The 127,003-nt window shown below is 45.8% G+C and overlaps 2 protein-coding genes across 5 annotated transcripts; one reads left to right on the forward strand and one right to left on the reverse strand.

Annotated features, from left to right (window-relative positions):
• The first annotated feature begins 19,720 nt into the window (after positions 1-19,720).
• Positions 19,721-21,586, forward strand: SOWAHA (sosondowah ankyrin repeat domain family member A). Its single transcript, XM_090020478.1, has one exon. The coding sequence runs from the start codon at positions 19,721-19,723 to the stop codon at positions 20,696-20,698; it is 978 nt and encodes a 325-aa protein (XP_089876604.1). The 3' UTR covers positions 20,699-21,586.
• Positions 21,587-36,788: 15,202 nt separating this feature from the next.
• SHROOM1 (shroom family member 1) lies at positions 36,789-114,698 on the reverse strand. Of its 4 annotated transcripts, XM_090065061.1 has the most exons (9): positions 114,477-114,698; positions 89,237-89,400; positions 61,200-64,049; positions 56,306-56,376; positions 50,145-50,780; positions 44,286-44,909; positions 43,615-43,765; positions 40,770-41,042; positions 36,789-39,111 (listed from the first exon to the last, which is right to left on the reverse strand). In XM_090065061.1, exons 3-9 carry the CDS (start codon positions 63,924-63,926, stop codon positions 38,857-38,859), a joined length of 4,737 nt encoding a protein of 1,578 aa, XP_089921187.1. In that variant the 5' UTR covers positions 63,927-64,049; positions 89,237-89,400; positions 114,477-114,698; the 3' UTR covers positions 36,789-38,856. The 4 variants fall into 4 exon arrangements, with proteins under 4 accessions (XP_089921187.1, XP_089921186.1, XP_089921188.1 ...); XM_090065060.1 differs by lacking the exon at positions 89,237-89,400; XM_090065062.1 differs by lacking the exons at positions 89,237-89,400; positions 114,477-114,698 and adding an exon at positions 112,463-112,575.
• Between the last annotated feature and the right edge of the window lie 12,305 nt (positions 114,699-127,003).

A 127,003-nucleotide genomic window follows, 5' to 3' on the forward strand; every position in this document is an offset into this window, starting at 1 on the left:
CTGCCTGCTGGGCTATGGAGGCCCCTGGGAGAAGGGCAGCCAGGCAGGGAGCTCTGCAGAGCCCACAGAGGGTGGGCAAACTGCATTTCCCCCCGACTGGTTCCTCTTGGGCCATGCCATCCGTGGGGGAGGGAGAGATGAGCTGCCTGCTCTGCTCCCCTCTGGGGCCACAGCAGCCGCTGCCTCCCCTGGGTGGCAACCGGAGCTCAGGCGCTGCTGCAGGGAATAGGGGGCTGGGGACACAAGTCCTTGGCTCCATAGCCCTGGCAGCTGGAGGCCTGCTCCGGCAGGGCTGGCAGGTGGGGCAATGGCATGTGCAGGGCACCAGTATATCAGGGCTGCTCAGCACCAGAAAGCAGTATGGGGGAGGACAGCTGCAACTGGACCCATGTCCAGCGAAGAGGGCAGGGAGAGCTCTGATTTTTCATGATAAAAAACCCAAACGCAAACATTAACATTTATAGGTGTTTAGAATTTATTTTACTATAGTGACTGGGGCACTGGTAGGCTTCCAAATTTGCTTTAAAACTGTAAATATATCAATAAAACATTGTGCTCAACTCATACCTATATCTATATAGTGGTGTTTCATTTTAAGCATGGATTTGGGGGGTTTTAATCAGAGAGCTTGTAATTTTTATCAGGGGATTTGTCATTTGTAAACAAAGAAAACCAGGATCTCTGAAGCTAGGCTTCTAGGGCTGTATTATTCAGTTTAAGATCAAAGCAAAAACAAATATAAAACTTTCTTGGCGTGAATTAAAAACAGTCTGCAAGGTGGTGAAATAGAAGCTACATTACCAGGAGCAGCTAACAGCAGAATTGCAGAAGAAAGGCTCGCTCCATTAGTGAAACATCAAGGCCACTGAAAAGGAGAGAGGGGCATTAATGTCTTTGGAATGAAGAATCCAGAAGGAATTAGGTAGGTTTTAACGAGGCATGAATTCAAGTGATGCTCTCACTGCTGCCTGAACTGAAATGCTGCTGCCACTGCCAGGCAGTTGATTTTAAACTTTGGGTGGAGCAGGAATCAAAGTGGAGATGCAACTGCAGCAGTGTGCCCTCCTCCGGATCCGCCCTGACCCCGGAATAACATTCTGACTTCTCCAGAAGGAATTTTACAACAGAGTGTTTCCTCCAGATGAAGCATCGTGTGTCCTTTCCTCTTTACCTCCAGAAAAAAACACCACTACTCCGGTGAAAATGGAGCGTCATCACCCCAAGATGGGCTGTACCTCTAGGACAGTGCTGATCTATCCTGAGATGAATGGTGAAATACTTCCTTAGCTCAGAGCTAGGGTTGCTCAGTGACATTCCAGTTCCCTTCTAGGATGTCAAGTTCAGCCAAACTCAAACTCTGGATCCTGGGAAAGGAAGAGATAAGAGAGACGTCCACACAGCCTCAACTCTGCCCCTGAAGCTGGCAAGTGCCAATGGGAATTATTTTCAGGCCCCCCATCTGCATTGCCTATAAGAGACACAGTTCTACTGGATGCTGGACGGAGTCGCTGGCGCGTCTTGGCAGAGCTGTAATCATGATATAAGGTGATCTCAGGAGGCCTTCCAGGATGATCAAGAAAAGCCTGTGGATTGTAGATGACTTAGAAGAGTCAATATTTAAAAAGCAGGTGTTTTCTGCTTTAACTCTACTGGAGCTGGTGTCCCCTTACAACAACAGAGGGAGCTATCCCATACTTGATATGACAGGATATACTACAGCATGCTCCTGTCAAACGCTGCTGGAAGCATAAAGGAGACTCTTGTATGCTACTGTAGTGAAGCAAGCAGGAGATGAAAGAATATAGTCTGCTTACAGCAAAGACAGTGGTTAGCAACCTTTAAAAGCTGGATTGACCCAATCTGGGTCAGAGGCAGAGAGGAGGGCCCCTACTAGCACCCAGCCACTGCCACTGCTTTACCCCATGGCCACCCAGGAAAAGCACCTGCCACCGGTGCTTTTCCTTGCGGTGATGTGGGAATGCAATGGTTGCTGAAGCCCCCCCCCCCCACCAAATGCCATGCCTGCGGGCTGGATCAAATGGCTTTGTGAGGGAGATCTAGCCTGCTGAACCCAAAAATAGGGTACCTCTCTTCACTGGGGCCTCCCGCTGCATCTTCTCTATCTAGATTTTGCTCAGTTGTAAATTGTTTGTATTGCTGTCTTTTGCAGACGTGAGTGTCAACGCTTAACAAATATTACACTGTGTAATTGTATTACAGTTGAGTCTGGTAATACTGATTATTATTAAGATTGCTCAACAACTACCCACTACAAAGCCTTGTTTACAGTTGCTCATAACTGTGGCAAACTGTCATCGTTTGGGATGACATTTACTCATGCCAGGTGTCAGCCCAAAGGCAAATTTGACTGGAAATTTCAGCAAACAACAGTCTAACCATTTCTAAGAAGAAGGCACTGGGAAAATGGCACAGTGCTGAGACCCTTCCTTTGAAAGCTTTGACACCCCCAGTTTTGGAAGCTGGGTCTGAGACTGACAGAGGAACAGCTGTTGCATGAGGGTGGTGTCTTTTGATGTTTACTGGAAAATCAACCCAAATTTAGCCAACTTTAAACCTTTGAAAAATGACTGCTGGCACATGTGAAGTAGAAACAATTTAAACTTTTGAAACTGAATTCCCAGATTCTATCAACATTGAATACGTTCCAGCTTAGGTCTGAGTAGGACCTTCCTTGCCATTAAAATCCTGGTCGGCTGAAGGTTTGGGATCCTAACTGAGAGCAAGGAAGTAGTCTCCCCTAGGGGCAACATGCAGGGAGTCACGTGGGTGCACGTGCACCCCTGAGCATGGCAGTGCACCCCTGCAAAAAGGCGCCACCAGCACTGTTAGTGGTGCCTGTAGGTGGTCACCACTCACCACCCTGGCGTCTGCAGATGGTTCGCGATTCCCACTGGCTGCTGCTGACACTGCCAGTGGCAGCTGTGGGTGGTCACTGACCCTTGGTTGGCACTCACCACTCCCCCCGCCCCCCGCTGCCAACATCACCAGCAGCGTCTGCAGGAGCTCCCCCACTTACCACCGCCGAGGTCCCAGCCACCGCGCTCCACCACCACCATGCCCCCCCAGCCACTGGGGCTATTCATGGTCTCTCCTGTACTCTCAGCAACCCCTGATGTGGAACCCAGGAAGTGTGGGTGAAGCTGCCTGATCTGAATGCAGAAGGGGTGAAGGGGCAGTCATGGGTTGGCAATGGGAGTCAGTTGGGACAAGAAGTGTAGTTTGGGAGAGAGCATGGAAACTAGGGCTTGGAGCTGAGGCTGGAGACTGGCATTGAGAACCAGAGGGGTACAGAAAAGATGGAGGGGAGACTGAAAACAAGGCTGTGAGGAAATCAGTAGGGGTGCACCAATAAAGATTTTTGGGGCTGATACCGATGGCCAATTACTAATGAGCCATATTGGCCCATACCAATCCAATTGCTGATATGCAAGCCCAGCAGCTTGGAGAGCAGCATCTGGCTGGTAAGTATGTTGGGAGATGTGGGAGGGAGGGAAGAGGTGGGGGGGCAGATCGAGGCCCCCCCACAATGAGGGAGGGAGTGGGGCTAGGGCAAGGATGGAGCTGCAGCTCATTTGGGGGGCACAGGAAGGGGGGGTGGCTCCTGCTGCTGTGTGTACCCCTGGGGGAGGCAGGGGGGGCACATGCCTCCAGATCTGTGCATGGGGCAAGGGTGGGCTGCTGCCGAGGGCTGGGGGTGGTGCCAAACTCTTCACAGCTGGGGGGCTGTGCTCAGGGCAGGTGGTGGTGGTGGCATTGGGAGGGAGGGCTTTGGAAAGGCTACAACAAATTTTGGGGTGGCTCTAGCTCCCCTCCCAGCACCACTGCCACCTGCCCTAAGCACAGCCCTAGTACACCCCCCTCTTTGGAAGGGGTCCCACGGCCACCCCACCTACGCTGGGCATGCCCCTGCCCCAGGTCCACCCCCTCCCTCACCCCAGGGTCTTCAACCTGTCCCCCCCACCATGCCCCTTCCATCCCCCACACCCCTTCTTTGGCCCCAGCAGACTTACTAGCCAGACACTGCTCTCCAAGTTCCTGGGCTGCACTCCTGGCTGTGTGCAGGCTGCAGTTGCACGTATGCATGTGGCATTTATTGGTTATTGGCAACATTATTGGCTACATCAGTCAAAAAAGGCTGATTGCTAATAATGTCTGTTTTCCTTTTATCAGTGCTGATATGATATGGACCGATGTATTGGTCACCTCCAGAAACCAGAACTGGTCTAGAAAATGAGGTGGAACCAGAAATTAAACAAAGGAACCGAGGAGGGAATTAGGATTGTGAGCCTATGGAAAAGTGGGGTGACAGAAGGCCGGTATTGCCTGGGAAGATAGTGTGGGAAGACCTGTGCCTGCCTGGATAAGCGGGTGGGGGACAAGAAGCTGGGAACCAGGAGATTTTGGAAGAAGTAGGACTGGGAGTGGCTGGGGAGACTGGGATGAAGGATCCAGCCATCCCCGGCCTCATTAAGTGTTCACTTTCCAACTTCTGCAGTAAATGAGATGAAGCCCCACATCATTCACCTGCCACATTTGCACCAGAACCCTTTTTTAAACATTTCACATCATGTCTTTCAAATGCCTGTTCCTGTTCGATGTTTCTCATACTTTTAAGTGTTCAATAATAAATATTAATGTTCCCATAAAAATAGTCAGGTAGAAGCAATATCTGTCAGAACATGCTAAAATAGTTTGCACGTGTTACTGACTCTTGTTAGAGGATATGTGATGCTTTATGAACATTATGTTAATTTTATTCAGTAGAGCCTCAAAAGCCCATCCCTTTTTCATGATCCTAGATAACTTGACCAAGGTCAAGCAGGCAAACCTTGGCCAAAACAGGAATGCAACCCATCCTACATGGTCCCAAGATCATGTTTTTTGAAGGAAGTTATGTTTGATTTCACATAATGAAACAATTTAAACTGGAACAGGCACTAAGAGTCTCATGGCTATCTTCTGCTTCCCTGGACTATTTGTTGTGTTGAACTCTGCCTCCCATATTATATGTTGACCGTAATCTCTTTGGGGGGGAGAGCCATCTTCTTGTTTATACAACCCCAGTGCTGATCCCCAAGGGGACCCCCAAGGTACTACCATACTGTAAATAATAATGACGCTCTGCTACAGCGCAGTGAGCTGGTTTGCTGTACTCGAACAGGTGCCAATTGCCAATTCTTTAGAAGATATTTAGGAATCTTTAGAAGATATTTCCTTTTTCCTATAAACCTTGAATCATTTTGCACAAGGTCAGAGAAGCATTACTCACTCTGAATGCAACTGAGTAAAACCGGAGCAATAAAATAGCAGGGTATGAAAATTAGCAGTAAGATCACTGGTGGGAGGGGGCCGAGGGTCATCAAAGCAAGTATTCTAGTCTCTGCTACCGAAGAGAGACCCTTGTGGGAAGAGGCAGGACACAATCTTATTGTAGCAATTTGGAGGCATATCCTAATTGGGTATCAAGTGAGTTGCTTTGTGGATTACATCAAAGGCATATGATAAATCCACTGCAGTTTGGGAAATATACTGCTTTGTCCTCCCTCAGCCCATCTCCTCTTAGCTTGGCAGTGAATGCACTATTTCTATTAATCTGTGCTCTAATTTTGGCTGGAAAAAAGGCTTGCCAGAATGTCATCTTTCCCCACTGCAGGTTTTATCAAACACATTTGAGGTATAATCCTGCATCTCTTTAAACATGGGCATGCCTTTTTGCAATCCAGTGCCCTTCCATTGACTTCAGTGGGAGTTGGAAAAAATCCAAAATTGCTTCCATGCGTAAGTATTAGCCTTAGGGTCCAATTCTGCAAGCACGCATGTTAAACTTTACAGTAGCCCCACAGCAGAAACACCTGCAAAAATGTTTGCTGTATCGGTGTTTTAACTCATTTTTTTTTAATTTTAAAATAATATTGGTGTTCTTGCTCTTCCCTGCTTCTTCATGAAGTCCAAATAGCCTATTTAATTTATTTCCTGCCCCCCACGTATCTGAAAAAAAGCGGTCCTTTTGTTACCTTAGACGTCTAAGGAATAGCACACCCTGATTTCCCTAATTTGCTAGAAGCTTTGAAAACTGCACTCTTAGTTCATAAAAATGGTGGAGGATTGTTGAATTCAATCACTTGTTTGTCAGAGTTTGAGTTACACAGATGTTAGCACAAACCAAAATAAAATTCAGTTAAAAGACCCATCCCTTCTCAGATGCTCGTTTAAAGGGCACCTATATACGTGCAGCGAGGCTGCTCCGACATGCCGTAATTATAGTGCGCCAGAGCAGACTCGTGTCTGCTAGACTGTGGTAATTACCATGCTCCGGTAGAGTCCAGTGGCACATGTATCAGTGTTCCTGCTCTGAAAAATGGCAGCAGGAGCACTTTAAAACTCATTCGACAAGCTTTAGTTAAAGCACCCCCACCGCCATTTTCAGCACAGGGACGCTGATACACATGACACTCTGGGTGCTTTAATAAGAGCAGCTCCTCTGCTGTAAATAAAGCACCCCGCCCCCCGCACTCCTGGAGCACATGTGTAAATGGATAGTGTCTAATGCTCCCAGATTCTCCAATAAATACAAAGCAGTCAGGATCTGGAATTTCCAATGTACAAGTGCAAAAGACAAAAAAAACTTGCAGACCTTTGGACAAAATGACAAAGCAAAATTAAAAGGGCATGTTTCTTTTGCAGGTTCTTCTGCTGAATCAGGATGCTGAAGACATTTACACACTCCATTAAAAGCTATACTGGCACTGCAAGTTATACACAGATGTAATTGCTCAGCTAAAAAGGGATGGACTTAATTTAAGCGTCCTTTTTCCTAGTACAAAGGGCATGATTCAAGGCATATCAAAGCCAGTGGAAAGAATGGAAAGAATCCTATTGATGTCAGCATACTTTGGATGAAACCCAGTAAGAAACAGAAAAGGAGGAAGGGGAAAATTCGGGTGATACTGTAACTAGATGGAGGGACAGCTATACTGTAATTAGGTCCCCTGACTCAGTTGTATTTGTAGTGAACATGGTACCTAATTAATGAGGTACTGTCTCCTTCTGAGGTCGACGCATTCTCTCCTTCATCCCATTGTACCAATGGGGGTCTCTGATTGCTGCTTAGGCAGCACTGCAATGAGCACAGCATCAGTGCCTACCCGTATAGATAGGCTGAGAGAGAGCTTTATATTAAAACCCTTGTTATTTCAAAGACACATTGTTCCCAAGGGCGGGGTACCAGATTCTCCATTGGATGCACTGGTTTTACACCAGGGCAGCTCTGTTCATTTTGATGGCTTTGTATGGGTGAAAAATTCATGGCAGAGAAAAGAGAATCAGGCCCAGTGGCAGCTCTGAACTTCTAGCACACCCATCATTTAGCAGTTTGTTCTCAAGCACCCAAGAACTAAATGTATGCTATTACTGAGTTGGGTGGGCGTTCCTGCAAAGATTTTGAATGCTGGTGTAATTGTTCTGCCTACTGACTGCAGCATGTATTAAGGGCGAGGTCGTGGATTTACCACCAGCCCTGAGTGAGCTGCTCCAGGGGCAGAACAGGGACCAAACCAGAGACACCCTCTGATTCTGGGGGAAGGCAGTCTGTACCAGCCCTTCTCTCCTCTTTGCCCCAAACAACTGCCATAAGAGGGACGTTTTGAACAAGGGGGACGGGGCTCCAGCAGATCCAACAGTCCCAGGATCCTGCTTTCCCCTCACCTTGTGACCCAAGCAGGGAAACAGGAGGGCACCTTGGGCCCTTGAAGTCCTATGCAGGTGTACTGAGCCAGTAACAATATTGCCCCTGTTACCAGTAATGTCCTCTCTTTCACACTTGCACAATGCCCAAACCAAGTTCAGACCTCCCCTAGATGCTTGCATATTTTAAGGACTGACTCTGTGAAACCCTCGCTTCCTGTATCATCTGTACCGGCTGAATTGGTGACTGGATTTGGTTTTCTTCATATTTTCCAAGGCAGGTCAAACAAGGTAAGTTTTTTTGGTTTGGGGGTATTTTTACCTTTTTACCATAAATGGCTTTCTATTTGTTGTCCTGCAATACGCCTGGCTAGAGGCTCTTAGAATATAGCGGTCTTATAGCCATTCCTCTAACATCAGTATTATGGAGGACCGTATTCCCCTTGAATATGAGCAGCACTACTGCTAATACATTGCACTGGTAAATGCTGAGGATTCACAACTTTGGGGGAAGTCAGTAGGAGCTGCAGGTGCTCAGTTCATCTGAAAATATACCCATTTCTGCTGCCCACGAGTCATTCCAGCAAGTTGCCCAAGAGCTTTCAGAACATGTACCCTTCATAGCTGGGAACAGGACCCAATTTTCCTGACTCCTAATCAGAAACAGCCTGTTCTCCCATCCCTGTTCAAGCTGAGTTGCCCCTTTTTCTGTGAGTAATCTTGATGCGAGAAAGGCAGAGCAGAATCAGCCCCCAAAGAGTGATCTCCACGTGGAACAACTAACAATAGTTTGAATAAACGCACATTTTTGGTGACGTGGAAATGTTGTCCACTGAGGCCCTTGACTTTCAGCAAAGCCCTGCTCATTCATCAGATAAAGCAACTATTAATACCCGCACCCCCCGCCCCACCACTTGTGGGATTGTTTCTCTCTAGAAAGGTTACTGCACAACAAAGGAACAAAGGCAGAGCTATTTGTCTTCATACAACTTGCCCTTTGTTTCACATGAAAACATTGACAAGGAAACGGTCTCTTTCCTCATTCTGTTTGTTGCAGAAATTCAGATTCTGTTTAGGAAGAAAATTCAGCTTCCCACCCTGTAAGGACAGCTATCATCTCTGGCCTCTGCCACCCAGGGCGGAGGGCAAACCTACAACCTTCTCCAAAGCAGGATTCCCCTGCCAACGCTCCTTATGTCAGAAGAAGATTGGACTCTCCCCCACCCCTTCATCCTTGAATGCTTCCCTCCTCTTCTCTCTTGCATTACCGTAGGATGCCTCACTATCCTAGAGGTACAGCACAAGTCCCATGGCTTCTTCGTGTATCCGCCTCATACACTGTGTGGAGCGGAGCAGGAGTGCTGGACTGGTATGGCTTCCTCCATCATCCTGGAGGTTCAAAAGATATCCCTGTGATGCCTGTCTCTGGATAGGGAGGCCAGATATATTCCCGTTCACACCCTGGAGCCACCCATTGCTTGTTTGAATAATTGCAATCATCCAAATCTATCCTCCTCCCTTCGAGGGCAATAGCAAAACCCCCACAGGTGAACATACTTGCTAGCAGGGGTAACGGTAATAAGCCTGTGATGCTTTGCAGATACCCTCAGGTGAAAGTCAACACTTCCCCATCAGATAAGTTCAGACGAGAGCCAGTTCCCCACTGCTGTGGTATCGCACTAGCAAGCAGAAGGAAGAAAGGAAAGGAAGAAAGAATTTGGGCTTTCTGTACATTTCTTTCATCCCAGCCATTAAATCAGAAATATCAAGATATATAACAGTTGGCTGGAAATCATCTGAGAAGCAGCCCACAGTGTTCCATAAATAACCCAAACCCCATTGCTTTTTAGGTTTTCAGCAAATGAAAAAAAAAGAGGGAGGCAAGAGTTTTCATCATTTATTAAGACTGGGATCTTCAGGGGAGCAAGATGCACAGCTCCCACAGAAAGCCAGGCTCTTTCATTTCTATTAGTCTGAAGAGAATCTGTTCAGGGAGACGAGGGTCGTTCAATATAAGCTCCACAACCGAAGTCAGTTCTCGGACAAAATAAGCCAACTACCACATAACACACACACGAGAGAAAGCAGGGAAACCTTTGGTAATAATCTGAACCCCATGCCAGTGGTTACTCATCCTACAATAATAATAATTTATGATACCTCTCTCCGGCACAGCAATTTCTACCCAGTGATCGCAAGCACTGTGCAAAGGAGATCAGTGCCATTATGTCTGTTCTGCAGATGAGGCAACCGAGGCACTGGGCAGTAAAATGACTCTCAGGCCACAAATTAAAATTACTTGTTTAATCCAGGGTCATAAAATGGGGAATTATTATCTCTCTGACACATTCTTCCTATCCTCCAGCCTATCCAGAGTCCCACAGGGTTCCCACTCCCTGAAAGGCGAGAGCGCAGACTGCGAAGAGACGAGAGGCTGGCTACGCTAGGCGGGATTAGTCACTCAGAGCAAAGCAGTAAACCACCCCCCAATACTGCCTGCAGCTGGGGCTTTGGTGGACAGAGGCTCCCTTGGGGGACAGCCCCCCCAGAGGCATAAGTCACTATTAGGAGTAGGGATTGATGCAGAGGGGATAGGCAAGGATGCAATGACCCCGTCCATGTGAATCTCAAGATTTCTTTATGCAGTGCCAACAGTCTCTCCCTGGAATGCCACCAAATCCTCTGCAAACGTTTACAGACTAAGGCAAGCGCTTCCAAAAAACACTCATCTTTCATTCTTTTTCCTTCTCCTCCTCCTCTTCCTCCTCCTCTTGTTCTTTTGCAGAGTGAGAAAACACTATGTGTAAAAGCTAGTCCCAGGGTAAGAAAGGACAAAGTCTGAAGAGTGAATTATGAATCTAGACCAGAAATATGAAAGCTTCAGGTGAGGAAAAGAATCAGCGTTTACAGCCAAACACAGCAATTCATTCTGGATGCCTGTTCATTACTAAAAGTAACCCCTCACAGGGGTTGCCATGTGTCAAGAGGCATTGCTCATGCAGGGGTGGCATTAGTAAAACGCCATGCACAAGAGGCAACATCGGCAAAGTGTGAGGTTATTGTACAAGCAATGTAAAAGGCACAGAGAGGGTGTATTAGCAAAACTGAAGAGCTATGGGCAGCATGCAGCTAACACACTATTAAGTGAAAGAACATTTGTACAGCAAAGAGACTTGGAGGACTGGCTCGGTGCCACCGCAATGGGAGATTCCTCCCTAGCTTGCTCCTGCAGCCATACGGCTGCGGGCAAGCAAAACTCGGGGGCATCCAAACCCCAAGTCTCTGGGCATGGGCTCGCACATAGGATGCCTGCCAATGGATCTGGAAGTATCTGAAGCCCCAGGCTGGAATGCGAATACTTGCCAGTAGCAATGCCACATACAGTTCTTGGATTATTCAAATAGACTTGGACCTGAACCGGATAATTTGACCTGGGACACGAAAAGTTTTCCTTAAAAATAAATCTAAAAAAAAGATTTGAGAAGAGACAGAGGGGTCATGCATGGAGACTGTTCTACACAAGCTGCATGAGAAGACTCTCACATCAGCAGCAAGGAGCATGGAGAAGCAAAAAGGAGGCCAGCGCTAGATAACCAGGGGTAGGAGGAGCAGAGAGAGGAAAGCCCACAGGGAAGATTGAAGCATGAAATATATCCTTCAAATGGAAGCTTTGGCAGCAGGATGGGCCGTATTTTTTCTCCAAGTTCAAGACACTCACGACAAAACAAGTTTTATTTTATTTTTCACAGTCTTTCCTGCATGGACAGCTACTTTTATCTCTCTGCCTTCCAGCCCACTGGCTCTGCTCACTTAGTGTTCAGTCTCCCTTGCTGTTTTCCAAGCAAACTGCTGGGTTATTCAAGAACCAATTTCATGGCCCCATTTGGAAGAGAGTGCTCAAAAGAAAAGAAGCCTTGCGAGCTGAATGTCATGCCTTCAAAGAGGCCTCTGGGCACAATCCTTCCCTCAAAGAAGTCAAGGGAAATTTGCTGAAGGTTTTCCCAACTATTTATTTAAAATAATACTAAAAAAAAAAAGCAGATGTACAAGAAAAGGAAGGAAAAAATAACAGATATGGCAACACGCAGAGAATTCTCCTCTATACAGTTTCTCTCAAAAGTACTTACATACCAAAATACCAATGTGTTGTAGAGATTTGATCCATTTATAATTCACAGTTTGATTCAGTTTTTTTCTTCTTATTTCCAGAGGAAAGGATTTATAATGCAGAAAAATCAACAATTGATGAGATGTCCAACTATAAACAAAAAATCCTTGAGAAATATAAAGACTGGATCTTACAAAGTGAACCATTTTGCATGCATCTGAAGCTGGGGTATTGATCTGGACAACTGAGCCAAAAATCATTATTTGAGAAGGCTGGGGCAGAAGGTTTGACACAGTCCAAGCAAGCCCTGGATGGCTGAAGGGAATGTCCTTTGAGACACAGCTTGGTTTGTAATTTCATAGGCTGGACGCTGGGAATAGCTCAGCATCACTCAGGATGGGCCCTAAATCTCTGTATCTCAGACAATCACATGGTATTGCTGGCACAGGCAAAACTGAAAGGATTGTATTGCTCACACAGCTGCATTTCTGCTATGAGCAAAGCAACTAACCCAGAAAAGTGGTTCTTTCTCCCGTGTCTGAATAGCTCCAGAACAGCTGAATGCATCGCTCCATCTTCCCCAAGTAAAACAAGTGTGACCTTTTAGGTGAGCCGGCAAGGTAAAGCTCCAGCCTCAAAACATTACTATATGTTTAAATTAAAATATCTTACAAGCAACCCAGGACAGAGGGTTAAATCTTATCTCTGTCCTCAGAGCCTCATAGCTGGACTCCCACCTCTGAAGTCAGCGCTGCCCTACGCTCGTTTAGAGGATTCCCCAGAGGCAGGATTGGGGCTGCAGACTGCAGTTCAGGGAAGACACTAGTGTCTCCTTGGACATATCCAAGCGTTCGCGCCGGCGGGCGGGCCGGGAGGACTCCTGTACGGGTAGGACGTAGACACCACACAGGTCTACAAATAGCAGCTTAGAAGGATGTATACGAGGAGTGCTGCTAGGGCCTCTGCCCAGGGGGACAAGGCTAACCGGGGCTGGTCTGAGGCCTCCACCCAGACCGAGCCCATGGGGGAGCTGATGTCCCCCTACCTCCCGGCCTGCGGGGGATCCCCAGCAGGGCCGGGGGGGGCAGAGATTGGGAGCCCCCACACCTGTCCGGCAGGTGCCCGGCTTAGGGCTCTGGAGGCACAGGTGAGGGAGCTCCGGGAGGAGGTTAGCAGGCTGAGGGGGATCAGGGAGGCGGAGGAGGAAATTGACAGTTATTTCCTTTCCCTGCAGGACCAGGAACCCAAGGAAGAAGCAGCCCAGGGAAGGACCTCCACAGCAGAGTGGCAGACAGTCACAGCCAGGACCGGAGCGGCTCGCAGCGAGCAGGTACCAGCTTCTCCAGTCCGACTGGAGAACAGGTACGAGGCCTTGGCGACTCTGCAGGAGATGGAAAGGGAGGAGGAAACCCTTGGGCAGGAAGAAATGCCACATTCTTCACACTCCAAACAGATCAAGAGATCCGAGAGGACCCAGAAGAGGAGGAGACGCGTGCTCGTCATAGGCGATTCCATCCTGAGAGGTGCGGAAGGGCCCATTTGTCGCCAGGACCCTTCAGCACGAGAGGTCTACTGCCTGCCTGGAGCTAAGATTCGGGATGTGACGGAGGTAATCCAGGCCAGGATCAAGCCCACCGATTACTACCCCATGGTCCTTGTCCATGTGGGTACTAATGATGCAGCCAGGAGAACCCCCGATCACCTGATGGCGGACTACCAGGCTCTGGGCGGCGTGCTGAGGGAAGTCGGTGCGCAGGTGGTATTCTCTTCCATCCTACCAGTGAACGGACGTGGAAGACGGCATGAGAACTGCATCCGAGAGACCAACTGGCGGCTTTGGTAGTGGTGTCTCGAGGCAGGCTTCGGCTTCCTGGACAATGACCCACACATTACAACGAGGGACATGCTCAGCTGGGATGGGCTTCACCTGTCCCCCAAAGGTAAGCATGTGTTTTCTTCCAGGTTGGCGGATCTCCTCCGGCGGGCTTTAAACTAGGCTCGTCAGAGGGAGGGGAAGATGAGGGTGGGGGAAGCTGTGGACCACCAAACCAGGTGGCACCCACAAGGACAGCCCAGCCTGAAGAAAGAGAGCTTTGGGAACGTGAAAGACAGGGGGTGGACAGCAATACGGCACAGGTAAGGAACGGGAAGGTTAGAGACAAAAAGCCCTTTAGGACTTGGAGCGAGGGGGTAGCAAAAGCACCAGTCACAGGGCTCAAGTGCCTATATACTAATGCTAGGAGCATGGGGAACAAGCAGGATGAACTAGCGCTCCTGGTTGCACTAAACGACTACGACTTAGTGGGGCTGACGGAAACCTGGTGGGATTCATCCCACGACTGGGCGGTACATATTGAGGGCTATAGATTGTACAGAAAGGACAGGGTGGGGAAAAAGGGGGGGAGGGGTTGCGCTCTATGTTAAGGAGCAATATACATCAACCCTCATCAAGACAGAATCAAAGGATGAGGAAGTAGAAGGACTGTGGGTTAGGCTACATGGGGGGCAAGGAGAAAAGGATTTGGTGGTAGGGGTCTGCTACAGACCCCCACATCAAGGGGAAGAAATAGATTTGGGGCTCCTGAGGCAACTCTCGGAGACCATAAAAGCTAAAGAGGCGGTGGTCATGGGGGACCTAAACTACCCGGACATCTGCTGGGAGACACAGACAGCAAAGTCCCACCGCTCACGCAGGTTTCTAACCTGTGTACAGGACCTCCACCTGACGCAGGAGGTACATGGTCCCACTAGGGGGAATGCCTTACTGGATCTGGTATTGGCAACAGGGGATGATATAGTAGGGGACCTACAGATAGGTAGCCATCTGGGGGACAGTGATCACCTAAAAGTACAATTCAACATAAGGCGTTGAGTGGGTAAGGTAACCAGTAGGGTGAACGTGCTGGACTTTAGGAAAGCTGATTTCAGCGAACTCAGGCGATTAGTGAAGGACGCACTGCAGAGTAGTAGTTTTGAAATGATGGGAGCCCAAGAAGGGTGGCTGTGCCTTAAGGAAGCTATCCTTCGAGCACAAAGCGAGACGATCCCCGTGCGAGGTAAAAGAGGGAAAGGGGCCAGGAGGCTTCCCTGGCTGACCAGAGAAATCCAGGGCAGACTAAGGGCCAAAAGGGGAGCACATAAAAAGTGGAAACAGGGAGAGATCACCAAAGAGGAATATACCTCTTCTGCTCGTGCTTGTAGGGAGGCAGTTAGACAGGCCAAAGCTACCATGGAGCTGAGGATGGCAACCCAAGTAAAAGACAATAAGAAATTGTTTTTTAGATATATAGGGAGTAAAAGGAAGGCCCAGGGAGGAATAGGACCCCTGCTAAATGGGCAGAAACAATTGGTGACGGACAGAGGGGACAAGGCTGAACTCCTCAACGAGTTCTTCGCCTCAGTGTTCCTAAGCGAGAGGCACGACAAGTCTCTCCCTGGGAGTGTAGGGAGGCAGCAGCGAGGCACCAGACTTCCATGCGTGGACCCTGAGGTGGTGCAGGGTCACTTGGAAGAACTGGATGCCTTCAAGTCGGCAGGCCTGGATGAGCTCCATCCGAGGGTACTGAAGGCACTGGCCGACATCATTGCAGAGCCACTCGCGGGAATATTTGAACGCTCGTGGCGCACGGGTCAAGTCCCGGAGGACTGGAAAAGGGCCAATGTGGTTCCCATTTTCAAGAAGGGGAGGAAGGAGGACCCGGGTAACTATAGGCCAGTCAGTCTCACCTCCATCCTTGGCAAAATCTTTGAAAAAATCATCAAGGGTCACATTTGTGAGAGCCCGGCAGGACAAATTATGCTGAGGGGAAACCAGCACGGGTTCGTGGCAGGCAGATCGTGCCTGACCAATCTAGTCTCTTTTTATGACCAGGTCACAAAACGCCTCGACGCAGGAGGAGGGGTGGATGTCGTATACTTGGACTTCAGGAAGGCCTTTGACACGGTATCCCACCCCATACTGGTGAACAAGTTAAGGGGCTGTGACTTGGATGACTGCACAGTCCGGTGGGTGGAGAATTGGCTGGAGGGTCGCACCCAGAGAGTCGTGGTGGGTGGGTCGGTTTCGACCTGGAAGAGTGTGGGCAGTGGGGTCCCGCAGGGCTCGGTGCTTGGACCGATACTCTTTAATGTCTTCATCAGCGACTTGGACGAGGGGGTGAAATGTACTCTGTCCAAGTTTGCAGATGACACTAAGCTATGGGGCGAAGTGGACACGCCGGAGGGCAGGGAACAGCTGCAAGCAGACCTGGACAGGTTAGACAAGTGGGCAGAAAACAACAGAATGCAGTTCAACAAGGAGAAATGCAAAGTGCTGCATCTAGGGAGGAAAAATGTCCAGCACACCTACAGCCTAGGAAATGACCTGCTGGGTGGCACAGAAGTGGAAAGGGATCTTGGAGTCCTAGTGGACTCCAAGATGAACATGAGTCGGCAGTGTGACGAAACCATCAGAAAAGCCAATGGCACTTTATCGTGCATCAGCAGATGCATGACAAATAGGTCCAAGGAGGTGATACTTCACCTCTATCGGGCGCTGGTCAGACCGCAGCTGGAGTACTGCGTGCAATTCTGGGCGCCGCACTTCAAGAAGGATGCGGATAACCTGGAGAGGGTCCAGAGAAGGGCCACTCGTATGGTTAAGGGCCTGCAGGCCAAGCCCTATGAGGAGAGATTAGAGAAACTGGACCTTTTCAGCCTCCGCAAGAGAAGGTTGAGAGGCGACCTGGTGGCTGCCTATAAGTTCGTCAGGGGGGCACAGAAGAGAATTGGTGAGTATTTATTCACCAAGGCGCCCCCGGGGGTTACAAGAAATAATGGCCACAAGCTAGAAGAGAGCAGATTTAGATTGGATATTAGGAGGAACTTCTTCACAGTTTGAGTGGCCAAGGTCTGGAACGGGCTCCCAAGGGAGGTGGTGCTCTCCCCTACCCTGGGGGTATTCAGGAGAAGGTTGGATGTGTATCTAGCTGGGGTAATGTAGGCCCAGCACTCTTTCCTGCTTATGCAGGGGGTCAGACTCGATGATCTATTGAGGTCCCTTCCGACCCTAGCATCTATGAATCTATGAATCTATGAATATCCCTACAAGGGGTCCCTAGCCCCTGTTCTGGATGCTGGGTACTGGCTACTAAACACAAGTAACAGATAAAGACGTGGCTTATCAAGCCAGCAAAAAGACAAACAAAATGTTAGGGCTCATTAAGAAGGGAATTGTAAACAAAACGGAAAGCGTCACCACATCCCTTCATAAACCCACAGTGCGTCCACTCATTAAATATGGTGCCCAGTTCTGGTCCCCACTCCTCAGAAAGGATGTGGGACGACTACAGACAATCCAGAGAAGGGCAACCAGGTTGACTGGTGCTATGGAGGGGCTTCCGCATGAGGAGAGACTAAAGAGGCCAGGTCCATTCAGTTCATAGATTCATCCATGTCGGGCTGGAAGGGAACTCACGAGATGCAACCCCCTGCGCTTGGGCAGGAAAGACGGCTGGGGTCAGACCCCGGCAAGGTGGGCAACCAGACTTTTTTTAGAGCTCCATGAGAGGGGACACAAGAAGGAGTTACAGAGTACGTAAAGGGGAAGAAAAGGTCAATAGAGATTTATAATTTAGTATATTTACTCCCTCTCACAATACAAGAACTAGGGGATGCAATGTGAAGTGAGGAGGTCTGAATTTAAAACTAACAAAGGAAGCTCTTTTTCATGCTGTGCTTCATTAAAGCGAGGGGCTCGCTGCCAGCGCAGCCACATTCATCGAGGCGCAGGGTGGCCATCATGGAGGACAGTCCAGTTGTCATGTGTCCTCTATTGATATGAAACCGGGTGCCTTTATGTTCTCTGTTTTTGTCTTGAAGAGAAAAATAGAGGACATAAAGGCATCGGGTTTTGTATCCAGAAGTGACCCGAGCAGGGTGTGGGGCTTGGGGCAAATCAGGCTGTTTGGCAGTGGAGGGGGTGTGCCAAGCAGCCAGACGTGAAGCCGGTGGCAGCATGGAGTCACTGCAACTGCTCTGCCCGCTCCGTGGGGCCCCCCAAAGCGTGGGGCATGAACTGGTCACCCCAAGTCACTTCCCCCCCTCCCCCCAGGGATGGCCCTGTTTGTATCAGAGACAGAGTAGCACAAAACCAGAACGTCCTCTATGACGGCCACCCCAGCTGGGCGCTGTCTTGGGGGAAAGGGGCATCGGCAGCTCGTGAGCCGGGCAGCGAGGGTACGGCCTCTGCCTGGACCTTCAATACCTGGCAGGGGAAACGCCGTCTATCTGGGTCCGCGAAGGCAGTTTCCCTGAAGTGCTCCTGGGGACAACCGTTCTTCTGGTGTGGTTTAGTACTCACAGAGGTGTTGGGGCTTAAAGCCCACTTTATGGAAATGGGAGGAGAGGTCATTGCGGGACCCCTGGCACAGCTTTACAAGCACTCGTGGTGCTCTGGTGTGGTGCCAGAGGACTGGAAATGGGCCAACGTGGTCCCCATTTTCAAAAAAGGGAGGAAGGAGGACCCAGGGAACTATAGGCCCCTTAGTCTTACCTTGATCCTGGGGAAGCTTTTTGAGAGAATTATCCTGGCCCTTGTCTGCAAGGGGCCAGCAGAGAGATTGTGCTTAGGGACATCTACCATGGATTCATTAGAGGCAGGTCCTGTCAGACCAACCTGGCAGCCTTCTATGACCAGGTCACCAACTCCTTAGATGCAGGGGTAGCAGTGGACGTAGTCCTTCTGGACTTTCGGAAGGCCTTCGACACTGTCTCTCACCCCGTTCTCATTAAACAACTAGGAGACTGTGGCATCGACACCTGCACACTCAGACGTGTCCCCGACTGGCTGGAGAGCCGCACCCAGAGAGTGGTGGTGGAGGGGTCATTTTCGACCCGGAGCGATGTGGGCAGGGGGTCCCAGGGCTCGGTCCTCGGGCCCGCACTGTTCAACATCTTCATCAGTGACTTGGACGAGGGGGTAAAAAGCACCTGTTCAAATTTGCTGATGACACTAAGATGCGTGGGGACGTGGGCACGCTAGAAGGAAGGACTAGGCTGCAATCGGACCTGGACAGGTTACAGGGGTGGGCAGATGGGGACAGGATGGGATTCAACACCGACAAGTGCAAGGTGCTGCACCTGGGGAGGAAGAACCAGCAGCATGCCTACAGGCTGGGGAACTCCCCTCTCTCAGTGCAGAGGCAGAAAAGGATCTTGGAGTCATCACTGATGCCAAGATGAACATGGGCCGGCAGTGTGGGGAGGCAGTCAGGAAGGCCAACCGTACCTTGTCATGCATCCACAGATGCATCTCGAGCAGGTCCAGGGATGTGGACCCCTCTATGCGACACTGGTCAGGCCGCTGCTGGAGTACTGCGTCCGGTTCTGGGCGCCGCACTTCAGGAGGGATGTGGACAGCATGGAGAGGGTCCAGAGGAGGCCGCCCGCATGATCGGGGGCAGCAGGGCAGACCCTACGAGGAGAGGCTACAGGACCTGAACCTGTTCAGCCTCCACAAGAGAAGGCTGAGGGGGGATCTAGTGGCCTGTTACAAACTAGTCAGGGGGGACCAGCAGGCACTGTGGGAGTCCCTGTTCCCCTGAGCACCGCCAGGACTGACCAGGAATAACGGTCACAAGCTGGCAGAGGGCAGATTCAGACAAGACATCAGGAGGCACGACTTCATGGTCAGGGCAGCTAGGATCTGGAACCAGCTTCCAAGAGAAGTGGTGCAGGCTCCTGCCCCGGGGGTGTTTAAGAGGAGGTTAGATGTACACCTCCCCGGGGCCGTCTGACCCCAGTACTCTTTCCTGCCGTGGCAGGGGTGGGAGTCGATGATCTGCTCGGGTCCCTTCCGACCCGACCAGCTACGAGGCCCCTCCCTAGCTTGCTCCTGCCCCGTATAGCTGAGGGCGGGTGAAACTGAGGATGCCCACCAAGTCCCCAGGGAAACCCCGCAGGCGGGTGGGGGTGGAGGTGTTTGCCGGTGGCGGATTTGGCTCGGACCGCGGACCATTTCTTCTTTGTCGAAAAGGAGGGCAGGGCGGGGGCCCGGCGACAGCCGCCGCGTCCCGCGGGGGTGTTGCGGGGCGGCGCCGCGCGGCTCCTCCCCGCCGAGGGGGCGCACGCGGCAGACCCGGCGGCGGCGGCGGCGGCGGCGGCGGCGGCGGGATGAGCGCGGAGCGCCCCGCGCGGCGCGCGCTGCCCGGCCCGGCGGCGGCGGCGGGGGCGCGGGGCGCGGCGGTGCCGCTGGAGCCGGCGGAGCACGAGTGGCTGGTGCGGGCGGCGGCGGGGCGCTGGAGCGCGCGGCTGCACGGGCTGCTGCTGTCGCGGGCCGGGCTGGCGGCGCAGCGGGACTTCATGTCGGGCTTCACGGCGCTGCACTGGGCCGCCAAGACGGGCGACTGCGACATGGCGGCGCGGCTGCTGGCCGGCGGGGCCGCGGCCGTGGACGCCCGCTCGCACGGCGGCTACACGCCGCTGCACATCGCCGCGCTGCACGGCCGCCACGAGCTGGCCGCCGCGCTGGTCCGCACGCACCGCGCCCGCGTGCACCTGCGCGACCACAGCGGCCGGCAGCCGCACCACTACCTGCGGCCCGGCGCGCCGCTCGCGCTGCGCCTGCTGCTGGCCGACCCGGCGGCGCGCCCGCCCGCCCCGGCGCCGCTCGCCGCCTCCGTCCTGGGCTCCGCCACCACCTTCCTGGCGCTGGGCGTGCTGTCCGACGACGCCGCCTTCGCCGACCTGGCCCGCGGGCTCCGCAGCGCCCGCCCGCCCGCCGCCGCCGCCAAGAAGGGCAAGAGCCGCGGGGCGCTGCCGGCCTCCTCCTCCCTGGACGCCGGCGGGGGGCGCGAGGAGGCGGCGGCGCGGCGCCGGCCCGTGTCCGAGCTCTTCTTCGGCCACTAGCGCCCCGGCGGGAGCCGCGCGCTGGCAGCGGGGCTCAAGTCGGCTGGAAAGGAAAGAGAAGCTCTTTCTTTCCTTGTTTTATGAGCCTTCCAGTTATTTTGGTAACGGATCATGAAGAGAAGCCTCTGTTTTTAAGGAAAATACCCCCAGATTCTCTCTATATTTAACACGCTAACTTTTTTTTACCAAAAAAAAAAAAAAAAAAATCTCTCTGGTAGAAAGTCTAGACTGTCCCGGTTGTCCTGCAAATGATTTCATTATACGTGAAATGGAAAAACCGGTGCGGAAAGCAGCCTTAGCCTACCAAAACACTATACATAACCTGTCTACCTCGGTTTAAACGCTACATTGGCGTTGTTCGCGTCGGTGTTTCTGAGCAGACGGGACCTGCCACCCATCTGGACACTGCTGTGAACTTCTGAATTAAGGAACGATGCGTTCATGTGCAAGAGAGCCAGGCGCAAAACTTTCTAAACGCTTTGCTGAAGTTAAAAACTTACAAGCGTAGGGGGACTTTTCTCAGAGAGCAGCTGTTTATATGTGGATAGCCAACGGGAGAAGAAAAAGTGTAGTCAGCGATCTTTGTTGTTTGTCCCATTTACCTTAAGTTTTGTGTTTTGACGTATTTACAAGCAGGAGATATAAAATCAGGGTTGAATGCTGTGTTTGGTGTTTCCTAGCAGACTGCCTGCATGGCCCCTGTGAAAGCAACCTGTATCTCGACAACGTGACTTGCCGACCTAACGCTTGGTTTTCCCTTTCCTCTCCCTGTCTCTGTTCAGACCGCGCTGCACATAGTTCCAAAGAGCATGCGAATTCTGGATGGATTGCCATATATTTCTCAATACATTGATGTATTTATTTTGATCAAAAGTACAACAAACCTCCCTCAAATTCCTTAGTCTGACTGGTTCTTTGTGGAGAAGCATGCAGTCTGACCGGGTTGCGTTGTGTATTGTAAACCTAGGGGAGCCATCAGGCTTCTCGGGAGCTCCTTTCTCTTCAGCCGATGCATTTGCGTGGTGCTCTTTCCTCATAAGATCTCAGCGCTCTTTGCTCACGTAGGTGAACGTGATCCCATGCTCGGTATAGGAGGCTGCATGGCTCAGCCTTGACCTTGCTGGAAAGCTGCTGAATTACACCAGCGAGGAGATGGCCCAATGCAAGGCAGCATGAGCGGCCACGCTGGGAAGCAGAATCCAGGTCTGCTGACTCCTGTGGCCAGTCTGCTAGGACCATAATACTTTTTCTCTTTAAACAGCTCCCATCTTTAAAAAGCCACCAGGTGATTCAGGTCCAGAGGACAAAGCTAGTACTTATGCTGCATCTGTTCTGCTCGTTAAATCCCCTTTAGATGTTCAGGTTTCTGCAGTGAAACGTTATCTCCCTGCTTTGAAATTCCTTTTAGGTTGGTGGTTTTGGAAGGTTTTGGGTTCAGCCTCAGTTTAAACCTAATGCTTCCTCGTTCTGGCTGCAGAACAGGCTTCTTTGAAATAGTCTGGTGAGTACGCAGGTGGAAAGAGGACTCTCCCTCCCCCTTTTCATATCTCCTTTTGTTTGTCATGTAAAACATGCCGCAGGCTATGCTTATCCCGGTCGTAAGTTGATTTCAGGGAGAGGTTTGACCCTGCTTCTCTCAGATGGTTTGTTGTGGATGGCCCCAGTTCCATGCTGAAATGATTTGGACGAGCAAATGAATTGGGAGGTCTTTAACAGGACACAGGTCTTTAAGAGGAGATTGGACAAACACTCGAGTGGGGTCGTCTGAGCCCAGCGCTCCTTCCTGCCGAGGGCAGGGGGTCGGACTCGATGATCTACGTTCCCTTCCAACCCTAGAAATCTATGAAATGGTAATGAGAAACTGCCTCACTATTTCTAAATTTAGAGGCGGTAAGGTAAGGGGGAAAAAAACTTGCCTCGCTGCTCTGTGATCGTGAGCGTCAACTGATGTGGCAGGCACTAACCTTGACACAGTGCAAAGGCAGATCAAATCCTCTCAGTGCAGCAGAAGAAAAGCCCAAGGCAATTATAAAAAAGCTCAGCAGGATCTCTTCCCAAAGATGTATTTGTGGATCTCTTGACAGTAAAGGTTTTGTTCTGTTCTTTCAGCCCTAATGGGCAGACACATATTACAAAGCTTGAGCAAAGTGAGGGCACTTCAGCTAGTAAATACGCTGTGCTGCTACGTTCCTGAGAACAGTATCCAGCATGACTCAGCCTCCTCTCATCCTGAGGCTTGTTCATCAAATATGGATATACGCTCAATACATATTCATAATGTAGGTCTGAATCTTCAGTACTATTTTTGAGAAACTACTTAAATGTTCTTCTGCAGGGGGAAAAAGGCATGCATACAGTAGGCGTTTCTGAGTACAATACAGCACGACTATCTTTACCACAGGAAAGACTTGTATTTTCACATCAACACAGCTCTCAATGTAAAATCCAGTGGAGGCACTTTTTATTTTGATCAGGCTAACAGAGGTAAATATTGCATTAAAAGAAATTGCAGGGAAGACAAAACCAGTACATCTTTACTATGAATGGTTGGGACCGTGCTCTGAGGTATGTTAGAGACCTCGCAAAGCAAACACTGCGGAGTTCAGTGTATATACGCTAGATGGGTGAAGCTGCCCATCAACAGGTTCACTTACAGTGACTCACTTGATCTCTTAGTGGACAGATTAAGAAACGTGTTATTTATACAAGCTATTTCCCACTGCTGTCTGCCTTTCTAGATGTTGAGAGATACCCAGAGATGCTAAGAATGAACTCATTGTTCTGGGGGGGAATTCAATCATAAGTTGAATCAAGACCAGCATCTTCCTTTTTCTCTGTTTCTTTTTTTTACATGTGTTCCGGTTTGTGTTGTGAAGAAGACACAGGATTGAAATCCCAGCCAAATCAGAGACACCATTCTTGGCAGCAGATGGATTTTGCAGTATAACAGATCCCTTTATATCTCATTACTTGCGGGTCAAATCAACAAACCTTAATTAGGCAAAATTCCCGCTGAACTCAATAGTGAGTTTCATATGAATGAGCAACTGCGACAAAGCGGCCCATGATGCTTTAATACAATAGATATTTTGCATGGGAAATGGTTTAACTGTTTACTGCTTTGTTTCCAGTTCTCTGTCTGAGCTGGGGCTCAAGGGATCAAGGTTGTATGCCTTGGCCACTAGCATTTTGGATGACATCTCTGCTTCCCTCTCAGTAGAACAGAAATAATTATACTGATTTCTGTAAAGTGCTTTAAGATCTGCTTATGCAACCACCATGTAGCACTGAGGTACTAGTATTATACACTTATATATTTAATCATAGTCTTATAAAATGGAATTTAGAGCAACATTTTAAAGATACATAGGTGTGTTGAGTTGATTTCCCCATAGTCTGCAAAGCCTCCTTAACATTTTGAAACACCCAGACCAGGTTACGTGAAAACAGATTGTGTTTTAGCTGAATTGCACTAAGGGCCAGTAAGTCGAACAGCTGAAGTGAGGCCTGCAGATAAACAGCTCCAGCCAACAGTCCCTGATGAAAGCATGCACAAGAAAGGCTGGACTTTGTTCTCAGAGACATGCTTATTTGTTCACAACACAGCATCATGCTCCCATGGTCAGCTCCAGATTATAGTTTTGTGGGATCCTGAACATCCCTTTCAAGACCAGGCCTGTTCCATGAAAAATCTTGGGATCTGCCACCCTGCCTTGGAAAAGAACTGCTGTTAAGAAGATTTTACTTTCAGGCTTTTAAATACATGAGAAAACATGGTCTTGTAAATAGACTCTCATGCTATCTTCTGTCGCCTTCAGCAAAGCCACAGTCAGCTAAGCACTGTTTTAAGGTCTCAGGATTTTTTCTGAAGAAGCCTACTGTATCACACGCAGAGCCAGATTTGGAGAGCTGCTGAATACCCACAGCAGATAGGAACCCAGAAAGCTCGGATATTTTTGCAGATGCTGCCTCATCCTCTTTTACAGATGAATGAAACAGCAGCACACAGGCTAAGCCTGGTCTCACAGAGGCACCAAGGTTCAGTAAAGTGTTATCAGGAGGGCAAAATACTAAGCATGTTCCCAACCACACTCTTTCACAACCACATTGAAATGAAGCAAAGTGCAAATATAACTCACCGAGAAAGTCTCCTCCTCATCTTCTCCCCTGCACACTGCTGCAACTTGACCCACATTTGCCTCCCAGTTTACATAGCCATCAAAGTAAAATGGCACCAGGACAATTACTGACATTTCCAGTGATTTGTACTAACGAAGAAACCTCTGCATAAAGAGGTTATTAACCTGCATTTGGCACATACGCAGCAGGCACAAACAATGGGTCTGTAAGGGGGGGAAAGAGACCACGGGCGTAGTGAGGAACATGCCTGAGCGATTCACTTCCTTAATATTTAGCATTTAGTTCCTTAATATTAAGAAAGTACAAAATCTCCTAACCCTCAGCTCTTGGGTACTGCTGGCCACAAGCCTGGTAACCAGGGTTTTCATAGTCGTTGCAAAAAAAGACCATGCTAACATGCAGTGCCAGGGTTTTGTTCACCCCCAGCAAAGGGAGCTAAAGCTACATATTCTTCCAAGGTGATGTCCCCTCCACCTCAGTATCATTGACTGGCTTGGAGAGGATCCTGGCTAGGGGGAGTGGGGGTACTTTGGTACCCAAAGCTGAGGGAAGGAAGTGATTTTTTGGAGTCCTGACCAATTCACAGTCTTCCACAACGTCAGGTGAAGCTGCGGTCCTCCTCCCCCGTCTCTTTATGGCCTGCCTGGCCCAGGGCACAAGGGCAGTGAGCCTGGAGCCATTAAACATCTTCGAAAGGGCTCTACATCCCTCTGTCTTGCTTGGCTCCCAATCTCTGCAGGATCATTAGCGGTAGGCCCATCTTCCCAACTTCGTGTCTTCACCCCTCTGGCCCACCCCGACGCTTCCCCTGTGCTGGCGCTCATGAGTGCAGCCGAAGGTGGAGTACGGCGGGCTGTGCGTGCAGTGTGAGACGTTCATGCTCCACCTGTTGCCACTCTTGCATGTTTCCTCCCCTCTACTGGAGCAGCATCAAGGGGCCAGGGAGAGACTCACGCCCAGTGTTTTATTCTTCCTCGTTCTCACCTGGTACGGGTGTAAATGACACAAGAAGCAAGATGCATGAGGAATCATCACAATGTCTCACCCCAGACAGTCCTGAAAGCCGGGACATTCCCAACCCTGGTTTACACAAGACAGAACTAAAAAATGTGAAGTTAAAAATGAATCCATACCAAGTATTCCAAGATGGATATATGTGCTATCCAACACATACTGGTTTCTTGTACTGTATGGAAACATAGCTTTAAGACCAAGGCTTTGGTGGCAAGAAACACCGATGAAATTAAACTTCGAAGAACAATTCACCTACCTTGGCTCTTCAGCATTTAAGTGTGTTTCATGTTGATACTTTATCAGCCTGGCCCTCATTTAAATCTGAGATTTTTTTCTTTCTGCTGAGGGCCAGGGAGGGAGGAGATAGCTCAAGCAGTGAAGTCCCATCCATTCAGGGCTTTGTAGGTCAGAACTAGCTCCTTCAATCTGATCACAAAACAATATGTCTCCATTACAGGTTTGCAGATCAAGGGGTGACATCATCAAAGTCTTCCCAGTACTTCTGTGGGGAGCTGCAGTCTCGTGATGCAGGGCTCCTCAACCCAGCAGGCAGCAACAGAACAGGACCTAAAGGCAGGAAGCCCAACCAGCAAACCCTGCCTGGAGAAAATGCGGTTGACGCCAGCAAACAACAGGCTTTCTTGCCAATATTGCTCACGCTGATTGGGTGAGGGGAACAAAAAATCCCAGCAAACACCACTGGCATCAGCTGCGCCTAGCACAGGGGTTTTGTTCTCACAGTCGCATCACAGCTCACAGTGCTAACCAACAGCCAGACCGGCAAGATTTTGCTGGGCAGACCCAGCCTCACAGTGCTTTTATCCTCCATCCTTGAGGAGTCCAACTATAGAAACAAGGACCAGCAGAAAGCAGACAGGCACTTTCTTTTAATATTTGTCATACTCATAACCCAGTGGGGAAGTTACTTTAGGGGTTAATTCTGCCCGGCATAGACATACACAGGGTGCCCACTGGTGTAGTACTAGAGCAGGGGTTTCCAACCTCTTTTGGTTGGTGTACCCCGGTGGCCAGTCGAAAAGCGGTCCATGAGCGGGGGTGGGTATTCCCCCCACGGGCAGCAGCAGTGAATCCAGAAGCACCGGTGGCAAAACTGGAAGTGCTGCCAGCAAAAATGGGAGTGCCCCACTTCTCGGTGCTGCTGCTGCATACCCCCTGGGGCCTTCCCAAGTACCCCCAGGGGTACACATCCCCCTGGTTGACAACCCCTGTACTACAGCATCTCACAATCAAATGCATTTATCCTCAGAACATCCCTGTGAGGTAGAGCAGGGCTACTGTCCCCATTTTACCCAGGCTTTGTCTGGACTAGGGAGGGTCTGCTGGGGCAGCTATACAGGTACAGCTGTCCTTCAAGTGGCCACATGGCTTAGATCAGTAGAAGTCCTCATACCAGTTCCCCAAATGGAAAAAGACTTCTCTGTCAGTGCAACATCTACCCTGCCATGCTGGCACAGCCTTGTTAAGGTGCAACTTACTGCACCAGCTGGCAGTCCCATTTCTGAGCGTGATTCAGGGCTAAGAGACAAGCCCACAAAGACAGAGGAAGTCAGTGGCAAAGCATGGAATTGAGCTGCTGTCTCCCAAGTTCCCAACCTGGAACCAAAACCAATGAAGCGCCATTCCTGCCCAGTTCCTCCCACTGCGGGAGCACTTCCAGGATTCGACTTGCTTCAGTTCGTGGGTACTCAGGCGGTGGGCATGCAGCTGTCATCAGCAGATCAGAATCCTTCTATGTTCTGCCTGTCTAGCTGCTTCTCTTTCTGGTTCACAAAAGAGCTACCAAGCAGTTTTATAAGGGTGCTTTGAAGTGACTTCACCCCACTGGAATTTATTTAATATTTTTCACCATACTCTCTTCATCCTGTTTAAATTGGCTCCCACAATATTCTTTCTTTCACAGGACTTGAAGGACAGCCACATCTAAGAGCTGGTATTATCTCTGCCTTATCAAGTTTAAAGCAAAGCACAACTTTAAAGGGCCTGAGTCACTAATAATATTGAGCTCAGAACATAAAAGGGAAGTTACTGTTTGTGCCAGAGACAGACCGTAGCCACACTAATTGCTGGGTTGATTCTTAGTAGATGCTGCTTGGTAGGAGCCTTCTGAAAGTTTTACCTTCTTTACAGTCATGGTTTGGAGGCATTTTGGCAAAAATATGAGGTGAGGGAAAGCATCTTGGTCCATGCTGTACTTGATTTATAGGCAAGACTTGATTCCCCAATGCTGTGAGACTGTATTGACAGGGAACATTTCCTCATCATAGCAGCAATTAAAACACCAAATAGTAAGATGTCCCTTGAGCCAGGCAAAGTAGAGTCATATATCACCACCAGTGTACGTAAGTCCTTTAGTGCACCTGCAATATTTAGAAAATGCCAGAAATCATCAGCGTTCCTGCCTGAGTAAGTCTCCTATTGGAGTGGGGGGTGGGTGAATGGGGTGCTAAGATTTTTTCTTTATTAGGGTTTCTGACTTTTCAAAACCAAAACCAAAACCACCACTTCCTGAAGGCTCTTCCCCTACCGTCTGTTTCTCTCCTCTCCTTTTTTCTTGCTATTAAAATCAAAGTCCCTGGACTCATTGAAAATCTAGCTGTGACACATTCAGGAATGCAGTGCTTGTACAGGATTCATTCAGCTTTGCTGTGGTAAATGATTTCTTTAAATCGCCATGTAAAATACTTGAGCACCAGTCTGAACTACAACATGGGTAGTCAGGGCTGGGCCCCAAGAGTCCCAGTTCAGCTGCTCCAGGAATCCCCGATCTATGCTTTCGCAGAGCGCAGACTCCCTGTCAGGACTGTCTCTTAAGGCCCACTCCTGAAAGGAGCTGAGTGACATCAGTTTGCATCAACTTCAATGGAAGATGAAAGTGCTCAGCACCTTGAAAGAGGATTCAGCATCTCACAGAACTGGGCTTTTACCTCATGACTGGCTTATTTGTGTGCTTCTGCTTGCATTTTGCTGAAGCTGTTGCACATATCAAGAGATGTCAGTTAGGGGCCAGAGTCACAGGAGGCTTTCCAGGTCCTGACCAGTGGAAACACCATGCGGAGACCAGACTTCATGATATTTTGCCCCATGATATTTTTCCCCAAGGAGCAGGAGATGGAGGAGCAGATCATGTGAATCCTCCCCCAACCCCAGTCAGAAATCCCTAGACATTTGGGTTCCTGCTGAGTTCAAGAGTGTGTGTAATGTGCTCCACGTGAGCATTATATAGCATGCTATAATTGCCCCTGTGACACAGCTGTTGACCTAGCTCTCCTTAGTGAAGCAGATGGTCTCAGCATGGCCGTAACACCGACACGTTCCTCTACAATAGCAAAGCAGAAATACAGCAGTGTATGAACATTTCCAAGGCAATTACAGTACAGTAAGTGTGCACACATTTGTGTCCATGTCCACGCATGTTGGGGTTCATAGATGTAGGGCTGGAGGGGACCTGAGCAGATCAAGTCCGACCCCCTGCCCTGGCAGGAATGAATACTGGGCTCATATGACCCCGGGTAAGTTAAGCTCATATGACCCCAGCTAGGTAGTTTTCAAGCCTCTTGGGGGTGGAGTAGGGGAAGCTGTCACTTTTCTACAGGCAGCTTTCCCCTGTCCCTGCAAGACTTGGTACATAGTATGAGGAGCTACTGACCAGGTCAGTCTTTAAATAACAGAGGGGCAGGGCATTATCAATCGCTAGACAGAATATTCTTTTGCCTGATAAGCACACAGACATGGACATTTGGTCACCACTCTTCTCCCATCCCTTAAATCTTGATCATCAAAGGGCACTCACCTCAGAATCAGGAGGGAGCTACTGAAACAAATGCTTTTGCTGTTCCTCAGCTGCACCACAGGACAGCAGCAACAGGAACCGAGGAATCTACAGTCCTCTCCAAAGTGGCATCGTCCGCGGGGCAGCTTAGGTTATCGATGGGGCCCTTCCAGGAAGCTTAATAGCAAGAAACCCTCACATTGGGTCTTGAACCCGCCATCAGCCCACGTGGAAAGAACCCTGCCTCGGCACAGAGCCCAGTCGGAGGGTGTCACTGCAACCTCCACGCTCAAAGGTCTGGCGGCACCTGCTAAAGTCGATGTGAAATGTCTCACGCATTCCAGCATGTGCTCCAAATTCCAGCATGTATTCCCATGGCATGAGTCCCATTTCAACTCTTATGGCTAGGGGTACGCCAGGGATGTATGTTGCTTTCTGCAGTGGTCACCCACTCTCCTCCTTGCATGGGGAGTTCAGGAATCAAGTTGGGCCTAATGCTTGAAAGGGATCCTCTTTATTCATAAATCAGTTCCAGGTGCCTCTGCTTAATAGAGCATGCGCTGTCTCATCTCTTCTCACAGACTTCTTGTGTCTGGGGACCTAAACTTCCCACTACCAAATTGCCCTTCCTCGCCACACAAGTTAGTCTCTAAGGCTAAGGACAGAAGTTGCACATAAACTGGTTGAAGTGATCAGAAACTGGTTTAAATCTGAAATAGAACAGAAGTTCAGTCAGTGCACATAAACCTGTTTCAAAATGGCCAGAACTGGTTTAAGATAAATCTGGTTGAATGTAGTCTCAGACTTAACTGATTTGGATCAAACCAGTTTATGAAACTTCTGTCCCAGACCCCTTCCTGGTTCAAGTTAAATCATAGCTCCCCAGCATGCTTTCCAGCTCAGGGCTGGGCTGTTTGCTCCAGCAGAGAAGGGCTGGGTGGGGTAGGGCAGGGAAGGCAGGGATTCATCCCAGCAAACCTCAGCTGAGGTCTGGGTCGGGGCGTGGGGGGTGAACCCCCCTTTCCCCTGAGTACAGAGCTGTCTTGCCCTGCTAAACCTACTGTTGGCTGTGACTGGGGACTACAAATCCCAGAGACACCTGGAAGCAGGAAGAGGAAGTGATGAGCAACCCTGCAGAGTTCTACTGTTGTGATTCTGGACTGCAAATCCCAGAGACCTCAGGGGCAGCAGGAAGAGGAAGCAAACCTAGCCCATTCTGGCTATGTGCCAGAGAGCTGTGCTCTAGCACCCTCTGGTGCCTGGCCTGAGTCACTGCAGGCATGTGGCTGCAAAAAGTAAATGTCTGTTCACTTGTTAGTTTAATTTCTGCAGCTTAGATTAACCTGCAAAGACTAAACTGATTCAGCCTTGGGCTTTTTGACTATCTGTGCTTAGCCTACGGTACCACCCCTGCCCTGTCTTCTTCTTTTCTCTAACATTACGGCAGCCCTGCCTTGTCCTTCCCCCATCCCTGCAACCAATAACTCATATTGCACTTAGTTTAGTTGCAATTAGTCCCTGCATACTGTGACCTGACCTACTTAACCGTGCATTTTATGCACCAAAGAAATATTCCTAATGCAAGAACCTCCTCAAGCAGAGATTCTCAACTAGGGTGTTGCAGCACCCAGGGTACCTTGAGATTCTTTCAAGGGTGCCATAGGGTGCTTCACACTCTTAGCACTGTTAGGTGTGCAAACATGACACCCAGAGATTTCAAACAGAAATCCTCACTGTCAAAACCATTCTACCCTGTTGAGGGCTTTTGAAGTTCTTTGCAGCAGAAGAACGGTCCTTGTAGTTTTCTGAAGTAAAAAAAATGACTGGAAGCTAAAAGCTGGCATTTTCTGAGGGGTGCCTTGAGTCTAACAAAGTTGAGAATCCCCGTACCACAGGTTCCTGCTGTCAGTCCTTGTTAAATGGTGGAGTGAGGCTGCACTTCAGTTTGAGCATGGTGAGAAGTCAGCGCAGATGAGCAAAGTGATGAGTTCCTGGCTTCAGCTAGAGTGAATATTTTGCCATTGTGCATGTTCTGCAGTGGGTAACTGCTAAAGTGCTTGGCTCAGGTAGTGGGTTATTCCAGCCATAGATCGATTCTATTTTCCTTATCTAATTTTCTGTTTGTATTGGAAGTGGCCTGACAGGTCTAGCCCTAATGAAGTGCCAATGCTCTGCTTCCCAGTAATTTTCCAGGGCCTTGAACAAGTTGGGCTAAATATCAGAAGCACAAGGAATTTCCTAATTAAATGCCCAACAGGCAGGAAGTCACTGTCCTTGCTGAAGAAGAAAAGGGCATGTGAAGTGACTGCTGGCAGCTGGCCAAGCGCAGGTTACAGATGGATGGCTACACCACAAGAACATGTGGGAGATGCTTTACACGGAGCTTTGACTATACATGCTGTAGGTAAATCCCCCATTTATTTAGTGTCTCACAGTATCAGCAGCACTTTACCTAGACTGCTGGCAGCCCTGGGTAATTTTTTAGTATCAGGCCCCCCTTTGCCAGAGATAATGATGATAATAATTGGACAATGGAAAAAAAATACTATTTTCAGGCCCCCTTTCTGTCTGGGTCCCAGGCTACTGCACTGTTTGCCCATGCCTGTGCCCAGCCCTGACAATCAGCATCTACTGTATGTTGTAATAAAGAAGCAGCAAACTAACATTGCTGCTTCCAGCTCCAATCTTTCTGAAATACAGGGCCAGACTGAAGCAAATAGAAACAGCAGAGGATCACATTTCCCCAGTAAAGATTTTTCTTTGTCAACAGACAGCTTGTACTGCATGCAGTCATGCACATGAACCAGGGAGAGGCCAAGGGCTACCCTGTGTCAGTGGAAAAAGGAACAAACAGACCAGGCTTTCCCATCTCTTCTGAACGTGATCCCCTCGTTTTCAATGTTCCCCTTTTTTGGGGATTTTCCAAGCACCAACTAGAACTCTAGTTGGTTTAGGGGAGCACTGCTACTGCAAGGTGGGGCTACAGCATTGTTCAGATGGGCAACCAACAAGAAACCAGCCCCCCCCATACACTGATTCAGAGCCCTATGACCTTTCCTGTGCAGTAGCTGCTCCATCATCCACGCATTAATGGGCATGGATCCTTTCCTCTGTGCCCTTTTAGCTGTTCTCTGGGAACCTACAAACACTTCTGTAGTATTTGCCTTGGTTTCACTGGGTAGGGGGGCTGCAGTAGCCCTAGCTCTGAAACTCCATATTGGAGACTAGACAAAAACAGCTAAAATCATTTGGCTGGATGCAGCCTGCCTATTAGAAAGCTCTAATTAGCAAGTCAAGTAACATTGCTGCCTCTGGAGGGAGCATTTGGACTGGCACAGAGGCTACATACTGAGGCATTACATTATTTTCTATATGAAAGGCAAAATATTGTGATTTCTAGCACCTGACTGCCATGTTTATGGAAGTCTAGTAGTGCCTTACACCAGTGCTGAAATTATTAGGGCTGTGTGAAGCTTCGGTCCCTGATTCGATTCGGTGGAGATTAGACCCGATTTGGTTGCCAAATCTCCGAATGTGAAATTGAATCAAAGGACCCTTTAATCTCTCCGAATCGAATCAGAACCCTCCGAATCGATTCGGAGAGTTTGGAAAGATTCAGAGATTTGGATATAGAGACAGCTTTAAATGTTTTTTCTACATATCTCTAGGTAGCAGGGGCTCGTGAGTGCTGTGGTGCTGGGGTGGATGGATCATCCCACAGAAGCACGGGGGCTCCCCAGCGCGCTCGGCAGCAGACCTAGAAGTGGACCAGAAGTACTTCTGGTCTACTTCTGGGTCTTCTGGGGAGCTCGCAGGGGGCCCCCCCCATCCCCCAATTTGGTCACTGGTGCCTCCTGGGTCGGGGGGCACCCAGAGTCCCCATATGGCTGATTGCTGAGCCAGGGAGGTGCAGGGGCCCCCACGGGGCAGTCCCTGGCAGACCCAGAAGTGGACCAGAAGTACTTCTGGTCCACTTCGGGGTTCACTGCACTCCTGTGGGATGCTCCATGTGCCCCAGCATCACAGCAATCAGGTGCCACACCTGCTACCTCGAGGTATGTAGAAAAAACTTTTAAAGCTGCATCTATGTCCGAATCGCTGATTCTCTGAATTAGCATTGAATCTTCAGATTCGGCTGAATCGAAACAGGGACAGTGATCCAAATCAACTAATCGAATCACTGCCCCTGATTCAGACCAAATCCAAATCCAGATTGAATAGGACCCACTCTACACACCTCTAGAAATTATGTGGGGGCTGCTCCTGGCCTTTTGAAGCACAAATCCCAGACACTCTTCAGAGGAGATCACAAGTGCCCATATTTGCAACCCTAAACTGTGATTTTAAACAGCAGGAGTCCATCCAGAAGGATTTCAGGGAGGACTGCACCTCATTTGTGCTTTCTGAACTATACTATAGCCTCTACCCTGCTTGGCCTAATGACAGCATCTAAAACCAATCAACTGACAAACCTACAGGAGAAGGGGTTTCCACGTGTCCACTTAGACCTTGTTTTCATACTTCAGCAGCACTAACCCCCTTTTGCTCTAGTCTTGAAACCCAGAGACAGTACAAAGGAGCTGGGCAATGTCAGAAGTTGCACACACACAGATTTTGTTTAAACCCAGTTGTAATTTTTGCTTGTTCGTGGCTCTTCCTAGCAACAGTTTGTTTTGTGTAATGACAGGACCGTTCAGCACTGTATGCAAATACCAACATATTAAACATGACAAAGCTGCTTGCCAGCTACTCAAGCCAGCTGCATACCCCCACAAAATGCCAGAAGGATGCCTTGAAATTTTTTCTTGTTTTAAAGCAACATCCTCAACCAGGAAAGGGACCCTCCTAGATAGATTGCCCACGCAATAGCATTGCTACCTGTCGACTTCATACTGTATGAAAAGGTTTCCTAATGTGGGTTATATGTAATAATCTGGATTACTGAGTTCAAGATACTGGAAATGTTCATGCCTGTGCTTGATTTAAAAAAATCCCAATGCATTCATCCATGCAAATATATGCAAGATCAGGGACTAGGTAATTTATCTATTTCTGACATTTGTCTGTTGTTTGTTTTGCACGTTCTCCAGCTCGGACAGTGAGATTAAACTAGTTTGTTTTATTTCAGTTTCCTGCTCTGTTCCTTATAATACAATAGCTGTGTGGCAAGCTGCAGAAGTGTTTTTAATGAAAAATTGGAATTTGTTGGAATTTAATCAAGGGACACGATTCTTCTGCTCTATTCAACACTGGTGTGTCCTCACCTGGAATACTGTGTCCAGTTTTGGCCCCTGCTCTTGAAGGATGTGAATAGATTGGAAATAATCCAGTACAGAATAACAAAAAAGATTAGGGGCCTGGGAAACATGATTTATGAGGAAAGGCTGAAAGAACTTCAGTCCTTCAGTGTGGAGAAGAGAAGAGTGAGGGGGGATTTGAAAACTGTCTTGAAGTACCTGAAGGATGATTACAGACAGGATGGAGATGAACTTTTTGCTGTGGCTGCAGGGGACAGAACTAGGAGCAATGGCCTCAAGATGCAGCAGAGGTAGTTAGGAGGTTAGGAGAAACTTTCTGACTATGGGGGTGGTTCAGCATTGGAACCAGTTACCTAGGGAAGTTGTAGCATCTCCATCCTTTGGAAATTTCAAGAGCAGGTTGGACAGACACTAGGTTGGGATAGTTTAGTCGGGGAGGATCCTGCCTTGAGCAGCCAGTTGGACTACATGAAGTCATCTGGTCCAACCCCCTGCTCAAGACAGGATCCCTTCCAGCCCTACTTTCCTATGATCCTATAATTTAAAAATGCAGGTTTGTTATCCTGACTCCAACTTTGTGGTGTTAAGCATCTGCAGCGTCCCTCTTACTGAGGCAGGGAGGCATTTAAAATTACCTTCTGCTGCATGTTATCAGGTTAACCAGACTTGTAGATCTTAAGGGTACATTAAACTTCTCATCTGTTCTGTGAGGGAGGCTCCTCAGCTTGCTTGGGCCAAATAAACTCCAGAGTCGTGTCCAGACGAGCACGGCCGTGTGGTATGGGGCACCGCAGACATGTTGGTTGTCGCACATACCGCACAGCCAGCTGTTCTCCATGCTGCAAGGTAGCAGCACAGCGGGGGGTTGACCCGGGGAGATCCCTGGGTCAAAAAACCCCATGCTAATAAAAAGCAAAGCGGTGCACGCAGCAGCAATATGTACCACCTAAAATCAGAGCCTGGCTGGCTAGAGCTATGCTCCGGTTGCTGGCCAGGCTCCAAGTGGCAGGATCACCACTCCTGCAGCCCCAGGAGGCCCCCAGGACCCTGGGTAAGGCTGCTGCTGGGGTCAGCCCAGTGCTGGCCTCAGCCTCCCCTATCCCACCCAGGTTAACCTGCCATGCACCAGAAGGCGCGTGGCACAGGCATTCCCCAAGGACAAGTGGTGCTTCTGGTCCCTAGGGAAACAAACGTCCACACTCATGTGGACAAGGCCCAGAGGGGCATCCTCACTGAGCTCTCCTCTTCCTGGGTCTCTCCTGCTTGCAGATGCTCTGGCAGGACAGAGCAATATTGCTGTTTACAGAGAAATACTTCTACTGTAAAACCAGCTCATGGCTCAGGTGGGACCAAATGTTTTGTTCCAATATTCTGAGAGAAATTATTAGAATTCAGGTTCAATTCAGTAAATAATTTTAGCTAAAAAAAAGCTCAAAATAGTAAAACATACTTAATGTTGACATTTACAGAGTGAGCGATGGTTTGACCTTCCATTTAAAAAAATCCCGCAGTTCATTCTGAAGTTTACAAAACCATTTTATGTCCCGTATTTGATTCAACCTGATCATTTTCCTGCTTTGAGTTTCAGTCACCAGGTCAAACAAACCAGTTACCTGCACAGGCCTGCTCTCCAAGGCTTATCCCCAAAGCAGTGACAGGTACACAGCATGCAGGACAAGGCAGATACTCAAAATGAAGGCCAAGCTTCTCAAAGCAGTAAAGATTCTTCACACCGGCTCTCAGGGGTTTACTGTGCCTTGGTTTTTTTAGCTGTTAGTGCAACCAAGCTAAAGAAGTAATTCCCTGTGAGAACATGTGCAAGAGCTCCATGTATGCCAAACAGCTGCTCCACAGAGCTAAGTTTGAAAGCAGGTGCAGGGACAGCATCTAAAACAGGGCTTTGGTTTATTGTCAAGCAGAATACAAAGTAACCGGACATCCTCCACATTTAACCTACCATAGGACAATGCAAAAACTGACAAATAATGAGACGGCATTAAGAGAATGTCTTTTCAGTGACTCATCTTGCATCCGAGTCTGGATAATTTTGTGGTCCTTTCTAGATGACCCAGGAGGAGAGATTTGATTAGTGGCATCACTTATAAAAAATAAAAATTAACTATTTCTTTACTGACAAAGAAAGGACCAGGGAAGAGGAACGCCAGCTTGTACCCTGTCAATTCCTGTCCAAGTGCCACAAAACAGAATATCCACGTCCTGCAGCTGACTCCAGTAGTGCCACAGATAAAAGTTGGTCAAATCACAAAAGGGAGCGGCTGGGAGGTGCTTGACGGCACTATAATGCATTACCATGCAGAGGTCAGCACGCATATCTCAAGCTCAGACCTGAGCATCCGAGCCACTCAGGAGCAGGAACTTGAACAGGTCATTGGCAAAGGGGGTGTTTTATACCCCTCCTTTAATGGCCTCCTCTGGCAGCTACAGAAAGTGTGGGCAAGACTCAGATACAGCCATCTAAGGCCCTCCTCCATCAGCAACTGGATGAAGTATTTAATAGCAGAGAGCAAAAACTAGAAAGGTTCTGAGAGACAAGCCATGTTCGACTGATAGAGAAAATGAAAGTTGATAGTTAGTTTTGTTTGCTGCCAAGTTCAGGTGCCGTGAGCCCAGGCTCTGGAATCCGGGAGTTCCACCCGCCACGACAGGCCTCAGCGCTGCTTCTCGCCGCAGTACCCTTCATTCCTGAGCAAAGCCGTAAAACGGCCCCTTAGTATTTTGGCCAGGTGCAGAATCATGAAGACCTGCCTCCCCCTACTGCCCAGATGCCAAAGACTCTCCAATCGCATTATCGAACTTCTCAATCGAGATTCAAGGAACATACAGCTGATACACACATTCCTCTCATTTAATACATTTGCACAAGAAAAAGAAAACTAAACAATTTAAATACAGTACCAAGATCATTTGATTTCTTTCATTATGCGGTGTTATTTGGAAACAGAACCATCAAAGGAATTTTTCTCCTACATTTTAAAATCTAGCGTTTCCCTCATGGTCTGCAAAAGAGTTCTTGAAATGGAACAACTTCTCTCCCCGGCCACGATATGCTTCACACTACATCACAGTGAGTTTTCAACCATAATAAGTGCTAGGCAACAGGCTTCAACTTAAAAAAAAACCAACCTGATGCCGTCATTTTAAAAACCAGTCACCTGTGAGATGTTTGCAAATGGATAGGGTAGGTGCCATTCTTGAGCTTACCATCATGCCCAGGGTTAATTTGGATAGACTTCACCATTAAGTGATTCTCCATGGCCACAGCTCTCCTACTGCCTTTGTGAGCCTTCTGCTCAACCCAGATTCAGAGGAACTAGCCAAGTACCCATCACACTCTGCGGCCAGAGACCTGTCAGATGCTTGGATGTGGAAGTAACTGCTGACAAAGACAGCGCATTGTTATTCCCATGATAATCTGCTCCTTCATTATGTGCCATTCCTAGGAGTGAACAGGGGAGAGCTATCATGGAATTATTGGAGGATTTTCACTAAATGGCCCCTAGCACTGTTCTGTGGAGTTGTTTCATTTCTATTTAATTTAGATTCAAACACCCACATCATTTATTTCACAAACTCAACCCACCCACAAAGAGAAAAATATTTTTATGATTCTTTTATTGAGATGATGTCAGTTTGGAAACAGATGGGCAGATGACAAGAAGGGGGGGGGGGTGGAACCATGCCAAATTAATGGGGATGACATCTCCCATCACTCATTTTCAAGATGCAATCTGCTAAATGCTTTAAGATTTTGTCAATCAGTTTATCCAAAGAAAAAAATGCTTCCAGCATGTGCTTAGATCATCTAAGCACTTGTCAACACTGTGGCACTAAAAGAATTGCAAGAGTTCATCAAACTGAGTTTTAGCAACAGTATGGTGAATGCATACAGCTTTCCAAACCTCCTTTCCTAAAAGTGGGTGAGCTGTTGCCAAAGATTAGAGAGGGATGCTCTTCTCTAGGCTTTCTAACTGCTCTTCAAGAAATTTAATTCGCTCCTCAAGATCTTTCTGTTCAATAAGTAAGGAGGTCTTCTCTTGGACAAAGTGCTTGTAGTCCTGGAGTTGCTTGTCTGTCAGGTATTTGGCAAGGATACCAGAGACCACTCTTTCCCGACGGTCTAGGTTTTCCTTCAGATCTTTTGCATCTTCCCGCTGTCTAGACAGGAGGTTGTGCCGTTCATTTAGCGATTGCTAATGGGGGGAAAAATGGAGAAGTAAGAGTAGCTATTGATCTTTTTTATTTTTTCTATAAACAACCCTCGCTATATAACAACTCAGCCTTATCTACACCGAGAATTTTAGCTTCCCACCATCATAACACTCATCAAGTGGCACTGCTTTTATCATAGAGCATTGTTAAAAGTTTCCTGGCTACGGCACCAAGTCAAATCTGCTTACAGCCATTTTAATCAACCCCTTGCTAAAAAAGCGTGTTTAAGTCTGAGTCAAAGACTCCAAATGTTTCTAAAGCTTGTGCAACTGAATGTTTGGAAGATGTTTGTAAAAATGATCTAGTGCTTTATATAGCAATTTATCCAGGAATAAATTAGCCTAATTAAGATAAAGAGCGGTCAATGCTGCCAGCTTCAGGGAAGTGCCTCATTAGAAATGAATTATATTAGTTATTTTAAATTAGTTTGTCTGAAGAGCACAGACCAGGCATAACCTTATTCTGAATTCATGTTTAAACTGTGCTAGCCAAAGCCAATTTAAACTGCTGTCTAAAACTACATCTGTTAACAAGATTTAAACTCCAGAGGAGACAGAGCCCAAATTGCCATGAGTTTCTGAATTTGGATTGATTGTGCATGTGCAGTAAAGGAAGATAATCCTGCAGAGCACAAAAGCACTAAAGATTACTGCATCGGTAACACCGCTCCTTAAGGACGCAGACATAATGCTATCCACTGCTGATTTGTGAATGAAAAATAAGGGATGGGGAAGGCATTGTGCAGAAGGGCATATGTCTAATTTAACAAGGAGAGCACAAAAAGTGTATAATTTTTGGGACATAATAGTTTTGTCTTTAGTGCAAAAAGAGATATGTTTCTAACCTGAATTAGCTGAGGCCACAGACTCAGGAATGGGAAGGTGAAGTTCAAAGCATGAACTGAAGCAAACTGCACAGTGGCAGCTGAATCCAAACAAACAGGCTGTGCACTGAAATTGCAAGCCTGGTGTTTGCCCCGAGTCATCCCACTAGGGGTTACCTCATTCTTAGGAGGTTGCATTGCATGTTCTCAGGTTTTTTAAATCTGGACAGCTTGATTTGCCACAGGTTAATTCATTCAATTCATGCCACAGTCACAGGAATTAAATTACTAATTTGAGTTCGGTAACTTGCATTAGGAACACTGCTTTTTCAGTAAGTTAAGACCATTGTGTTAGATAGGGTTGCAAAGGCAATGATTACTAAAGTTCAGAAGAAATAAATCTCAGTGGAAAAAGAAATCTGGAAAACAGATTTTGACCTACACTTTGTCAAGCAATTTAAATAGCTTCCAGCCCATCTGCTGACTAGGTAAAAAAGACACAAGTAGTTCACTATCTCTGCATGTCTTACTTGTTCCAACCATCACCTTGCACTCTGGCTGCACCTAGGAAAACTGTCCAAGATAGAACCAATGTTTTCTCCTAGATGGAGGGATTATCCTTAATATGAGGCTCATTCTGATTTGGTTTTGGAAATATGTCAGACAAATACTGGCAAAGTAGGGGGTGCTTCAGATTTAGGTGTGATTTTATTCTCACCTCTAAAATTCTCAGTCAAAGGGGCAGACTTGCAGCTCATCTTGAACCGCAAGTGTAAGAAGAGTAGAGAGAGACTAAATCCTCAAAATGTGACCCACCTTCTCCTCGGCATCGGTGTTCTCATCAATCTTCCTCATGGCGTTCTGGACTCGAGCAAGACGGCTAGACAAGCAGAGCAGCAGGCTCACCACTTTCTCCAGATCCCCGATGAACATCATGTAGCGCTCATACTCATTGGGCTTGCAGAAATCTTGTATCACAGCCTCCAGCTCTTTGCCACGCACCTCATACTCCTTTGTTTCAGATAGGACAAGTTCCCTTTCCTCCCACAGGGTCTGCAATTTTGACTGGATGCTAGAAATGAGTTCCTTCTAAAGGGGGAAGAATAAATTGGAGTCTTTGTTACTACCACAGAAAATCCAAGTGTTTAGAGACTGATTTTCCCACACATCTTCATCTCCTCCAAATATTAGAAATCTTTAATGATTTCAAGCCTCTCCAAAAGAAAGTAATATGCAAACTCCTAAAGGTTTTATAAACAATATATTATTACATCTGTTTTCAAGCTCCAAGAGAAAGCTTCTGAGACTTGCCTAAGAGCAAAGCTGATGTCCCTGCCTCAAAGAGCTTGCAACCTAAATTAGCTATAACAACTGGTGAGGGCCATATACAGGCCAAAAGGGGTCCAAGGCTTACAGGGTTACTCTCTAAGGTGGGGGTGGGCAAAATATGTCCCGCAGGCTAGGTCCAGCCTGCCAGGCTATTCCATCTGGCCCACAGGGCCCCTCAGAAAACCAAAAGACTGATCAAAGGCCCTGGCCCTTGCTGCCCCTCTGCCAGCTGGTGCCTCCACACAGAAGATGTGGCCGATTGCTAAACAAGCATCCCCCACCCCAGCTTGCCCCAGCCTAGCCCCGAAGCAGGGGCACTGCAGAAGCCGGGCAAAGGCTTTTGCCTGGAGACCCTGTGGCTCTTCCCAGCTTCCCTCCCTGCCAGAATGGGAATTCAGCTAAGGGCCCCACTGGGCTGGGCGAGGGACTCCCACTGGGAGAAAGGGGGCTGGGAGCATGGTGCTATGTGCTGTGTGCTATGGGGCCCAGCCGGGCTGGCCCCACACACTGCCACTACTTTCAGCTGAGGACTCAGGCAGGAGCTGCACACTATGGGACCAGCTGGGGCTGGCCTCCCACCCTGCCATCACATGCAGTTCTGGGAACTCAGGTGGGAGCCTGGGGACCACGTGCTATGGGGCGGGGTGGCCCTGGCCCTGAACTCTGCTGCCACATGGAGCCAGACACTTGGGCAGGAGCATGGAAATGCAGGCTATGGGGCTAGGTGGGGTTGGCCCTACTCGCTGCCACCACATGCAGGTCTGGGGACTCGCCACTCTGGGGACTCTGAGGACCCACCCCCATACACATAACCACACCCTCCCACAGCCCCCGGATACACCAGCATACCCCCATACCCTTCCATAGTCCCCACACACACTCCCACTCACCACCATACCCCCACACACACCCACACCCCTCCTACACCCCCCACCCATACATACCTAAACTCCCCACCCTTCCCCATACACACCCACACACCCCACCACACATACCCACCCAGTCCCCAACCCCACCCCCCAGATACACCCCCTTTATCCCCCACAACACAATATACAGGAATAAGACTGTATTATGTGCTATTATGCGATCACCTCTATATCACAAACGCACACAAATCAGGACAAAAATATTTTTGACCTAAATATATACATTAAAATATCATATAATAGATATTTGATTTTTTAGTACGATTTGGTTTTTTTTCTGGTTCCAAGTTGGGATCCCCCCTCGCCAAAGGAGTATTTGCAGGAGGGACTTCAGGTGGCAAAGGTCGGTGGGTAGGGTCAGGACTTCCAGTCCCAAGATGGCAACTACAGGGCGGGGCACCTGTCAAGGGATGAGGCTACCCTTGCGGCCCTCAACAGCTGACTGAAACTCATTAACTGGTCCTCCAGCTGAAATAATTACCCACCCCTGCTCTAAGGCCTGGGTACAATATGATGGTTTTATTACAAAAGTTTAAAAACTGATTAATCATTTCTTGTAATCCACATAGCAGAAGTGAGTTCTTAGGAAGGATCTGAATGAGGCAGACTTGGCAGGCTGAGAAGACATTTGAGATGGCAATCAGACTCCTAAAGGTCATTATAGAAGAAGGCAGAGACATGAGAATGGGAGAAAGACTGTGCCACCTCTCAGTGAAATGCAGCCAGCTCTGGCATGGAATGAGCTGTTAGTATGTCAGGTCATACCAGAACACCCTCAACAGGAACAATTTTAGGAAGGCCGACTAATTACCCGGGCTGGAATTTGGCTGGTTTTCTACAGCTAACAAGTTTAGCTCTTTTGAAGAACAGGGTGTAGACTTTAAAGAAGCAGAGCATTGCAGCTTTAGGAATGATAGACTCCAGCACCATCTTTATTCTCTGTGCTTTTAAAAACTAATAGGCCACTGCTTTACATTCTCTAAATATAAAGATCATTTTGCACTTATGTTATCAAATGTCATCAATTAAGGGCTCAAATCCAATACTGTAAAATTATGAGTCAGATACTGCACAAAGTTGGTTTTGCAAGGAAAATGCAGCTGCTTCTGCCAACTTACTTCAGACAGAACAATCCGTTCTGGTCTGGCAAGGAGACCAGTTAGGAAGGTGCCTCTTGAACAAAAGAGGTCAGAATTTAGCCAGCACCATTTACAATCAATGGACCAAGATTTATCATGACATTAATGGAGTTATACAAAGGATGAGTTTGGCCTAAGTGTTGCCAAGGCACTTTGTGAAACAATTACATAGCAATAAAAATACATCAATCAATCTGCTTTCCTCTAATGCTGACATATACTGTAAAGTAACCATACAAGTCTTTTTTAGGTTCATCCACCTACTTTCTTGGAAGTGATGTCATCTAGGTCATTTGAGCCATCTCTGCTCTTAATCAGGACTTGGTTCGTGTTTGACATGGGATCTTCTGTCCTCTGATCTGGACTGTGTTCTGTTTCAGGAGCTGGCTCCATTGGACATTCACTGTTTTTTCTGCTATTGAAGCAGAAAATAAACATTGGGACAGATGGATGCAATGCAAATTATGTGATTCCTAGTCACATTCCTTTCCAGAGTCTTCAGAATCACTCCTCTTCCCCTCCCACCCCACCCCCAATAAACCAACCAAAAAAACAAACAAACCAGGGATGTTTCTAATCCCTAAAACTATCTGGAGTATAAGATTTGCATGGATTTTACTTTGAAATTACTTTTGTGAGAGCACGTGCAGTTCAGCTGATTGCTTTTGACACATCCAGGGCACCACTGTGGCTATTCCAGTCCCAATGGTTGCCTACATACAACTCAGCCTCTTCATTCAATATCCTACTGCTCTTTCTTATGCACCTCACCTTCCAATGCCCCTTAGTGTACAAACCAAAAAAGCATCCCAACATTTGTAGGCAATTTTTAAAAAGCATTACTAACCCCTCAGGAGTTCTCAGCTCCCTGGCATGCAGGAGAGACATATACCAGGATAGTTTAAGGAACAATATATCCGTTTCTTTGTACTTACTCATATTCCTGGACAGACTGCATCTTTTCTCTCGTCTTAGCTCCCTTATTTCTGTATGATCTGTCTAACATTGAAATGTTAACAGGGAAGAGTCCCTCCATCAGATCTAGAGCAGTTTTTCTAACAGGATGAGGCATAAGGACATCAACCAGAGACTTGTCCTCGGCAATGATCTCCATAGCAAGTTCTTCATACCTCTGGTCTTCACAGGATTTCAGTTTCTTTTCAGGTAAGTTTGTCTGCTTTTCTGGAAAAACATGATCATGGCTGCCATGCCGTACTTTGTTATTTGTGGATGAACTATTAGCTTCATCTTTTTCTCCTGAATTGGACTGAGCTAATGATGCTGTGTGGCAGCATGTAACATTGTCCTGTGGAAGTGCAATATCATTCGCCCCTAGCTGTGACCTAGGAGTCTTCAATAAAGCACGGCCCACCACAGATTTTTCTTTGCATTCTTCTTCCACCTGAGTATCTTCATCACCTCCCTTTCTGGGAACTGGACTAGGCATGTCAGGAGTTACTACCCTGACATCCAAACAACATGTATTTCCAGCTCCATCGTCTTTATTCCCTTCATTGCCGTCTCTGAGATTGGATCCATCTTTCTCAAGAATGTGGAGACTACAAGAAATAAAAGAAGTTGCATTCATTGTGACGACTGTTATTAATCTAAATTAAACAGAACCTAAACAACACCGCAGCACAATCCTAGGGGCCATTTAGTAGGTTTCCATTTAATAAGCTCTTGAGTCTGGTAGGAAGTGGTCGCTTTGCTTGTGGCTGGTTGGGGCTTCGAGGCAAAGGGAGACTCTAAAGGTAGGTCCTGTTAAATTTGCAGGTGAATTTTCAGGGTTCCTGCTGATCTCTCGTTTCCCGGCCCAACCCCAAATAGGAAGGCTTTCTGAAATCTCGTTCTTATGACATGTGTCCTGACATCTGCAAAGTCATTACCTCAACCCCTTGCCATCACACTGTCAATAGGAAGGCAGCCAGGAGATTAGGAATACAGTTTAACAAGGCTGCAACTTTATTAAGTAATACATCTGGGAACTATCCAATCTGACAAGAACTTGTCAGGTGTAAGTCACAAAGATTACAGATTCTTTGTAATCTGTTCCAACTGGACTACTCTTAAGCCCCATACCATTAATCTGGTCCCAATACTATTGTTGGGACTCCACTGCCTTCCCTTAAGATACAAAAGGTTAAGAAGATAGGGAAGGACTTGTTCTTCTTCATGTACCAGGTGTGGAGAGACCACTAGCATTCCCCTTCTCCTACAGGGAATTCCTCCGGGTAACAATCCACTTCCAAACCTGCTTTATTAAGCAACCCAGATCTCCAATGATCTCCTGCACAGGCTACTTACAAAGTCACAGCAACAATAATTTTACCTCCAGCCTGTCCACTGGGTCACTGGGACTCTCAGGAGGTTTCTGAGAAACTGAAGTGAGGGAAAGATCCCTTCCTAGTCCCAGAAGTGTATCTAGTACAGGGGTGGGCAATTATTTGGGCCTGAGGACCAGGCAGGGAGTTTTGATGAGTTGTTGCGGGCTGAGTCCGCATCCCTCGCCCCACTGCAACAACTCTCCAAAACTCCCTATGTGGGATGGGGCCATGGGCAGGCAGGGAATGGTATTCAGGAGCAAGATGGGCGGGCGAGGCCTGGATCATAGTGTGGGCTCATAGGATGGCCCCTGCCCTATGGGGGAGGTGTGGAGAGAGTGTGGGGATGTGTGTAACGTGTGGGGGAGGGGGGTTGTGCACGTGCGTGGGGGTGGGCTGCTGCTTGCGTCCCCTCACCTCCAGCAGCGGCTCCTTCTGCTGCTGCTGCACAGCTCCAAGCCAGGAGGAAGCTTCAGCCAGGCAGTTCCTGCCCCGGAGTGCAGGGCTCCAGCTCCAGCTCCCAGCTGCCTTCCACCTGCTCAGTGGTGGAGTGGGTGGAAGGCAGCTGAGAGCTGCAGTCCCCGGCGCTGGGCCAGGAGTCACCGGGCTGAAGTTTCCTTCTGGCCTAGAGCAGCGCAGCAGCAACAGCAGTGTTAGAAATGGAGTATTGTTAGAAATGCACAGCTTGCATCTTGCACCTGATAAGAAAGAAACACTGCCAAGGACTTTGTTCCTTGCCCAGCCTTGCCACAGCTTTTCTTATACTAAATCGCAGACTCTCCCCCAGCTTCTCCCTAGCCTTTCTCATACAGATTACAGAAGCTGGAATTCAACTGACTGTGTCCTTGAAAGGGGGGGGGTTTGAACTCTTGGTGACCTATAGTAGTCTCTGAGCATGCTTAATTAGCTGATGCATATTTACCTCTCCGCCCTGTATACTTAAGTAGTTAATTATACTATACATGCGATGTATGTAGTGATGTAACCACATGTATGCTTGTATGAAATGGAAGTGAGCTGTAAGAGTTCCTGTTTCTGCACACGTGCCCAGGAGGAAAAAGATAAATACAGCCTGCAAAATTCCTTGGTGGGTTCAGAGTAATCTGAGTTTTTGACTCTGCTCTGACCCTATTTGCAAATACACCTTTTGTGCCATCTAATGAGTGTGTGCCTGTGATTTTGGTGGCCTCCAGAGAAACGAACCGCTTTAAGCATCAGCAGGAGAAGCCGCTGCTGGAGTTGAGGGGAGCCGAGCAGCAGCTGCACTGGGAACCGCCCCAAAAGCAGCTGTGCAGGATGGCTGGGGCTGGGGCTGGGCCAGCAGGCATGGCCTGGAGCGCAATGTGTGCTGCCTCAGGCAGGGCTCAGCCCCACGCAGAGCGCTGTGGGTTGGATCCAATCAGTTGGCAGGGATTCCCCCCCACCCGCCCCCCATGGGCCGGATCCAATCAGTTCACAAGCTAGATCTGGTCCACAGGCCCAATTTTGCCCACCCCTAATCTAGCTGAATTCCCATAGCAAACCCCAGCCTAGCCTAACCCCAACCGGTGAAAAGTGGACCTCCTGGACAGGGAGGATGATTTACAGGCTTTTGTCAAGGTCTTGGCAGCATGTGAAAGCTTTGAAAAGTTGGGTATTTAAATACTGGGAGCTTCAGTTCAGCTGATTGCCCACGCTCCACAGGCCTGAAGCTCAACTCCTGCTGAATCCCATAGTGCTGATGCTTTGATAAGCTGTAAACTCTGCAGGAGCAGACTTGCAGAGATGATCAGCTGCTGTAATTCAGGATCAGTTTCAAACAGGGAAGCCTCAAGGGACATGACTGAACTTTAGTTAACCCAGAGATCTGCTTTATCAGAGTTCAAGAAAAATCAGGATTAGTGTGTGCTAACTTTGCCCCCTGTTGGGAAGGAAAACTCTCTCCAGTATTTTCTCCAAAACAGCATCTGTGACAATTGCATTATGGAGAAATTAAGAAACTTTAATTTTTTTTATTTTTTATATCAAGTGCCCTTGTAGCCCAGGAATCAGAACGTACATTAATGTAGCCACAGTCTCCAGTATTATATCTGTTGTTCACGTACACTGCTCCAAATATGATAGAAGACACTAGGCAAAGATGAAATTGTTCAACTATTGTACTTTTTTGGGCTACTTTGGAACAATGGTATGTATTACTGAGAAACAAGATATTTGTTTAATCATTTCCATTAGTATTCTGAAGAATCAAAACTTCTGCTTTTAATTTGGATCAATTCCTGGCCACACTTAAAACTTAAGGTTTCTGACCCAGCACTTGAAAAAATATCTTTGAAAGCAGAGGATAATGACTGTAAGGAATAAATGATTTTATCCAGACTGAGTTTACGATATAGAATAACAACAGATGTCTTTTTTACAATTCATTTAGGTCTACACCATGTAAAAATGTTGGTGTCAAGCTCAATGCACAAAATATATATATAGTTTATGCAGCCAGTTTCCTTATGCAGTTATGGTTCTTGATGTGTGAATAGATGTAATTGCACATATAAATGATCGACGTAACTGCTGGTATATTTATTCTATTCGTGATTGCATTGATGCTAACTGCATACCAAAGTTAGCCTTTAACTGCATGGCAAACAGTTTGGGTATCTAACCTTTTCAGTGTTCATACCAGTTAATGAGTTTATTATATACAGGAACTTTTTTCATAGAAAATACCATTTCCTCAACTCTCATACTGAATGAGTCTTACGAGGAGAGAACTGGGAGGAAGGCTGTAGGGCAGGAGTGGGCAATTAGTTCGGGCGGAGGGCCACTTATTGAGTTTTGGCAAACTGTTGAGGGCTACATGGGTAACCCCACCCCTTGACAGGTGTCCTGTCCCCTGGTTGCCATTTTGTGACCAGAAGTCCCACCCGCTAACCCCCGAGCTTTGCCTCCAGCTGTCCCTCCCCTTGCTCCCAAAAATACTCTTTTCAGCAAGGGGTTTTGCCATGGGCGATTGGTGCCGCCTTAGTCAGGGGAGGCACATGCCACCTCTGCAACCAGTCCTGCTGACTGGGGGAGTCCCCCATGAGCCATCCTGCAGTCCAGTGGGGGGGGGAGGGACAGGGAGGGTGGCCCCATGTGGGCAATCCCATGATGGCCAATTGGTGTGCTTGCTGCAGCCACTTCCTGGAGAGGCTGCGGCCGCTTCTGGAAGCAAGTACCAGCTGATCTCTGCAGCCACTCCCAGAATCAGCCTCAGCCACTCCTGAAAGTGGCTGCAGTGAGTGCAGTGATCAGCTGGCGCTTGCAGGGGGGATACCGGCATTCCCACCTGCCCTCCCCGCCCATCGCCTAAACAGTGAGCGCAGCCATCAGGGTGTACACTGGTGCACCCCTGTGCACCCCCTATGGGCTGTCACTGGGTTTTGCCATCTTAGAACCAGAAAAATGCCAAATTACATTCTAAAAATTGAACATCTACAACATTCATTAATTTGATTTAAAAAAATATTTTTGTCCTGATTTACATGCGTCTAGGTAGTGTACATAGAGGTGATTGCACAATAGCTTAAAATGAAATCTTACTCTTGTATATTGTGGGGGGGTATAACCTTGTGGGGGGTTGTGGGTATGTGGGGTGGGGGGGATGGTGTGGGTGTGTGCATGGGGGTTTTGTGGGAGGGTGGACAGATGTGGGGAGGTGTGGGGTGAGGGAGCTTGTGGGTGTATGTGTGGATATGTGGGGTGTGGGTGAGTATGGGCTTTGTGGGGGGAAATGTGTGGGAGAGGGTGGCTGGAGTATGGGGGGGGTGGATGTCTGCATGTATGGCAGGGCGAAAGGGGTGTGTGGGTGCATGTGTATGATGGAGTGTACATGTGGGACTCACCCTATGAACACACACACACACTGTCTGTCCCTCCCTCATTGCTCTCTGTCTCTCTTTCTCCTTCCCTCATTGCACATATGCATATGCATACACACACACACACCCCCCTCCCACTCCTGGCCCTGGGGTACCGGTATAGGCCGCATGATCCCATGGTCCTGCAATGCAGCCAGGGGACACGTGGTGCTGGAGCAGCCAGCAGGCTGCAGGGAAGCAGTGAAACTGGCTGGAGGCAGAGGCTTCCAGCTGGGGGTGGGGTGGGGTGGAGTGGGGCTCAGCAGGCCTTGATGCTAGGCCCTGCCGCCAGTTTCTCCCGTGTCCTACTGTCCCTGGCTCCTATCATCTTTGACAGGCAGCCCAGAGCAGATGAATATAAATTTTCTAAAATTTTTAAGGGCCCCATGAGCTGGATAGAATGGCCTGGCAGGCTGGATTCGGCTGGCGGGACATATTTTGCCTGCCTCGCTGTAGGGAAAGGCAGTGATGCTTCCAACCCTATGTAACTGGTATGGCTTGATATATCTGTCATAATACTGAAGCTCACATATCAAGTTACATACTGAGACAAAAACCATTTTCTTCCTCAGGATAGGAATAAAAAGGTTACCTGGCTTTTTGTACTGCTTTGCTTTGCTCTTCCTCCGAGGCAACTTGTAAAGACAATCCAGTCAGAGAAGATGCTGGCATTTCTTGTCCATGAAGACAAGGAGAAGCTATTTCTAAGCAACAAGTAGAGCTGTCATTTAGGAAAACATTGTCTTCATCAGGAGACATGGCCAATGGGGACTGAAGAGGAGACTCTGAATATACCAGTGGAGATTGCAGCGTGCCCAGGAAGGAGATGCAGTGCGGAGTTAGATTTTCTGTACTGAAGAAAATGCCATAGGGCTTTGCTGTACTAAGAAGCTTTTCAAGTGTTTGGACTGTTGTATCTGATCCCTTGAGCCCAACAGTGTTTTCAGTGTTTGCCAGTTTGGACAGATTTCCTGATGCAAACCTAGGGCTCTTCAAACTGCTTTGATGGTTTGTAGCTGTGTTATTTTTCCACAATTCAAGTCCTGGTGCTGGTGAGATATGTAGGGTTTTTGTGCGATGAAGCTGATCTGTGCTTTGGCTCAACAATGAAAGTCTCACTGTTTCTGAAATCCCAATTTCTTCCATAGACCTTCCCCTTCCTCCAGGTTTGCAGATGCTCTTTTCTTCTTCCTCCTTGGCCAAGTTGATTTCGTTCTTTGATGGAAAGCTAGAATAGTTCAAATCATTCTACGTTAGTGAATTATTAACAACATCAGCAAGAGATTTTATATTTGTGACATGAAACTATTGAGCAGAGTTAAAATAAACACCTCACAGGACACTGAGCTGGTGCAGATATTCCAGGCTCATTTGTGATACTCAACCATAACTGCTTAAAGAGGCATTTTGTTAATCAGGGTCGAGGAGAGTGCCACAAAACAGAGCCACAAAACAATCACAGCTTGATGTTCTGTTGTGAAATGTGAATTTGTGAGGGGATAATGTATTATCACATATTGGTACAGCAGGGGGACAGGACGCTGAATTTCTTCTTCCCTCCTACAATCAAAGAAAAGCACCATAGGCCTGTCAGACTCCTTGGACCTAACCGTCATTTACATTACACGTCTTCCCAATGCTGAAGTGAGACTTAGGCTGAAGGGTAAATGCAACCACTCTAGTGATCGACGGAAGTGGTAGAAAATGTACAACAATAAGGGAACGGATTTCAAACTAAGTTACAAAACAGAGCAGATGCAAAAGGTTTAAGCCTTCAAAAGCTGTGTAACTTCTGGAAAAAAAAATGCTTTGAAGTCAGAGAGTTCTTACCTGGAGGAATGAGATACTTCATCCCAACAGGGTACATTTTTTAGGGTGCAGACAGGTGTGCGGTCCCCACTGTAGCTGAGAACACTTTGCAGAAAGTGTTCTGAGTTACAATGATCCCCCGGACCAAACAGAAGTTCACTGTTTGTTCTCCGGGGGGGGAAATCTAGTTGCTGGCTGGGAGCCTGCAACTGGTTTCCCCTAGCAACAGCCCCTCCTCCCTATGGGGCTGCAAAGTTTTCAGAATGGGAAGGGGGAGAGAGCAGAGGGAGCTTGTTCTAGGGGGTCCCCAGGCAACACTGGAGGCTGGGGTGGGTGAACTGGAGGCTTGGGAGGCTCCTCCTGCCCCACCCTCCTACGGTTACCGTATTTCCAGTTCCAAAAAAAAGAGGACACCTGTCAGGAGAACAACTTACTCCCAACCCACAGCCCCCTGGCCCTGACAGTACCCTTCACTTGCAACCTGCAGCCCCCTGCATCCCTGGTAGTGCCCCTCACTCCTAACCCACAGACCCCTGCCCCCCCTGGGCTACGATGGTGCCCCACAGTCCCAACCCATAGCCCCCCCATCTCTGCTGCTGCCCCTCACTCCCAACCCACAGCCCCCATAGCCCTGCCAGTGCCCCTCACTCTCAATCCACAGCCTCCCTGCTCCCCACAGCTGCCCCCATCCTGACTGAGCTGGAATGCAGCAGCTGTGGCAGCTACAGCTTGTGCAGGTGGCGGCAGAGCAAGTCTGGCTCTGGCACAGGCTGGAGGGAGAAGGAGGGGACACTTGTAGCACCCTTGCCTTAGGCTGGGGCTCCTGTGCTGCTCTAGGTGGCCTGACTATGCCCCCCCTGCCACAGGCAGCATCTCCCAGATATCCTTCCTGGGCACCAGTCTCCAGTTCCACCAGCATGGCCATGCAGCTCCCCACTGCCCCTGAAGGTCCCCACTTCCTCTGCTGCTGGAGGGCAGACACCTCCCCCCTGCCCCTATGTCCTGCTGTAGCCCTGGTACCATAAGTTGACTGAGAGTAGATTCAGCCTAGACATTAGGAGGCACTACTTCACAGTCAGGGTGGCCAGGAGCTGGAACCAACTTCCAAGGGAAGTGGTGCTCACCCCTACTCTGGGGGTCTTTAAAAGGAGGCTAGACAACCACCTAGCCAGGGTCATTTGACCCTAGTAATCTTTCCTGGCCAGGGCAGGGGGTCGGACTTGACGATCTGATTAGGTCCCTTCCGACCCAACCAACTATGAAACTATGAAACCGTTCCCCAGAGCTGGCAAGCACCTGCATCCGCCCCCACGCTTCACACACCCATTCCCTCCCTCTCACACGATATTCCACAAGCCCTGGGCCTCCAGGCCCTGTTCCCCATAAACCTACCTGCATCCAGCTGCTGAGGCTGCTCCCACCACCCTGCCTGACTGCATGCTGGACATGTGTGTGCATGGGCGCAGATGCACGTGGTGCCCCTTGCCTCCAGACTGCCCTCCCTCTGCTGCCACCGGTGGAGCAGAGCAAAATCCTGGACATTTGTTTAGATTTCAAGAAACCTCCCAGACAAAGATCAGAGGACCCAAAAAGAGGACATGTCCTGGAAAACCTGGATGTATGGTAACCCTATACCCTCCAGTGGGGGCTGAAAACCCCCCAGACCGAACTCCCTCTGCTCCTTTTCCCCCCTCCCATTCTGAAAACAGCTCGAGGCTGGGAGGCAAGCAGACAAAAGTTACAGAAGAAGCTGTGTTTTGAAATGTCTTCATCTGACCCCTCATGCAATGAGGGTTCAGATTTTCACCCGACTGGCCATTTTTTAAGCAGTCCGCAGCTGTGCATGCAGTATTTGGTTATGGCTATAGACCACTTTGTGGCCAGATCAGGTGAAAATTATCACTTCTGTCTGTGCCCTAATACAGCAATATGCATAGCCACATACCTGGCACTTATCAACAAATCTCAGACACATATTTGGGTCCTGGAAAAACCTTTGCTCCCATTTCTGGAGCAATTAATGTTGCCAGCACAATAAATCTACAGCAGTTTCACAGACTGGTTTCTATGTATGGCCATATTTCAACGTAATACAGTAGGTGTTATGTTGCATGTGGCAGAACGTGGTTGGGTAGAGACAGTGGCAGGAGGGACTATTACAAAATAAACAAAATAAAATAAAACCTATACTAATGGCCATATGTCACCCAGGCGCCTGCACTAATAATCAGCAACATCTGACCCCAGGACTTCCTGACAGTCACTGAAACTATGTTAAGAGTCCACCAGTACTTTATGATTTGACAACCCACAGACCTGCCCAGTACTTTCCATTGCATTCAACCCTGTTACAGTGATCAGCTTACAGTACAGTTCCTGCACCTTAATCAGGGATCTAAGACCAAATATTAACAGCCAGGAACCCTGCTAAGATAAGCAGCTCTGGTGCAAGCAGCCACACCTATTAGAATTACCAAAAAAAGAGCCCTGCCAATTAGCATTATTCCCAGGATTCTGGTTTTCTCCAATTTAAAAAAAATCCTCAAATTTCGGTTAAAAAAAAAATAACCCTAAATCCACATTTTTCCATGATTTAAATGAAGCACCCCTAACACACACACACACCCCTCTATCTTTATATATATGAGTTCTGTTTCATTTTAATCATGCAAAAATGTGGATTTGGGGTTACTTTTTTAAACCAAAAATTGGGGGTTTTTTAAAATCAGAGAAAAACAGGATCCCTGGTTATTACACAGGTATCAGTGCCACTTTCACATTGATATAAGCAGCAGCGATTCTCTTCCAATACTTCTAGATGACCAATATGGGAAATACTGGGTTAAATACCACATACTTTTAAATATTATTTGAAATATATATACACTTGATAATTATATGAAAAAATACATCAGCAGACTGGGCATGCACCTCATGGGTTAACTGTGGACACGTCTGCAGTCAGCTGCAGAAGCTGTTTGTGCTGGAAATCAGATGGTGGAGCTGTGCTCTCAAATATCTGAGAAGGGAGCTGAAGAGCGGGTGGAATGTTTAACAGGCAAGAGCTCAGTTTCCACTTTATTTCCTGCATAGTTTTGTACACTTTGTACTGTGGGGCCATGAAGAAGCAGAAATTACTTGAAATGCTCCTCAGAAACGGAAGAAATTACTCCAGTGAAAAGATGTGGGATGACAGCATCTTTAAGATTTGATGAAGTATCTGATGAAGTGAGCTTCAGCCCACAAAAGTATGTGCTTTCTCTCTGTATCTTTAATTAGTCCTTATAGGTACATACCCTGCCTTTTGAGGATCTTTAGCATTCAGCACCAGACCATGTTGAGAACCTGCCACTCCTAAATTCAGCCCCTTTCAGAAACATCCTGAAATGCTTTCTATTTAGGGGAAGGCCTTTACAAGATACATTTATCCTCTATGCAGGGTTGTACATGTTGCCAGCTAGTCTACTTTACAGAAGACTTTATGGGTGTCTGAACTACCATGTAGCTGAAAAGCTGCTCTACTTATCATGCTGGGACTAAAAACATGCTAACAACAGTGCCTAAATATATCTCTAGCTACAGTGCTATGTCTACATTTGGGGCTTTCACAAATTCTCCTACTTATATGAAAAAATAGGCGGAAAGGGATCTTGGAATCATTACTGACTCCAAGATGAACATGAGTCGGCAGTGTGGGGAAGCAGTCAGGAAGGCCAACCGCACCTTGTCATGCATCCACAGATGCATCTCGAGCAGGTCCAAGGAGGTGATCCTCCCCCTCTACGCGACACTGGTCAGGCCGCAGCTGGAGTACTGCGTCCAGTTCTGGGCGCTGCACTTCAGGAGGGATGTGGACAACATGGAGAGGGTCCAGAGGAGGGCCACTCACATGATCTGGGGACAACAGGGCAGACCCTACAATGACAGGCTGAACCTGTTCAGCCTTCACAAGCAAAGGCTGAGGGGGGACCTGGTGACTGTCTATAAACTCACTAGGGGACACCAGAAGGGTTTGGGAGAGACCTTGTTTCCCCGAGTGCCCCCCCCCCCGGGGTAACAAGGAATAATGGCTACAAGTGGTTGGAGAGGAGGTTTAGATTAGACATCCGTAAGAACTACTTCTTGGTCAGGGCGGCTAGGATCTGGAACCAACTTCCAAGGGAAGTGGTGCTGGCTCCTACCCTGGGGGTTTTTAAGAAGAGGCTTGATGCCTACCTGGCTGGAGTCATTTGAGCCCAGTTTTGATCCTGCCCAGGCAGGGGGTTGGACTTGGAGATCTACAAGGTCCCTTCCAACCCGACTTCTATGATACTGTTGCTTTAGCACTGGAGCAGCTCTGTGGCTGCTATAGTTATATGTGCATTGGCGAATCAAGGCCAGGTCTTCCACATGGCAGACAAGGAACTGAACCACACTGCAGGCTTAGTACCAGTACAGATCCACTAACGCTAGCATAATACTTGGGGGCTTTTCATCAACGATGAGATCCAAATGAACAGGGCTTATTTTCATTCTGTAACAAAGCTGTAACACACACTGTAGTTTAAACACAACCCTGCAAAAGCTGGCACTGCTTCGATCCTAGTAGAGACATACCCTGCAGATAAATGGCTCTATGGAGAAAAGAGAAAATTAAGATGCAGCGGAATTTAATAAGGGCCCAACTCTTGTCCATATTTGTCCAGGAGATAACTCTACAACTTTGCTAACAACACCCACATTTAAAGCAGTGTGCTGCTAGCTAATGTTTGTTCCTAATGCTGACAAGATCTCTGCATGCAAAAATTAGGACATAAACAGAATCCTATTATACTGTATGACATCAAATGGATATAGTGTATCACAGTGGTATGTAATGAATGTAACCACACACTGGTGTTTGGAAAAAAATCCCAGACAACAGTGTTACTCTAGGGGAACATAAAGTATTTTTCATAGCATTACCTGGAGAGAAGGGGATACGTTTCACATTCTTGAGTTGATGGTTCTGGATAAGCTGAACTTCTGTTCAAATCCTAAAAATAAAGGAGTCTCAATGTGAGCAGAATTTTCATTGGGAAAATTAAGAGTTTAATTGAAAGTTTCACTTTTCCCTTATTTCTTCCCTATCTGCTATCTACAGATACAAGCCAGAAATAATTCACACTGGGATTTAGGAAGTCCTTCTAAGTTTGTCTATTTCTTTGTTACATAATTCTCATCATTTCCCCACTACCTAGCAGCTATATTTTTTCCCCTGTAGAAAATCAGGTTATTGTTAGAACACTGCCATTTCACCAGCACATCACCATGCTCCAAGAAAGATAATTTTGACATGATTTTACAGGGGTGTTTCAGACAGAAATCAGCACCTCATCTAAGGTTATAAACTTCCAGACTCAGTAATTTATGGTTGCTAAACCTTAGAATCTTTTGTTTTGGCTTCTGGTTCATTGCACTGTATATACAGCAGGTACTACTGATATCCTAGTAATAAAATTGATTCCATTATCCCTCAACTAGTCAAAATAAATAGCTTTTTCCAGGCTAGGAGACCGTCAATAGAGCACATGGTGAACTGACCAGCTACAGGTTCTTCTCAGCTGTTCATACATTCCCTTTGGTTATCAGAAAACTGAGTCTATCATTCACCCCACAGGTAACCGCCCTATTCAATGCCTTACCAGGTATAGTTCTGGGATAGTCTTAATCTACAACATGCTCACAGTAGGATACATTCAAAGCAGAGTCATGGGAATATGAGGTTGAACAGATCAAACAGATAGTCCTATCAATACACAGGTGAATATTATCATTACAGGAACAAAATACTGACTTTCCCCTTTCTTGTCCCATAATTCTAAAAAGATCAGTGAGAGTTTCTAATCTCAAAGGCTGAAGGACTTCACTGGTATAAAGTTTAATTGACTTTCTTTCCCTTTTGCCTCTGTTTATCTTCCATATCAACTATTACAACAATATTGACATACATTGTCCTCCATATTCTGGCACTAAAAAGTACCTATTTCTCTTGGGACAATGGGACAGAATTTGCTGAAAGTGCCAGAAAAAAAGCACGTGGCTGACATTACCTGTGCTCTGGCAGTCTCCAAAAGTGTGAGAATTACTCTTTTAGATTCAAGACAGTTGTGGCAGGAGCAACAGCATAAAGCCATAATTTACAGAAGCCTCAGTCAGCATTGCAGTCTTGCCCAGTGTGGTGAGCTAACTTCCTATGCAGGCTTTACAAAAGCAGTCATAATATTAACAACAATAATAACAGACTTAACTAGTGAAAGCCAAACAGTGTTATCACCCCTATATCATGTGCTCTTCACCTCTGCATCTGGGCAGTATCAGCTGGGGAAAACAGTAAATCTCAAATCCAGTGGCTTTGAGTAGCTGGCAGCTCTTCTGTACTGCCTCCCAAAATAAATCATTTTGAGAACTGAGCAGTGTAGGGGAGACTGGGGATGGCCAAAATAATCCAGTATCATAGCCCTGTTTGCTAACAAAAAGGCAACTCACAAATATTATGCTGTATACATCTGCAAGGCTAAGGAACTTTTGCTACCAGAGAAAAAAAACAGGAAATCTAATTTCATCAGGTAACTATTAACAGCACTTCCACTGATACATCTGCTTTATATTTGGAAAAACCAGATGGGTTAGATTTGAACAAAGTGGGTAGATTCACAGTTTCAGTGGAAAACCAGGAATAGCTCAATGGCCTTAGCTGAGTGAAAAAGCACAAATGTGAAACTCAGTATGAAAAATCACCCAACAAGAGTCAAAAAGAGAGTGGAAAAAAGCCTCTCTAATTATATCAGCTGGAAGCATTGATTTCCACATGTCTTTGCTTTTCAGAGGAAACCTTTTGCAAGGCATTACCTTAAAAAGCTTCCTGGGAGAAAGGTTTACTACACGCACTTGTGTATACATCAAATCTGCAGCTCATCCAAAATGCCTCTTCTGAAGGTCAAATCAGGTGGACACCGGGGCGCATCCCCACAACCAGGAATGTGCATTTCCCAGGGAACGCCCTGTATGCGCGCTCTCACACGTGGCAAATTGCCCTGGGTGGGGTAGGGAAGGCTGGAGCCAGTATGTGGGCTGGGGCCTGTATTAAGGCCAGTACCTACCTTACCTGGGGTCCTGGGGACCATCTAGGGCTCCAGCAGTGGCTATGCGGGTGCATGGATCCTGGCCGGCAGCTGAAGCATGGCTCTGGCTAGCCAGACTGGTTTCGGGTGGTGCATGCTGCAACCACATGCACAGCCTCGCTTTTTTCTGGTGCAGGTTTTTTTGGTGTCAAAAAAACCTGCTGTGCTGCAAATCAGAAGCATGGCAAACACCTGCATGTGCGGTTTGTGTGATTTGTGGTGCCACAAATGTGTTTATGGTGCCACAAACTGCACATATGCGCTAGTCTGGACATGCCCCAGAAATCTATCCCCGTGGGGTTTTCTGATGCATTTCTACCTGGATCTGACACTTAAGTTGTAAGGTTCTTGGAGCAGGGACCTTGTATTCAGGTAGGTTTGTAAAGGGCTATAATATTCCTGCTCTGATGCAAGCCCCCCTTTCATTTAGGACTGCACTAAAGTTTTCAGCCCTCTGCAAACTCTGCATCAGTTTGTTTTCCATTACAAAAAAAGAAATACAGATTGCCTGGAAAGCATTATATAAGCCTGGGGCACTTTTGAGAATAACTATTATTGCCATGATTTTACAGAGCCTAATATTCTTGAGAGTTTCCAAGTAGGCTTTAAACACCTATGAGACATGTCCTAAAGAACAAAGAAACAGGGCGTCTTTGCAGGGTACTGAACACTCCTCGGAGGTGTTCAAAAGGAGATTGGACAGACACCTGGCTGGGGTCATCTGACCCCAGTACTCATTCCTGCCCAGGGCAGGGGGTCAGACTCAATGATCTATTAGGTCCCTTCCGACCCTACTAACTATGAAACTATGAAATTCCAAAGCTCAGTAGGGACCAGCTGACTTATTCCTTTCTTAGTCTGATGAGCAGGGATCTGGGTTTTGTCTCCCACGGAAAAACAGAGAAAAACAGATTTTGCCCTTTACCAGAAGAAAATGTGGATTTCTGATTTTAACAGAGAACCCTGTGGATTTTGCAGTTTTGCGATGGGCTCTCTGCAGGCGGGTAGAGTTCCAGCCTGCAGAGGGCTGAGGGGAACGGGAGGAGGGTGGTCAGGCAGGGGAAGGGACCTAGACACATCATCGAATCCGACCCCCCGCCATGGGCAGGAAGGAGCACTGGGGGCGGCAGGGGTCATAAGACCCCAGCCAGGTGCCTGTCCAGTCTCCTCTTGAAGATCTCCAGGGAAGGGGAGAGCACCACCTCTCTGGGGAGCCTATTCCAGGCTCTGGCCACCCTTACCGTGAAGTAGTTCTTTCTAATATCTAACCTAAACCTGTCCTCCCTCAGCTTGTGGCCATTGTTCCTGGTGACTCCAAGGGGAGCCCTGGTGAACAGACTTTCCCCGAGTCCCTGCTGCTGACCCCTGAAAAGTCCCTGCTGCTGGGTCTTGAAGACCCCCAGGGTAAGGGAGAGCACCACCTCCCTTGGGAGCCCACTCCAGACCTTGGCCCTCTAACTGTGAAGAAGTTCCTCCTAATGTCCAGTCTAAATCTGCTCTCTGCTAGCTTGTGGCCATTATTTCTTGTGACCCCCAGAGGCGCCTTGGTGAGTAGAGCCTCACCAATTCCCCTCCGTGCCCACCTGATGAATTTATGGGCAGCCACAAGGTCGCCTCTCACAGGTGAGTGGAGAGGGGGATTGAGGCCCCCATAGGGAGGGAGGGAATTGGGCAGGGCTGGGGCTGCTGCCCAGCCAGGCAGTGTGTGGGGCTTCGAGCCTGGGGCTTCAATGCACAGCCACAGGACTGGTTCCTTGCTGCTGCGTGCACTCCCAGTGGGGCAGGGCGGACCTGTGCCCCCTGGATCTGTATGCAGGGCAGGAGTGGGTGCAGGCTGCCCACTGTGAGCTCAGGCTCCCTGCCCTGCTGCCCTCCCCCAGGGCCTCTGCAGCCCAGCAGGTGTGACCCAGCGCTGCAGGGCACAGCAGGGTTGCGTGGGGATCTCCTTGCCACCGAGAGCTCTGCGCTACCCTGGCGACATCCCCTGCCCACATGACAGCAGAGGGACACAACCTCGCACCACTGCCCCTGCTCCTGCCGCAGGCACAGGGCATGCATCGCCAGGGCAGCGAGGAGCTTGCAGCGGCAAGGAGATCCCCACACAGCCCTGCTGCACCTGCTGGGCTGCAGAGGCCCCTGGGGAGGGCAGCTAGGTGGGAGCCTGAACCTGCAGCGGGAAGCCCATGCCTGCCCCCACCCCACACACAGATCTGGGGGGGGCATGGGTCAACCCTGCCCCCCTGGGAATGTGTGCAGAGGCAGGGAACCACCCCCCACTGCCTAAGCCCGCAGCAGGCAGCCAGCAGGCTGGGTGGGGAGGGGGGCTACGCTCTGCTGCAGCACCCATCGCCTTCTGCCAGGGGGCTGTGGACCCAGGTCCCTGGCCCTGTAGCCCTGGCAGCTGGGGGCCCCCTCCAGCAGGGCTGTGGGTGGGGGGCAAGGGGCACCAGCAGGGCCAGAAGAGCTGTGGGGGGAGAGTGAGGGGCCTTTCATTTTAATCATGGATTGGGGGGGGCGGGTTAAAAAATCAGAGAAACTGTGATTCTTTAATCAGAGAATTTGTGATCTTATATCAGGGAAAACCGGGATCCCCGCTGATGAGCAATGGAACTATTGATGAGCATTTGCTCACAGGAATAAGTAAATGGCTCACAATCTGGACCTCAAACCTAAGTTCCCTTTATAACCCACCTTACCCGTTCAGGAGGGGGAGTTGATTTTGACCTCTCACGACCTTTGCTGGATGCAGACGCTCCTGCCCGAGGGAGATAATCAGCTGACGCACATCTGCTGGTACAGCTTCCCTCTGTTTCCTTGACAGCAGACTTACATTTTTGAAGCACTGTCTCAGCAGCGGTAGAGCAGGCACTGTTTCTGTTGGTATACATCACTGGGGGAATACACGCAGAAGAGGAAAGAGAGAGATCTGGATATTTTTCTGGAGAGAACTGGCAGAAAGCTTCATTACTTTGATTTTTTCTGCTGCTATTTGGATTGGAAGTCTTGCACTCCGAAAACCACTGCGCATTTGAAGGCCTCTGCTGCAGGGGTGGCTTATAGGATGGGACAGGCTGTACGCTAGCTGGCCTTTGACTAATCTTCCGTTCCATGTACTCAATGAGTGCAGTATGCTGGATTTGCTTCAGCTCAGTCTTGGAAATATTTGAACTGGAAAGCACCCTCCCTCGGTTTTCAAGAGTTCTTTTTCTGGTGACTGCTGCCTCTTGTTCACTCATTTCATCTGACCTGGTCCCTGCATTTTCTTCCCTCCATGACATGCCATTATCTTTCTGTTCATCCAGTTGATTGAGCTTCTCTGGTTCAGAATAACACAGCTTCTTTTGCTCTTTCGTTATCCTCTTCCTGCCCCCCATTCGAGCAGTTTGTGGCCTCTTTGGTTCTTCATATTTGCCGCTGTATTCCAGAGACTCAGGAGGTGGAATCAGTTTGGCAGCTTCTTTTGCACTGGTTAATGAGAAAGATCTGAGATGTTCAATTGAAGGCCGTGAAGGTTTCTGCCTCAACCGTATAGGCAAGCTCATCTGTAAATCCTTTCTTTTGAAAGATGTTTCTCTTAGGACCTTTTTTTGAGCAACCTTAAGCTTTTCCCTGTAGTCATTCATGAAACTCTCATCCAGTGACGATGCAGGGCTTCCCAGAACTACATCATCAGTCTCGCTAATGGTGTCATTGCTCATGCACTGATGTTTGTGTTTGCTTTTTCGAAGCTGGTTACCTTCCCCCTGTATCTCTATAGGTTGTGTTGAGGCAGGACAGTGGCTTCTTGGAGATTTCTTTGGCAAACTCCCTGAATCCTCTTGTTGCCATTTCTGATTCTTGTGACTCAGAACATCAGTGTTTTTCCCACCAGAAAGGTAGTAAAGGAGGGGAGTTGTCTGCCTGTTAATCTTTTCACTGACAGCATCATCCTGAGGCTGACTTTCAAGCTTCTTCTGAAATTCAAGTTGATGTTTTGTATAACGAACAGGATTCAGGGTTTCTTCTTGCTTTGGGTTCATGGTAAGGTCAGGACTACTCTTATTCGTTTGCTTTTCTCTCTTGGCTCCATTTAAAAAATGGGAAGTGGAACCTTCATTTGGTCTGAAATACGATGTATTGTCGGCACCATCATAAAATGATTTGTGGCCCAAACCCAATTCCCCATGGTGAACGTGGTCTCTTTCTACATTATCCAAACTTTGGGACTGTAGTGGCTTCTGCACTGGAGTTTGTGGATTGAGAAGTGGTTCCCAAATGTCATTTTTGCTTGCTTCTTCAGAGCTGGAATGCTGATGCTTGTCCTCATAGCTGTTCACTTTCTTGGGTACATCCTCTTTTGGAATAGGACTGCCCATATATTTTAAGCCTGCTTTGCTCTCCAGCGCATCCTGATCCAAGTTTAAATGATCTTCAGCCCCGAAAAGGCACTGAATACAAGGAATCTGTCTCTCTCGTTGGCTGGATTCTGTCACTGTGCTTTGCAAATCTGCTCCTATGAAGGGTGACTTGTGTACACTGCAGGCATAAAAATATTGTTTGTTCTCTTGTGTATCATTAACAGCACTGATGTTGGTATGTAGTGGAAGAGAGGGCTTAGAGTTCATCTCCTCTGGAATTTTGTAAGCATGGACTGAATTATGAGCACAGGAAAGCTTTTGGGTATTTCCCAAAGAGTCAGATTTTAAATATTCTTGAAAAATGAAAGAGGAGGGCCTGGTATAAACATGCAGACTGTTTTTCTTTGTGATGTCTTGGGATGGACCCCACTCTTCACTTTCCTCTGTATTTAGCTCCTCATTTTTAGATCTAGATAACCAGTTTGTTATGGAATTGGAAGGGAGGAGGCCATTGCTAGTGTCCTGGGGAAAAGCAGCCAGTTGCACAATATTTTCAAAATGATTTCCCGAGTTAGATCTCCCCTTGGTAGCTTTATAGCTATCAAGTCGTGCTGGTGGGGAGGGTGGCTGAGACAGGGAAGAGGGAGGTCGAGCCAAAGGCAATGGTGGCTGATACAAAGTCCCATGAGTAGGAGTGCTTTGTCCATTGAGAGCAATGTTGTAAGAGTTATGATGACTACTCAGCTCCAGTGACTTGTACTTCAAATCAGAGTTTACTGCATTAGGATTATAAATACCTCTTACATATTCAGAATCCATATATGGCAACTGCTGCAAGGGCAGACAGCAGTGTTCGTTCCAGTACTGTGGAGCGTGATATTCTGGGACATTGGAACCCCCTGAGAAAGAGCTGTAGGCAGAGTCCACTTTTGCAGGAAGGTGTAAGAGGTGGTTTATGTTGCTGACGGACTTTGCTGGTGAGAGTCTGTTAGTATAGTCTGGTGGGGCCGCTGGCTCTAACCATTCTGCAGTTCTTCCAGCTTGCTTGAGGTTCCATCTTTCTATCTCATTCCCACATGAAGCCATGTCTGCTAACAACCAGCTCCTCCAGGAAATACATTCACATTACGTCTCCCCATCTGTCTCTCTGAAAGCACACTTCCTTCCATTTATTGCTGCGGGTCACATTTCACAAGTGGACTGACAGTCCTAGGGAAAAACAAACAGACACATGAATGTTTATTTGTTTCCAAGACTAGGTAATAGAGCAATGGGGACCAACCTTTTTGGCAGGCGAGTCACAAATTAGCCCACAGCCTCTCTAAATGCCACTTCAGTCCTGTTCCTCTGCCTTACCTGCTGCTCTGCTTCTGCTCCCTGCCACTGTGTTGCCTCTCCCCACCCTGATCTGCTGCATGCCAAACAAAGATGCTGCCCCTGCCACTTGTGACACACATGCCAGAGGTTGCCCAACCCTGTATTACAGCTTCAGCTGGTGCCAGTCACCATTGCTGCACCCAACTTGAAGTCAGTGGGGCTGTGCTGACTTAAGCTGGCTAAGGATATGGCCCTAATCTAGGGTGAGATATAAATCAACATAATAATAATAATCCTTAAGGGAAGTGGGGCTGTGGATTTACTATATAATTTTACATTCCTTGCACTTAACACACACAAGGCTCTATTCTGAGTACAGATAATATCTGACCTCTGAGAAAGAAGGAAATCTTGGATCCCAGTCTTTGTCTCACTATACTCGCAATACCTGGTGCCTGTTTCATGCTACTACCGCTGGAACAGGAAATGTCCTTCATTAGTTATTATCAAAGAGATGATCCAATAACCTGAATACCAGAGCAGGAGACAAGAATTCCTCGTTTGTAGTGGGGGCACAGTTTAACTTTTAACAAATAAATGTTCATGTCTGCAAAGTCCAACTCAAATGTGCGGTGTATGTATTCAGCACTGCATGCTAGCCATACTACCAGCATCTCAGACCTAACTTTTTTGTGTTCTAGTTCCTGTTGAATAAGTGCTGGGCTAAAGGGCTTTAAAAAAAATAAAGGTATTTATTCCTAAAAAGAATAAATTCAGGGACAGAATCCAACTAGATCTAGACAGGTTACTGAGGTGGGCGGATGAGAATAGGATGGGATTCAATGCAGACAAGTGCAAGGTGCTGCATCTAGGGAGAAGGAACCTGCAACACACCTATAGGCTGAGGAACACCCTTCTCATCAAAACAGTGGCTGAAAGGGATCTTGGAGTCATTGTTGACTCCAGGATGGACATGAGTCACAAATGCGAGGAAGCGGTCAGTAAGGCTAGCCACACCTTGTCGTGCATCTACACATGCATCACAAGCAGGTCCAGGGAGGTGATCCTTCCCCTCTATGCGGTGCTGGTCAGGCCGCAGTTGGGAGTGCTGTATCCAGTTCTGGGCGCTGCACTTCAAGAGGGATGTGGCTAACCTTGAGAGGGTCCAAGGGAGGGCCACTCGCATGGTCAGGAGGCAGCAGGCCAGGCCCTACGAAGATAGACTAAAGGGCCTGAATCTATTTAGCCTCCATAAGAGAAGACTGAGAGGAGATCTAGTGGCCATCTATAAACTCACCAGGGGGGACCAGAGGAAAATATCCTAGGTACCACCTGGGATGACAAGGAATAATGGCCACAGATTGATTGAGAGTAAATTCAGGCTTGATATCAGGAGGCATTACTTTACAGTTAGGGCTGCCAGGCTCTGGAATGGGCTCCCAAGGGAGGTGGTGCTCTCTCCTACTTTGGGGGTCTTCAAGAAGAGGTTGGATAGATATCTGGCTGGGGTATTATGATCCCAGCACTCGTTCCTGCCCAGGGCAGGGGGTCAGACTTGATGTTCTGTTCAGGTCCCTTCCGACCCTAGAAAATATTAAACTACAACTCTTGTGAATGGAGCAGCACCCCATTTCAAAAACTAGTTTATTTATTCCAGTGCTTACCTCCTTGCAGCAGGGCTGGGCAGCAGCCAGGCAGGGAGGAGCCAGAGCCTGCACTTACCTCCTCACACCTACTTAACTCTTCACATCTCATGGGACCCAACAAAAGATCTCATGGCACCCCAGGGTGCCCCAGCACCCTAGTTGAGAATCACTGGTCTAAGGTATTATCTATCAGGAGCTGTCTGTCTGATTAGCCAAACAGTATGGTCTTGCAGGAAGAAAAAGCAATGAATCATCTTTATTGGTGTAAATGTCACTCTCCATTTTCAGTAAGTAAAGCCCAGCTTTGTCTAGCCCATTAGACCCAATCAAACACAGGTGTTTTGTCAGTATCTAGGCCTCAAATAAGGATTTGCTTATGGACTGGCATGTCTCATGAGACTACTCACATGCTTAAGTGCTTTGCTGGATTAGGATCTAAGTTTCCTAAATAGGAGCTAACATTTTCAGAAATGACTAGTGAGTGATAGTTCCTCAGTTCAGATACTTTAAAGGTTTCCAGGGGGTGGCTGCTCCGCTCTTTCTGATATAGGGCCTCTTTAAGTGATCTCACATTGCACAGCACCCCAAACAACTCATCACTTTTGAAAGCCAGCACTGGGTATGGGGGGTTGCTTGTGTTTTTAAAAATATGGCAAGATGAAGTGATAAAATGTGTAACTGTCTCTTAAGAGTCAAGAAAAAATGATATGGAGAAAAGTGGGAAAGGAAAGGAGGGGAAAGGAAGAAGAGTCAATGGAGCAAGGGAGGAGTGCTACAGGGAGAAAAGTGATGTAGCTGGAAGTGAAGTGAGGGTGGGGAGTAAAAGAGGCACATGGAACTAAGGAGCTGCAGAGATGGGGGGGAAAGGACTTAGAGACAGGTTCAAAGGCAGAGAAGGAGAAGAAGAAAGACAAGAGAAGACAAGCAAGGAGAGAAGAGAAGGCAAGAAAGGAAAAGCTAGGATGAGGTTAAAAGGAGACGACTCAAAAAGAGGGGCCAGAAGGAAGTTGAAAGAATCCACAGATTAAGCTGTCTTTACCTAACCCCCATCTGGACAGCCACAAGAAAGATTCAGAAGTGACCCTGGAACCTCTTACAGCCTTGCAGTCTACGAGCTGGGGCAGTACTGTACCACACACATTCAGTGCCAATCTCTCTAGAACAGGGGTGGGCAATCATTTTGGGCGGAGAGCCACTTACCAAGTTTTGGCAAGCTGCCAAGGGCTGTATGGGTAGCCACACCCCTTGGCAGGTGCCCCACCCACTAGTTGCCATCTTGTGACTGGAAGTCCCGCCCACAACCCCTGACCTTTGCCACCAGAAGTCCCTCCTTGCCTCTGGAAGTACTCCTTTCAGCAAAGGTTTTGCCATGTCAGAACCAGAAAAATATCAAATTATAGTCTAAAAATCAAACATCTACAATATACATTAATTTGACTTCAAAAAATATTCCCATCCTGGTTTACATGCATTTGTGTAGTGTACAGATGTGATTGTATATAATTGCTTAAAATGAAGTCTTACTGTTGTATATTGTGTGGGGGGGTGGACACAGGCTTACGGGGGCTGTGGGTATGTGGGATAAGGGGATAGTGTGGGTATGTGCATGGGGGTCTTGGGGGTGTGGGGTGAGGGAGCATGTGGATGTGAATATGTGGGGCATGGGCAAGTATGGGGCTTGTGTGGGGGGATGTATGAGGGGAAGGGACGCTGGGGTATGTGAGGAGGTATGGGGGTTTGCATGTGTGTGAGGGGGGGTGTGGGTGCATGTATATGGTGGGGGTGTGCATGTGGGACTCACCTTACGAACACACACACACTGGGGTACCAGCACAGCCCCATGCTCCCCAGAGATGCAGCTGAGAGCCACATGGTTCTGGAGCAGGAAGGGGGCAGGAAGGCAGGGAAATGCCTGGGGGTGGGGGAGGGCTGGGCTGCTGCATTCCTTCTGAGGCTCCCCCTGGGTCCTACTGTCATCTTTGACAGGCAGCCAGGAGCAGATAAATATTTTATTAATTTTTTAGGGGCCCCACAGGCTGGATAAAATGGCCTGGCGGGCCGTATTTTGCCCACCCCTGCTCTAGAATATTGTCCAGATGCATGATTAGATGCTACCATTTCGTCTTATGCCAGAACAGTTTTCCAGTACAAAAAGGCCTCCTGTCCTCCAAACTGTCAGTACAGCACTCTTCATTTCCACTATGACTGTGATCTTGGTGTTACAAAGTTGGTTTTGTTCAAAGGGTTTATGTTGAGTAAATTATTTCAATACAATAATTCAAAACAAAACATATGAATTTACTGTTTAAGAGAAAACTGGTAGGTCATTCTGATAAAGGTCTCCACATAGAGAAGCAAATACCAATTTGTGCTCTCCTTGGTGAGTGTGATGAAAGCTGGTTGCTGCTTCAGCTAAACTTCCATGCTGATTATCTTCCAGCTCAAAAATATACATCCTGGGACATATCACCTAATAGATAGGGGAGAGACCACCAAAATCAAATGCCTAGGGCTTAATCCATCTCGACAGTAAACTGAGCTTTCGGTAGCAAGTCATACATCATAAGAAAAACAGGCAAATACTTCCAGCACTGTGATAGTAGGAGCCCCCTTGCACACATTCTGATGTAATGGAAAAGCAGGAGCAGGAATTCAGAGTTTGCGTACAATAAATGAACCATACGTGTGCGGCATAAATCTGCCATGCAGTTTAAAGCCAGCCTGTGTTTATAGGACCAGACATGCAGCTCTTGACATTTACACACCCTTCTATTATTATTTATGTTGCATAGGCACAAAGTTTAATAAGTGAAATCTCTGCAGGCAGCTTGCTCAGTAAACAGTAAAAGCACATAACTGATCTCCTCAAAAGCTAATGCAGGCACAGACCCCTTAGACAGTCACAGTACTAAAGCTTAATAAATGACTGCAGGTCTGGCAAAGTCCGGGAGGGACTTTCCAATGACCTGATTTGACACTTCCCCTTTCAAACCGTGTTAAAACTGATGATCACGGTGACGTTAGATTAGTTATCAAAATAAAAAGAACTAGATTCTTCAAAGCCTTCAGTGCCAGGTTACTGGATACTGAATCATTCTTTTGTGAGATGCAATTAATTCCAAATCCAGCCAAAGGGGTATATATTTTGTTATAAAAGGAAAGAGCTTCCCAGTCCCCAATTTAGTACATTTCCAATGGGGCTTATTAAAGCTGGAAGAGAAAGAAAGATTCACTGGTGCTGCTGCTGCTTGAACAAAAAAAGCTTCACATTCCTAGCTGGTGTCAAAGACAGTCCTGGTATCATTCCTTTTGAGCCACAGGCAGGGAGAGGTGGACAGAAGCCAACCAGAGGGGCAGCTAGAAGTTAATTTATAAAAGAAACTTGGACTTGTAAAGCACAGTAAACAAATTAACTACCTTCTGGGAAAATAAAACAGCAGCAGTGCAGAAGAGCAAGTTTTGCTAGACTCCTGGTGATAAAATCTTCGTTGTGCAAAATAAGACAAGCAAGAAATGGAATAAAAACACAACTACTTTTGAATCTGCCTAACCTAACTGACTTTTGGAGGAGGTCTCTCTCCTCCTTTGGGGACAACCTAAACAACAGCTACCAGTCTGAGGCTGAATAAAGGGGGCACCTTGTGAAAACACCAAGCAATGTTGGTTTACTAATGGCAAGACTTCAGTGTGGCATGACTGTGCTCACATTAAAAAAGTTCGGGGGGGGTGGTAAGGCCTGGAAAGCTGGTGAAGAGAGGAGCTTATGAAGCTACAAAGAGAGAGAAGTAGTCAGAAAGACACAAAGACAGACTGCTGGGGAAGTTAGGGCAGCAAAAACAAACAAGAACATCAAATCAGAAGGTAGTGCATTCACCTTCACACCAAAGTCATGTAAGGTAGAGGATTCAGGGAAGAGAACAACACAGTACCTCCCGAATCTGTAGTGCCAGTGGTTCACTGGGGAAGCCAACTGCAATTCCCTATGCCACTGTGACAGCTATAACAAGGCTGATGACATTTGTAAATGCTCAGGGGCTCCTTCAGGTTCAGGCCCTGCAGGAGAAGCCCTCCTTAGTAGACCCCAGCAGGTGGCTGTATCTTTATTTTTAACTGAAGTCATGTATCAGTGCATATTCTCCCACCTACTCTAGCTCTACCCTAAGTATTACTTGTCTAATATTACTATTATTAGACAGGACCTCAGCTTTGGCCGGTATCAATTGGCTTAGTTCCACTGAAATTACTGGAGCTATGCTGACCTGCAGTGAGAATTTGGCTTCAGCATTTGACAAATATGTGCAGAATCTGAATAGCAGTTGAGCTGTGGTTTATATAAATCTACGAAAATACCTTGCTGGATTCTAAAAGAAACAGCACTCAAGACCTGCCTTATCCAGTTTGTTTCAGTTCTTGGAACCTGGCCTGCTTGAAATTTATAGTGAGGTCAGTGACATAATGGAGGATTTCTATCCAAGGTTCCTGGTTTATTAAAAAAACAAAAACAAAAAAACCCACAAAACAAAAAACCACACATCAGAAAAGACGGGTTGGTTGCCCTAGAGAAACTGATATATAAGAACAACTGACATGGGAACATAAAGCCAGGGCTGAATAGGACACTGTACACATCTGGGCTGTTTTCTGTTTTAAGTTCCATCAGGTCATTTCACATCTTTGAAATGACAAGAAAATAATACGTGCACCTAGAGTGATGGAAGTTGTGTCCAAATACCTCCTCCAAAATGTAAATGATATGGTAATTGAAACACATCCTGAGAAAAGCCTCTTACATTGCTGGGGTCCCCCCCCCCAATCCTGAAACCAGAAACCTTAACCTGAAAGTGTTTTAAAGAATTAAGTGGAACCAAAACCCCTTTTCATAAGCAAAAAGGAAACATTCATTTACTTAAAACCCAACTGATGTTAAAAATGATGCCATTGTTTTCTTAAGCTGGTGGGTGGCTAAGTAGCTGCATGGAATGCTGTCTCTGGGTCTTAGAAATGTGCTGGCAACCTTGTAATACACGGCTCTGAAACAATGCAACATGCCTGGCAAGCAGGCCTTGTTCTGACTGCTATCCTCTGACAACAGAAGGAAATATGTTAGTTTAAGAGTATGCAGAACAGAAGATAGAGTAACATGCATTAATAATGTATTATTCAGAGAATTTGCAGAGAAACAAAAGTCACTAACCATTCAACGTACAAACAGAAAACAAGGCCAACTTGACTTCCAGGAGGTTATTTTCTAAGTTTTACGTAGTAGCTGAGATTATGACGTGTTTCGTCTGGGCTAAAAATATAAGTGATAGACTCCAGTTTGCCAATCTGAATGAATGAATGAGGTAAGCTGCATGTGTTACTGTCACGACACCCACTGAGAATACAACAGTGCAAGATTTTCCTCCAAAGCCTACTATGTTCACGAGAGGAAGTAGTACAGGTTCCAGTCCCCTGTCCCAATGCATAGTAGAGGTTTTCATGGACTATACTACTTCTATTAAAATATTAGCCACCATCTCAAACTCTGAGTTCAAGATGAGAGTGCTTCCGATGGCAGAGAGTCCTGAAATGCTACCAATTCAGTTCACAGGTCATTAGGGCTTTTTACATTTCTGGATGATTATCTCCAAACAGAGGGAGAACAGTGACTCTAGATTGCAGCCAATTAACAAGGACAAGTTACCCTTCCTCTAAGGACACGTTTTCTTCCTCCAGTAACTAACTTTTGTGTGAGGTGACCTTACTTGGGTTACACAGGGGGCTGGTAATGAATCTATTACCTCCTTTGGAGTCCTCTATGACACTGGTCCAAACCAGACAACTCCTGTTTGAGAAACAAAGGTATTTTCTTTATCATGACTCTAAATTAATTACTCCTGACAACCTAGGAAAAACAGACCCCCTTACACTAAACAAAGTATGCAGTTCTGTTGGTTGAATTACATTAGAAACTTGCAGGTGTAATCTGTCCATCAGTCATGCCTGAACCACTTAATAAATATGAAGTATGGTTCGAACCACTGGGATACATTTCATTTTAGGCTCATCCCTGTGGTCCATTTACATCTTGGATGTTCCAATTTTAGAAAAGGCCACATGCTTTTTTTAAAGGGAATAAGAGATGATTCAATAGCACTCAGTGTTCCCACAGTCGCTAATCAAGACCCTGGCACGCTGTGGGCACCATATAAAAACCTTAATTCCTGCATAATTAGCACCCTTAGGCAATTTGGCTAATTCCTGCACCATTTACAACAAAACCTGAATATATTGGGTCCTCAGTGAGTCACTCAATGGTAGGTAAAAGCTGTACAGCTGGATCTCATTTAGTGAAGTCAGTTTTTCCCTGCTGAACAATTATGTTCTGGACTAGTCCCGGCCCCCTTATTCACATTAGTAGTGCTACTGCTCCCCATTAGTAGCAAACTTCAGGATGAGGGCCCAATTCCTGTGGGGACCTGATCATGAGCCAGAATAGCAATCTGCGGTGCTATGCACTGCCATTTCGCTCCTCAGCACTACACACCCAGTTTCACGCTACATGAATTTACTCTAACCAGATCCCTCTGGCCGTATTGTTCAGGTTGTTTATAGCTCATTCTGTCATGTGATTGCTGTATTCCAGATGAATAAATAAATTGTTCAGGGATTTACAAGCACATCTGCATGAATTAAAATATTTTGAGCGGTTGATAAAGTACTTGGCCCACCTCTCAAATGCAGAAATGGCTTTCTTTGTAAGCTTGTGCAAAATGTCAGCTAAGTGTATGGGAGGCTCTTTAAATATAAAGAGCAAACTTAGCTTTATCACTGGTGCAGAGAGAACAGATTAAATGATTTAACAAATTGGACACTCTCCTTATCCTGCATCTCATTTGAAGAAGAAAACCAACCTGCTTTGGGGCCCAATCCTGCAAAGCATGAGCATGCTAAAGTCTCACTAAAGCCAAGAGTCAGCCCTCTCAAAGGGACCCGGCTGCATTCAGCTTTGGCAAGCCTTGTGCAGTCATGTACAGATGCTCAGGCCTTGATTGCGTTAACCAGGGGCAATTTAGAAATCATGAAAGGAGACTTCTAACAGATTCTGCAACCCCAGCTGACAAATTGTTGTCACCACATCTAATTCTCTCTCTCCTTCCTTCCAGCAATTAAATACTTAATATTTTAAACAGAAATCCAGTGCTTCATTAATCAAGTAGCCACACTTTTTCAAAGAATGAGTTATCGGAGAGAAGGAAAAAGCAGCTCTTTAAAATAAGAGCAATTATTCCAAACAATAAGTAACCAATCCAGTTCAGCAGTTACGTTAAATAAATTCCAATTCCAGCCATATTTGGCCCCCTCTCTTTATAAGCTTATTGACTTTAAGACCAGCTGTGTCAACCTCAGTACAAATAACAAATGTAAGTTTAATGCAATCAAAGTGATTAGGGAAAAAATCTACATTGCAGCCAATGGGCATAAGTCTTCTCTCACCCTAAGCTAAAACAATGGTAAGTTTTGGCTTCAGTAGAATTGCACTTAATCTATATCACTATGAGAACAGAATCAGGCCCATGACTCCAATGATTAGGACAGGCTTACTGCAACTGAGGAGTTACAGCTTATTTTTCAGCTATCCAGACGTTCATTGTACTGTACTGCTACACAAAACTGAGCAATGTGGAAGACAACTGCCAATATTTTTTTTATTACAAATAATCCCAAGTAACCTCAATACCTATTGGGTGTGTCAGCAAGGTGTGACGCAGAACTTTCTAGAGACATCTAGGCTGCATTTAAGGTTTTTGAACAAACCTGCTCAGGTAGTGGAAGCAAAGCGCTCCACCCAAGCTCCGACCTCCTGCTCTAAGCTTTGCACAATTCTACACTAGCTCTACTAGTGCCAGTACTGGAAACAGTTACCAGGTACCCAGAGTATAGATATCTCCACTGCAGCACTGCATTGTGCCATGTAGATGGACCCAGTATCCAGCAAGTAGGAACTGAGCACTTAGCACCTTGCAGGAAAGCCTCACAACACCCAAATTTGAACCCTCAGTAAAATAAGACTTTTGCCCTTGCAGCATTGACAGCTTTTATGGATCAGTGAGTACTGGGTATTGAAGGCCTTTGGGTTCCTTTGGAGATGCTCACCTGCAGCTCCTGCAGAGTTCAAGAAGTGACCTTCTTGGCTCCATTGCTGCTCTTAACAAATTTGTAGGTTAATAATTCAAAGGACATATGGTCCACATCAATAGAAGAAATTAGGTGAATGAAGGAAGTAAGTGGATTATTCTCAACATTGCAAGGGAAGTCTCAGCAAAAAGTCTGGAAGAGGATTTGCTGCCCATGCCAACATATCACACAGGATGTTGGATATCAAGCATACGGAGGTAAAAGACCCCTTGGAAATTAAGACCCTTTGCTGCAGATTTTGGGTGATCCCGGCAGCCTGTTCCTCTTTAATCACTCCTGCCCTGATGCTCCCAGCAACCTTGCTCACTCCTGAACCACGCTGCTTCTGGGTCCCCATACCCAACTGTGTACCCCCATGATCCTGTTCCTTTGAAGGATGAAGGAATAAATGACCTGGAGTGGAAACTAGTTAATGCTGATCATAGGACCACATCAGGGGGTTGTCTTGAGGTAACTTGGTATGCTCAGATATTATGAATCTGCTACAGCCATCAAGCCAAATTCAGCTCCTAACCCAAACTGTAAGTGAGACAGTAAAAGTCTCTCTGCAACCTCAAGAGAAAGAGGGAGAAGGTAATACTGTACAGCCTCGTGGACATCTCAGCACCATTTCATGAGGGCTTCTGGTCCTTTGTTCCCCCTTTCTCCAATGCAGGATACAAGGCAGTATACAGCTCCTAAGACTAGGGACAGAAGTTACACATAAACTGATTTAAATGTTCAGAAACTGGTTTAACCCTATAATAGAACAGAAGTTCAGTACACATAAACCAGCTTCAAAATGACTGAAACTGGTTTAAGATAAAGCTGGCTGCATGTAGTTTTGGACTTAACTGATTTAGATCAAACCAGTTTATGAACGTCTGTCCCAGACCCCTTCCTAGTTCAAGTTAAATCACAGTCCCCCAGCATCCCAGCATACTTTGAACCCCTGGGCTGGGCTATGCTATCTGCTCTAGAGAGCAGAGCTGGCACTGCCTCTCTGCTCCCTACCTGGAGCGGTGAGGGCTGGCTGACAAGGACAGGGGGCAAGCCTGGCTAGGGATGCAGCCCAGTCTACCTGGAGAAGGGGGGACTGCTCCACCTGCCGAGCAAACCCTGGCTGGGGGGAGGGGGTTAAACAATCCTTCCCCCACTCAAACTTACTGCCCGCTGCAACTGTGGACTACAAATCCCAGAGGCACTGGGAAGCAGGAAGAGGAAGTGATGAGGAACCCTGTAGAGTCCTGATGCTGTAATTGTGGACTACAAATCCCAGAGACCTCAGGGACAACAGGAACAGGAAGCAAACACACAGCCAGAGAACCTGATCTAGCACCCCTGAGCTAGCTTGAGCCAGTGCAGGCATGTGGCTACATTTCCTGTATCAAAGTTCAATGTCTTTTCACTTCTGTTTCAATTTAAACTGTGCGGCTTAGACTAACCCACAAAGACTGAATCAATTCAGCCTCAGACTTTTTGATTCTTTGTACCTAGCTTAAAGGAAGAAATTACTGCAAAGAACTGATTGTCCTGGTCTTGTCTCTTGTTACCAAATATAGCTCAACACCCACACAGCTCGAGTTAAACAATGTCACAGATACTGAACTATATAATGCTAAGGGCACCCAGATGATAAGGAGGCAAGGCTTTGTCACATGCACTTGAGTGCACACATACAAACATATGTACATACAAAAACACGAGCTTGCAGTAAAACCAGAACTCAAAAACGTTATTTGTTTTATACCGGTGAACTCATTAAAGGTTAAATGGCCTACAACAGGCAGAACAAAAAACACTCATGTCTAATACTTTTTTGTGTCACTATGTAAACTCTGTATGAGAGAATTACATGGGAAGGACTGTAGAATAGGTACTTCACAGCAAGTCATATTTGCTAATCAAACTTTTCTCCCCTGACAGCCACACATGAAGTTAAAAGTTATAACCTGCTATCTTTAATGTGAATATGCTGTTTTGGCTGAGAACAATGAATCCTGATAGTCTGCAAGTAAAGTACATTATACTTGCAAAATCCTTTCCTGTACAATGTGATTTCCTATTTAAGGTAGAACAGCACAGTAACATGGGCAGAATTCTTTGTTCAACCAGCAGGACAAACATAATCAGGTTAAAAATTAGCAAATGTAAGATAGGCATAAAAGCTGGCACCCTACCCTTCAATACAATCCAGCTCCATTTTAGTCTGTCAGTCCCTGATTAAGAGCGCTTTTTTATTACTCTAATTTATTATACATTGCTCTGTGTTTGAAAGGTGCTATATAAATGCCACTGTTGTTAAGAAATGTGAGCTAAAGGATATGGTGATGAATCTGGATTCAAGAATCCAAATTTAAGAGCCTGCAGCCAAGGTCACCCTATACACACTGAATATCTGCTCTGGGAGCTTCTAAGTGGGAAACTTCAAATTCCAACTTGGACATTTTAGCAAAGTCTATTCACATCCCACAGCACCCAGAAAAGAAAATGTATCCTTTAACCAAGTGCTCACCAGTCTACTGATAATAAATTACTATTGGGAAAAAATGCCATTGGAATGGCTGATCTTGGCAGAGGTTCAGAGTTCAAATCTCACTTACTATTTCTTATGTCAGGGATGAAATTAGTGCAATAGTTCAAGAGTATGAAGAGAGGAATAGGGGATGCCACACAGACTGTTCATGCTGCAACCCATCCTGAGCTTCAGTCTCATAAGTCAATACTTACAGTATTTTCCCCCCTAACCCAAGAAACTGAACAGATAGGGAAACATGGCAGCCCCATTTCAAGTGGTTTAGTACTTCTGATGTACATTTCTTTGCAGAAGTAAGTTCTGTTATCTGCATAACAAAATGGGAGAAGTTGGGGAAAAAGTGGGAGGAGAGAAGACCTTGGTGCACTTACATTAGTAAAGCACCACATCCCTGATGTGGACGTAAAAGGAAGGAATACGAAAAAACCCTCCAACCAAGCTAGTAAATCAGTCTTCCCCTCAACAGAGATCCCAAGACTAAGGCCACATTCTGCAAACACTTTAGGATATACAAAACTTTATTCATTGAGTACTCCTGTAAGAATCAAGCTGTTTTCAGGTTCAGGGTTTAAGACCATATCCTGGCTCAATATGCAGCCCTCCTATGATCCAAGTCCTGGGATTTGGATCAGCTTGTACAGCAATAAAAATCTGGTCTCTTGTTAATTAAATATGGTTAGAAGCATTTGTTCATGTTTGGGGAAATACATAAAAACCTCAGGCAAGATTTACAGCTGGGGTAAATCTTCTAGCTGGTGTAACTGATTCATGTTACACTTGAGGAAAAAACCAAAGGACACCGCAGACAACGCTTAACCAGCTATTCACCAGTTGTTCAAGATGGAACACAGGTTCCAAATCAGGTATTTCATTCTTTTTTTTTTAGGCTGTAAGTTATTTGGGACAGGAGTTGCCTTTCAGTTCTGCCTTTGCACTAGGCCTAGGCCATTCAGGACTGGGCCCAAGACAAAGCCTGCTAGGTGCTACTGCAAGTCAAACAATAGATACATATGAGAAAGAAAAGTGAACAAACATGAATGTGTGTTGAGGAATAAAACCATCTTTCAAAATAAAATACTTCAAGGAGAGAACAGAAAGAAAATCCTCCCATTAATCTGCAGTAAGTCGCAGTGCACAACCGCCCTCAGAAGAATGTGAACGATAGGTGTGTGAAATACAAAGCAAACACTGTTCCTAACCTACCAACATTATGTCATGGACATGGTCACGAATGACCCATTCCTTATCGAGGGACAAACACCTAAGGTAAATATTAGACCGAATTCTTAAGATTCCACTCCGTTGCACACGGTCTGCAGCAATAGATCCATCTGTGTCACAGGCAAAGAGACTGTTCAATGCACCCATAGTGCAAAAGTGACCCTCCCAGTTAATACTAACAGGCAAACTTACAGGATGTCTCAGCAAAGGGGCCAAGGACTGAATGTGTCCTGTGTGACAGCTAATTTAGACACCTTGTGTACGTCAGTAGTAGGCTGATTTGTGCCTCATCTCTGAAAAACCCTGGCTTTTGTCTCTTTGCCTCATTGTTATTGCCTCTTATGCAGAAGAGGAAAGCTGTCTATGTGCTGCTCTTGTGATTCCTATAATCAAGGTTTTCACCCTCCAAGAGTCTTCATCAGCAGCAAATTCATCTAAAAATTAAGTGGCATAAAGAAATAGAAAAGCTAATGTCCACTCTGGCTGGCTGGAGTGTATACTTTCCTTACCAACTGCATATTTTTTAGTTATAAGTGTCATATGACATTTAAAATGCTTTTGACATTCTCATTTCCAAACTTGTCCTAGAGTTAGTTGCCTGAGAACTGCCTTCAAGGAAGAAAACTGTTAAAAGTGAAGGTGAAACGTGGCATGTTTGCAACATACCAGCTCAGGAAGAACTGTCCTCCTCTTCAGAGGACCAGTAAAAGATCTATGCACCACTTAAGACTGTGAAATAGAGCCTATATTGGACATAGGTGGAGTGCATGCCTTGTGTGCAGAGTGAGCTTCTCCCAGTTGTTCTAGGATCTCCTGCTTTTCCTGCACTTCCCTGAAGTCTTACATAGTTTGAAGAAAAACATAGACACTGATTAATCTGCAGATCCCTTCCACTCCATCCTTACACACGCAATATTGGCTTGGACCTCAGGGCTAGGGACAGACATTACACGTAAACCAGTTTAAGTGATCAGAAACTGGTTTAAACCTGTAGCACAAGTTCAATGCATGTAAGCCAGTTTCAAAATGGTTGAAACTGTTTTAAGATAAACCTGGTTGAATATAGTATCAGATTTACCTCATTTGGGTAAAACTGGTTTATGCAATGTCTGTCCCAGACCCCTTCCTGGTTTAAGTTAAACCACAGTCCCCCAGCATCCCAGATGCTTTGCAGTCCTGGGCTGGGCTGTCTGCTCCAGACAGCAGAGCTGGCCCTGCCCCTCTGCTCCCTAGCTGGGGCTGTGGCAGAGACTGCAGGCACAGCAGGGTCTGGCTGGCTTCCCCCTACCACATCCCTCCCTCACCACTCACTGCCCAAGCAGGGATCCCACCCCCTCCCTCCTTCTCATCTCCCAGGGTACAGACCCTAGCTGGCAAGTGGTATGCTAACTAACGCTGAGAGGTGTCCTTGTGGGTGTGTCTCCAATTTCACTGGGACAGGCCAAAGGCAGACAGAACAGTGCCTGCTTAGGGCTTTTCGGAGCTAATTAACAGGTCAGCTGGTAATGTCCCTCTGTTCCTTCCGTGGAAAAAACTGTTTAAAAAGAACTCCAACTAATGAGAGAGGCTTTTCTTTTCTTGATGGGGTGCTAAACACTGTGTTATCAGCTCCATGCTGCCCCCCACTTCCCTCCCCCGCATCAGGATTGCTGCAGACAATATGAAGAAGCAGAGAGAGGGAGATTGAAAAGCTCAGTATCATCAACAGATGCATGCACCCCACACCCTCACTTTGCCTCAGAGTGCTAGCTGGGGGCTGGCAACACTTCTGTCCCTTGAGCAGTAAGCGGGGAAAAGCCTGGGACTGTGCAGGCAGGGTCAGGGTTTAAACCCCTCCCTATTCAGAGCATCCTGCCAGGGCCTGGCCATGCCCTCCCTGCCCCTCAGCTCATCACTGCTGAAGAGAAGAGAGGGCTGCTCTAGCTCTCTCCAGCTTCTAGCCTGAGCCATTGCAGGCATGTGTCTGCACTTCCTCACTCCAGAGGGAATGTCTGTACACTTGCAAACCGGTTCAGCCTAGGCAGGTTAGATTAATCTCTAAAGATTGAGTCAATTCAGACTCAGACTTTTTGAATGTCTGTCCCTAGCCCAGCGGACTGTTGCTAGAGCAATGATGCCAGGTGTTGGCCCTTTGTGCATCTTCTCCATAGCTACCTTGCATCTGACAAGTCCAGTGCAGGAGAAGGAGGATGTTTGTATAAATTGTTTTGTGGCTAAAAGAAGATGCCTTTTGGATTTGATCTCTGGCCAGGGATTTAATGAGATCAGAACTGGCTGTGCACGACAGCACAGAGAGAAGCCTGCTTAGCACACAGTTGAGTCTGACCTTTTAATCAGAGCAGCCACCCACAAGACACTTGTCCATTGTCCCTGAATTTATCAGCATTCCTTATTTGGCCTCAAAAATTTCTCCAGGTTTCCATTATCCTGATTCTCCTATGTACTGAGCAGTGAACATTTCTTTAAATTCCTTACCTTGAAAGGACTTCAGCAGGAGAAGCTTCTCATCCAAAAACCCCCCCACAACAAGAGCCCAACAGTCTCAAAAAACCAAAAAAAGTACTATTGCTCCTTACTAAACACTCCCATCTTCTTCAGATCTTTTCTACTCCATGCCTTCTAGCCTCACTATCTCCTTCCCCAAGCTCATCTTACTGTTTCTGATCCAGCTCATTTGACTCTTTAAATTACTGTTATTTACACGTGTTGCTTTTAAAGGCAACTAGAACAGATTAATGACAATACTTGAGAACATTTTTAAAGAATAAGATCCCAACATTTCTGACTGGAAAAGAAAAAATGTACAAACATTTTTTAGATTTAGCCAAGTTTGGTGTGAACCAAAATATTGTTATCAAGTACCAGAGAAGGGATGCAGATGAAAACCCCAGCTGCAGAAAAAAAATTCTTTCACCATGAAGGGACCGACTCTCACAGATTTCATGTAAAGATTTTCTTTATCTTCCTTACACACTACTGATATAAAATAGTCAATAATAAAAGGATAATTCAAGTTATTAGTCCTGACTCTGCTTGTAAGTGAACTATAACTCAGCTTAAGTGAACGCTGTAAAAAACAGTGTAAAACAGGATAATCAGATTTTCCATTTTAAAAATGTGGTTTTAAAAGCTATATGCATCTGAATGTTGCCCCTCTCTCTCTCCCCATACTGGTATTCTACCCTGAAATCCATACAACTATAAGAACACTATAATGACAGTCTGACATGCTGCATCTTTAAAAGCCCTTGATTATGGAGATGTTATCTGACTACACTATAACTTGCAACAGCGTATTTGGTTTTAGCTAACCTGAAGGCACAATGGTCTGCCTGGACTGAAGAGGTATTGTGTTTGAGATCAAATAGGAGTAGTCCAGAACCTTTTGTTTTCATCCCCAATTTTAGGAGATGTCTGCAGGCAAACGCCAGTCTGTTATCTCATGTTACCCTGACTGAAGACAGAATTTGGTCTCTTGAACACAATTATCAATGATATCTTTTAAAATCTTTTGTTCACTCACCTTATTGACACAGCCATTTTAAAAGAAATCCAACAAGTTCATGGCTGTATTGATTACACCAGGGCTATACTGCAAAACCATCTGGGCTGTCGGACACCACACTGGAAGGCAGTAACACAGAAGTGGCTCTGCTCAAGATTTTTGAAGTTTGTCTCAGTCCTCAAGCATACAAGTAAAAGAAAACACAGGTAGATACCCACATAGGGGTAGTGCTACAGGTCCATGCTGTGCTTCATGTGCAGTAAGCAGGGATACTAAAAAGAAACATGGAAATCCAAAGGCTATGAAAATGCCCCTACCAGACCTGCCTGAAACCCAGAGGGGATTACTGAGAGAAGAGGCCATGGCTATTCCCAAAACTAAAATAAACTTAGTCAAACTGAAAAGAAGCATGAGTATTTGAGCCAGTCTCACAACTCCCTACATGGCTTTCTAGTAAGTCATTTCATAGTTATTTTCAAAATACAGGTCTTCATTTTATTCACTCAGCAGTGGACAGAAAAGGCACATGCACCAATTTCTCTTAGGGTTCTGTTCTCTGTCAGTTTGCCTGTTAGGCTGTTCTTGCAAAACACATCTCAGTAACAGGGTTAAGTTGGCAAGTCTCTACTCTGTCGAGGCAAGGAACTTCTTTCCTTCTGCTCGGCTGAACACAAACCATGATAAAAGGAAGACGAGAAGAACTGTGTGTGTGCTTGGCTCTCCTATGCCACAAGCATGATTCCCATATACATTAGGGCTAGGGACAGAAATGACACACAAACTGGTATAAATGATCAGAAACCAGTTCAAATCTGTAACGCAACAGAAGTTCAGTGCACATAAACCACTTTCAAAATGGTCAGAACAGGTTTAAAATAAACTTGGATGGATGTACTATCAGGCTTAACTGATTTAGGTTAAATCAGGTTAATTGAACTTCTGTCCCAGAACCCGTCCAGATTCAAGTTAACTCACAGTCCCCAAGCATCCCAGGATGCCTAGAATATTTTCTAATACAACAAGATTCAATGCATTAAATGTAACAAGCAGGATCTTGGAGCAGAAACAGTTCTAGACTTTTACTAGAGTTTGGGAAGATGTAAAAAAACCCTCTCAAGTCTGTGGGCAAGAGCTGGCAAGCAGAGAAATGAGATCAGGTGATTTTACAGAACAGTAATTTTCTAGCAGCTGTGTATATTTTATTTAGCTAGAATAGAAAACTGCTTGGAGAAACTTAACAACTGGCTCTGTCATTACAGTCCAAGAGGCACAGCAAAGAGGAGGCTGCAGGTTTCAGCTTCTCCATATTATAATTATACTTGCCACAGACAAACTATCATCACAACAGAAACGTATTTCTCCCCTCTAAATTGGGACTGATACAAACAAACATATTCCCCAGGCCAGATTATGCCTCGTGTCCAATTCCTTTAACAAGAGTGCTTTCCAATCAAAGTCCTATGTCTTTGTTCTTATTGCAGAGCCCAGCTGCATGAAATCCATTATTACTATGAAACTACTAAAGCCATGGCATTAAGTTTTGTATTATGGGGGTTGGCCCTTGCCTATTAAAGTTAATAAGGACATTTCCATGGACCTCAATGGGCTTTCAACTGGGTATTCTGAACTTCATTAACTGTGACTTCAATGCCTGAGTAGTCACATTGTCCTCACTGCAGTCCCAAAGTCCTGTCCCATCAAACAACCCACTTCATGAGAAACACTTGATGGTGTCTTGTTTAGTTTGTTCCAAACCCCTTGGACCAGATTCTGTTCCATCTATTAGGCCCTTAAGTGGACTCAGATGCCCAAATATGATCCTATTCCATCCTGCTCAAGTCCCTGAAAAACAGTAAATGCAAACAGGTAGGTGAGCCCTCCTCTCCCTCTTCCTCACGGGTTTTCTGTGATGTAGTTGCAAGGCTATGATGATGGCGTGCTACAGAAGTGGACACACTAACATTCCACACTTGAGCCAGGTGGAACAGGGTCCCATTTAGGTGCCTAATAGCTGGAACAGGCTCTGGCCCCTAGTATCCAGAATCTGGAGAGAATGTCCCCAAAATGCTGCGTTCAGCTTCTCCTGAGATTACTGTGCTTCTGATAGTTAGCAGACTTTGAAATGCTGTCAGACAAAGAAGTGGGGGGGATGAATACATAAAACAGAATAAAGGTTGACAGCAAAGTTACCCTTAACGAAGTAGGGATTATAGTGACAGAATGAAGAGACAAATGAGAGGTGAATACAGTTTAGGGAACTGGATATAACAGCTCTACCTGCTTGAGGGAGTATCCTGTCTGCATCTCCTTGAAGATTTATTTTGCCATGTACTGCTGGTAATAACACGTAATACTTTGTCTTTCTACAGAACCTCTCTCTCTCTGAAGCTGTCCAAGCATTCTATAAAGACAATGAATTAAACCCTGCAATCCCATAAGTACTAATATTCCAGTTTTCCAGATGTGGAAACTGAGACAAAGGGAGGCTAAGTGATTTTCCTAAGATCACAGAGTCTGTACTGGGAAGAGACTCTAACTCTCCATCCTTCCAAGTCTGTACCCAGACTGCAAGATAATCTTTGTCTTATTACTTCAGTCCTGGGGACTATAATTACTTCAATCCTGGGGAAGCCCCTGGCACACCAGCATGGTTTAATTAGGGGCAGGTCCTGTCAGACCAACCCGATTGCCTTCTATGATCAGGTCATAAAATCACTGGATGCACGTGTTGCAGTGGATGTAGTCTTTCTGGACTTCAGGAAGGCCTTTGACACTGTCTTCCACCCCATTCTCATTAAAAAGTGAGGTGACTGCAGCACTGATTCCTGCACAGTCAGATGGATTGCAAATTGGCTGAGGGGTCGCACTCAGAGAGTGGTGGTATGTCACGGGGCAGGGCCCAGGAGTGGCCGTGATCTCTCCTGCGCCCCTACCGTGTCAAGTTGCCCTTCTAGCACCCTCATCTCACCCACCACATCTTTGCTGTTTATATAATGTTAATGGGAGGCTGACTTTCCTGGGCTTCTCGGACCCGGTGCTCTTGCCCTCTACGGATATCTCTTGGCGCACCCACCCTAGGGCGTCGCGTGGCTCCTTCCGCCCCCAATACCACGCCCAAGCCTCGCTGGTGTTCCGGACGTTCTCGTGTCTCTATGTACGTGCCCTCCCTGGGGCCTCTCCAGGGCCTCTCTGATATGCACACCCTCTCCGGGGCTTTACCCGCGCGCCCTGCCCTCTCCGGGCTTTTACCCGCATGCCCTGCCCTTCTGGGATCTTTAGACTTGCCCTCGCCCCTTTCAGGGGCTTCCCAATCGACTCGCCCTCATCTGGGGCTTCTCCTGTACCCTCGTCCTCACCGGATGCTCTAATCTTATGCTTGCCCTTTACAGGGCCTCTCCGGTATACGTGCCCTCTCCGGGGCCTCTCTGATATGCACGCCCTCTCCGGGCCTTTACCCGCGTGCCCTGCCCTTCCAGGATCTTTAGACTTGCCCTCGCCCCTTTCAGGGGCTTCCCAATTGACTCGCCCTCGTCTGGGGCTTCTCCTGTACCCTCGTCCTCACTGGACGCTCTAATCTTATGCTTGCCCTTTACGGGGCCTCTCCAGGGCCTCTCTGATATGCGTGCCCCCACTGGGCTTCTATTCGTGCGCCCGCCCTTCTCCGGGGCTTCTAACCTAGTCTGCCCTACCTGGGCTCCCTATTCCCATATTCATGGCCGCTCTATGGCCTGCCTCTCACTTCTCGCGCTCCCCTGCCCTCACTGGGGCCTATGCCTCGCGCTTCTTGCGCTCGCCACGCCTTTTCACGCTCTTGCCCGCTCTGGGCCTCCCTCGCGCCTTCCCGCTCTTGGGGCTCAGGTGGCCCGTAGCCACGCCTGGCCCCCTGACCCTTCTTCTGGGCCGTATACCCCACTGGGCTTTACTCCCGATAGCGCCCCACTGGGCTGGGGTCGGGACACCCCCTAATTCCTCCCGAGGTCGCCCCCCTCTGGGCTGGTTGGGACACCCCAAAATGCCGTGCCTCATCCACAGTGCCAGCTCTGGCACCAATCGCTGTGCCCTCCCTGGGCACACCCTGACACGCAGCACCCTCTGCGCCACCAGGAACCCCCCCGTTCTGCTGGGGTGCTCCCCTGAGGCCTCCTCCTTCCCCTACAGCCTCACCCGGTCCTCTGGTGCTACACAATCACCATCAAAACCAAACTCAAAACCATGCCAACTGGCGGTAACCCAAAATCAGCCTACCGGCTATAACGTTCCATGCCACCCTGGCTCTCCGTCGAGCCTCCCTGTCAGAGGCCTCTCCATCTCATCAGCACGTGGGCGCTCAAGCACTCAGGCAGCTCTGCCTTGCTCTGCTCTGCCTCTCAGCCCGTTGGAGGGGAACTGCCCCTGGCCTCGGCCTGGCTGTTTATAAAGGCCAGGCCCTGCCCCCTTTCGGTCAGCTGACCCAATCAGTTGCCTAAGCAACCTTCAGCTGTGCTGCCCTGCTGATTGGCAGCCAAGCCCTATTACCAATGCCAGTAGCAGGCACCCTAGTGCCCTGCTACACATCTTCCCCTCCCGGGGTTGAGCCTCCTTAGGAGCGGGGCACGGAAGTGCCCTGCGACACGGTAGATGGGTCATTTTCGACTTGGAGGGAAGTAGGCAGTAGGGTCCCCCAGGGCTCGGTCCTTGGGCCCACACTGTTCAATTTCTTTATTAGCGACTTGGACGATGGGGTGAAGAGCAGCTTGTTTAAATTCACAGACAACACCAAGATTTGGGGTGAGGTGGACATGCTGGAAGGGAAGGACAGGTTACAGCAGGACCTGGAGTGGTTACAAGGGTGGGCAAATTAAAATAGGATGGGATTTAATACTGACAAGTGCAGGGTACAGCACTTGGGCAGCAGGAACCAGCAGCATACCTATAGGCTGGGGAACTCCCTTCTCGAATGCACGGTGCCGGAAAGAGATCTTGGAGTCATTACTGACTCCAAGATGGACGTGGGCCAACAATGCGAGAACACGGTCAGTAGGGCTAACTGTACCTTGTCCTGCATCCTCAGATGCATCTCGAGCAGGTCCGAGGAGGTGATTCTCCCCCTCTATGCAGCACTAGTCAGGCTGCAGCTGGAGTACTGCGTCCAGTTCTGGGCGCTGCACTTCAGGAGGAATGTGGACAGCATGGAGAGGGTCCAGAGGAGGCCACTCGCATGATCTGGGGACAGCAGGGCAGACCCTATGAGGAGAGGCTATGGGACCTGAACCTGTTCAGCCTTCACAAGAGAAGGCTGAGGGGGGACCTGGTGGCCATCTATAAACTTACTAGAGGGGGCCAGTGGGGTTTGGGAGGGACCTTGTTCCCCCCAGCACCTCCCAGAGTAACAAGAAATAACGGCTATAAGTTGCTAGTCCAGACATTAGAAGGCGCTACTGACAGTCAGGGCGGCTAGGATCTGGAACCAACTTCCAAGGGAAGTGGTGCTGGCTCCTACCCTGGGGGTCTTTAAGAGAAGTCTCGATGTTTACCTGGCTGGGGTCATTTGAGCCCAGTTTTCTCTGCTGCCCATGGCAGGGGGTCAGACTAGAAGATTTACAAGGTCCCTTCCAACCCTACATCTATTAATCTATTAATCTATGAATCTATAATTTGATATTCACCTATAAATGACTTTTCTAAAGACAAATGGAAATGTATGAAATGCAAGTATCATGTACCACTTACATTGCACTTTATATACATATTAAGGACAATGAAAAAACATCAATTCATCTATTTGTTACCTAGTAAAAAACAATAATCTAATCACAATCTCACTGCTTCTGACATGAGGAATAGAAGCTACCCTTTTCCAACATCTATCTTCAGTATTTTAATCCACATGTACTTCATTATCATTGCTCTTGGAATTAACATAATGTCTGATGGCCACCAAACATTCAGGATAAAACAACTAAGCATAAACATGGAAGGCCATAATATAATATACTGGAACCAGAGTGCAGTATTTGTCAAAGGAATGGATTTTCCCATCTCCCTCAGATCTGTAAACTGCATAATCATTTATGCTTAATCTCTTGCTACATACTGTTATCACCGGCTTCTGCTGAAACAAGCTATTCCACTTGGTTACATCTACTATGAAAATATTTCCTAGCTATAACAATAGCAGGCTGTAAATAATTATGTCAAGAACTGAATACCTATTTACTTTTTGCAATGACAAACAGACAGCACCAAGTACATTCTGGGAGGAAATGGGTTTGGGAAATACAGGTTTATTTCATACAGGGAATAAGCGTTGCTTGGTTTTTCACTCAAATCTTGCAAAAAGGGAGCTAAAGGCAGGTTAGCTATCCTATTTTCCAGAACCTCTAGGTAGACATACATAATGAAAATCTTACATTCACATAGTGTGCAAATCAACTCATGAAAGGACCCCCCCCACACACACCCCCATCCTCTACCTCCCTGCTCCTGAGGCAGGAATCTGTAGGGGGGGGCCACAAAACCATCTTTTTGCCTGCCAGAGGAGTTGCTTATGGTAGGGGTATCCCTCATCCCAGCCTTAGAATTGCAGATAAAAGGTGCTACAGGAGGCATAGGCAACCCCTGGCATATGTGCCAGGCATGCAAAGGCACTTTGCTTGGCACTCACACATCAGGGGTGGGGCTGGGGCTGGGGCTGCACTGCCACAAGAATCAAGCACTTCACAGCTCCACTGCTGTCTGGCCTTGGCACACCAACATCTTACAAGGTTACCTCTTATATCGAGGTATACCTCTTATATCGAGGTTGCAGATGCTTTTGATGCTCTGCCCAAAATGTTGCCGACTCCTGTGCTAAAGGGCCCCAATATTGGGCTCTGAGCCTCCAGCCACATCAAACAATGCGTGTTTGTTTAATCAACAGTGTAACCAGCCCCTGAGTTCCCTTGGGCGTGGATCTCTTTTTAACCTGTTTCATGGAAAGTTTCATCCCAAATACACATAGCAATTATTCCTAACTTGTCTTTTATTCCTATTTTACCCATGAGTATAGAGAGGTAGTTAGTCATGTTAGGCTGAGGTTAGGTGGGAGGCAGGGCAAGATGGTACCTTATAGACTAACTTGTTCAGAGACATAAGCATTCATAGGTTGTCAGATGCTGTGATGAAAGTCTGTAAGGTAGACTGTAGCTCTGAATGAGCTAGTCTGTGAAGTGCCACCCTGCCGTGCCTTCTCCCTACCTTTACCCATAACACTACGTTCTAGTTCTTTTTGTGTACTTATACCAGGTTAACTGTTTCCTATGTAGGAATGTGCCTCTTGTTGCCAAACCTACTTATCTTCTACATTTATCATGTATTTGACTTCTCTTTACCCTGCAAACAAATGGATACTCCCAGATTTAGGACTATCCACACAGACAGGCAATGCCACCAGTGATTAAAGACTACGATCAGAGCTCCTGCATTTGCATGAGGTAGACTCTCTGCCTTATATTGGCAAAGAAGAGATAGAAAGCCCCATCAGATAAGCTTTCTCTACCTTATTTACAAGACTGTTCCCTAGGTTCTAGTATTCCAGGAAAAGGAATATTTCAGTTTTATGAAGTTTCTTTTTTTTTTTTGTGCTAAATTTCCTTTGGACCTTGGGAACTTAGTTCAATCATCTGCAATTTTCAGATTTCCAGTGAAAAGGACTGTGCTTTATCACCAACAGCCTCTTTCCCAAGTGTGTGAAGCCTCCTTCTAATCATATGCCCCTAATGTTAGCCTCGCTCTTGAACACTAGACTAAACAGTTCAAAATGTGGTTTTGATAGTTTCCAAGTGTTTCCTGCTTCTTGATCCGCTTTCCTGCTGGCAGGACCAGTAAAGCTGTCTTTGGTGGCAAATGGATTCAAGCAGCAGATGTACAGGGGGTCATGAGAGAACTGCATTTCTCCTCACTGGGTAGTGGGGTCAATAGAAAAACATAGTGCCTTCATTCCCCCTTTTTATTCTGCCTGCACCCCATTCCATGGCACTGTCCATGTAATTACCCATTGCTTTGTCTTCCAGGGCAGCACCAGTATTTATAATCTCACATAGATCAAGAAGGAATCATTTAGATCCTGTATCAGTTGAACAATCGCTTTTGCCAGATTCACATCAAATAGGGCACAGGTGCAAAGAAGCTGAACCTCCATTTTCTGTCCTTCAGTGTCTGCACAAAGAAGATAGGAAAAGATATCACTGAGATCAGTCCATTCAAGAGAGAAAGAATAGATAAATGGAGCCATCCACAATATCTACACATACTAGGTCTGTATTAGATTAAGCTCCTTTTGGTGAATGAGCTGAATCAACCTTCCCAGGATCTGAACCTGATTCCAAGAAGCTAGTTATAATTTTATGCCTTTCAATTATCTTCTTAAAAACACAAAGCTAATATTTCAACTGCAGCCTCTAGAAATGGTCTAAAAAGAGTCTGAATAACAAACCCTGGCAACAGGATCCAAAACATCTTTTAGGTTCCAGGAGGTGATTACCTAAGCTGATTGCCTAGGAGGTACATGGAGAGGGTGGGGGGCATTTTAATTAGAGCGGTGGAGATCCACTGTAATTCAAATGCTACAGCATCACATGTACTAAGCCCCTGCCCATTTAAAAATGGCCATGGGATGCTTTAACTAAAGCTCATTTGACAAGTTTTAGTTAAAGCACCCCAGCAGCCATTTTTAAACCTGCAGGAGCTTAACACGTGTGATGCTGCAGCAATATTAGAGTGTTCTAATTAGAATGCATCAGAGCACAAATATAGACACCCGTGTGACTGGGATGTCTCCAGCAAGCAGGACAGTACTATGCAGATCAAAGAGAATAAAGCCCATCCAGATGCTGAAACCGTTCTCCTCTGCAATTTATCTGCCTCGGAGGTGAAAATTGCCCTTTGGTTTATTGCCTTCCGTCTTGCACAGTGTTAACATGGCGCTGGGAAAGGCAAGGAAAGCAAAGAACAGCCATGGACATTTCATTATCTTGCTAATCAATTATTAACTATGGTTTCATTTCTGACCACCCATTTGATCAATGATCTTAACTCTTACGCTATTTGCACTTTGCTGTGCAGACTGAACCACTACAAAGCTGAGGCCCCATCCTAAGATAACAACAAAGCACACAACTAAAACGGATACTGGTTAGGATCTAGTACATACATCTCCTATCACATTTCCCACAAAAAAGTAGTCAGCCCATGCAGAGGGCCCACAAATATAGCTGATGAACAGGAGTGTGAAGCTCTGCTGCACTTTCCTACAACAGGACTAGGTAGAAACCCTTGCAACAGAGGCTTTAGTTTTCTGGTTGCAGGACTTCATTCCCAGGGAGGATTCAAAGGCAACCAAGTAAAGCACCACCAGTTGGGGGCTGATTATTATACACAACAGGAAGTATTTGGATGTGTCTCCTTAAAAGAGGTGTGAGCAAAATAGGGGAGAGAAAAAGGGATTGTATTAACCATATGCCACAACAGGCAGGTCCAGGAACAATGGTAGCTGCCCTGTAGGGCTTACAAGGTTGTTTTTTTATTTACTGTTTGTAAAACTATATGGGTTGACTACAGCTAGAGTCTTTTCCTAAAGTGATGTCAATTGGGAACCCAGAACTCCTGGAATAAATCTGTTATTTCTCACTATCATTGAGTTTGTTCACTCAAAAAAAGACAGGCAACAATATTTTTATTCCAGAACCAAATAAGCCATAGAAGCTCTTAGTCTATCTTAGAGAGTCTGAATCTTAGACTCATTTTTAGCTGGGCCATCCAATACCCTAAATATCCAACTCTCTGTCACGGTTTCCAAGTCTGAACTGCCAAATGGTTTATTACAGGAAGGCAACAAGGCTCAGATTGTGAAATGAACTGATCCCAAAGGAAAACTGGGAATGCTTTTTAAACCTCCTAGAGAAACAAATCTGCTCATTTGCAGCTATATTTACATTTTTTGTATGGTACTCAACCCAAAAATAAAGTGTTCCTTAGAGTAATCTAGTCTGTGTTTTTAACATTCCCCAAGCAGGTAAAGGTGAAGTCATCTCACTAGAAGTTCAGAGTACTGTTTACAGTTTAATAAGAAGAAGAAGCAGGCAGAGGACGTGGGTCATGTGGGCTAGGGACAGAAGTTGCACATAAATCGGTTTAAGTCACTAAAAACTGGTTTAAATCAGTAACAGAACAGAAATTCAGTGCACATAAACCAGTTTCAAAATGGCTAAAACTGGTTTAAGATAAACATGGTTGAATGTAGTTTCAGACTTAACTGATTTGAGTCAAACCAGTTTATGAAACTTCTGTCCCAGACCCCTTCCTGGTTTAAATTAAATCAGAGTCCACTGGCATCCCAGCATGTCTTGCAGGCTGGGATGAGCTGTCCGCTTCAGCAGAGAAGGGTTTAAGGGAAGGGAAGAGAAGAGGTGTGGACTGCCCCCCCCACCCGCAAACCCCAGCTGGGGGGTTAAACTGTGGATTACAAATCCCAGAGGCGCCTGGAAGCAGGAAGAGGAAGTGATGAGCAACCCTGCAGAGTTCTGCTGCTGTAATTCTGGACTGCAAATCCCTGAGACCTTGGGAGCAGTAGGAAGAGGAAGTGAACACAGCCCATGCTGAATATATGCTAGAGAGGCATGTTCTATTGCCCCCCAGCTTCTGGCCTGAGCCACTGCAGGCATGTGGCTGCATTTTCTGAATTAAAAGTGAATGTGTGTTGAGTTGTTTCTCAGTTTAATCTCCGCTGCTTAAATTAACCTGTAAAGACTGAATCAATTCAGCCTTGGGCTTTTTGACTGTCTGTACTTAGCCTTGGATGTGCAAATCATGCTGACCTCTGAAAATGCCTGGATGTTGAGTGGAAGGAGGACGTAGGAGCCTCCTAATTATAATTCTAGGCTTATTCATTCCCGCAATGTTTGAGGTGTTTCTGCAAGCAACTGCATTTTTTTTATACAGACATAAGCAATGGCACAATCTACTATGACCACATTCAACTTTCATCCAAATGGCCACTATTTATTTAGCTGTCCAGTAATTTAAGAGCAAATTGATAAAGATCATATTGCATCACTGAATAATCAACTCAGAAGCAGGGCATTATTTTAAAGACTGTTTTCTCAAACAGTTGTAGAATATTTGATCTCTCCAGAAGGAAGGAAGTAAAGAAGTTTTGAATTAGAGCATCTTAAGGAACATCAGATTTACTTGTTTCCCTATAATGAAAAGAGGATACTGTACTTCTTAATGTGTGCTTGAGAAAAAAATTACCTTAATCGAAAAACCTCACATATTATATCTCCCAATAGATTAATAGAAAACCCACACATTCAGAAACACCCGTTAGCACTATTGTTTGGAAGAAGGAGAAGGGGATTGCCTAGAAAATACCATACCCCTCCTTGGCACTGATAGCTTTCAAGTACATGTGACAGAGAAGGATAATTTGTCAAAACCTCAGAGACACAAAAAACATGTCCCACATTACCTCCATGCCATGCCCAGAAATAGTCATGAAGCACATGTTTCAATCACTTGCATATCAGATTCTGTCACTTCAAGACTAATAAAAGAGTATTTTATACCATGACAAATGCTAGAAACAGCAAAGAGCTAAGATTTTATGGAATTGCCATTCTATAATGTTAAAATCTGTCTTCTTCTGGTTTCTCAGTCAGGGGAAAAAGGATGGTTCCTAAATAACTCTAAAATCCTCTCCTTTGTGTCTCTGGACAAGGTTTTTAAATGATACCTAGACTTCTAAAATTCTACAGATTTCAAAACCTCCCCGTTTCCTACACATAACAAGAATAACAGAACTTCCTTACTTCACAGATGTGAAGACTTTAGAAACTACAGTTAAGGAGGCTCCATATCAGTACTCAAATTGAATAAAATATCTAACTTTTCTGCCTTTGGAGTCTCAGCATCAAATCACAACTTATTTTTGCAGGTAGAACCCATGGGAAGGATAGTGGTTCAAAGTGAATTCATGGCGGGATGGAAGTAGTTCTGCTGGTACAGGACTGTGTAATATGTACGCTGGCACCAGTGGAATGAATGGAAGCTTTGCTTTAAGTACAGGGACAGCCCTGGCCAACAACAACATTACACTAATATGCAGATGAAAAAAATACAGCAAATAATTGTTTCGTAAAGAAAAACTTAGTAAACTATTGTGCATTTCCCTAACAGTTTTCAACCAAGAATGGCAGTACTTTGCAAGTATTACCTGCAAAACAAGTTGGTAAGAGCTGCATAGTAGCACTTCATCTACCCCAGAAATTCAGCCCTCTCTGGGACAGAATGCTATAGTAATCTAGGGCATGAAGAAAAGAATGACTTCCTAGGACAGACAGGTTCGCTGTTGGTCAGCTCCTACAAAAATGTGCCAGCATCTTGTGTCAGGGTAGTTACCAGCTTTATCAACCATGCTCAGTGTTGGTAACTCCAAGCATACAAAACTCATGGCCCAGGCCCCCAAAAATCATAAGACATGCTTGAAAAGAAAAAAAAAAAAAGATTTTGTAATCACAATACATATTAGGTTCTTTTTATTGGCCTTCTAATCCTTTAGTGTGCATTTGCATCATGTTTCCAAGCTTTTTCCACCATATTAATGAATGCTACAGAAACTTACCTCTTGTTTCCAATTAAAGGTGCAATCTTGAGTAGCCCTTACATAGTTCCAGCTGGTACTTTAGGAAAACACTAAATTTTACACATTTTGTGATAAAAAAATGCAACTGGAAACAACGCATGCAAGGCCGGATTAACCCTTTAGCGGGCCCTAAGCAAACAAAACTCATAGGCCCCCAGTTGAAGATGGATTTTTTATATTCCTATTTTTCACTCAATAATTATAATATGTAAAATACGTACAACTGGGCCCCTTCTTCCCTTACAGCCCTAGGCATGTGCCTAGTTTGCCTAGGCATTAATCTGGTCCTGAATGCATGCTTAATTTGTGAACTCTAATAGAATCACAGCACAAGGCGGGACGGCAGTAGGAAAATACCAATTACTAGTCCAGACCACACCCTGCCTTTCCAGTCTACAGCATAGATCTGTTTGAACTACACTCCACTGTTATGCATGCTGTGCTCACACTGCATACATGGAACTCCTAGTAACACTCACCGTCATTTGTAGAAACATACAGAACATGTGACAGTGATATACCTAGAGTCCATTAGCACTTTATATAATAATACTACTTTACTTTCTCTATAGAGGTTACCTCTGCTTAGTTCTACATCGGGTAGCCAACCTGCGTCTCCGCCACTTGCAGCTCTTCAGAAGTTAATATCTGTCTCTTTGACTCCTGGAAGCTGGAACCGTGGCCTATTTGGAAGCTGGTCACCGTGTGCTTGTGCAAAGGTTCAAGGAGACGTATATTAACTTCTGAAGAGCCACATGTGGAGCCGCAGGTTGGCCACCCCCCATCTAGATAGATCAGATAAGCATTGTCACAGCAACTCCCCAGAATGCTGGGAGTTGTCTTCTTCTTCAGCTCTAAATGCAACCAACTGGATGGTTTCCATTAAAGCCAGCATTATGAAGCAACTTTTAAATTCAGGATACAGTGAAAAGCACATCTGCCTTGTCTGTTATGTCAGTTATTCAATGAAAAGGTAAAGAACTTAACAAGAAGATACTGGCAAAATAAATGGAAAAAATAATCCAGTAAACACTCTCTTTAAGATCCTTCCTTTTCCCATTGCACTTATAATTTTATGAATGCCTAGCAGTGCAGCCTTTTTTAATGTATGCTCAAGAAAGTGGAAATCAAAAAAAGTGAAATACAACAGACACAAAACACCAAATGTTTCTCATGAAAGCCTTCAATCTGTCAGGGTAGATGTTACCCTAAAATGCCATTTTCATTAGTTGGCATCACTGGGTTGCATATGGCTATTTAAAATACTGGTTTAAAGAACGGGGTCAGCGATGAAATAAATACAAAGTAAAAATAAAAATTATTTCCTTGTTTTTTCAAGACCATCCAAATAGTAACAGCCTGGCAGGAGCAGAACCCTACTGCCAGGAAACAATTGCTTGTGACAGATGTCACTTATAGAGTTCACGACCTAGTTAGTAGGGCAGAGGATTGAAACACTGATAACACAGACACACTTACTTTTCTTACTACTTCATCACAGTTTTAGGGCAGGAATATGGCAAATTCATTCAACATTTTCTATTAATTAGTGTTATTAAAGGATCTTGTAGATAAAAGGCAATGTTAAGTCTCAGTTGTTATACCAAGATTTGCAAAAACATCATGAGCCAAAGGTCCTTATTCACGCCGTCTTTATTCATGCTTTCCCCAGACAAAACTCCAATGGCGAAGCTGGGCGAGTGAGTGTTTCAGAATTTGTCCCCAATAAGATATATTCAAACACATACAAAATTCTACTCCACCACGTTAACTAAAGTGAAAGCAGAGAGACTGATACTGGACTAGTGCATACCTGCCTCAGTTGAGATTGGGGCCCATTTGCTACCCTCTGCACAAACACAGAGACGCTCCCTACCCCTGAGTGGCTTAAGGTCTAAAGAGACAAAGCAAAGAGCAAAAACAAGAAAAGGTCAGAGCAAATCAAAGCTGGAAATAAAAACATGTTTTGACTTCCAGTAGACAATGCTGCTTTCCTTTACTAACCCCGTGCATAGATGGCTCATCTTAGATCAGAATTATCCATGCACATGTGTGTCACTGAGTGTACAAGCTTGGAGTTTGAGATGTATAGAAAAACTAATCTGTCACCTGTTCTGTCCCAGAAGGTCACCTAAAGCCCCAGGACGAAGACCAGTGTCAAAAATCCCTCTCCTCTGGCTTTGTGGTTCTCTACAAGAATAGAACTTGCTCGTAAGAGAGAGATTTCCTACAGTTCAGTCAGATTCTTTTGAATGAACTCCCTCAGATAGGAAGGATCAGTCCAAACGTAAAGGTGCACTTCTCTGGGTTGCCTTCTCCAATATAAACATACAGCAACATGCACTTTTATAAAGCCTTCCCAAAGCAAAATGCTTCCCAAGCCTTATGATAATAAATGTGGGGAAGGAACCTATGTTGAATAGAACAGAATATTAATGATTTTCTAAAAGTCTGTAAATATTTTTTCTTTGTCTCCGATTCCTATTCACATTCTTTTAAAAGCAGATTATCTGAAAGCATCCCATTTTAAAAAATGCGGCATTGGTTTATTATTCCAAAACATGAACGCTTTTACCTGCTGCCTAATTCCTTGAGTCATTTAAATAGTTTTCTGGTATTAAAGTTGTTCATGGATCTTTAAGTGTGAACAATCAAGTCATATTTCAAAGTCCCAGTAGAAAATTAAATAAATTATAATCAAACAAGTTTCCCATGTTTCCATCTAAGCACATACAGTTTCAGTACCACTGAAATCAGAGATCCAAGCTCACTCATACTTGAATGATTTCACCTAAATGGGCTGCTCATATGTAAGTTATAAGAACCGTGTCTGATATTTGAACAGTGGCCCTGCAGCTAAACCTTAGCAGTTACAAGAAGTAAAAAGATTATAACTGGAGTGCTTTATTTCACTACTTATAATTCAGGAAATAAGTATGCAATTGTGAATAGTGCAGATTAGAGAAAAGAGCTGTGATAGAGTATTTTATGAAGTTTAAGGATGTCACAAAAAGTCATTTGTTTAATTCATCAGGGAATTAGAAGATTAAGAAAATGTATTAAATTGCGTCTCAGAGCATCTAACTCTGAATCTGTTCAAGTTCAGAATGTGTTGGATTCCTGTGATTTCCCAGCATTGCAGCCAACAGAACTAATACAATTTGGCAAATCGGACTTGCACCTAGTAAGAACACTACTACAGAAGAATATACAGTTCTGACAGCCATGCTACAAGAAAGATGCCAACAATTTAAAGGAAATTCAGAAAACACAGATGGGATGGACTGGTTTATGAAGGATGCTCAAAATAATAATTTGTATAACCTGCTTAAATGGTGACTCAGTGGATATATAACTGTGGATACAACTAAACAGCTGTAGGGAGAAAGTGCCCCATTCCATTAAACATTATTTACACGTCTGTATGTAGACTCTGCATACATGCAACAGTATTTGGATTGGGTGAGGATAAGTTTATCCTTCATAATGCCACGGGCATAGAGTCAGAAAAGTGCCTGAATGAAGGGTTTTGAGCTGCCCAGATGGCTTTGAAATTACAGATTGTGGTTGCTCTAATTATTTGTTGCAATTTTTAGATACTTTAATTTTCCCCACTTTCACAGTTCCCAGCGTCTCACATGACGTTCTTCATTTTGCAGCACAGAACTTCAAAAGATGAGGCATTCTGTAGGTATGTGTCCTTCTACATTTGACAAGTCTATCCAGCAGAGCTATCATTATGTGACAGCAGTCCCGGGGGACACCGCAGCTGCGGAGGGAAGCACTGGGCCCCCACACAGCTCAGGCAGGCAGGCTGGGGGGGGTGGGAATTTAAATCAGGTTGCCACTTTTCTTGGGCGGAGCCTACCTTCCCAGGCTTCTGCCAGGCTGCCTCCAGGGCTTTCTGCACAGCACGTGAGCGGCATGGAGCCCTGTGCTTTGCTCTGCAGCTGTAGGGGCAGCAAACTGTGCCCCAAGTCATTTAAGGTGCATTATGCTGCCGAATTTGCTACAGCAGCTGTATTTAATGTGCAATACGCCGCTGACACATGCAAACACTGACACCATTAAAGTGGTGCAAAAGCATTTAGCCTGCTTTAAAGTATCTTGTACACATGCCCCTTGTTTCATCTACACATGGACCAAGAGACCAAGCTGATGCTATTGGGTAATGAGCTGACAGAAAAAGAGAGATTTTTCTCACTAAGAGTCATGCATTTCTGCCCTTCCAGAGCCAACACTTTCAGGAGAAGCTCTGTGTGCCATCATGTACACATATATAACTGCAAACACAAAACAATGGAGTTTACACATGCAAACCTCACGGGCTGAATAAAGGACCAATGTAGTTTATACAAGTATATTTTATTTATGCACCAAAGCCACACTGAGAGCAGTATTTTACTTGCAAAATTGTAGTAATACAAGACCTGTGAAAATCTGTCCCTTTGTAACTGGATGGAAACCTTTAGACCCTGTGTGTGTCAATCCTCAGCTAATGTAAAAGGGCAGAGCTGACCTCAATGTAGCTACATCAATTTACATTCACATTAGACTGAAGTCAATGTAGCTACACTTGTGGCCTTGTACCTGTGCTTTCCCTCAAGGATAAAAATAAGATCAGCTATTAAACACAGATGAATCCATGGTCCCCTCTAATTCCTGATCTCTCCAGTACAATCGTATGAGATGTACTGAAGGTACCAGGAGTTGTGATGTGATCATTTATGCACCAACAATTATATTGAGACTACCAATTTAAAATGCACCTTAAGGTCCAGTGCAGGCCCCATTCATTTAAAAACACTCAAGTAAAAAAACAACCTCCCATTGACTTCTATAGAAATATGTTACAGTGAAGGAGGTTTGTGCTATTCTTAGGTAAAAAGCATAGACAAAACAACCATCCAGTTTTGGGAAACTGCCAGTGCCTTAATTTCTGTTGTTCTCTTTCATTTCTTCTACAGATCATTAATATATGGGCTGGGACCCAAATGGGAATTGTTATTGCATTCAGAAGACCAAATCAAGAATCATAGCTGCAGTGAAGTACTGATAAGAAATGCTAGTGCAAAATTTTAATAAAACACGGACTCCAGGAAACTCAGATCTATGGCCACATCCACAAGTGTGTGGACATTTGGTTCCCCAGTGACACCTAGCAGCAACAGCACACCTTGTGCTGCCGCTAGCTGTGTCTGACGCCAGGGAATGCCTGTGCCATGTGCCCTCCGGTGTGCAGCTAGTTACCCCAGTGGGGCAGGGGAGGCTGGGCTCAGCACTGGGATGGACCCAGCACCTTTACCTGGGATCCTGAGGGCCTCCTGGGGCTGCAGCAGTAGTGATCCTGCTCTGGCCAGCCAGGTTTTGAGTAGCGCACGCTGTCCCATGTGTGCTGCTCCACCTTTCATTTCTGTGGGTTTTTTGACCTCTGGATATCCAGGGGTTAAAAAAACCAAAAACCAAAAACCAAAAACAGTAGTGATGTACTGCTACTTTTCGGCACGGAGGACAACTGAATGTGAGGTACGTGGTGCCGCAGATGTGTTTGCAGTGCCACATACTGCACAGTCATGATTGTCTGGATGTGGCCTTTTTTTTCCAGGCACCATAAAAAGTGTAGCAAGCAAAAAGAGAGAGAAAGATGTTCTGGTTCCCGGGAGACAAGCACCCACCTGAAGAGCAATAACAACAGCTGCCATGTGCTTTTGTCATCAGGTATGCATGCTCTTCTTTGTGGGCCACAAAAAATAAATAAATAAATAAAGGCTTCTGTTGGTGTGTTGATACAGTTACACAGCAAAGACAGAGCCCGGCTCTGCTTTCTCTCACAACACTCTGCACAATGGTGTCTTTATTACAGGGAGTCTAAATAAATAATACGCCCATTAGGCATAAGAAAGGAAAGCAGCATTACATTATTGAGTTCCAAAACCAGGACGAGGAACTTTTCACCACTCGAACGAATAAACAAACAAGCTAGCCCTGTGCGGCTAGGAGACCCGCTGACGCAAACAAGGCCACTTCTTTCACAGGCAGAAATTCCAGTGGGCCAATACTTACACTAATTACCATAGCTGAAGGACTGGTCCATTTACTTTAGCCCCGGGTGCTGATTGATACCAGATGGTTTTTCCTTTACCTATGTTTTTCTTGGGGCTTCCCCTGACTTCAGTGGGAGTTTTGGCTGCATAAAGATAGCAGGATCTGGCTCAGTATCTATGGAATGTAGCTTTTTAAATCCTTCTTGAAACTACTGCAAAAGCACTACAAGCATATATATTTTGTCTAGTAAAAGAAATATTATTTTAATAAGCAAACTCCAAAATTAATTTCAGAGGTTTCAAAAGCATGTCTGGCTCATTAATCTTTTGAGGACGGCAGACGTATCTTCGTGTTCTGCTAAACTTTCATTTGGCTGGTAGTCTGGAAATGCCAGTTAATCATTTAAAGTCTGGAGTCTCTCTGAACTTCAGAATGCATCGGAATGACAGAATAATATATACATCCATTAAATTCCTTCCTTTTCATCTTTGCAACTTCAACCTTTCAAATAGGATTTTACGTATTTAAGATTTATATTTTCCTAAGAATTACTTTTTTACTTACTAAGAATTGCACTGCCAGCCAAGGATCTGAACCTAAAATTTTTGCACAACGCAAATTCACATGGACAGTAAGATTTTAAGTGTGGAAGAAACAGAAGACCAGGCCTTAGGAGTGATAATTCATGAGCAGGAATTTGTTAAACAATAAGGAGCAAATGGAACAATAGGAGGCCTAAGAATATGACTGTTATGGACTTTTTTCTCATGTCAGAAATCTACAGTCTTACAGATGGTTCACTGTATTTTTAGTCTGATAGCATAATAGGGCTGATACTATATTAACAAGAAAGGGAACAATACCATTTCTGTAGGAAAGAGGGGGAAATTAAACTATTACTTCAATCTCATGACTGATTGCTACCAATAAACTGGTCCGGCTAACCTTGAAATGGATTTTTCTCATTTGTTGATAACACAAGAAAGATATGATCAGATTTACTTGAAAACTATTTCTGATTTATGAGTAATACATTCCAAGCAACATTTGTAAGGTACACCTAAAAAAACATCTGCGATACGTCTACATGGAAGAGACGGGCTATATGAAAAATAAAAAAGGAAACCATGATGAGGATATCTGTTCACAGATGCAGCAAAATCTTTTGCCAATGGCTATAAAAGGTGACAATGATACTCTTCAGTTAAACAGTACATTTCAGGTGCATGGACAGTTCAGAGCTATGGTTTGCGCAAGTTCTTGCAGTAAGTCAGGAGCAAATCTGGGAACAGACATGTCTTCTGCTTCCTACTTCCATGATATGTTCACCAAAGTACAGTCCCTCCTCATAAGGTAGGTTAGTTACCCTGCTGTATTGTTTTATTAAGATAGTCTCAGTTTAAATGAAAGAGCACAAATCTGCATATTTAGTTACCTGAATTGAGTGTTTTCAGAAGGACCAGGAAACCACATCTACTACAGAAATACTACTGAATCACTTGTGAAAAATCAGGCCATTATTAAATGCCTTAATATGGATTTACGTGCCTAATTATAATCCCATGTTTGTGGAAAGGCTTCCTTCCATATGTCCTCCACATTCTGTTGCAGGAGGTTTGCCATTTGGGAAATTAGAACAGCTGGTGCAAGAGGACAGGCAGCAGAGGAATAGATACATCATTGAATAATTCTCATCCATGTAATTCTAGGCTTGATTATGTCTCTGCATCTGTCTGTGCAATTCCTCAGCCCCTGCTGGAAAATACCACATAGCAGGAATGGTAGCTGAGCTATCTAAGTAGCAGATGCTATTTGTAGAGAAAATAACATTCTCTTGTTAAAACAGCTCATTTAATTCAAAATCTTGCAAAATGTTCTCGTGACATTGTGGCCTGAAACTAGAAAAATCTTGCACAAATTAGGGATGTGAAAGATTTCTTCTTTCTTAGGTCAAGCTGTCAGAACTATGCAAATAACTGATATTTTCAGTTTAGCCATTGAATCAATAGAATAAAAAGGTCAATTCAGATTGAACAGAAATCATTTTTTTTTTTTGCTATTTTTCAACAAAAAGAAAAACTTAGGTGTCATATTTCATCTCAAATGGAATCTCATCAGTTTGAACAGCAAGGAAACATTTTGTTAATGGCACATGTAATAAAAGGAAGGAAAAATTCACAAGGCTGTCAGATGAGAAGGCATTACTCTTACTCTCACCTTGCATCCAAGAGCCCAGTGCTTAGGATGTTCAGCCAGGGTTCAATTCCCTTTGCTACATAAAGAGATTTGAACTCACATCTTCTAAATTTCCAGTGAGAGACTTAACCACCATACTATTAGGTAGTCGAAGGTCTAGGCTTCCTGCTGTCTGTCACACAGGGCTTCTCCCCTTATTACTTAATCCACGTTAAGTGAGGCAGAGAGAGAGTAGTAAAAAATAGTAGTAGCGAGAGATATGGAAGACTCAAGTTCAAAGCTACTCTGTCAGAAGTAGAGAAGGGATTTGAACCAATGTCTCTCCCTTCTCTGTGGGTACATCTACACAAGACTCTGACTGCACAGGAGCCTAATAACACTGTGTAGTAGCGTGTCACAGCACAAACAGCATTAATACAGTATTATTAGGCTACTGCACAGTAGTGTCACCTAAAAAATGTTCACCAGCGCTACTGCACAGTAACTCCCATTACAGCACATGATTTAGTACTTGCTAAATAATGTTCAGTAATGACTGCAGAGTAGCGTCTCATATTGACATGCCCAATGAATGTCAAGTGCTAGCTGAATCAGTCTCTGGTGCAATGAATAATTCATTTATCCATGAAGGTAGAATAGCATCAGCAGGAGGGATCACCTCAGACACCAGAGACCATGCAATTAGGATACTCAAAACCCTTCAGGCAGAGGAAAGAATTAAGCCAGGTCTTCTGTGTCCTAGTGAATGGTTTCTTAGATAAAAATGGAGACACCGCTCCCTCTTAACCCAACGGGTTTTAATCTACAGTAGTTCTAAATATTTTTCCTAGCAAAACTCACCTGCAAGACTGACAATTTCATAAATAGTTAAACTGACTGAAGTCACATTTCAAACCAAAGAACAAACAGCCCCCCTCAGCTCTCCAGCTGACCTCATGATGCTTCCTCTGCCACAAAAAAGAAATTATTTCTGATACTGGATCAAAGCCACAGGAGAAGCTGGTTTGGGATTAGGGTTTCAATTTATTAGAGTAATTTATACTCTAATTTGAGGAAATAAAAGGGAAAACTTCCTTCCCAAATCCAAGTGACCGTCTTTAGCCATGACACAATTGGGATCCTTTGAAAACTTATTAAAGTTGTTCTTACCTCAGCCATAACACAATGTCAAGGGTATAAAGGACTCCATACCAAAAAACATAAAACCAGACTGAAAAACCGTACCAGAATCTATTGTATGGAAGTATGATGCTCTAATCACAGCTTAACTGGGCAGGCCCTGGTATTTTATATACTTAACGGACAAGAATATTCCTAACACCTGGTATTTTAACGGTTTAAAAAAAAAATGTGCTGCATATATTTTCCATAACTGCCACATTGCACTGAATCTAACACGGCATTGATACTGTATTCCAGCATGCAGTAGGTTGCATTGGTTTGCATACTTGCCCTGTGATGGGCTGGGTATTCTTACTGCCTGGCAAATGCAGCATTGTTATAAGAGGGGAAATAAACAGCATGCAAGTTGACATTTTCAAACTTGCCTAAGGGTATGTCTACACTGCAATGGCTACAACTTATACAGCTGAATCTGAGCTAGCTTTAAACTACTTACCTCAGGTTCTGATAGCAGCACAGCTCTGACAGCACAGAGCTAGGCACAGGCCTTCTGGGTAGTTTCTGTGGGTGGTAGTGGTGGCAGCACTCATTCCTGTGGCTCCCTACCACTGTTCCTCCTGCTGCAATATTTCTGAACTAACAGGGAATCCTATGGCCCATAGTAGCTCAACCCCATGCTCCAGATCAGGCCAGATGAGTTGAACATCACTGTTCTAACACACTAGGTGAGTTCAGTGGACTTAGATGCCTAAGCACAAATTTATTTCACCCTGCCCAAGTCCTTGAAAATCTCCCAGTATCTAAGTGGTAAGTGGGTCCTGCTCCTTTCTGCTTTGTTGTAGCTCGGTCCTAAGCATCAGGGATAGTGTGTTATACAAGTAGATGCATTAATAGATTTTCAGGGGCTTGAACAGGATGGAAGAAAAACCCACTTAGGCACCTAACAAACAGGTGCCCGATAGGTAGAAAAGAATCTGGCCCATAAAGCATGAAGCTGGGGGCAGGTGTGAAAGGACTGGTGAGCATTTCAAAGTGCCTAATTTAAATTACCATCATACCTGGGCCTAGTTTCAGGCACCAAAGGATTTACAGTTTCAAACTCAGGGTTTCATGTCTGTGGTGAATACATGAGATTCAGATTTATTCTTAAAAAAAAGGAATAGATATAAATCACTCAACCTGACCCACCTGATGAGTTGAGGACACATCAGTCAACCTGACCCACCATTTTTGTTTTCTCAGCTGAGACTCCTAACAAGGGAAGCAGTTGTTAAAGGAGTTTTTCTTGATCTTCTATCCATCTAGTCTTTTTTCATCGTAGTACGTGAATGCTTGGGGTGGTTTTTCTTTCAAAATCAGTGGAACTGAGCAGACGCACTTGCAGACAGCAAAAACACAAAACCTCAGGCTGTTGTCAGGATCCATGATAGGAGGCAGGCACCCCAATCTCAACTCTCCTGGCAGCAGGCAGAGAGTCCATGCTGCAGGACTCTATAGGAGTAAGGGAAGCTTTCTGAGACAGTATACAGGCAACCCTCACTTAACATGGTTTCATTTACCATGGTTTCATTATAACGCTCATTTAAAATACCTACCTAGTTTCGCTATAACGCTCAGCGCAGGCGTGGGAAGAAGCAGTGGCGGTGGCAGCGAGGGAAGTGGTGAGTGGCAGCCAGCGGGAGCCCAGGGAAGCGTGGCAGGAGCCTGGAGTCTGCTCTGGCACGTGGTGCTGGAGCGGGTGGGAAGGAATGGTAGCAGCGAGAAGGGGAGGTGGGGGCCATGAGCTTGGAGCCCAGGCTGGCGAGGCCCGGGAGCACAGGGTCCACTCCAGCATGTGCTGCTGGAGCAGCCAGCGGGCAGGGAGGAGCAGTGGCAGCAGCAAGAAGGGGAAGGTGAGGGGCATGCAGGACCTGGGCCAGCAGGGCATCAGGAGTGCAGAGCCTGAGCCAGTGCAAGCCAAGCCCACAGAGCTCCCCAACCCTCAAGCCTGCAGCGATCTGGCGGTGGCAGCTCATCCCTGGGCCAGGTGCCCTGGAGGAAGACCTCACTGGGCAAAGAGGGATGTGGGCAGGTGGGTGGCCCCACTGCTTATCCCATGCCAGAGCCCTGACTAAGGCCCCATGGGCAGGGTGGCTGGGGCTGTGCACAGGTGCACTGGGGGCTGGCGGGTGCAGGCCAGCAGGGGCCATCGTGGCAGGGGAACAATGAGGCTGGAAGGCGCTGATGCCTTCCCTGGCACAGCCCGCGTGGTGCCTTGCTGGGAGCGGCCCGGCCAAGGCCGGCAGAGCCCAGGCCAGAGCTGCATGAGTGCGGGTTTGGGTTGGCGGGTGGTGCAGAACCAATTCTCTTTATTTACATTAAATCCTATGGGGAAGTGGGTTTGCTTGACGCTGTTTCACTTAGCGCTCGTTTTTTCCGGAACCAATTAGGAGCGCTAAGCAGGGGTTGCCTGTAAAGGTACATGCCCTAACATTCACCATACCATGTCCCCCAGTCCAAAAAGTTCCCAACCAGCTGATGCCCAGTGAAAAGAAGTCTTTCTTCAGAATATTCACATCCAAAATACAGACTCCTTTGGCAATATGTATATGTTGGGGGCAAAATTAATCTATTTTCAGAATGTAGCCCACAATTACATTTTAATTCTATGAATTTTAAAGTAGGTATCAAGTGTAGAGTACAGAAGAGACATCCAACCTCTGATTAAGAGATCTTGTTGTTTGAAACCAAACTGTCTTCTGAAGTGTATAAAATAGCCTTCTTCAGCACCAGAGGGGGGTGGAAGAGTGAAGATAGAAGTATGAACAGGTGCAAAGTGAACATTTGGTGTAAGAAGAAAGACAACACGATATATGGATTAGACAAAAACATAAATAGCATGAGCTCATCTGCTCTTTACTGAAAGGCCCCTTAAACATATAAATCCCCCAGTAATGTGGAACATGTGCATAGTGCTATTGCAGGGAATCAGTAGGAACGATCTCCTTTCGGACTCAATGAAAGGAACATTCCTGGTGCAAGTTGAGCTGTTAGCCTTTGAAATTCTCATTCAGCACGCAGTATAGTAGACAGTGTGTGTTCTCTCGAGGTATCACATAGCTGATGGTATGAGCATGCCAATGTAGGGTGGGTACTACATATTACCGTCTGCATGAATCCCCTTATCAGACCAAGTGGGTATTGGGAATATTGTTTCCTTAAAAGGCTTGCAGATGTGAAAAGCTGAAGACAGCAGTTTTGAAAAATGTAGGGTTGTTTTCACAAGTGAGTACTGCACAAGAGGGTGTCAACAATGTACAAATAGGCAATAAGTCTTTGTCTGTTTTTCAGCAAAATGCAATATAAAAGTAGGTTGTCCTGCATAGAGCATCCTAGATAGCAAAGCATCTGAAATGAACACCCACATTCCCAAAGCTTGAGAACAGTCAGAAACCCAAATCTTTATTTCAGAAGTTAGCCCTGTACTAACATATTTCTGTACATGTTATATACACAATTGTTGTTTTCAGAAATCAACCCTGTACTACCATAAAAGGACAGCCACCAAAACCCTGGCTCCATCCCTATATTCTGGAGGCTCTAGAGGCTTCTTGTCTGAATGTTTTGACTTGGTTCCATCTCTATTCTGTAAGGACTTTATTTTACAACTTTTACATATATGCTGAGGATTAGAAAGAGACCATTTTATATTTATGGCCTTTTTCAGTACATCAAATTGGAGATGTTTGCTGCCTTCACAAGAATCCCTATACAGTATAACCTCATAAATCCAGATATCAAAAACCCGGTCCCAGGCATGCCAGATTTATGAGGTTATACTGTATTTTATATTTAGTGTCAAAGAAAATTAACAAAAAGCCCCTCCTTCAGACTGCTTGAGCATAGACACAGGCTCCATTTCTGGCCCCGTGTATAAAGCCTCTCAATAGATGTACTGAAAAAACGTGGTGTGTGGTGAAATTTCTGATCAGGTCACTCCCTCGCTTAGAGAAAAGAATCATATATAACATACACAGAAATGTGTGCTCTGGTATTCACTATCAAATAATTACATTATGCTAAGTCTGTATCATGGATTGTTCCACTTGGAATAACACCACAGAAAGCAACATCTGTATCAAGGGTGGCCAACCTGCAGGACACGTAAGGGCAGGCACAGAGCACAGCAGCAGATTTGGCAGATAGCAGAGCAGAAAACTGGGCAGAAAGCCAAAAAGAAAGCAGCAGATTAGACAGGGGACGGGGTCAAAGTGGCACTTGGGGAGGGTATGGGGCTAATTTGTGGCCTTCAGTTGTTTATATGATGCATGGCAGGGCTATGCCAAGACACGTGATGCTAAATCTATGTGTGCTAGCTCCCAGACAACAGTATGGCTACATTACTGTAGCAGAGCATGCAGGCTAGTACAGTGCTATACTAACACAGTTATAGCTTCTTCTGATCTACAAGCTTGCACACACTGACCAAGGCATGTCCTACCATAGCACAGTCTTGTGCTGCAGTGACATGCACCATGGGGTGCTGGAGGGTCAGGATTATGTTTTATAGGCTAGCCTGGTAGCACTGCCTATATTGATACTGTTCGCATTGTAAAACCCTGCAGTCAGTTGCTTCTTTTGAAACACATTAACCAGTGGGCTAGAACAGGGGTTGTCAGATACGCTTACCCCTGAGGTTATGTGAGAAGACCCTAGGGGGTACATGCAGGCAGGTGGGGACAGAGTGCTACCACGCATTATCCCACGCTGCTGCGCAGGCGCCACCCACCCAGCTGGACATGGGGGAAGCTTGCATGTGGCGGCGGCTGCCGCTCCACGTCCAGCCATGCACCACCACCCCCCTCCCGCTGGGGGGGTACAATGATCCAAAAAGGTTGAAAACCCCTGGGTTAGAATTTTCTTTTGTCTGATGTGCTGTCAGACTGATCTCGGGGGAGAGAATGTTCAGCCAAAATGCTTTAGCTATTTCCAAGAGCAATGCTAGGAAAAGTACATTGTTCTGGCAATTTTTCTTTGTCACAGTATCCAAACAGTTCCTTGGAACAAGGAATTCAGCACAGAGCAGCTGCTGTTAAGGATGTGCCTTTGGTTGCACCTGTGAAAACCTGTCCAAATTTGGCCTAGTTCTAAGCCTTTGAATTGTCACAGCTTGCATATACTCAACAGAGCTAAAGCCTCCAACAATGCAGCCACAGCCGGGAGAAACGGTCCCTGGAATTCCAGCTCTGGGTTGCTGCACATTGACCCCTGGTCTGGGCACTGAAATGGAATTTCAGGAACCTGTCTCGCTTGGGCTTTCAACTCTGCCTGCTTTTGGCCCAGGTAGCATGGAGGAGGATGCCAGTTCATTTGGATGTGGAAAGGACAAAAGGCAGAAAGAGGCAGGTGGAGTAGACTGGGACAAGACCATCTATATGGAGACTAGGACTGGAAACGGGGGTGGGGGCAGAAACCCAGATTATGACGAGCTTTTAGTCTTTGTCTCCTTGCTCAGACAAAAAAGGCAGAGGACATCACAAGTAGAAGGTAGTGACTTGAGGGTGAGACTGATCAGAGGAGAAGTTGGAAGGAAATGAGACTGTCTAGGCAAGGAGATGAGACCTGATAACCAGATCTAATGAGAAACAGGGGTAAGCTGAGACCGAAAATGCAAAGGGACTGGGATGAGAAACTTGGCAGATTTAGGAGATGCTAGGGTTGGATCAGCATTTTAGGGAGAGGTTCCTAAATTAAGGAACTAGTTGGGAAAAATGTAGACAGAGAGAATGATGTATATTGGATGAGGAACAAGGGGTAGAGAGGACACTAGAACTAGGAATTGGAGGGAAAAAACTAGGACTAGCATCCAAGGAGATTAAGACTGGAATTAGAAGCCTGAAGACTAGGACTGGCTAGGAAAGGAGAATGAGACGATCAAAAAATACTGCAAGAGTGCAATATATTGCAGTGGTTCAACAAGGTTCAACAACACTATACTACGAATGGTTCAACAAGGACAAGTGCAAAGTCCTGCACTAAGGATGGAACAATCCCATGGACCAGTACAGGCTGGGGACTGACTGGTTAAGCAGCATATCTGCAGAAAACAGCCTGGGGGTTACAGTGACAATACGAGCCAGCATGTTGCAAAGAAAGCTAATGGCATCCTGGGCTGCACTGGTAGGTGTGTTGCCAGCAAGTCAATGGAAGTGATTATTCCCCTCTGTTCAGCACTGGTGGAGGATTTAATAGCAGCCTTCAACTACCTGAAGGGGGGTTCGAAAGAGGATGGAGCTGGTCTGTTCTCAGTGGTGGCAGATGACAGAACAAGGAGTAATGGTCTCAAGTTGCAGCAAGGGAAGTTTAGGTTAGATATTAGGAAGAATGTTCTTGTTAGGAGGGTAGTAAAACACTGGAACAGGTTACCCAGAGACATGGCTGAGAGCTGATCTGCTGGCTATCTACAAATTTGTCTGGGGGGGCAGCAAGGAATAGGAAATACTCTGTTTACCAAGGCACCCCCTGGAGTAACCAGAAACAACCACAAACTGACAGAGCAGATTTAAATTAGATATTAGGAAGAACTTCTTTATGGTAAGGGTTACCAGAATCTGGGATGGGCTTTCAGGGGAGGTGGTGCTCTCCCCTACCTTGGAGGTCTTTAAGAGGAGACTAGACAAGCACCTGGCTGGGGTCGTTCTTTCCTCCGCAGGGCAGGTGGTCAGACTCGATGATCTACTGAAGTCCCTTCCGATCCTAAAAATCTATGTAGGAATCTCCATCCTTGGAGATTTTCAAAACCCGGCTAGACAAAGCTTTGGCTGGGATGCTCTAATTGGGGATGGTCTTGCCTTGAGCAGGGGGTTGAACTAAATGACCTCCTGAGGTCCCTTTCAAACCTAATTTTCTATGTTTCTATGATTTTATGATTCAACAAGGCCTACTTAACTTTGCACAGACAGTCTTGTGACTCTTCTTAACTCTAGAAGACTTTACTTTTTGACCTTAATAATTTTGTTCTGTCATAATAGATATAGAGAGATATTTTGCAAGTTTTTATAAGATGTGCCCAAGGTGTGTTCAAATCCCCTTCATAAAATACTATTACAGAAAAGATGCAATTTCCTGGCTTTCAGTCTAGTGGCTACATTTTTAATTTCATTGCAGCCTTTAAGGTTAGTTCTTTCAGTACTTTGAGGAGACAGAAGCTCACCTTTCAAATTCATGTAATAAAACAGATGTACAACAATGGCGTGCATGTCACTCAGTTAAACCGTACAAGAGAAAAATAGCTATTTATGTGATAACACCATACATATGGTCTCAGTCTGTGTGGCAGCCAGCAAGTGTCTGGCTCGATCACTTGAGATGGTACACAGAACTGAATAGGGGCATCACATAAAACAATATTTAGTTTAACTACTATTTGTAAGTCAGTTGGCTTTGTATTTTAAAATAGTGATAACTTGGAACTGGAGACAAACAGTAAATTGGATCCACCACCAGTGAACCCAGGTGTAACCTCCAGGTTAACCCAACAGAGACTTGCCCAGATGTCAGATCTGGAATTAAAATCAGTGCCCAAAACTGCAACTACTTTGAGATTATAAAGGGGCCACTCTGCTGACACTCCTGAATAGTCCAGACCTCCAGAAAATTTTCTGGCCAGGCCATCCATGAAAACTTGAAACATAAATATTGATTTTATTTAAATAAATGTCTTTTGTCACAATAAACTCAACTTTGCATTATGCTTGTCCTTCCTAGGCCTGATCCAGAGCCTATTGAAATCAATGGCAGTCTTTCAATTGACTTTAGCAAGCTTTGGATCAAAGGCAAAGTCAGCCAGCAGGAAATGAAGAGACAATATCCAAAGCAATTTATCTTTCCCATATCATTGAGACTAATTTCTCCTGATTTTCAACAAAATTTATAATAAGCTTCTCTGGTTCCATGGTGTAAATGGTGATGAAAAAAGAGCAAAGAGTGCTGAAGACTGAAAGAACAACAGCTAGAGAATGTAGGGCTCCTTAATTGTATGGTGCATAGCTACTGTAATCAATTCTAGGCACTGAAACTGGTATTTTGGCCTTGCACTTAAAGGGCCAGATCTTCCACTGCCATGAACTGACCTAGCTCAGTTAACAGCAAGAGAGTTATAGTGAGGTTCTGGCGCAAAATCTGCTAGTGAGTGAATCCTCCCTCCCGCAACTGGATTTATGCCTTCATAAAGTTAAAAAGTTTTAATACCCACCGCCCCAACAAACAACAGTTGTTTGCTCCCTGCCACAAGCCCCCACCCTTACATTTGAAATCTGAGCCTTGCCTACCCTGGAACATTCTTCGAGCAACTGATATAACAAGGCCAAAGAAATTAAACTAGTTAACTGAAAGACCAAGTACAAAGAAATGTAACAGTTGCATCATTTTCTAAAAGATACCGATATAAACTGTTATGCTGCAACTGTCTCTTCTGCATGATTCTGCAGTGATGCAAGTGTAGTAAAACTGCTCCAACCTTAACCCTGCTTCATTAAAAAGTTCAAATGAGGACGGGTTAGCCAACACGTACTGCTACACGATCATGCAGATATCACAGATCATACAAGTTCATGTGCACTCCCAGGCAGCAGTTTCCGTGATGTTCAGGAGATTTCTAAAACGTTTTTTCTCCTTTTCCTTGTAAGCGCGTGTTAAAGATACTGTCATATTCGTTTTGCACGAAGCATGTTTCTAGGTTTCCTTTATATATTCACAAACTGCGTTTCCCATAGGACCTTGTCCCAACTCTGTCTCTCCCTCACCCAGATCCGTTGTCATGGCTTCCTAATTCCCAGCCTCCCTTCTGCAGGATTCTCATATTGAGCCCACTCTCCTCATCAAAAGTCCTACCCTCCCTCTCTAGTCACCCTGTCCAAGCCCCAGTTTTCCTCCCCACACCCAGTCCTATTCTCGCTGCTTTGCTTATCCCATTTCCCCTCACCCAGCACCTCATCTGAGCCTCTTCCCCCCGCCCCAGCCTAGTCTCTTTCCCCGCCAAGTTCCTAATCCAATGCCCCCCAACGCTATCATGTCCTAGTCTTTTTGCCTAAGCATTCCCAGTTCTTCTCATCCTGAACCCATCACTCCCATACCAGTTCTGAGTTCGAAGGTCTTTGTCCATCCAATTCCAGGTTCCCAGCTACTCTCCTTCAGTTTTCCCCATAAAGCCTACTAGCTCCTTGTTCCTTTCCTTACCGGGTCCCAGTCTTTGTCTCTCCTCCCAGTCCTATTTGCATTCCAGTCAGGTGGGTTCTGCCTCCACACTGCTTGGGTAACCAGGGGATGGCCACTGAAAACAGAGGAAAAACTCCCTGCTCTCAAGTCCATTGTATGCTCTCTACCTAACCCAGCCCAGAGCAGCTGCAAGCAACAGGGAGGGTCTGACTCTACTCCTTAACCCTTGACTCAAGAGGTTTTCAGCTTGTGGCTGGTATAGATGCAGTTGGGTAACACATTAGAGCTGGGAAGGGATGGGGCATGCTCAGTCATTCTATGGGGATGTCACATGTGCAGTCCAGTTAGCACTGGGAATGATGCGGCTTGAGTATGCTCAGTGTGGGCAGGATTTTCAGAGCTTTTAGCTGCTGGAGCCAGTGTCTCTTAAGATGTGAAGCCGCAGGTTTTCACTGGTTTACAGCTTGACTAAAATTGCATGGGGTTGTGCGAAAGACAAAAGCCACCCCTTTCCAAAGTTCAATTCCCTCCTCCAAACCAGGAGGGCAACAGCACTGTGCAAGTCTCCAGAATCTCACACAGGCAAAGCAATCTATTTTTCACCAAGGCTCAGTCTTAGAAACGGCTAAAGAGTTTGCCTGAAATCTTCCAAAAAATGCAGACTGAGGCAGACACTTGGCATTGGAAAGCCTCAGGCAAGCAGGAAAACTTTGGCAAGTGAAAACCAGGTTTTTAAAGGAAGTGTCAATAAGAGGCATTATTGCCAGTGCACCCCATGATTCCATCTCTTCTGGGTTACATTCTGATGCTCAACAGTACCATCTGTAGATTTACAGTGCTATTCAATGCGAGTAATATATCAGATTCTGACCCTTTGAATTTCATCACTTGTATATTAACAGTATCAAAGACAAAATAGTCTCACTATTAAACTGCAAAATAGTCACAACAAAGTCAGATTGTGAATTTTACATGTTTTCTTATCTTTTTGTAAATAGGATCAGTTTTATGAAAAGCCTTTTCACCGAAATATAAAGCCATGTCATGCCATATAAACCAAAAAAACTCCCACAAATTCAAAATGTAATCTACTGGTATTAAGACAGATATGACATTTTTATTCAGAATAACCCAGAATTATATTCTGATTCTTTTGGTTAACTCTTGTGAAGATATAGTTACTGGCTGAAAGCAGCATTGCTTGCTCTCTCACATCAAGTAATGCTAAAGAGTTTTATTACTGAAAGAAGAAATCTATCAATGGGTCTCCGTACAATAGGAACAGAAATTTCAAGGCAATTATTGCCCATGTGACGTTTACAGGAAATAATTATGTAGCTTAGGCCTTTAAAATGAATAAAGTGGTTCCAATCAGCTTCTGAAGGGAACATACAAATTAAAGCATGTCGTTGCCTACCAAATACTTTTTAAAAGTATAAATCCAGTACATTCTAAACCATAAGTGGACCCTTTTTGCTTCTAAAAATATAATGACATTAGATAAGGTCATATTTTAAAAGCTTCTCTGCTGTAATACTGTCTGCTAACATTTGCAGTAGTGTAACTTATTAAGACCATAAAACTGATTAAAAACAAAATGTTCAGGAAACCAAGAAAAAAATATGTTTATGCGTTTCAGTTATGGTGTTCAAAACAGCAGATAAGAACTATATTATTTCTGCACCATTAACTTGTTGTAGTAATCCAAATACAATAGATAAGCTGAAAATGTAGCTTTGCACATTTCCCAGATATTGTAAAGGAACACTGAACTTTTAATTATTTCATTGCATAGATGCTCTTCCCTTGCCTCCCCCGACATTCCTAAATTCATCTACTTCTGTAAATCTCCATTCACCTTCTCAAAGGCAAAATTATCTCCAGATGGGCACACACATTTACAGTAATTAGAACAAATCAGTATAATTTATGTAACATAGATCATCATCATGAATATTCAGCTAGTCACCAGCTTTGTCAACAATGACTGCAAAGATAAAAAACAGGAGCCCCCACTAGAAACAAACTTAATTACCTGCATCCCACTATTTGATGTAGCGTCCTTCTACCGTGCTTCCAAGGCCAGTTGTTTGAAAGAGATTATCTTTGCCTAACTAATGCACACAAAGCCCTTTCTCCTGCAGTGGCAGAGTGTAGCAACGTCTTGCCATTATTCCTTCATACAGACACAGGCAGGCTAAAAGAAACATTTCCCCTAGTCTCAGAGGCAGACTAAACTCTTTCAGTTTCTACAGTTCCCCTGGCTACTTTTTGACCATAAAGGTAACTGGAAGAGCTGCCCATCCAATCAGATGAAGGTAGGTGGGGTTAAAATAATGAACCTGAAACTCTGGCGTCACAGTGGAAGTATTTCAACATGACCTAGATCTCCTTATGCAAAAGGAGGGGAAAAAAAGACCCGCCAACTCTGGGCAAAAGAATAATAGGCAATTTATGTCACTAATTTCAGTTCTAGTCGAGGCTCAGTTGGTAGCTAAACTCTTTAAGGCAGAGAAACAGCATTTAGGACTGTCATTCATAACACCTTCACTCCACAAGAAAGAAAAAGCCTCATGCGATTTCTTTTTCCTGTACTTCAATGTGGAGAGATGGATGCAGACCAAAAGTCTCAGACCTGAACACCCCTGACAGTAGCAATACTGGATCAGAACTAGGGATCAATTGGGGACCCCCAGCATCTTTGGGCATTATTTTCTTTACAGAATGCAGCCTGAATTTGCATCTTGTTCCAGAGCCTGCTTTCCCTTTGCAATATAGTCAGTTAAGGTTTAAAACAGAGACAGCCCCAGAATCCATAAGTTATTGATCTGCTGGACTGCATCCTTTAAAGTGGAAACACCTATTATCTTTTAGGCTAAGTACAGACAGTCAAAAGCCTGAGGCTGAATCATTTCAGTCTTTGGAGGTTAGTCTAAGCTGCAGAGATTGAACCAGCAATAAGTGAGCAGACACTCACTTTTGAATCAGGAAATGCAGGCACGTGTTTTCAGTGGCTCAAGCCAGAAGCTGGGAGGCACCAGAGCATCTCCCAGCCCACCAGCTCCAAGGCTTTTCTCCCCTCCCTGCTTAACCAAAGTGGGTGTGGCCAAGTCCCAGCCCAGAGCTAGCTGGAGGGTCTGCCTGGGTGGGTGGGGCAACAACTGCCAGGCTGAGGAGGGGGTGGGTTGGGAAAAAGTAGCAGCATTGAATTCATAAAAGCTTGAAAAAGAATAGTCCTTTCTCTGAAGTGAGTATATATTGAACAGAAGGAAACAACCCTGAGGAGTCCTACTGGCTGTGATTATGGACTACAGATCCCAAAGGCACCTGGAAGCAGGAGGAGGAAGTGATGAGCAACCCACAGAGTCCTGCTGCTGTGGGTCTGGACTGCAAATCCCAGATACCTCAGGAGCAGCAGGAAGAGGAAGTAAATACATAGTCTATACTGGGATGCGGGGGATACGCTGATTTAACCTGAACCAGAAAGGGGTCTGTGACTGAAGTTTCATAAAGCAGTTTGACCTAAATCAGTTAAGTCTGATACTACATTCAACCAGGTTTATCTTAAACCAGTTTCAGCCAATCTGAAACTGGTTTATGTGCAGTGAGCTTTGTTACAGGTTTAAATCAATTTTTGAAGACTTAAACTGGTTTATGTGCAATTTCTGTCCCTAACCCTAAAGGAAGCTAGCAATGATGCTATGGCAACTTTCCTGCATTGACTGATTTCACTGACTGTTTTCATTACTCTCACAGGCTGCAGTTGTACCACAAAGCCAATGGCAGAATCACTATTATAATTACAATTAATTATAATGTCAAAGTTTGCAGATGACACCAAGTTATGGGGCAGGGGTGACTGGTGCCTCCTGAGTCTTGGGGGGCACAATTGTGGACTGGAAACCGCAGATTGGAAGTGACCGGCCTGGCAAACTGTGAACCACCAGCTGGAACACAGGTAAAGATACCCTCACCCTGCCAGCCAGGCTGGCGGGCCCAAACCGTGGCTGCCGTGGGCCCTGTGGGAGGAGCCACAGCCTCTCCACCCAGCTCTTTGGGGCCACAGTTTGCCACCCTGAGTGGAGCCGAGTCAGGGGCCAATCTCAGGAGCCCCCCATACCCCCCCTACCAGTTGCCTGTGTTATGGGGGAGTGTGGTCACACTGGAGGACAGGCTAAGGACAGAGGCTGATCTGGACAGGCTGGTAAGGTGGGCAGATCAAAACCTGATGATGTCTGACACTGAGAAATGTAAAGTGCTCCATTTGAGGAGAAATAATCCACAACTTACTTACAGACTCAGCAGTACTACACTAGCTAGCACCACAACTGAAAGGGACCTAGGGGTCATGATCAACCACAGAATGAACATGAGCTACCAGTGCGATGCTATAGCCAGTAGAGCAAATAATACACTGGCATGCATCAACCCATGCATCTCAAACAAGACCAAGGATGTCATCCTCCAGCTGTACTCAGCATTGGTGAGGCCACAGCTGGAGTACTACGTTCAGTTCTGGGTGCTGCACTTCAAAAAGGATGTGGAGAAGCTTAAAAGAGTCCAAAGGAGGACCACACAAATAATTAGAGATCTGGAGAACAGGTCATACGAGGAGAGGCTGAAAGACATGGGACTGTTCAGCCTGAAGAAGAGAAGACTTAGGGGGAACTTGGTGGCAGCCTATAAGTATATAAGGTGTGAACATCAGGGGCTGGCACAGCAACTGTTCACCAAGGCACCTGTGACGGGAATGACTTGCAGCTGCCCACCTGTCAAATCATTGGTCTGCCCACCTGTCTAAGGCAGTCCGCCCATCTGCCTTGTCTGCCATGCCTTTGACGTAACTAATTAATAGATGTTGTTTACAAGGCAAGAGGCCGCCCATTTACTGCCCGATGCCAAGGGCATAATACACAGCTCCATACCACCCCTACACCATGTCCCATGCCTCACAGATGGCACCACTATGTGGCTTCAGCTCCAAAGTGGCCCTCATTCTATGCCTACTTGCCATTCAGACCCCACCTGGATCCCTCCTACCCAGGCGATCTATTCCACCCTCATACTGGGCAGCAAAACTCCCTAAGTCCTTTTTCCCTCGTGGCTGTGGCCCCCTCTGGGACCTTTGGCCTCACTGGCCCTGCCCTCGCCCCTAGGCCAGTCAGGACTCCCAACCTCTAGCCCTGGCTATCCCCCATGGTGGGCACTCTGGCCCTTTGCCTGGTCTAGTCCTGGCCCCAGCACAGGCCAGCAAGGTTATTCAGGGGAGGTACAGAATGGCTCACCCTCACACTCCCAAATGGGTCTGCTTTTTCGGGGCCCTCTTAACATCTCTGGCTCTCTACTCAGGCCAGCCTATGCACAGTCCTTCGGGCCCCCTCATGCATACCCTACTCTACACAGCACAATCAATCACTCACAGGCGCCCTCACTAGGGCTACCATGGGTGACTGGTGCCTCCCGAGTCTGGGGGGGCACCAGATCACCGACCAAGGGGGAGGTTTCTCCCTCCCCTCCCCCCCGTGGCTGATCACTGGCAGGACGGGGGCATCAGCTAATTGCCAAGTCAGTGGCAAAACCAGAAGTGCACTTCACTGGCACTTCCGGTTTCGTGGCTGGCACTTTCAGGGGCTGAATGGCTCATCTTGGGGGCTGCATGCATCGCCAATGGGGGTACTGCACTGTCCCCACACTGGGGCTCTTATACCCCTCTCTTGACCTCACCTACCCTGCCAATGTCTTTTCAAGAGAAGAGTTCCTGCTCAACCAGTGTAGCCATTTTCAAACCACAGTATCTCAGGAACCTGAATAATTTAGGGATTAGTACTGTGCTAAAATACCCTTCAGCTCTAATTTCATGGTTCAAATTCAAGAACTATGAATGGTTCTGTGCTTATTGTATGTGGTTGGCTTCAACATACTTCTTAATCAACTTGCATGACACACTCCACTGCCAGAAGTGAGACACGTCAGTGACAGCAATCCTTTGATTCAAGGATGATCTCTACCACAGCTCATTGATGGGTCTTGAGGCAACTAAGAGACCAATCACTGAGCTACAGAGCTGTCCACAGAAAAAGCACAGGTCTTTCTGTAGGGAGGAGTAGGCCATAGGTTGCGATTTCTCTCCACTAGAGACTAAATTTTTTACTTCTTTCCTAAATATGGGCCCTTCAGATTAGAGTGAAGCCCTCAGCAACAGTGGCCTTGGAGGACCCTGGCATTTTCCCTTGTGTAGCTGTGCTTACATTCACTGATGTGCTATAAGGTGCAGCTTTAGCTACTGTGACCCATCAAAGCTACCTCAGTAAGGGTGACCTGTAGTGGTTTTTATTTTCTAAGACCCTTCAGACAGGATCCCAAACAGGGAAAGAGCTGTTTTGGGGCTGAGAAAACAAAGGGAAAATTAATGCATGGAAAATCCTGTCCCTTGAAAACAAACACACGGATAGATGTGAAATTTTGAAAAGGAAAAGAGAAAAACAATCCAATACACAAAATCACAACCAAGAGCAAATTCTAAAAACTGGATTTTGTCATGGAAACACCCACAGACTAACGACAGTATTAATGAAAAGGAAACCAGCTTGGGTACAACATGAAGTGGCATGGAGGATTGAAACAAATTTTAGACTAAAAAACAACTTTCATATCTGTGTGTAAGATCTGTTGAAATGTATAACAATGATCTACACAGTCCTTCCATGTTAAACTTCTGGTCCCAATCAAGCAATGCACCAATTTGTTTAATATTAGATCCAACTTTTATATGGGGAATAGACCTGATACTCAGTTCTTTCCATCTCTAACTTTGGTGATAGAAAGGGCTTTACAAGTATTGATCAATCCTCTCAATATCTGCAAATATTATGGGGGACAGTGCTTAAGAGCTCAATCCCCAAGGAGATTAAGCTATTGTGACTCTGACCATTGCAGCATATGGCATTTAAACTCCGGTCTCCTAGTGGAAATCCAAAGTCCTGGATTAGGCACATCAGCATGGCACAACAGCCAGTATGCTGAGCCTGGAGCTTCCCAAGGCAGCCATAAGGAAATGTTAAAGAGACCTTGGCTTAGGCACTTAACTCTGAGATGCAGGGAAATGTCTATGTTAGATCAGGATTTACCCCTCAACTCTATTTCATGGACTTAGGCACCTTATTCATCCTTTCCAATGATAGGCCAAGAATCACTCCTTTCTTTTAAGTCAAAGTGGAAGGAAAGGAAGGAGACTCCATTTTACAAAACAGTTCAGTGGTTAGCCCAAGAAGTGGAAGATGTAGGTCCTATGCCCTCTTCCGCTTGGTTAGGTTTAAATGCATCCTGCTGCTTTCTTGGACTGTCCCTTGAGCACCTAGATAGATTATTCTGGGGTTGGGCAGATGTTGTCCACTGTCCTGGACGAAGCTGTGCTAATTTGTAAAGTTGGACCAGAGTGTAGAGGCAGTAATTGGAAGTATGGCTTTTCAACCCAGTGATTAAGGCACTCACCTGGAGAGGGGAGACCCAGGTTCTGACTCCTTTCCACTTGCATTAAATAGTTCTTAGATAAAATGCACAGGCAACCTTTGGGGATGGGGGCAGAGGAGACAAGGGTTAAGGACTGTCCCGAGGCACTGATTTAGACCTTTAAATCCTTTTGTGGATTGGGGACTAAATGACTTGCCCAAGGTCACCCAGGAGACCAGTAACAGAACAGAAACAGAACCAGGAATCCAGACTCCTAGTCATACATTTTCTGGGAAAACAAAGAAGGTTGTTTACTAAAATAGCAAAATTGCACTGGATAGGCACAAGTGAAGACTTGTGTTATCTGAGAGGAAACAAACAGATATGGAACAAATGCATCATAGAACCAATTTCTAGCAGTGGATAAAGATCATCTGGGTAGATTCAAAGCCCTGTTTTGTGGAACCTGATGGTCCTGCTTAATCCTTTTGCCATTCTTACATGTATATGTATGACCGCAATAGCTACATAAGAGAATTGCTTCTCTTTTTGTGAAGATCTCCAAGGGAAATAGTTCTGTCTGTCTGATTGAGACTTGTGATAGGTAAAAAATATACTTACTTTATTTAGGACTATAGAAGCAATGAAGGAAAGAGATGCTAAGAACCATCAATGTGCAAGGTAAAATGCTGGATCTTTCAGTGGTGTCCAGTGAGAAGCAGAATAAAATCCTAGCTCAGTAGCAGAACCTGACACGAATCATTCACTAGTACCTGTGTATACAGAGAGTGCGAGTAACATTCTAAACAATTTGAACGGGCACAACTTTCTCTACTTTGCACACCTAATCCATCAGGGTTACTGGGTGTCTTGATTAATAACATTCACTACTTAAGAGCAAGCACATCCAATGTGAACAGACACCTTAAAGTAATCACCAAGTACTAGGTTGTATACACCATGCTACCTTTCTAATGGACCATTCTCTATTTCTGTTGCTCCAAAGTCCAGACATGAATACAGAAAGATACTGTAGCATTCCAGAAAGATCCCAATCAGAGCGGACTTACCTGTTCTCAGTGCAATTAAGACTTGAAACAGGAAAAGTTGGTAGATGCAACTTTTACAATATACATCTCGCTTCACTAGGTTTTAGAGAGCTCATGTTAAGGAACTAGCATAATGTACTGATGCCAACTCAGTTAGTGAACTGCAAATGAATAACCTGATCACAGACTGAATGACCAATGTTATTAGTAAATATGCACAAAATCGTTCACTCTAGCTGGCTGGTTTAAACCAGTGGAGAGATTCACAGTGGCTGCAAATTATTATTATTTGATGATGGCTGTTCAGTGGTCTGTATGAAATGAGTTTGTGATCTGATTCCAGTTCCTAGTAGACAAGTGTCCTGTCACCATTAATTTTCTGTCTTTTCAAATAAATTAATGGGCAGGGAAATGTAATTTCTGGACCTTCTAAGACTCATAGGCACCTGGAAATGAGGGTGATATGCAATCTGGATAGAACTTAAACACAATGATGGTGCCTCCAGGACAGGGTGTTTCAAAAAGCTTGCACAGATGCAGTGCACATTGTGTAGCTAGAACAACTATTCTCTAGAGCCAGAAACTCCGTTACTGTTCTCAGTTTTTAATAAATATCTGATTCCTAACCATGACAAAGATACTAGAGTTTCATGTGGTTGTGGCTCCAGGAGCCCTGTGGAACGAATGAAATGGCACTGCAGGCTAGATCTTTCACCCCTCCCCCCACACTACTTTACAGTTGTAGTACCACAAGTTCTTGCCTGATTACAAAGGATAAGTAATGCGTAACTGTGAATTATCTTTCATACTGAAGTGCTCCAAAAAAGCTCTTCAGAAGCATGTACCCCCACTGATGTAAAAATGATGAGGCTTAGCACAAGTCACTTACATCCACACTGCCTCCAATGGTCTAGTATTAAAGAACAAACCAGACTCTACTTTTCAATGACTGAGTAGAACTGTTAAACAGCTATTTACTAATTATATGTTTTTACAAGCCCAGGAAGTGAAACTCTTCCCATGCTACCACTTGTAAAGTCGCTAAACGCAATGTCTGAATCAAAAAAAAGGAATGATTATTTTGTCAGGGGCATTTTCTAATTCTAGTTTCTACAAAGTGTCCATGAGGCCATTCACCATCAAGGTTACTCTGTTGGGCTGTACAAAGGAATAGGAAGCAGGAACTCTGGAGTTTAATCCCAGCTTTGCACTAACTTGCCATGACTTCTAGCAAGTCATTTTCCCCTCTGTGCACTACAGATTTGGCATCAGAAAAGCCTGGAATTAAGATATTTTTACCAAACTCTTTTGTATGTTGGTTACCATTTCTAGATAGTGCTGTATGTAGACAGTAGATCAGTAGCATGGTTAGGATGGAGTTAGACAAGCCTTTGAATGAAAGACATTTTTCATCAGGTCTGACCAAAAAAAGCCAAATACAGCATGCAGTTGGTAGAAATCCTTTCCTTTAAGTGCCTACAAATCTAACTTATGCACCTCTTTGGAGATGTACAAATGTTAACCAAAGCATAAAGGGTGTGCAAACCCAAAAGGTGTTGGCATATTCTGGTCAGATCTGATAAAAAATGGCTTGCATTCAAAAGCTTGTCTAACTCTAATCCCAACAATACTGTTGGTCCAATAAATGATATCACCCCAAAAAATCTTTGCCTCATGAATTTCTGGACTATCATAACTACATCACTCTTACACAACCATATATATTTAGAGACATGCAAACAATGTGCTATAACAAATCCAAGAGGTATTGCCATCAGTCCACAGACCTTTATTCCATACAGGATGCAATGGACTGTCACAAGTAAAAATGTAAAAGGTAAAAATCAATTTGTTTTCAATAAGTCTAAACAGAAGAGGTGAAAAGACTCATGGTTCACATAACCTGTTGCTTTAAGCAGATATACATACACCGGAAAGAAAATAAATCAGCTAGGAACAGAAACTAAGTTCAGCTACTACCCAATACGTTAACATTTGAAAAGTCTGTTAGACACCAGCACATACAGTTCTTTTAAGGTGTTGAGCAAAGGATATTGTACCTTAGTTTAGCCAGCAGAGCAGGAAACTGAGAATTGAAACCTCCTTTTTTATTCTCAGCTCTGATGTTGAAGGAGCCAAGTATCCTCTTCATGACTCAGTTTATTCGGCTGTGAAATAGAAATAATACTGCTACCCAATTCAAATTGGTTAAATAATAATTCTGCATCACACCTGATGATGTCATCTGCTAGAAATGATCTTTATGGAAGTTTAACAATACTGTTTAGTACATTAGAGAAATTTTCCTATCTTCTCTATGGTAAAGAATTGCAAAGGGCTTTTAAAGAGAAATCATTACAGAAATTGGAGATGGAAAAAACATAAGTCATTCAGTTAATTTTCCCCAGATACTGAAAGGGACTAAAGGGAACACCAAGGAATCTGAGGTTGTTGCATGCAAAGAGATAGAAGAAACAATCTTCCACAACATGGTGGAAAAGCAACAATGGCACCCCAGGATATTAACAAGAGGCCCTAGAAAAGGCAAGGAATGGGGTTGTGATGATCTACACTTCACCCGTAAGCCGTCATTACTGGTATTAAGACTGACCCCTCTGACCTCACTTTTCTTGTTTAATGACTCCATATATCTGGCACAGCACCTTGTGGCTAATATTGCAGTGGACATAAATTGTCTGCTATAAAATCATGATAAGCAGCATCAAAAAGCAACACACATTTTGTACCTGAGAGACTCAACTGTAAAAATAAGCATCTCCCTTTTATGTTAATTGCCTGCCTAATCTAAGTGAGCCGGCCTAATGAAATGCCCCGTATATTGAGGCAGGGCCAGGGGGGAATGTGATTGTAATACCAGCAAGCGCTCCTCCCAAGTTTCTGCTGCAACGCGACTTCTCCGCAACTTTCTGCTGCGTGTCTCAGGGACAGGCAAAGTTACAACTCGATCTGTGCATTATTTTAAGTGCTTCTAAACCTGGTAACAGTGGAACGGACACAATGTTCCTCTGACTACAGGAGTATGCCATTATTTTTGCCCACCCCGTATTTATTTTTCACGGTATTTTCCACCAGACAGCAGTTTTACTTGAGGCGCAGTTGTGCCCGCAGAGGGGACAGAAGGTACTCTTAACTCCTGCTGTACAAGTTAGACGTATCCCTAACAACACCATGAATGCGTACAGTGACTTCCCTGGGGATGCTGCTTTCCTTTCCGCAGAGCTCACTGGCAGAGGTAAGGCTTCACGTATCTGTTCCAGGTATTTAGACAACCACAGAAACTTAGCGCTTCGTAATTGTTAACGCATTTTTCCTCACAGCACCCCTCTGAAGGAAGTGGGGCATCAGTATTTCCCAGTCTCCACCACTGCTCAGGCTGGGAGCCAGCCTCCATCACTTTCTTGTTAGCTCTTCAAACTAGTGCCCTCATGTTTTCTTGCTGTTGCCCCTTTTGCTTTAGAGAGCTCCCAGGAGCACCCACAAAGTTACTACATAATCCTTCAAGTCCCTCCTGACAGTTTACTCTTTTGTAAGCAAAAAGGAGAAAAAGGTAGAGTGACAATAGGCTAAGGCCACTGCCCATCATGCTGATGAATGCCACCGCATTGATTCCTTGTCCTCCTCTGTCTGTCTCCATCTGGGGCCCATCTCCTACTTTCACAGTCTGCTCTTTGAGGCAGGGGTAATTGTTTTGTTCTGCCTTCGTACAGTGCCTGGAATAAATGAGTTCTGACTAATGACTAAGGGGCCCTACGCCCTGCGGTAATACAAATAACAATTAACTGAACTGACGTGAGGCCGAGGCACTGAGAAAACACTGACATACTTGAAGTCACAAGAGAAGTCTGAGGGAAAGCAAGAAATTGAGTCCAGGTTAGTATCTTAACCACTGGATCACCTTTCCTCTATCTGGATGCAAGGTCCAGTTAGCTCAGCTTGCAAGACTGGTGCCTAACACCTTGCTGCAGCAACATGAAGTTTCCTGGGTTGTCATCATCAAGCCTAGTCCTGCCTAATTAGAAACATCTTGTGAGTTCAGAGCCCAAGATAGCTGAGCTGCCAACTATTTTAGAGACAGTCTGGTTTACATTTTTTATCCTCCTTTACATGCTCTCCTGATTTCCTCCGATGCAATAACAACTTAGGATTCTATTCGTCCAAAGGAAAAAGTTCCTGTTGCTGCAGGTGACTTACAGAAATTCGGGACTGCAAGTTCAAAGCTATCATGCAGTTCCCCGATATCTGACCAGAGGATTTGCTGGGCTTCCTGCAGATTCCATAGCAGAATACCAACGCTGGTCCTCCACAAGATCATTATGAAGATAAAAGGATTCAAAATCTCATCTGCTGTGTCCGTGTATTGCAGTACAAATAGCATGTAAGATCAGGCACCTTTTGGAGATTCCAGGGTGTAAAACAAGATAGCTAAGGAGAGACTGGAAAATGGGTCTCAAAACTCCTGAGTGTGGGTAGCTTAACTCAGGCTGTTAAAGTTATAGTCAAAGTAATAATTATATGGCTACCAAAGAGGTCATAGGTGTCATTTTCTAACTTCATAGCAATTACAAGGATAGAACTCAAATCCCTTTTTGTGAAAGCACAGGTCCCTCCCACCTGGGCTAAAAAAGGAAAATCTCCATTATGTATCAGCATCATAGGGTTTAAATAGTTCTGATGGTTGTAAGAGGACAAGGGTGCATGCAGGCACAAACACTCCTTTGTTACAGTAAATTGTTTTACTTTATGATGATTACAGTAACAATGAGCTGTTACAACTTACAACCATATTTCTTCAGAAATCGCTACTCTCCGTATACACAGAGCAGCAACATAAGTAAGCTGCAGGTGGGTATGCAGTTTGCTACAATTCTGTAGACAATATTAATGGACTGCAGAAAACACCTGACATTTCTTGTGTTTCAAAGTCCACTGAATCGGCTCAGTGAGCTAGAATTAAAACCTCTATCATGGCATAATGTCTGTACCTGTGACTAATGCTTTTGCTGTCTTGTGAAAACAAAACTCGCTTCAGTAACAACTACAGGGCAAAGCCACATATTCCTTATCTGTTTTATAGGAATTTTTAAATTATGAGCAGCACTAGCAACTGAACAGCAGTTGGTGTACTTCATGTGAAAAAAATGAGAACGTATAGCTCCTATCAGGAAAACCTTAAATTTAAGAATAAACAGAACAAACATTTAGAATAACAATCCAAACTACATAGTTGGTTCAATAAAGATACCTAAGAAAATCCTTACCTCTCACATAACTTCTAGATTATGCAACTACAACATCACACTTCCACTACCTTTGAATAATTAATCTATACAGGATCAGGGAACAGACTAATAGCAGTATGGATTTTAGGGGACATTATAGCTCACATTTGGTGTTTTAATAAAAGTAAAGCTTTAATATGACAAATGCCTATGCATGTGAACTATTCTACTCTTACTTCAGTGGGACTACTTCTAAAGTCAAACAATGCATAACTACACATAGGAGGCCTCCTAGGTCCAAGTGTGTCAATGTTTATTTCCACTTTTTTGCACACATCCCCTTATGTTTATATTCCAGCTTCACATTTTGTATCTAATGCATACTTCAGCATTGTACTACTGCACTAAAGCCAGAAATTGAAAATGGCCAAACCAACTAAAACAAAAAGGAAGCTTGATAATCTACTACAGTGGCTCTCAACCTTTTAAAACTCAAAGCACCCCTTGGAAACTGCCACTTTTTAACTCTTATTTTTGACTATGGAAAAATAATAGAGCAATTCTTCTGTGGCAAAGAACTCAGAAGGATCACAACAAGTCAGAATGTTTTTGGCACTGTGGATTTCTAGTTGAAATATCTGGGTTTATCTTGTGAATTGTGTAGGTGTTTGCACAGCTAACAGTGCAAATATTGCATGGCACCCTGCAGCACCCCTAAAAGGATCTCATGGCATCCCAGGATGCTACAACACCCTGGTTCAGAAATACTGGTGTATTATCATTGCCTAGGATGACACACAAAAAACCTAGACAAGAAACACAAA

The sequence above is a fragment of the Crocodylus siamensis genome, chromosome 10 (assembly GCF_052110815.1).
Source record: "Crocodylus siamensis isolate JL-2025a chromosome 10, ASM5211081v1, whole genome shotgun sequence".
Taxonomy (NCBI): Eukaryota; Metazoa; Chordata; order Crocodylia; family Crocodylidae; genus Crocodylus; species Crocodylus siamensis.

Bases quoted from the DNA above. Each gene is read 5' to 3' on its own strand.
- SOWAHA (XM_090020478.1), top strand. From the start codon at position 19,721: ATGCCCACCAAGTCCCCAGGGAAACCCCGCAGGCGGGTGGGGGTGGAG.
- SHROOM1 (XM_090065060.1), bottom strand. From the start codon at position 63,926: ATGGCTTCATGTGGGAATGAGATAGAAAGATGGAACCTCAAGCAAGCT. The intron at 44,910-50,144 runs GTAACCTTTTTA...TATTTCTTGTAG, and splicing joins AAAGCAGTACAAAAAGCCAG to TCTCCACATTCTTGAGAAAG. The intron at 43,766-44,285 runs GTAAGTACAAAG...CTGCTTCAATAG, and splicing joins CAGTCTGTCCAGGAATATGA to CAGAAAAAACAGTGAATGTC.